At 44.2% G+C, this 142,576-nt stretch overlaps 6 protein-coding genes across 9 annotated transcripts; 3 read left to right on the top strand and 3 right to left on the bottom strand.

The window, feature by feature from the left end:
- Positions 1–9,694: 9,694 nt before the first annotated feature.
- On the top strand, positions 9,695–13,173 carry LOC134503397 (trafficking regulator of GLUT4 1-like). The gene is made up of 2 exons (XM_063312196.1): positions 9,695–10,236; positions 12,502–13,173. The coding sequence occupies exons 1-2, from the start codon at positions 9,937–9,939 to the stop codon at positions 12,703–12,705; spliced, it is 504 nt and encodes a 167-aa protein (XP_063168266.1). The 5' UTR covers positions 9,695–9,936; the 3' UTR covers positions 12,706–13,173.
- Positions 13,174–37,957: 24,784 nt separating this feature from the next.
- Positions 37,958–64,003, top strand: ATP4A (ATPase H+/K+ transporting subunit alpha). The gene is made up of 23 exons (XM_063312239.1): positions 37,958–38,153; positions 43,101–43,235; positions 45,736–45,795; positions 48,004–48,207; positions 49,781–49,894; positions 50,669–50,803; positions 51,604–51,721; positions 52,155–52,423; positions 52,860–53,058; positions 53,717–53,826; positions 55,230–55,364; positions 55,572–55,764; positions 56,460–56,635; positions 56,865–57,001; positions 57,161–57,311; positions 57,834–58,002; positions 58,158–58,312; positions 59,363–59,486; positions 60,237–60,382; positions 61,196–61,329; positions 62,210–62,311; positions 62,859–62,950; positions 63,186–64,003. Exons 1-23 carry the CDS (start codon positions 38,142–38,144, stop codon positions 63,212–63,214), a joined length of 3,099 nt encoding a protein of 1,032 aa, XP_063168309.1. The 5' UTR covers positions 37,958–38,141; the 3' UTR covers positions 63,215–64,003.
- A 1,455-nt stretch (positions 64,004–65,458) lies between these two features.
- On the bottom strand, positions 65,459–71,197 carry TMEM147 (transmembrane protein 147). The gene is made up of 8 exons (XM_063312240.1): positions 71,179–71,197; positions 70,181–70,317; positions 69,511–69,580; positions 69,301–69,366; positions 68,014–68,150; positions 67,751–67,835; positions 66,461–66,582; positions 65,459–65,760 (listed from the first exon to the last, which is right to left on the bottom strand). Exons 2-8 carry the CDS (start codon positions 70,255–70,257, stop codon positions 65,640–65,642), a joined length of 678 nt encoding a protein of 225 aa, XP_063168310.1. The 5' UTR covers positions 70,258–70,317; positions 71,179–71,197; the 3' UTR covers positions 65,459–65,639.
- A 3,148-nt stretch (positions 71,198–74,345) lies between these two features.
- Positions 74,346–91,207, bottom strand: GAPDHS (glyceraldehyde-3-phosphate dehydrogenase, spermatogenic). 2 transcript variants are annotated; one of them, XM_063311903.1, is made up of 11 exons: positions 91,051–91,207; positions 85,132–85,323; positions 83,628–83,724; positions 83,005–83,111; positions 81,793–81,883; positions 81,417–81,535; positions 80,055–80,136; positions 78,893–79,044; positions 78,128–78,290; positions 76,227–76,324; positions 74,346–74,735 (listed from the first exon to the last, which is right to left on the bottom strand). In XM_063311903.1, exons 2-11 carry the CDS (start codon positions 85,158–85,160, stop codon positions 74,660–74,662), a joined length of 1,014 nt encoding a protein of 337 aa, XP_063167973.1. In that variant the 5' UTR covers positions 85,161–85,323; positions 91,051–91,207; the 3' UTR covers positions 74,346–74,659. The 2 variants fall into 2 exon arrangements, with proteins under 2 accessions (XP_063167973.1, XP_063167971.1); XM_063311901.1 differs by lacking the exon at positions 91,051–91,207 and adding an exon at positions 86,760–86,866.
- A 2,953-nt stretch (positions 91,208–94,160) lies between these two features.
- LSR (lipolysis stimulated lipoprotein receptor) lies at positions 94,161–119,437 on the bottom strand. Of its 3 annotated transcripts, XM_063311696.1 has the most exons (10): positions 118,951–119,437; positions 115,201–115,542; positions 109,838–109,957; positions 102,474–102,530; positions 100,936–101,082; positions 100,010–100,180; positions 99,285–99,344; positions 98,148–98,279; positions 97,399–98,021; positions 94,161–96,771 (listed from the first exon to the last, which is right to left on the bottom strand). In XM_063311696.1, the coding sequence occupies exons 1-10, from the start codon at positions 119,021–119,023 to the stop codon at positions 96,736–96,738; spliced, it is 1,761 nt and encodes a 586-aa protein (XP_063167766.1). In that variant the 5' UTR covers positions 119,024–119,437; the 3' UTR covers positions 94,161–96,735. The 3 variants fall into 3 exon arrangements, with proteins under 3 accessions (XP_063167766.1, XP_063167768.1, XP_063167767.1); XM_063311698.1 differs by lacking the exon at positions 98,148–98,279; XM_063311697.1 differs by lacking the exon at positions 102,474–102,530 and having other exon boundaries at positions 118,951–119,436.
- Positions 119,438–120,152: 715 nt separating this feature from the next.
- FAM187B (family with sequence similarity 187 member B) lies at positions 120,153–124,977 on the top strand. Its single transcript, XM_063312246.1, has 2 exons — positions 120,153–121,006; positions 124,589–124,977. The coding sequence occupies exons 1-2, from the start codon at positions 120,168–120,170 to the stop codon at positions 124,926–124,928; spliced, it is 1,179 nt and encodes a 392-aa protein (XP_063168316.1). The 5' UTR covers positions 120,153–120,167; the 3' UTR covers positions 124,929–124,977.
- Positions 124,978–142,576: the final 17,599 nt, after the last annotated feature.

Here is a 142,576-nt window from a genome sequence, read left to right as displayed (position 1 = left end):
GAGGCTGAAGTGTTTGTACAGTGGTGTGAGCTACTCCCCCACCCTCCATGTCCTCTAAGAGATCCTTTTCTGGCACTTTATAAAATCCATCAGCAAATGTTACAGTTCTATGTAGCCAGTTGATGAAAGGGTTTTGTTGTACGAACCAAGGCATACCTAAAATAACCAGAGGGCCACCCACTGGAGCTATGACAAAAGGTAGTTTCTCACAATGGGAGCCCATCTGTAAAGCAACCAGCCCTGTGGAATGAGTGACTGCCTTTCCCCCCGCCATAGTTCCATCTAGCTGTGTGAAGATCATGGGTCGTGGTAAAGGGAACGTGGGCAGTTCCAGGGCAGCTACAACATCAGGGTGCATAAGTGAACGGGAGCACCCCGAGTCTAGCATGGCCCAGACTTCCACAGTTTTGGTTTTTGAGCCCAATTTTACTTTTACAGTCAGTGTAGGAAAATTCCCACTCACCGAATTGTGGTCGCGCCCGGTTTCTTCCACCTGCCCAACGGCGCCCTTCGGGGCAGGTGGTAGACTTTTCCCACCGGCTGGTCGAACTCTAACTCCTCTTCCTCTTCCCCGAATGGAAGTTCTGGAGGGTCGAGTTCAGCGATGGCAGCCTTCATTTTGCGTGGTAGAGCGGGCGACTTCCCTGACGGTTTTGCTGGCCGTTCCTCTGGGCGGCGTCTTGGGCACGAAGTGGCCTGGTGTCCATCCTTTCCGCATCTCAGGCACTGACCTTTCGAAAAACGTCATTCTCTTTTTTCCTCCCAGGTTTTTGGTTTAGGGCGGCTCGAAAATCCAGTCGCACGCGCTCCCTTGGCGATTCGGGTTTGTCTCAGTTCTTTGGTATGGGCATACATCTGTAAAGCATTTTCTGCACTGCCCGCCAATTGAATCCATCCATATAACGTTTTAGGGTCGTCCCTTCCCAGAGCCCAACGGAGGATTTCTGGTTCCAGCCCTTGCTTGAACATTTCAACTAAAGTTGACTCGGACCAATCTTCCACTTTTCCTGACAAGGCTTTAAATTCTAGAGCGTAGTTGGCAACAGAGAGGGTCCCTTGGTAAAGTTTTCTCAGGGCATTTTTTGCTGTCTCTTGAGCTAAAGGATCTTCAAAGTGTTGTTTAAGTGACCACAGAAACTCATCGCAGTCCTCTAACTCCGTTGCCTCTGTTTGACACAGCTGTACATACCAATCAGCTGCCCTCCCTCTCAGCTTGTTGGCAATAAAATTGATTTTGCCATGTTCCGAACGAAAGCTTCGCCCCCAATCCTCCATATAATGCTTAGCATTTGTGATGAAGAAGGAGAGCGTAGTAGGGTCTCCATCAAACTTCACCCCAAACGGTGGGAAGGTTCTTACCGGCTCCACGGGCTGTGGTGGCTCCGTAAACGTCAACGCACATCGAGCCCCCAGTGGTGGCCGATCTCTGGGTAGTCTCACCTCTCTCCCCCCCCCCATTGTCGGGACGCTCGAGTCCTGCTCCTTCCCCTGGGTGGCAGGGTCCTGTCTCTTGGGTAAGCCAGCTGGGACTGATCTTCTTCCCAATCTTCCTGAGCTGATCCCGAACCCTTGGGGATATCCTTTAAGATTGTCACTATCATATCCAATTTGTCCTCGATTGCTTTTATACGAGCAGGAGTGACAGGCTCTTCTACAGGTCGGTTGGTCACCACCACCCTCGGTGATAGGGGAATTTCGGGCTCCCAGGATGGTTGTGGGGATCCCCTCCCCAGTGCTACTTCCCCTATGGATTGGGGTTCACTCCTGAGGGTTTCCTGCATTGACAGTAACAACTCATCCAATTGAGCTTCCCGCATTTCTCGACGTGCTGCCCTTTGCGCTCTCAAAGTTATAGCGGGCCGGATCCTTGTCGAATCCGGCTCTTCCTCGCTCCCTTCACTCACGCGAAGCTGCTGGTCGATCATCACTAGCGCTCCCGTTTACCCAACATTTGGATGGGGCTAGCGGAAGATGAATTGAAATGATTCTCAGCTTTATGTAATGGTTGCCTAATCCCACATACTCAGTCTCACAAGCTCGGGCTTAAAGATAACTGATTTATTGAAGGAATAGTATGCAAATACAGAGAAAGCTGAGAATGAGCAAAAGCGCGCCAAATACAAACTTAAAAGCCTTGCGTTCAATCCAGCCCCGCCCCGATAGCATGTCAGCCGCCACCCCCACCCAGGTGCTAGCAACCGTTACACGCGCCTGGGAAAGTAACCTTGAACAGGAGTGCAAACCCAAACATACATTCCAATGTTGGAAAACAACGAGGAGAGCAGTAATGGAAAATACCAGCATAGAGTCCACTGAATATACACGGAGAAAGGGTTTGACATGTGAAACGTTACGATGTTAACAAAAGATCGAAACGTGGAACATGACATCATCTAACCCATCTTTTTACCATTTTATGAAGGAAAACATCACAACATACTCTGCCAAAGGTTTTGCTGCTTCCCAGGTAAAATATCCACAAAAAGTTCTTCTTCAGGATCCAAGGAGTTGAGTGCAGCCATTAAGGTAGGATGAACCCTATACTACAGTAGGGTGAGAACAAGTTTTTATGTTATTGTATATTTAAATATTTACTTTTAAAATATGCTTTTATTTCTTTGACATGTAAATTATAGTATAATTAAGTAAATGCTGTTAATATAATCAGTCCTCATGTGTTTAGTCATTTTTCCCTCTTCTGGCACGTTAAAGCTGAGTTAGTTTATTTGGCCATTCATTTTTGTTAAATTTTTAGGCTGCCCAACTTCAAAATGACTCTGGGTGTCATGTTCGCCGTTTCAATGTTCTGAATACATCGTAACATTTCGCATGTCATTTTCCTGACCCGGGTTGGCTGGAAGGAAATTTCCAGGCATGCTAGGCTGTAATCTGTTTTCTGCACTGTGGAATGTATGTTTGGGTTATTGACTCTGTCCAAGGTTACTTTCCCAGGCTGATGTGGGGAACAGTTGCTAACACCTGGGGAGGGGGTGGTTGCTAAGAGGGAGCGAGGGCGGGACTGGATTTGAAGCGAGGGTTTTTAGTTTGTATTTGGCGCGCTTTTGCTCATTCTCAGCTTTCTTTGTTTTGCATACTATTCTTTCAATAAATCAGTTATCCTTAAGCACCTGCTTGTGAGACTGAGTCTGTCAGAATAGGCAACCATTACATAAAGCTGAGAATCTTCAAACCCTTATTCCGCTAGCCCCTATCCAGCGTCACCTGTGAAGGGGAGCGCTAGCGAGGAACGAGTCGAGATTGTAGAGATGGCGAGCGAGGCATCGAGCGAAGGGGAACTGGACTCCACAGTGGTTAGAGCGGAGAAGGTACCCGGCAGTGATGCTCCGGAGGGACATCCAAAAGTGCCCGAAACGACCAGCACTTCAGCTGGGGACTACCTTACGTGGGATGAGGAATCGGTCACTGGGGTGGCTCAAGCCTCCTGGAAGCGGTGGTACCCACTGTCACCTACGGTGGTCAGAAAAGAGGCACCCGAGGGGTCACCTACTCCTGACCATATAAAGGTGTTGGAAGCAAAATTAGATTCGGTTGAATTCCTGCTGAAAAAAATGTCCATGGGCTCAGGTTCACCGGGGAGAGGAAGGGAAGGATCCCCGCAGGCATTCCATCTCCCCGGCACCCCTACCATCGCCCAGAGGGAGAAGCAGGGTGCGGCGTCGAGGAGAGGGGAGGGGTCCGAGGGTGACCATTTCAAGATCCCCTCCAGCGGAGAGGCACTCACTAGGGGCCGTGCAAAGGGCTGAGCGACCAGAAACTGTGAGACCCCCACCATTCACAGTAAAGTTCGATGGGGACCCTACCAAATTGTCCTTCTTCCTAACTAATGCGAGTAGTTATATGGAAGACTGGGAACAGGGGTTCCGGTCAGAGAGGGGTAAAATAAACGCCATTGCCACAAAGCTGAAGGGGCAGGCGGCCGATTGGTATGTGCAATTGTGCCAATCAAACGCCCCGGAGTTAGAAGACTTTGAGGAATTCTTATGGGTGTTACGGCAACATTGTGAAGACCTGTTAGCTCAGGAAAGAGCGAAGCGAGCATTGAAGGGACTGGTGCAAGGGTCATGCTCCGTAGCGGATTATGCACTAGAGTTTAAAGCACTGGCTGGAAAGGTGGAGGATTGGTCCCAGTCCACGCTTGTGGAGATGTTCAAGGATGGACTGGAGACTGAAGTGCTGAAGTGGTCTTTGGGGCGTGAAGACCCAAGAACTTTGTATGATTGGATTCAGCTAGCAAGCAGCGCGGAGCATGCCCTAGAAACGTTTGCCCACCGAAAATCGATGCGGTATGGGAGATTCAGTAAAGGGTCCCGCGCCTCGGCTCCTCCAGGGAGATCCAGTCAGCGGTCCTGGGAGGAAGAGAAGGAGTGGCGCTTTGTAAAAGGTCAATGCCTGCGGTGTGGAAAAGAGGGACACCAAGCGGCGGCGTGCCCAAAGAGAAAGACCAAAGACTGGGGGGAAAAGGCATTCGGAAAATCCCCTTCTCTACCAAGGAAAATGAAGGCAGCTTTGGCAGAAGTCGAACCGGAGGAAGTCCCTTTCTTCGGAGATGAGGAAGAGGCTGTTCGTGATCAACCGGCGGGAAACGCCAGCCACCTGCTTTAAAGGGCACCGCTGGGCAGGTGGAAGAGGAAGGGCGCGATCACACTTCGGTGAGTGGAAATTTCCCTACCCTGACAGTGAAGGTGAAATTGGGGTCACGAACAAGGACGGTGGAACTGTGGGCAATGATTGATTCAGGGTGCTCACGATGTTTAATGCACCCTGATGTAGTAGCCGCCCTACAGTTGCCCACATTCCCTTTGAAACGACCCATGATCTTCACCCAATTGGATGGTACCATGGCGGGGGGTGAACCAGCAACTCACTCCACAGGGATGGTGGCATTGCAAATGGGAAGCCACTGGGAGAAGCTGCCTTTTGTTGTAGCGCCTGTGGGGGGTCCGTTTGTTGTTTTGGGAATGCCTTGGTTTGTTCAGCAGAACCCCCATATTAATTGGGTGCACAGGACTGTGACTTTTGCTGATGGATTCTACAAAGCGCCGGAAGGGGATGAATTGGAGAGCGGTGAAGTGGGGAGGGCGGCAGCAACCACTCCGCATCTCCTTACCGCTCCGTTAGACGGCCTGCCGGGGGAATACCAAGACTTTGCAGATGTCTTTGGAGAAAAGGAGGTGGATCAGCTACCGCCACACCAAAAAACTGACTGTGCCATAGACTTTATCCCTAACGCAAAGTTGCCTAAGCCAAAAATTTATGCTATGACCCAGAAGGAACTGGTAACGCTAAGGGAGTTTGTGGACAAAAACCTGGCTAGGGGTTTTATCGAACCAGCTAATTCCCCAGTGGGTGCACCTGTGCTGTTCAGACCAAAGAAAGATGGGACTTTGAGATTATGTACAGATTTCCGTGGGTTGAATGCAGTATCAATATTAAATAAATATCCTGTCCCGTTAATCAAAGACATGTTATCACATCTGGCAAAGGGGAAAATATTCTCCAAGTTGGATCTGAGGGAGGCATATTTCCGTATCCGCATAAGGGAGGGGGATGAATGGAAAACTGTGTTCAATTGTCCTCTGGGCTCTTTCCAATATAAAGTGTTACCTTTTGGGTTGGCGGGAGCGCCTGGGGTTTTTATGCAATTAATTAATGAGGTCTTGCATGACCATTTGTTCAAAGGTGTCTTGGTATATTTGGATGATGTTTTAATTTATACAGAAACAATGGAGGAGCATGTAAAGCTGGTCAGACAAGTGCTCAGCAAGCTGAGAAAAGCTGGACTGTATGCTAAACTGTCTAAATGTGCTTTTCATAAATCTCAAATTGACTATTTAGGGTATAGAATTTCAGACAAGGGTATTGAAATGGACCCAGCTAAAATCGAAGCCATTCTGGCATGGGAGGCGCCACGTACACGGAGGCAGCTCCAAAGTTTCCTCGGTTATGCGAACTATTATCGGTCATTTATCAAGGGGTTTGCAGAAATAGCTTTGCCCCTCACTGAGTTGCTTAAAACTAAGGGGCAAGGCAACACACGGAGTTCAAAAAATCCGGGGGCATTACTGAAATGGACGCCTGCATGCCAGGTGGCTTTTGACAAGCTTAAGAAACTATTCACAGCAGAACCCATTTTGCAGCATCCAGATCCTAACAAACCATTTGTAGTACAAAGTGGATGCCTCTGATTTCTCAATTGGAGCACTCCTGCTGCAGGCAGATGAATCGGGATGTTTAAAGCCGTGTGCTTATCTCTCCCGTAATTCTCTGAGACTGAGAGGAGGTGGCACGTTTGGGAGAAAGAGGCTTTTGCTGTTAAAGCTGCTTTGGACACTTGGCGCCATTTGTTGGAGGGGGCTACCCACCCTTTCGAGGTTTGGACTGACCACAAGAACCTCGAAGCACTCAGTGCACCTCATAAGCTCAACCCAAAGCAAATTAGGTGGGCGCAATTCTTCAGCCGTTTTGATTTCAAGTTAAAATTTATCCTGGGAAAGAAAAACTTTCTAGCTGATGCACTGTCCCGCAGACCCCAAGATTCCAGTTCTGTGCCTGATATCGTAGGGACGCTGTGGACGGAGCCCCAACTGAGTCTGGCAGCTGTGACCCGCAGTCAGACGCATGCACAGCAACCGGATGCTTCAATTTCACCCTGTCCAGGATGTTTGCCAGTTCCCTCAGACTTGCAACAGCAGTTTCTTTCCCAATTGAAATTGGACACTTGGTTGCAAGCAAACTTACACAATGTTACTTTTGACGGCGATTTTGCTTGGAAAAATAATCGTCTCTATGTGCCTGATGCTTTGCGCAAAGACATTTTGCTGCGTTGCCATGATGACAAACTGGCTGGGCATTTTGGGTTTGTTAAAACACTCCATTTGGTTAGGCGCCAATTCTGGTGGCCAACAATAAGGCAAGATGTTAAAAACGATGTGGCCTCCTGCCCTGTCTGCGCTGGCTCCAAACGGAAGGTTGGGAAGCCCCAAGGGTTGTTGCAACCAGTAGCCAGCCCCTCTCGACCCTGGGAGGAGATCTCTATGGATTTTATTGTGGATTTACCTCCAAGCCAGAGGAAAACTGTGATCTGGGTTATAAAAGACTTCTTCTCAAAACAAGCCCATTTCATTCCATGTGCTTCCATTCCCTCCGCACAACAACTAGCCTGCCTCTTTTTTGTACACATGTACAGGATCCATGGGAGCCCCTCCCGTTTGGTGACTGACAGAGGCACACAATTTACATCACAATTCTGGCGGGCTTTTATGAAATTGGTGGGCACCAAACAAGCGCTCTCCACTGCGTCGCATCCTGAGACTGACGGATCTACAGAGGCACTTAATTCCACACTGGAGCAATATTTGCGTGCGTTTGTCAACTATCAACAAGATAATTGGGTCGATCTCCTACCCTTTGCTGAAGTCGCCTACAACAATGACGTGCATCAGAGCACTGGTCAGGTGCCATTACGCACTGTCTTTGGGCGCGATTTTGTACCCATTCCTGAGCTTCCTCAACCAACCGCTCCTCCTACATCCCCAGCAGACTGGGCAGCACATCTCGGGGACTCCTGGCCGAAAATAAAACAAGCTCTTGCAGATGCCCAGGCCACCTACAAACACTATGCTGACACCAAACGAGCACCTCAGCCACTCTTTCAAGTTGGGGATAAAGTGTACCTCTCCACAAAATTTATTAAATCACCCCAACCCTCAAAAAAGTTGGCACCCAAATTCGTGGGCCCATTTCCTATTATTGCACAAATTAATCCGGTTACGTTTAAATTAGACTTGCCTCATAATCTTAAATGTTTGCATCCTGTTTTTCATTGCAGCTTACTCAAACCTTTCCATCAATCTGACCGTTGGCATCCACACCCCTCACCACCTGCTCCTATCATGATTGATGGTCACCAACACTTTGAAGTCCAAGAAATTCTAGATTCTCGGCGCCTTCGTTCTACATTGCAATACTTAGTCCGCTGGAAGCATTTCCCACATCCTGAATGGGTTGCTACTCAACATATTCGCTCTCCTATTTTAGTTACTCGTTTTCATGCTGCCTACCCTTCTAACCCTGCTCCTTAACTCTTCATTTTCATTAGGGGGGGGGTGATATGTCATGTTCACCATTTCAATGTTCTGAATACATCGTAACATTTCGCATGTCATTTTCCTGACCCGGGTTGGCTGGAGGGAAATTTCCAGGCATGCTAGGCTGTAATCTGTTTTCTGCACTGTGGAATGTATGTTTGGGTTATTGACTCTGTCCAAGGTTACTTTCCCAGGCCGATGTGGGGAACGGTTGCTAACACCTGGGGAGGGGGTGGTTGCTAAGAGGGAGCAAGGGCGGGACTGGATTTGAAGCGAGGGTTTTTAGTTTGTATTTGGCGCGCTTTTGCTCATTCTCAGCTTTCTTTGTTTTGCATACTATTCTTTCAATAAATCAGTTATCCTTAAGCACCTGCTTGTGAGACTGAGTCTGTCAGAATAGGCAACCATTACACTGGGTGGCTTCACAAGTTAAAAGAACAATATATTTAAAAAAATAAAATATCTGAGGGCCAACATAAACTCCAACCACATCACCCTCAATTCAAGGAGGCCCTCCCAATATACCAACCCGAGGTCTGGGGGAAAAAACAAGTTTTTGAAGATTGCTTATAGATGGGCAATTGGGGACCATACAAATCGGGGGAGGGGGGAGATATTCCAAAGGTAGATGCTAAACCTTCAATGTGCTAAACATGGATTAACAAAAGTCTATTGCTGTGTTCACATAATATGCTGTGTCCAAACAAATAAAATATATCGTGAATTAATGTAAAGTCCTGATTTATTCAACACACAAGGGCAATGGTAATGACATCAGATCCTGAATCCCGATTAACAAAACATTATAGTTTCTGAATTCACAGGGCCCTAACAAAGTATATTATGGTTTAATCATGTAATGCCCAGGTTCACCTAACATGTCACCTAAAGCAATAGCCAGCTTTCCCACAAGTCTCTGAACTGCAAACTAGCAAGTCCCATTTTTTGCATTATCTAGTGTGTTGTGCAAAGCTAGAGTTAACACAGGCGGGCTGCAATACTCCAAGTGACACTAGATGGCAGCAAAGAGCTTGCCTTTCTGCTGATCTCCACTGGCTGTCCAGATGTTTGCAGGGGAGACCTGGTTGCCCTAACAAATTGACTTTAGAACCACAATTCATAGGGAACTTTTGAGCTGCTGGGGCTGCACTCAAGATCTTCAAGGCTACATCAATCCTGCAGATTCATACTGTACACCTCTATTTATAGCCTGGCCTACCTTGTAGGACAATTGCAGGAGACACATGTCCGTTGCCTAGAGGGAATTTTGTTCAACGGCATCCTTATAGGTTTGGTGATAGTACTTTTTTTTTCCCCCAGCTGGTGGGAGGCAAGGATAACTGCTAATCAATAAATCCAGCCAGTGTGAAAAACTTCAACAGTAAGTAAAGATAAAGATGGTGGAGTGGAATAAATGTATGGGGTGTTTAGAACTTGTCCCTATTTTCAATTGTGGAATGATAGGTGTGCTTGGTAGGAGAGTCATCTGTATCTACCCTTATCAGGAAAAAAAAAATTGAGAAGCTGAAATTACATTATCTGCTGCTAGGGAAACGTCCTTCCCTTACCAGAGTGGCCCCACCCAGTACAGATCCTTCCCTTAACCTTATCTATTGCCACACTTCCGTTACTACACACATCTTACTCCCAGAGAGCAAGGAACTGTTATGTCTAATTCTACCACAGAATAACCACCAGTTTGAAGCAAATCTCCAGATAAAAGAAGTTTCAGTCCACAGGAGAAGGAAGCTAGCAAAGCAGTGGACTCTGGATTGAAGGTGCAACCAAGGAAAGAGAAAAATCAGCAGGGCTTTGGCAAATCTGCACTATGAGCAACCCAGAGGCTGAGAAGTCAGCTTGTTTGAATCAACCCCCTTATTCGGGATATCCAATGAACTCACCTGCTAATCCACCACCCCCAGTGGGCTACGGGGCACCTCCTTCTATGCCAACCCAGTACCAAGCTTATGCCGGACCCCCTGGAGCCATACCAGTCCAGCCTCAACAGACCATCCTCCTCGCAAATGTCCAACCTGCCCAAGAACCGGATTATCTGGGTTACTCTATCTTCACCCTCCTTTGCTGCTGCCTCCCCTTGGGTATTGCGGCCTTGATTTTCTCTATAAAGGTGAGCTTCAATGAGAAAGAGAGAGAGAAACACTATTAGTAACTTTCTTTAGATGGTTATGAGGGTGGTCAATGCTGCATTAGTCTTGGTAAGAGGTAAAGTAGCCAGCACACGTTGCAGCGAAGTGTGAAGCAGGGACAGCACTGTAGAAGGAGGGGGAGTAAACAGAAAAAGAGCAAGAAAAAGAGGAAGGGAATAAAGTTTACAAAGGTTGTTAACACAAGTCCTTACTCATAGATCAAAAGTCAAATGCTGAGAAAATAGCATTGCAGAGATAAGGGCCCCTTTCAGTGAGCTATCAGGTCTACTGATTGCCTTAAGCGAACTCCCCGATTATTTGATGTTATTGCCCAAGTGCTATAGAATTATTAATCACAACCAGAAGTGTGGATGAATTTGGTGAAGTGTAATAGAATATGATCCCTTCTAGCAAGCAGGTGGTTGCTATGGGCCACATCATTTCTTTAAAAAAGTATTTCTCTTTCAGTTTTTTGTTGTTGTTTTTTAAGGGAAGGGGATACATCAGAGAGGTGCATTAAATCTCCCAGAAACTTAGTTTGCCAATACGGATGTTAACTGGAAAACAAGTAAAAAAAATCATAACGCTAATTTTGCATTCTGCTATTGAAAGACTGGGGGTTGGAAGGCCACCGAGAAAGTGCCAGAGCCTGCAGTACAATTGATGGATTGCCCTTCCTATAGAATTGCAACTCAAGGGAGGGAACCCTAAAAAGATTTTTTTTCTCATAATAGCATCATAAAAAAGAGATGTCAGACTGTATCGCCTAGAGACCCAACCGTGGTATTTTCTATTCTTCCAACAGAGCTATACAGGCAGGCACTAAATCACCTGGTCAGTTTCCACGGCTGATTATGGACTCTGCCTGGGCTTTCATGGTGCTTCTCCAATAATCTAATTATCACTTTTACTTGTCTGTTCATTTCTTAAATTTCTTTTGTCATATACCACCCGCTCAGGGCGGTTTCCAAAAGGACAAGGGAAAAATAAACACGATGAAAACGATCAATGTAGCCAAACCCCACAAAAATCAAGCACCAAGACAGTCCAGGTCCACCATCTGCTCCAAGTACAAATGAAAAATTGTAAAATGCAAGCAAGGGAGGAGGCCCACTTAGGATAAGGTGTGCCATAGGATCAGGGCTGCCAGTAAAAAGGCCCCCACTCCTTTCCCTTCATGTGAGGTGGGGGAAATAAAGAAATGGCTTCCGATGTCCCTCTCACCAGTTATACATACAGTTCTAATCAAACCACTCTCTCCAATTTCATCATAAATCCCTTCTTTATATAACCTATTCTTTCTAATCATCAAAACCATAAATCACACAATCGTTTTCTTTCTCATGCAAAAAGCCCATAAGGGGTTTCCAGTCATTGATGAATGTTGGTCAATTGGTCAGTTGGTCCATCTCAGCAAGTTCTGTCAATTTCACCAACCATTCCTCCGTGGTGGGCAATGCCGAATCTTTCCATCTGGTGCCATGATTAGTAAGGGTGTGCCAATAGCCTGTGAGAGCTGCTTCTTTAAAGATCAGAGCAAAAATCCTGATGCCATATCAGTCTGTTACTGCAACAAGAGGCAGCTGGAAACTATGCAGTTTAATACACCGCAGTGGCTGGATTACTTTTGTAATGGAGTCTTTTTCTGCACTAAATCTACTTATTGGTAGTTGCAGTTTATCTGTTTCCAGCCCAACTTGCCTGGAAAAGCCTCACATCACCCTAAGTCCCATGGGAACCCTCCATTCAATCGGATGAGCTAAATCGATTGGAGTAGTTATCAAAGACTTTGATTTGAAAAGAAGGGCATGTGTGCAGAGGCACCAAATGTATAAATCAGTTTGAAGGCATCCAATTCAGTTCCATGCAGCATATTCATGTCATGGTTTGGTTCAAAGAGGGATTCAGCTGAATTATTTTGAGACCCAGCCTGATCTTGTCCTTCCTCAACATGATCAGTGTTTGCACACGTACATATAATAAACGCTATATTCATCTATCTTTTGTTTCCCTCTGCGTATAGTTCATTTCTCTTTGTCTTTTTCTCCCTTTGTTTCTTTCTTACATATGTTCTTTTGCTCTTTTTTCCTCTCTCCTTTTCCCTTCACTCTTGCTATCTTCATGAAAAAATCACAGCATTTGCACAATTATGTTCTCATGCATGTTTTGTCCTTGCTACCCCACATGCTCATGGTCATCTCATTATATGGGTTTCAATAACTTTTTCCTTACCTCTTTCCCCCCAGACTCAAACCGCCAATCATCAGGGAGACATCACAGCTGCTCGGAAGAATTCCAGGCTGGCACTCATTTTAGATCACACGGCACTTGGAATAGGAATTGCATGCATTGTTCTGAGCATTATCTTGGCCATTGTTTTAGGCACTGCAGCTGCTGCTGTCGCCGCAAATTCGTTCAATCAGTTTAACTCTGGACAATTCAACCCCTGAAGATACCGTAATATCCTGAATGACTTCCCTTCTTAATATACGGAAGAGAAGTCAGGAATCAACGCTATCCAAAGTGAAGTCATATTCTTTGAATTAATGTTGATCTTGTAAGGTAAAACACTTGGTGTAGAATCCAACCATAGGCCTGTCTTTCAGACCTCCCATGTTGCCGACTAGTTCACACATGCTTGTTAGGAACCAACAATAGAGATATTCCTCATTTTTCACTGGAGCAATCTCCCATAAGACATTATCATTAGATATAAGACCTAGAGTTGTCATACATCGGAAGTGAACAACCTGGTACCTCAGGGTTTCATGTAGCCTTCCGAACCCTGACAAATTTGACCCCAAATTGTACAATTCAATGTGATCATAGGAATACCCCTGTCTCACCTGTCTGTATAATTAACATTATTGTCACATTGCTCTTATTGTTAGAAATGATTACATATTATTCAACGAGAATCTGCCCTCCTGTAACTTTACAACATTATTCTGTGTACTGCATCATATAATAAAAAATAGGAGTTTTAATAAATGTATGAAGATAATCTATAAACATTTTTGTTTTTAATATTTTATTAAAAATAAATTTTAATATATTTATTTTTGTTTTTAATGTTTTAAGTATAATCAAATATAAATGAAGTAAAAAAGAGTCGCTTTCGAGATGGGTGGTGGAAAAATACAATCAATCAATCAATCAATCAATCAATCTGGCCCTTATTTTTCTGAAGTATAGCTCCCAAACAGGGTCATCCATGGGGGTGTCAAAAAAGTCAATATAGTGGCCAGGCTTGCAGGATTGAAGCCGCACCACTTTGGATGTGTGTCACATGAGCAACACATGTTAAAAAGGAGCAGTTTCAATTATATGGGTGTGGTTGACATCTTGACGTTTTAACCCCCAATGCAGATGTCCCTGTTCTCACTACACTACTAAAAGTCTACCACGTGTAGCTCTTGACCCCAAAATGTTATGTATATTTGTCATAAATGAACAGAGTGTTTTCACTTCAGCATCATTTAACTCTCTGTGTCTGTTGACCACTCAAATCAAATTTTAAACCAACAATATGTCTACCATTGCATAAGAGGAGGTATCTTCATACATTGGGGATATCTGGGAAGGTGGGGAGGTGGGCTACATAGCATCTCTCCATGGCTACAGGGGTATTTTACGGTGCCTGCTATATTAAGTCTCTTTTATTTTTCATTATCAATTTAACGGTTTCACCAAGGCCCATGAGTTTCACTGGAACATTCAGTGAGTAATGCACGTTCATAAATGTTTTTCAAACAAAGGGGGAAAATAGACAATTGCCTATCCTAATTACAACACCCAGAATTCCCAGCCAGCAAGGGCAGTTTTAAAAAGCACCAGTTAGGGATGGCTGGGCTGAGGAGGTGACCATGAGCCTTCTCTAGTGGAGTGCTTCTCACACTTGGCAACTTTAAGATGTGGGGACTTCAACTCCCAGAATTTCCCAGCCAGCCATGGAAGTAAATGGACATCAGAAACGTCAACATGAAAGGTGGCACAGCACAATGAATTTGTTTTAGTGAGCTAAAACAGGCACATGTAATGGTCCTTGAACATGGGCAGAATGAGAGATTACATTAACTGCATGGCTCATGTCTGATTTGCTTAATTTCTTTATGCATGGCTCCTATTCCTTTGTTTGTCTAATACCAGTACAGTTTTCACTGCAGTATTGTAATATCGGTGTAACTCTTCCTTCACCAGTTCAAAATATCTCCATGTGTCCACACATACCCATACGCACCCTGCAGAAAATATTTAGATGTTAAAACAATTCCCAACCATGGTAACGTTTTCTTTAACAGGAAGTGACATAAAAATGTTCTAAAATAAATCAATATCTTGCCAATGGGAGCCCTTTTCCCCTGGGACAGTCAAGCTGATGCCCTCCATATGGAGTTATGCTTCCCCTGGCCAGGAAATTCCTTGACCAGACTTCCTTGAGGCTTATGGAGTGAGGAACCAAACGGTCTAGGGAGCCATGCCTACTCCTGTTAGTTCTGATGCTAACTTCAGTGGAGGAAGAATGATTTTCATAAAAATGGTTGGGGAGGGAAGAGTTAAAGCACTCCTCACTGAACACCAGGATCCCTAATTGAAATGGCTATTTGGTATTTAAGAAAAAAAATAAAATAAAAACTGATATGGCTCCCTGCCCCATAATTATTGTAATGCTTACTTTGGCTTGAAGCACACATTCTGCGATGTGCAAAACATTTTGACTCCTTTCAACACCTCCTTTCTTTTTGCCCTGGCTGGCTTGAATTTCTATCTGAAGGGAAGAACTGCATGATGGGAGCAGGTCTGCCCTTGAAGGCAGGTCTAGAGGACATGAGTTTCCAAGGAGAGATTGATTTATAAGGCAGCAGAGGCCTCACAGAGCAAAGGAAAAGCAAAGAACTTTTGTATGTCTCCATAAGAGTGGAAAATCTACACAGACAAGCACTCTGCCTTTCCTGAAGTGCTGTCATTCCATTGTTTCCACTGAATGGAAGCCTCTGAGAACTTTCTGCTCATGAAAGGTCCTCTACAAGTAGTACCAACCATTCCAGCTTCATTTTCCTTTCCTTTTTAACTTGGCACCAAGGGTCTTCAGCCAGCTCCGAGGCTCAGCCACAGAATTCAAGGGGGGGAGCTACAGTCCAGCATCTGTGGCAGCCAAGACCAGCTGCATAAGTCCATTGCCTTCTCTCAGAGGTCTTCTATGGGTCCAGGTGCCTCATAGAGCCATTGAAAGTACCATTTTTGATGGCAAGGCCAGATCTAAATGCCACAGACCAGGGAGGGGGCAACTCAAAGACCAGAGGTTACATAAGCCCACTTGTTTCCAATCAGCAGCCCCAGCAGCCTGGGAAGGACCAGATTATTTGTGGGACCACCTATCCTACCAGAACAGATAGTCCCCTCCCTTAAACGTTGCCATCTTATGGGACCTAGGAAGCATGCCTTTTCTGTGGCAGCCCCTGCCCTATGGAACTCACATCCCCCCGAAGTTCAGCAGGCCCCCACCCTTTTAATCTTCTGAAAAGTACTCGAGGCCTGGCTTTTCCCCAAGCACTGAGATAGGGCGAGATATGTGAAATAAACTTCTTGTGGGCTGCATGGGAAAGTTTAGCTAGGGTGCCAGGTCTTTTGGTTTTAATATCTTTGGTTTCGATATTTTTATTCTAAATAGATGTTGTTTTATTTTTTTGGTTTTGAGCCACCCAGAGTTTGGTACAAGATGGGTGGCTATATAAATGTTTTTAGAAATAAATAAATAAATAAATGATAAAGATCACACCACTGAAATTTGACAGCAAAATAGTCCAATTTCAGCAGTGTGATTTTCTTCCCCCTTTTTTCCTCCAAACAAATTAAGGTAGGAACAAGAATGGTCCCATTGCTTTCCCTGCCCTTAAACTCACCCATTCTTCCCAAACATCCCCCAATGGCCTCCAAAACTGTGGGTTTTGAACCAGTTTGGGGAACTTCAAGGGTTGGCATATGTAATGGTATGTGGGAATGACTTTGGGAGACAGGAGGAAGAGCGGCAGACTAGACAATGGTCAGATAAGAGGCAGCTGAGCCCGCAGAAGGAATGGGAATGTGGAAAAACATCTCAGAAGGGACCTGTCCTAGTTTCTTGGACTGTAAAGTTGAGGGGGGAGAGATTACTTTCAGACTTTCAAGATTCTGTTAATGTAAACTTACAATTAAATTAGAGTTAGTACTCATTGTTGTGCTTTTTGCCTGGACAGCCTCACAAGGCTGACAGAATGGTAGTTCTGTGCCCTCCTCCCGTTCTCACTCTCAAAACCTTGAAGAAACTAAAGGGGGAAAAAGTGTGCCACAAAAGATGAGCCCTGCCTCTGCAGCTGTTGACAAGTGCTCCATTTCTGCAACAGATAAATATATAAACAGCAGCAAACGTTGCTTCAAAGAGCAACATCAGGAAAGGCTCAGGACATAGGCACTGTTTGACTCTGAGGCTGTATTAAATGCCAGTTCAGGGGGCTTAGAGATTCCATATCTGCACAACACTCTTTTTCTCACACACAAGTGCTCAAATATACTTTCCTCGCATGGACCTCATCCCTCCCTTTTCATTCTCCATTTCAGCAGTCAACCATTGTCTGGGCTTGCCCCATACCTTAGATTAGTGTTTCTCAGTCTCAGCAACTTTAAGCTGTGTGGACTTCAATTCCCAGAATTCCCCAGCAAGCATAGCTGACTGGGGGATTCAGAATGTTGAAGTCCACACAGCTTAAAGTTGCTGAGGCTGAGAAACACTGCCATAGATAGTTGGAATGCTAAGGATATAATTTGCAATTACATTCATGTCTTTGACAAATACCCCAATAATATTTGTCTAGACACTTGGTTAAATGCAGGCTACAGAATGCTCACATCTTGTTAGAACACTGTACCACAAAAATGCTTGTCAGTGGCTTCTCATTAAACTGGCTAGGGTGTGGTGGCTTATCAAGATGGATTGGAAGAAATCAGATCTCTAAATGACAAAAGGTAGGGAGAGAGTTAACATCCTGGAAAGAATATAAACTCTCAATAACTCAATAGAACAGAAAACTGGGCAGAAACAGAAAATCCACTGGCATAATATTCCAGGCAAAGCATAATTCAAATAAGTTGATTGAGTCAGCTGCGTGAGGCTACTTCAAAACAAAATGGTGCAATGTAATTACTGATAGTGGTAACAGAAGCAGAATCTCCCAAGTCACAGGAAGAAATATTTCTCCTTTATACAGCATTTTTCAGATCTTCTCTTCTGCCCCTCTCGAAGAATGTTGTACGCAAAATGAATGAGTCTATTGGAAGACCACAATGATAATTAAGAACATGGAAAATGGAGCTATAGGTGGTGGGATTCTGTAATCTGCTCCCTTGGACAGCAGTGTAAAATCTAATGGGATTGCATCTTTGAACTGTAGATTATAGTCTACAGTAGAGCTGCCCAAAGTCACTTAGATATGGACAATACAAATTGAATAAATTATTATTATTATTATGTTTGCAGATTTCAACTGACTCTTGAACATGAAAACAATTTAACAGGGTGAACAGTCTTTTTCTTGATGGAGATTTCAAGGAGAGTTTGATTGTTCATCTGTTGGGATTGTTCTAGCCCAGATTTTAGGACACTGAGCATATGGGTTCAACAAAGTCAATGATGGGTCCTCAGAACATCTCCAGAATAGTTATTCTTCAGTTATGAAGTAGTGCAAGACACAGTGTTTATGCATTTTGGGTTTGTGTATGTGTGAAAGTCTGTCTACCTATAACAGGAGGGGCACAAAAACAGCGCCCAGGGGTCATCTGTGGCCTACCAACGTATGTTCTGTAGCCTTCAGAGCAAAAAGATCTTTCTTTTTTGCATTTTTGGGAATTCCAGATGGGAAGGTAACTGCCTTTTTATTCCTTAAAACCCCTGAGCCCAGACGTCCACCAGCCCCTGCCACCTATTGGTCTGCTCGGCTGAAGCATGGCCTTCTTCTGTAAACTGCCTCCCCCGCCCCTTCCAGCATCCCCCCACCCAAGCATCTTCCCTTCCAGCATCCCCCTCCCCATCCAAAATTGGCCCCACCAATTTTGTAGTGCAATTCTGAATATACCCAAATAAACCTGGTGGCAGCCTTTGGACTAACAGATGTTCTGCACTCTATCCAGCATTGCACTGCTTTCCATAGGACTCATGTCCAGTACCCATCAGTCTGTCTGTCCTGGCTGTTCACTGCCTAATTCTTTATTCCACCCACTCTTTCTCCTGATCCGCAAGACACAGTGAAGTCATCCTGTCGGAGAGCCAGAGCAATCCATAGCAGTCTCTAAACAAGATACACAGAGAAGCGAACTGCTTTATAAGGCACACATCAAGCCCAAGAGAGATTCCGAGAGGCTGGCCAGGTACAAGAGGAGAACAGAAGCAAGAGCTGGAAAACAGACTTTAGGTACGACCAAGGAGAAAACCTAAGCAACCAGCAACTCACCAGGGAAGCTGAAGAAGAAGAAATCAGAAGTCAAGACAGGACTTCACTGGCAGAGAAAGAATTAAAAAGAGAGCAGTTCTGCATGATGAGCAACCCAACTTATGAGACCCATATGCCTGACCCCCAAAATCCACCTCCTTATCCTAAACAAACACCTTATGAAGAGTCTGGTCCACTGACAATCCCTGTTGGGCCGGCACCCTCTCTGGGCTATGGAGCAGCTCCCTCTAAGCCACCTGAGTATCGGCTGTATCAAGGTCCACCTTCTGCAGAGCCTCATCAAGGTACATTTGTTGAGTCTCAGCAGGATATCTTTATCTTACCTGTCCAGGCAACCAGTGAGCCTGACTACCTGCCCTACTCCATCTTCACCTTGTTCTGCTGTTTCCTACCCTTTGGAATTGTGGCCGTGATTTATTCCATAAAGGTGAGTTTGTGGCCATGGTTTATTCCATAAAGGTGAGTTTCTCTGGGAATGGGTGCTGCAGGTGGCAGGGAACTTAGTCTCTTTATTTTCTCCAATATCAGCTATATTTGGAAAAGTGCAAGGAACAGAATCATATGGTTAAAAGTAGGTGGGCTCCAGCTTCTGGAGTCATCAAGAGCACCTTTCATAGTTCCAGTACTGTGGGATGTTCCACAGGGCTGCACTGCTACAGGGAAGGAGATTAGTAAAGGGGGCAAAGAAGAGAATATAAGGCAGATGGCATTCATAGAGGAAAAGAGTACGTGGTATCATGACATCTCCACTTAGCAACAGTTGCCTGTTTTTCCTTCTTATGGTATTCATATTATTGCTGTAACCATTCATTCACTCATTCCATTTGTATTCCGCCAGATCTTGTGACTCATTTATATACTGCTTTTCCTCTAGGGAGGCATGGGTAGGGTCCCCATCTTTCATCCACACCACGCACCCCTTTTGAAGTAGCCTAAGTTGAAAGGGTGACTGGTACAAATTCATCCAATGAACTCTTAGTCAAGTCCTTATTCACTATGTCACAGTGATTTCCCTCTCAGTCACATTTGGTTCAGGCAGCACCCCCAGAAAAGACTTTTTCCATTAACAGTGGGCTGTCCATTGACACCTTTCCAAATAGACCACTATGACTTGGGATACATGTTTAGATGCATTTGTGAGAATCTTATGTAAGCAAGTTGAGTTTGCTGGTAAATAGGAGAAGCGCCTGACTGCTCAACTGGTGTAACCGACCTAGATCAAGAGGCTTCTGGGACGCGATTTAACCCTTCATGTAGAGATGGCAAGGCAGTCTTGGTGGATCGAAATCAGTTTGGAAAAGATTTAGAAGTGGTAAAGTTCACTCCAAAAACCATAGAAGTTGCAGCTGCAGCCATTTTGAAAAGAGCAAATCCACCCTTTAGGTCTTGTAAACATACAGAAAAAACAGATCAGTCATTCCAAAATTAGGCTGTAGCAAAGTAGCCTACCTTTTTCAGATGGAATACATATTCCTGCTCATAAGAGTTGGGATGTTGATGAGAGAAACGATGCATGATTTCACTGTGGTGCATTGAACGTAGATGATTTTAAAAGTTTGGACACAGATGCCCATTTTTCCTTAGATTCCATATTTTGTAAGTACAGTGATCTTCCCTGGAGAATAAATCTAATTTTTCCTAAGACGTCAGTAGATTTCTAGGTTCATGATTGTTGTTTTGCTACTTTTTTTTTTCATCTGTTCAATGTTGTCCAATTCTCGGAGACTGCCTGGATAAATCCCTGCAGTTTTCTTGGCAAGGTTTTTCAGAAGTGGTTTGCCATTGCCTCCTTCCTGGGGCTGAGAGAAAGCGACTGGCTCAAGGTCACCCAGCTGGCTTTATGCCTAAGGCAGGACTAGCACTCCCGGTCTCCCAGTTTCTAGCCCAGTGCCTTGAACATTACACCAAACTGACTCTCAGTTTTGCTACTTAAACTGCATATATCTCATCAATACCCTAATCAAGGAATATCCTAATACCCTAATACCTTAATACCTAATTCCTAATACCTAATACCCTAATAAATACCCTAATATCTTAATGCCCCAATACCCCAATACTCTAATACCCTAATACCCTAACCAATACCCTAATCAAGGAACTGCCAGCTCAGACAAACAATCAAGCAGTAAACAGCAGCCTAATCAAGCAACTACCAAGGAGAAAACCACACCCCACCAATCCTGGCAGGGCAAGCTACTGTATACAAGCAGAGAGCAAATCCCACTCCCTTCTAGCACTGAAGATGTTGCCTAGGCGGGCAACGAAACATCTGCAAGCAGCAACCAAGCTCAGAGAGCACCAAGGGTTCCATATATCTCATCTACCCTCCAATCTATAGTAATAAAATTATATAGCTTTTTATTTTATAAATATTAAAATGTAGAATACATAGTCACAATTCCAGAAATAGAAAAACACATATACAGTATATCTGTCATGACCTCGTTGCAAGGCACAAAGAGCCTCACAACGTAGATCATGATCATTAAGAAATAGAGGAAGGAGATAATCAAACTAGGGATTAACACAAGCACCCAAAAGCACCCACACCCATGGACCCATAGGCAGCTGAAAAGAAGGACGTCAGAGGGACGGAGATAAGCCGCACCTGGTGCCCCGGAGGACACAACCGACGCTGGGAGACAAAGGAAGACACCGAGAAAGCGCCCAGGCAGCCATCAAGGGTCCCATCAAGAGGGATCGGGACAATGTAGGGTGGGGAAGCCCGGGGCAATACAAGAGGGTATAAAAGGGGCACCTCCACACCACCACCCCGTTCCCGTTTTTCGTTCTGTCAGCTATCATTCCAATAAACCAGAAATCCTTAATACCCATTAAGTGAGTCTGTGTCTTATTGCGAAGCGAGGCTGACCCTGACAATATCTGTTCATTTTTTGCTGTTGATTTTTATTGTTGTTTATGTTTTGAGCCTTTAACAGTCTGTATATGATTGTGGCAAGATATAAGCATGATAGATGGTAGGTAGGTAGGTAGATGATAATGATAGATAGATAGATAGATAGATAGATAGATAGATAGATAGATAGATAGATAGATAGACAGACAGACAGACAGACAGACAGACAGACAGACAGACAGACAGACAGACGATAGATATAGATAGATCTATAGGGGCATAGGTTAACTAATTATATTCTCAGATCACATAATTTATCATAATATTCTTATTAACATGGTAAAGAGAGTATGCAGCACAAGCTGATTGATGTTACCTTGATCTAGTAGTAAATAACAAGTCCCTTAAAAAGCTGAACAAGCTTTAGGGGGGCTATTTGGGGCTCCAATAATATATATTCTATAACAATCTCTACTTTCACCAAAGTATATTTTTCCAGAAAAGCATTGTACCATCTCTAGATATGAATCACAAAATATTATTTGGAGGAATTATCATACATTGTTCCAAAGACAGCTGTAAAAAATACAAGCTACCATGCATCTAGGCACTACTTAACCTGTAGTTTATGTCATCCTGAAGAAAGAAATTAATAAAGTTTGCATTATGCCTCCACACAATTCATCACTGGCAATGATGTCACCCAATTCTTCTTTCCTATTTCATCCTGCAATTGGTCAGGGTTTCCCAATGTTTCTTGTACAATGTCATATCAGCTGGTGTTTTATCAGATCATTTGCCTCCTTTAGGTTACATCATGTTCACAAATCAGAAGTGATCCAATATTCCTAACCTGGAGCTACTTAAAAAACCTGTGGTCTATATTCTCCTGTTTTCTTCTCTACTAAAAGAACTTGTGAGTTTGGCCCGGGTGATAGTCATAGATTCCTAAGTTGATATATGCTCCAAAGCACTCAGTTCTTTAATTCTAAGATATGTTAACCTTCTGAGCCAGATTTTGATACTGGATCCAACCAGGGGATCTCAGGATTCTAGTTCTGGGCAAAAATAATTTTTTATGCCATACGATAAAAAAATAATAATAATAATAAGATCCTATAAGCTTAAAAGCTCTCCCAGCCCAAGCATGAAATCTAAGTGATCTCCTGCAAGTTTCTGCCGAGCTGTCACATAACAGTCACATGACAATACCTGAGAAACAGGACAAGATGGGTTGACTTCCCAAGTCAGCTGTTCATTCCACAACTACAGCAGGCCACCTTCTTTCTGTACAAGTTTCTCAGTTTCACCAATCTGTCTCTTATCTCTCTTTCTCCTCAGACTCAAGAATCCAACCGAACAGGAAACTACACAGCTGCTCGAAAGAACTCCAGGCTGGCACGCTTCTTTGGCTATGCTGGGGTTGGCATTGGGCTCGTTATCTGGATTTTGTACATCACCATAACTATAATCAGCTTTAGCAATTCCAACTATTAGACATCAAAATGAAGTCCATCAAAACATCAGGCACTATATGATGTTCTTACCATCCAGCTTTACCCAAAAGCTCTAGTTGGAGGTGATGTTCTTTGCATCATTCCATTCACATGAGCATGAGCTGACCAGCAGTAGAGTATGAGAACTTTAAAGCCCTGCACCAGAATCAACCTTTAACATTCTGAAAGTTCTCCCTAGCAGTAGCCCATCCACATCAAGTGACAAGTCTCATGTGTGATGCAACTCTATAACATCAAAAGATCCCGGGATGGCCATTTAAGGTCACAGGAGGTCCACTGAATGCCTGGACAATATCCATCTCATTAGCCAGGGTTATTTGTTTGTTTCTGTTGCATGTATAATTTACATTTCTTCTGGGAGTTCAAGATTTAATCTATGGATTCTCCTCTCCCTTCTTTTTATCACCAAAACAGCAGTGCTGTGAGATAGCACAAAATCACCCAATGAGCTCCATAGTCAAATGAGAAACTGAACTTGGGTCTTCCCCATCCATGTCCAACATCTTAACTACTACACCAAACTTGGTCTCTGGTTCAGTGAACTGATCTAATTGCCTTCATATTGTCAATGAAAAAAATGTCATGGTACATTGTGTCATGACCTCGTTGCAAGGCACAAAGAGCCTCACAACGTGGATCATGATCATTAAGGAAAAGGGGGAAGAAGATAATCCAATCAGGGATTAAAACAAGCACCCAAAGACACCCACACCCATGATCCCATCAACACCTGAAAAGAGGGACGTCAGAGGGGTGAAGATAAGGAGCACATGGTGCCCCGGAGAACTCAACCGTTGCAGGAAGACAAAGAGGACACCGGGGAAAACGCCCACGCAGCCATCAAGGATCCCATCAAGAGGGATCGGGGCATTGAGGGGTGGGGAAGCCCGGGGCCATACAGGAGGGTATAAAAGGGGCACCCCCACACTACCTACCCCGTTCCCGTTTTTCGATCTGTCAGCTATCATTCCAATAAACCAGAAATCCTTAATACCCATTAAGTGAGTCTGTGTCTTATTGCGAAGAGAGGCTGGCCCTGACATAAAAACGGGAACCGCAAAAAATTTTTTTCCACCTGGTACCTATCCAACACGTTTGTGAGGGACCCAGCCAGGCATGGAGAACCAGGAACCGAGGACGCGCAACCCTTCGGCGCCCGGCGACGAAGCCCCGCTCTCGCAGGGCGGGATGCAGCTGAGGTCCGGGCGATGCAACGCCCCGGTAAGTATGGGACCCAGCTGGGGGGAAGCAGCAGGGGAGGGACCCACCCCGGCGCCCCGGAGCCCGCGAGGCACCGGGGGCGAGACGAGGGGACCCTCTCCAAGCCTACAGGCAACCCCGGAGGAAGCGCGAGACGAACCGCCACCCTGGGCGCTCGAAGGCGAGGGCGCGCCTGGCACCGCGGCGGGATCGAGGGACGATCCGTGCTCTACCATGGCCAACGGCGAGGGCGAGCGGAGCGGCGAAAACCTCGGCGGGAAGCCGGGGACGGCGGAGAGGCTCGACGCGTTGGAGGAAGGGATGCAGGCGGTGCGGCAGATGCTCCAACAGCTGACGGCGGCACAGGGACTCTGCGACGGAGGCAGCGCAGAGGCACCCCCGGTCGAAAGGAGGCAGGGCGAGCGGGGCGGCGGTGACGGCGGAACCCGACCCAAGGAGCCCAACCGACGACCTGAGGCGCACCGGGAGGCGAGACGGGGCGGAGACCCAGCGGACGGCGGCGACCACGGCGGGACCCGACCCCAGGAGGCCACCCAACGAGCGGAGGCGCGCCCGGACGTGAGACGGCGGGACAACCTCGGCGGCGGCGGCGTCCGGCCCCAGGAGCCCACCCCACGACGGGAGATGCGCCAGGCTGAGAGGCGGAGGGACGACCCGGCGGGCGGCGACGGCGACGGCGGAGCCTGGATCCAGGAGCCCGACCGAGGGAGAACACCCCGCCCTCCCCCCCGAGCGATGGGACGACGACCTTGCGAGGAGCCCCAGAGAGAGGCACCAATGCCGCAAGAGAACCGGAGACACCCCGACCCGCAGCAGCTCCTGCAGAGCCCGAGGCACGACGCAGAGGGGGCCAGGAGCCAGACCAGGACACCCGCCAAAGACTTTGGCATAAAGTTCGATGGGGACCCCTCGAAACTCTCCTTCTTTTTGACTAACGCGAGGTACTACCTCGAAGAATGGGGTCCCTGCTTCAGAACTGAGCGGGGCAAAATCAATGCCCTGGCCATAAAATTAAAAGGACGGGCCGCCGATTGGTACGTCCAATTGTGCCAATCAGGCGCCCGGGCGCTGCAGGACAGCACTGAATTCCTGCAGGCACTAGAAAGGCACTTCAGGGACCCCCTGGAGCAAGAAAAGGCAAAAAGGGCGCTAGAGACACTTAAACAAAGCCCGCGCTCCGTGGCTGAGTATGCCATGGAGTTCCAAGCCCTAGCCGGAAAAGTGGACACTTGGTCTCAATCGACACTGATTGAGAAGTTCAAACATGGACTCAACTTAAATGTCCTCCGGTGGGCACTTGGCCGCGACAACCCCAGCTCCCTCACGGGGTGGATCCAGCTGGCAGCGGAAGCGGAGAACGCCCACGACACGTTCCTCCACGCAAGGAGGGAAACGCAACAGATGGAGACAGTGAGACCCCCACGCACCAACGCAAGGCAGGTGAGGGCGAGACCCCAACCTTGGAAGGAGGAACGGGACAGACGCTTCGCAAAAGGGCAATGCTTCACGTGCGGCAGGGAAGATCACAAAGCAGCCGCATGCCCCAAAACGACGCCCAGAGAGAGCCCAAGGAGGGCACAAACAGCACCAACCCCAGCGCCAAGAAAGCGACCAGCAGCAAAGGGGGAGTACCGACGCAGACACGGCCCCTACAGTTCAGAGGAGGAGGAAAGCAACCCCGATGAGGCGGCGGGAAACGACAACCACCTGGCCTAAGGGGCGCCGAAGGACAGGTGGAGGACACTGACAGGCGCTTCGACAAAGGGGTGAGTGAGGAATGCCCCACCCTCTACGTCCGTGTCACCCTCACCCATAGAAATAAAACCGAAAAGGTCTGGGCACTCATTGATTCGGGTTGCTCCAAAAGCCTCATGCACCCTGACCTGGCAGCCGCACTCGACCTCCGCTGCTATCCACTTCAGCACCACCTGGTGTTCTCGCAGCTCGATGGATCTGCAGCGGGAGGGGGCCCGGTCACCCAATACACCGGAGAAACCGCGCTACGGCTCGGCAGCCACGAGGAAAAATTGGCTTTCATCGTGGCACCGGTGGGGCAACCCCGACTCATACTGGGGATCCCATGGCTCGTGCAGCAAAACCCAGTCATCAACTGGAGAACCAGAGAGATTAAGTTTGCTGACGGGCGTTACCAAGCACCTTCAGGGAACAGGGTTCCCCGAGCAGCCATGGGGGGGGCGACGACGACTGTGGAACACAGAGAGACAGCACTGCCAGAGGGACTGCCGACCAAATACGGGGATTTCGCCGACGTTTTCGGTGAGAAAGAGGCGGACAAACTCCCCCCCCACAGAAAGACGGACTGCACCATTGAACTGGTCCCGGGGGTACCCCTACCCAAACCAAAAATATATGCTATGACCCAGCGAGAGCTCGCTGCATTAAGGGACTTCATAGACAAAAACCTGGCGAGAGGTTTTATCGAGCCAGCAAACTCTCCAGTGGGAGCGCCAGTCCTCTTTCGCGAGAAAAAGGACGGGGCATTGCGGCTCTGTACAGACTACCGCGGATTAAACGCAGCAAGCATTTCAAATAAATACCCCTTACCCTTAATAAAGGACATTTTGTCCCACTTGGTAAAGGGTAAGGTATTCTCCAAACTGGACATAAGGGAAGCCTATTACCGCATACGGATACGGGAGGGGGATGAGTGGAAGACTGCTTTCAATTGCCCATTGGGGGCGTTTCAATATAAAGTACTCCCATTCGGATTGGCAGGAGCACCGGGGGTATTCATGCAGTTAATTAATGAGGTCCTGCGTGACCACCTTTTTAAGGGGGTTTTGGTTTACCTGGATGATGTATTGATCTACACAGAAACAGAACGTGAGCACGAACGCTTGGTAAAAGACGTGCTCAAGAAACTTCGCAAGGCAGAGCTGTTTGTAAAGCTCTCCAAGTGCGAGTTTCACAAAAAACAAATTGACTACCTAGGGTATAGGATTTCTGCTAAAGGGATAGAAATGGACCCCAGCAAGGTCCAAGCCATCCTGGCGTGGGAACGCCCACGCACGAGGAGACAGCTGCAAAGCCTCCTGGGATTCACTAATTTCTACAGGGGGTTCACGCCCAGGCTGGCAGAGACTATATTGCCCCTAACTAACCTGCTAAAGACTAAGGGCTTGGGGGACACGCGCAAATCGAGGAACCCGGGGGCGCTACTGAATTGGACAGCTGACTGTCAAACGGCTTTCGAGAGACTGAAAACCCTCTTCACAGCTGAGCCAGTGTTACAACACCCCGACCCCACCAAGCCTTTTGTGGTGCAGGCAGATGCCTCCGACTTTTCCATCGGAGCCATCCTGCTCCAAAAGGACTCCGACAACCACCTAAAGCCCTGCGCCTACCTTTCCCGCAAATTCTCCGAAACGGAGCGGAGATGGCACGTATGGGAAAAGGAGGCGTTTGCAGTGAAGACAGCCTTGGAAACGTGGCGACACCTGCTAGAGGGGGCCTCCTGCCCCTTCGAGGTCTGGACGGACCACAAGAACCTGGAGGCACTCAGCACACCAAAACGACTCAGCCCGAAGCAGGTGCGATGGGCTCAGTTTTTCAGCCGGTTCAATTTCACGCTGAAATTCATACCGGGCAAGAAAAACTTCTTGGCAGACGCCCTTTCCCGACGGCCACAGGACGACACGCAAGCCTCCGACATCGTAGGAACAGTATGGACCGAGAAACAGCTCGGCTGCCCAGCTGTCACGCGGAGCCAGACAAGGAATCAGCGCACGCCAGCACGAACGGCGGGGAGCGATCGGAGCCGACGCTCAATTTCACCGAACTGGCAACAAAGACTCACACAAGCACTACAGCAAGATACATGGTTGCAGAATAACCAACAACATGTATCTTTCAAAGACAACATCGCCTGGAAAGAGAAAGCCTTGTACGTGCCCGAATCACTGCGGGGGGAAATCTTACACAGAGCGCACGATGACAAATCTGCAGGGCATTTTGGGTTTGTAAAAACCCTCCACCTAACGAGGAGGCAATTTTGGTGGCCAAACCTCAGAAAGGACGTAAAAGACTACGTAGGCAACTGCCCCATATGTGCCACCACCAAACGTAAAGGAGGGAAACCCCACGGGCTGCTACAGGCGGTAGCCAGCCCCTCCCGGCCATGGGAAGAAATTTCCATGGATTTCATTGTGGACCTCCCACCCAGCCAAAGAAAAACTGTGATATGGGTGGTAAAAGACTATTTCTCGAAACAAGCACACTTCATCCCGTGCGCAACCATCCCCTCCGCACAGCAGCTGGCACGTTTATTCCTAACACACATATACAGGATCCACGGCGCCCCCTACAGGTTGGTGACCGACAGAGGAACACAATTCACGTCAAAGTTTTGGCGGGAATTTTTAAAACTAATCGGAACCAAGCAAGCACTGTCCACTGCGTGGCATCCAAACACAGACGGATCAACAGAGATCCTAAACTCAACACTTGAACAGTTCCTGAGGGCATTCATAAATTATCAACAGGACAACTGGGTAGACCTACTACCTTTTGCAGAGGTGGCCTATAATAACGCGGTACACCAGAGCACTGGCCACACCCCTTTTAAGGTGGTCTATGGAAGGGACTTTGTACCGATACCAGAATTGCCGCAACCTGAAACCCTGCCCTGCTCACCAGACGATTGGGCGGCACAGCTGGCAACAACCTGGCCTATCATTCAAACGGCCCTAGCAGACGCACAAACAACGTACAAAAAATATGCGGACAACCACAGGGCGGAGGCACCGAACTACAAAGTGGGAGATAGGGTCTACCTCTCCACTAAGTTCATAAAGACCTCGCAACCCTCGAAGAAATTGGCACCGAAATTCATCGGACCTTTTAAAATCATACAGGTAATCAACCCAGTTACGTTCAAATTGGAACTGCCTTACAATTTGAGACGGGTCCACCCAGTGTTTCACTGTGCACTACTGAAACCAACGAGCACATCCAAATGGCATACGGAAGAACCTCCACCCCCACCCATAATGATAGACAACCAACAACATTTTGAAGTAAAAGAAATACTGGACTCAAGAAAGCAAAGAGGAACACTCCAATACCTCGTGAGATGGAAACATTTCTCACACCCAGAGTGGGTCCAGGCACGACACGTCATGGCTAGACAACTAACAAGACAGTTCCATGAGGCATACCCAGAGAAACCAGCACCATAGAACATCTTTGGGGGGGCAGCATGTCATGACCTCGTTGCAAGGCACAAAGAGCCTCACAACGTGGATCATGATCATTAAGGAAAAGGGGGAAGAAGATAATCCAATCAGGGATTAAAACAAGCACCCAAAGACACCCACACCCATGATCCCATCAACACCTGAAAAGAGGGACGTCAGAGGGGTGAAGATAAGGAGCACATGGTGCCCCGGAGAACTCAACCGTTGCAGGAAGACAAAGAGGACACCGGGGAAAACGCCCACGCAGCCATCAAGGATCCCATCAAGAGGGATCGGGGCATTGAGGGGTGGGGAAGCCCGGGGCCATACAGGAGGGTATAAAAGGGGCACCCCCACACTACCTACCCCGTTCCCGTTTTTCGATCTGTCAGCTATCATTCCAATAAACCAGAAATCCTTAATACCCATTAAGTGAGTCTGTGTCTTATTGCGAAGAGAGGCTGGCCCTGACACATTGCCTTAATGTGATTTTCAGCCAGTAATGGAATACTTTTTCATTCACCTATTTTTTCATTTTATTCTAGAGTTGGCCTTTAAATAGCAGGCTTCAAAATTACATTTGAATTAATTTAAATGTAAATTTATTTACAATTAGATTAATTAAATATCTCCTATATATTTGAGCATTTCCCGTCTTGTCCTAGAACATTTCGGCGCTGACTTTCCCAGAAGTTTTCGGAGCTATCTTCAAGGATTCAACCCAGGGAGGAAATTAGGTTTCCTGCACATGTTTGGGACCACAGCTTGCACAATCCTTAGCCATACAAATATCTGGAAAGCTCCAGGCTCCCTACCTGCTGTCTAGTCCTCTTATCTAGCCTCCCCAGCTTCTCTTATTCAACTGCCCATTCTTTCCAATATTTCACAGATGAAAACATGGGTTGGCCTGAACTACCATTATTCTCCTACCCTGACTTGTACATGGCTTGGCCCCTTAACGTTCATGCAAATGAGTGAGATCTGAATCTGTGCTTGAATGTGAAGATTCTGCAAGGGCCTTCATCAACCACTTTGAGCACTTCTTGGCGCTAAATAAATCAATGTTGTAAAATTGTGGTGATTTTTAATGCATATTTCTCCATATTACGAAAAAAGAGAGTAGGATAATTTTGTTTACAGGTAGTCCCCGTGTAATGACCATTCATTTAGTGATGGTTCAGACTTATGACAGTGCTAAAAAAAAATGACTTACAGCTGGTGCTTACACTTATGACCATCACAGTGTCCCCGCAGCCACGTGATCACAATTTGGGCGCTTGGCAACCGGTTTACATTTATGACCATTGCAGCATCCTGCAGTCACATGATCGCCATTTCTGCCTTTCCGAGCCGGTTTCTGGCAAGCAAAATCAGTGACAAACTGTGATTCACTTAACAACTACATGGTTTACTTAATAATTGTGGTGATTTGCTGAATGATTGCTGCAAAAAAGTCGTAAAATCAGGTTGGATTCGCTTAATGACCGCTTCGCTTAGCAACCAAAGTTCTGGTCTCAATAATGGTCATTAAGCAAGAACTACCTGTATATGTAATAGAAAGGAAAGAAGAAAGGAAAGTCCCTTTTTTTTACTGCAATGAAGAGCAAAGATTCAAATGCCTAAATGTTCTGCACTACAGCACTCAAAATTCATCGGATGTTGACCTGTGCCATAAAATGAGCACCCATCTAATGCTCCTACACCTTCAGTTAGATTCTTTTTGACTTTGTTTTTCATATATACTTTCTGTTTTAATACAGATATCTTTTATATCTTCTAGCTTTTCATAATTTTTTTTAGACTCTGATGTATCCTCTATGCTTTTTAATTGACTGTACACCACCCTCCTTATGCTGGTCTATGACCGTAATAAAGATTTGATTGGAGTGCCGCAAAGCAGCTGTGTTTATTTTTTTCCAGACTCCTCAGGAGCTGCTGCACCTGGGAAAAGACACACCTGCTTTAAGGTGTTGCAGACGAGCTCTACGTTTGTGTTCCCACAGCTGACTCAGGGTGTGGGACGAAGTCACAATTGTTCCTCAAATGCTTTGTACACAGGAAGCTTTACTCAGAGGTTTACTGCTCAGTTGGCTTCTCTGAATTAAACTGTTGATATTTCCTGCTTCGCTTGTGGCCAAGGACAATGTTTTAAAATTTACCCACCTTCTTGGCACACCCACTCTCTGAAAGGGGAATTGTGTCAGTTACTTTCTGGCAGCTTCTGTCTTCCATCTGGAATATGGGGAGATTAATCCAATTAGTTCATTTCCCTGAAAAAAAGAGAAGTCTCCCCCTCATTTTTTTTTGTTTTTTGTTTTTGTTTTGTTTTTTGTGTGCCTTCAAGTTAGTTCTTTGGCTCCTGGCAAAGTCCCTGCAGTTTTCTTGGCAAAATTTAGAAGTGCTTTGCCCTTGCCTGCTTCCTAGGGCTGAGAGAGAGAGACTGGCCCAAGGTCACCCAGCTGGCTGCGTGCCCAAGGCAGGACTGGAACTCACGGCCTCCTGGTTTCTAGCCTGATGCCTTAACCTCAATGAGAATATTGCAAGGGAAGCAAATGAGGGAGGCGGTTTCTGTTGAAACCTCCTGTGCAATATCAGGGGCATCTTCCTGTAGGGCAAGGGTCTCCAAACTCTTCAGCTCATCCACCCCTTCATGAAGTTTCAGATTATTCACAGACAGCCAAACATATATTATATCAAAACAATTTAATAAATACTACTTTAACTAACAATAATACTAATACTAATAATACAGGTAGTCCTTGGGTTATGACCACATGCTCAGTGACCATTCAAAGCTACAACAGCACTGAATAATTTGTACTTACGATCGGTCCTCGAAGTTCCGGCCGTCATGGCACCCCACGGTCATGTGGTCATGATTTCTGACATTCCCTGCCAGCTTTCCACAAGCAAAGCCAATGGGGAAGCCAGCAAGAAGTCAGAAGCCACTCCCACTCCCACCGCTTTTTTGCCCACCCGTGCTCTGGAGCACCTGCCCACAGCTCCTCCTGCCCCGTGCGGCACCCGCGCATCCACCAGCCTGCTTGCCTGGGACTCCCGCCTTGTCCCATTTAACAACCCTCATGGTCTCTGGCATTGCTAAGCGATGTGGTCACATGACATTGTGTTTTACAACCACATCGTTTTGTGAAGGAAATTCCAGTCCCAACTGCCATTGTAACCCAAGGACTACCTTGTAATAATAATAATAACAACAACAACAACCTCTTGGATAGTCCCATCAACCCTTGGGGGTCAATGTTGACCACTCTGGAGAACACTGCTTTAGAGTAAATACAGTATTTGCACAAATACGGGAAAAGTCAAAAAGCAACTGTAAAGAAATCAGGGGTGATGGGGGTTAGGAAGAAAGAGGCAAGGGCACAATTCTCTCTAGGCTAGGTGCTAACCAGGGATATTCATCTATTTTTCAGGCAAAAGGCCGCATTAGTTCTTTTGAAGGGAATGCTGGGTTGCTGCTCCAAAAAGTGCAGGTGGGTGGGGTGGATCCAGGGGCAAAACTCACACTGATGTTACTGCTAATCAATCCAAATGTCAAACGCGGTTCAAAATATGAAATACAGTGAACGGGATTTCTCATGGTGTGTTTATTTTTACCCCTTCTTTCCCCTTAAAAACTACTATCCAGTGGCAATTTTTGAAAAGGCTCTGGAAAACCCAGCTGAGATTTTGTGAGAGTAGATATCTGGCACTGTCATATCCTCTCCTGCTGGAGCCGTTCTTCTGGATTTTTGCATAGATGTTGACCATTTTGACATCCAGCGCAATTCCTTCTGTTCCTTTTGAACATGCTGTATTTTTTTTCTCGTACATTCCCGTCATGAGAATCATCCCACCCGTCTTCAACTTTATGGTATCATATTTCCTTCCTGCGATAAGAGTTCAATCTTGCCAATAAACCTGCAGGGACTTGTCCAGGCAGTCACCAGGGATCAAAAACTAACTTGAAGATGCAAAAAAACCCATACAAAACACACACACACAAACACACACAAACACAAACAGGTGAGATTTGGAGGAGGGGAAACAAAGCTGGGGAGAATCTACCAATTACTTTCCTTAACATGTCCCACATTAAAACCTTCAGGACAGCATCACTTGCCAGCCATGATTCTAAATCAGAAAGGGCTGATTAGGATAAAGAATATTAAGCCACTATGCCTTTTTTGCTGGCTTAAGGATTAGTAAATTGGCTGAAACATATTTTAAAACCAGTTAGGGTTGATCCAAATGCAACTCAGATCCTCCTGGCTCCAACAAACTGCTTCCCCATCTGCTTTGGTGCCCCTTTCAATTCCTCCCTACATATTTGACTTGTTTAGTAAAGGTAAAGGTTTCCCTTGACATTAAGTCCAGTCGTGTCCAACTCTAGGGGGCGGTGCTCATCTCCGTTTCAAAGCCGAAGAGCCGGCGTTTGTCCGTAGACACTTCCGTGGTCATGTGGCCGGCATGACTACACGGAACGCCGTTACCTGCCCGCCGAAGCGGTGCCTATTAATCTACTCACATTTGCATGTTTTCGAACTGCTAGGTTGGCAGGAGCTGGGACTAGCAACGGGAGCTCACCCCGTCACGCGGATTCGAACCGCCGACCTTCCAATCGGCAAGCTCAGCAGCTCAGCGGTTTAACCTGCAGCGCCACCACCTAATTCTATACAGGTAGTCCTCGCTTAACAACCATTCATTTAGTGATGGTTCGGACTTACAACAGTGCTGAAAAAACCAATTTATGATCAGTCCTCACACTTATGACCACCACAGCATCTCCGCAGTCATGTGATCACGATTTTGGTGCTTGGCAGTCCGTTCACATTTATGACCGTTGTAGCATCCCGTGGTCATGTGATCACCATTTTTAGCCTTCCCAGATGGCTTCTGGCAAGCAAAATCAGTGGGAGCCACATGATTCGCTTAACAATCATGTGGTTCGCTTAACACCCACGGTGATTCACTTAACGACTGCTGCAAAAAAGGTTGTAAAAGCAGGTTGGATTCACTTAATGACTGCTTTGCTTAGCAACCAAAATTCCAGTCTCAGTTGGGGTTATTAAGTGAGGACTACCTGCAACCTGTTAGAGTTCAGCAGTCATTTCAGAACTGCATCTCATGACACAGCATCCTTGCCTGGGCTGCATGATGTTTCTTCTGTTCCTTGACTTCAAGTCACAGCTATTTTAAGCTTTGCAATTTTATGTCCACTTGATATGCTTGAGAACTTCCCCCCCAAAGAGACAGAGCTTCCGAGACAAGAAATGGAGTCCAATTGAAGTTTCTTATCCAAGTCTCTTTTTGCACATTTAACATCACAGATGTGGGTATGTGTTTAAAGCAGAGTCACTGCTGTAGTTGCAAAATCCAGAGAAGTAGAAGGCCTTCTCAGCAAGGTTACAGCAGCTTCCCAGCCTTCAGCATATGACTCTGGTACAGTTTGAACTGCACATGTTGAGCTGCACTCCAAAACGCAAGTTGGCACATGTGTCTGTTTTCCTGAGCACACTAAACCTGCTCCTTCCCTATCTCTCCTTCCTTTCTTGCAAGGTCACCAGCTGATAGGTATAGGGGCAGGCAGCATTTACCAAAGAATCTTGGCTCTGATATGTGGAGATCTGCAGACATACAGGAGCCCCCAGGGAGCTTTAGTGCAAGGTCTTATCAAGGTCCTCCTGAGAAGGGTGGCTGAGATGAAAAGGTCCATGGGAAGTCCATGGAGAATTACTTAAGAGGGGGGAAAACTGAAGATACTAAGTCTTTCTCTCCAAATATCCTGCAGCATGTCTACCTCTAAGCCACGTTTTCCCTCAACAACTTGCAACTAAAACTTGAATTAGAGAGACGTATTTATTACAGCTGAGCCTGTGCCAAGTTTCAAAGAGACAGTTTGCTTCAACAAAGCCTCATGCAAAGCATTTGAAGCAGAGGAGACCTCTTCTGTCATGAAACAAATCATCAATGCTGCTTTGCTTCAGGTTGCTCCAAGGCTTTCATCCAGCAATGTGATAATCAGAGTAGGCTTCTATACACATGGAGAACAAGAAAGAGCTTAAAAGGGGGGTCCTTCCCAACTGCCTGCCACCCATCCTTGAGCCAGCAGAAAACCGTACCATCGTAATATTGGCTGTCCACAGCACAGTTCCCTATTGGGCCTCTATTGCATCCATTTCATCACTGCAGCCATCTGGCTTAGTCCAAAGGAAATGGGTGACAAAACAGATTTTACATAGTTTGAGGTTGCCGTGGGATGAAATAAGAGAACACTGCTTGAACACCACTACTGTTAAGGACAACTGAAGTCCGTCTCACTCATGATCTGGATGAGGTGAAGACAATGTCTTGAGGACCTGGGAGGAAAAAATGTGCCATGTTTATAATGTGCCTGAGACTCTGCAATAGACTCAGAAATAGAAATAAAAATCTGTAAGATGGCAGGCATGGCATTGTGATCTAAGTTGTGCCCCTTTTGGAGTGCACTGATGATGCTACCTAGTCGGGTAATGAAATGTCTGCAGGCAAACAGCCAAGCTCAGTGGGTGCCAAGGTCTCCACAGTTCAACCCTGAGCTACAGAGAGTCTCGTCTATTGCGCCCCTTTTGTACAGAAATGCAGGGTCACTGCACGTACAAAATGGGCAGGGCTTCTACCACAATGCTGCCCCTGCTCTCTTGCAGATTTTGACACTGGCGTACCCCGTGGACACCACAGGTGCTGTGGTCCTATAATATTAGGTAACAGCCCAGAAAGAATGGCCTGCCTCGTGGCACCAAAGACTTCATCAGAAAAATACATAACCATCTTGCCAAGGTCTAAATTTCATTCTACTAAATGGGAGGTGAAGACATACAGCCCAACTGAGCGTGGCCCTTGCAACAGATTGTAGAGCATGTGCTATGATTTGACTTAACAGCATCTGCTGATCAGATTTGTTTCTGCTTGTGGTTTGGGCTGTTGCAATGGCCATGCAATACCTTCTCTGGAACAGTCTTGTGTCAGAGTGTACAAAAGCTCCATTATATTGCCATTGGGAAAATATTATTGGTTTTCTAAAGGGCTTTCCATGCTAGATATTTTCTTTGGGGTGGCCAGATTCTGTTGCCCCTTGCATGTATGGGACATCAAAATGACATCCTCATCATGTTATATGAAAGGAGTTTTTTCAAACTGGACTTTAAAAAAAAATAGCATGGGATCTCTTAGTTTTCCAAGCCCACCATCTCATTTATAAAGTAACAACTTTAGTGAGAGCCATTGCCTTCAAAGTCTATTTCTAGGCTGCCAGCTGAGACCTTATTGGCCACTATAGAAGGGATGGACAAATATACTAGTATCAAATTCTTTTTACACTGTATATATTTAAATTAAATATCTAAATATATATAAAATATTTTTAAATATTTTTAAAAAGGAGATAAAAACTAACAAGAACAAGAATATAAAGTAAAGAAAACAAAGAAAAAGCCAAAAGGGCAAAAAGAAAGGCTGAAAAGAAATAGAATGAAGCAGCTTCCAATTTTCTTTACAGCAATTATAAGTACAAATACAACATTATTTCTTAATCTGTGGTTACAAAAAAAAACAAACCCTCTTTTTTCTATAATCTATTTTTTTCTAATCATCAAAACTATAAATCATAAATTCATTTTTTTCTATTTCACACAAAAAGTCTATAAGGGGTTTCCAGTCAGCAATAAATGTAGATATTGTCTTTTCTCTGATCAAAGAAGTCAATTTAGCCACCTCAGCAAGTTCCACCATCTTCACCAATGTTTCCTCCGTTGTGGGTAGTGCCAAACCTTTCCACCTTCAAATTCCACCCTTCAAATTCTCATGGATATGTATATGTATATGTATCTATATGTCTCATTTTATTGATCTTCCTCTTTGGGTACCTACAGTACTTCTCCCAGATGGCATTTGGACAACCATTTTGCCCAACGTACACAGTATTTCCAATTTCCCCTTAATAAAATGCATTAATACATAGTTTTCATGCCTAGAGGTAGTTTGGTACAGAATTTTCTAAAATATTCTTTTCTGGGAGGAAGGAAGAAAAAGAGTTCCCCCGCATTATTTGGAAAAGCATGAATGTTAGGTGATGGCTAAGTGTTAGTTTGGGTATTGGTTTGAAAATGTAAAATTTGATATGTCTTGTTTATTTAGTGGCTTTCTGTTAAACGAAGAACAAGGTGTTCCTTCATACCTCCTCACCTTCAGGTTCATAGATGCCTACATGTGTTTGGTACGGAAGGAGATATTGTAGAAGGGGCATTCCAAGGTGGCTTTCAGCTGGGTGGTTGTGTGTGTGTGTGTGCGTGCATGCGCACGTATGTGTTTTCTTTCCTCTCTTGCAGAGCTGTCTCCTCTTGGTGTGTGACTTCAAAACCACGCAAAAGAGACCTGGCTGTACAGTACATGGAACCACCCCTCACTCTCAGGGCAGGTTGGCAGTCACAAGAATTTATAAAAGGAAGTTGCTTTGGTGGGATCATCCGTTTACTCAGCTGCAGGGTCTGGCATCTCCTGCAGCCTTCAGTACCAAGTTCCACTTAAGCCCATCTAGTTGACCTCAAGGGGGACCAGACTCAAGGACTCACGATGGGGAAGGCGGTAAGGAAGCTTCTGTTTTCATTTAGGCTCTGGGTTTCAGCTTCACCCAGGATCTCCCCTTTAACCAACAGATGGATCTGCATCATTTAGCAGTAGAATATGTTTCACTCCAATGATTAAAAACCAGGGATTAATTTTATAGCTTTAATTTCTACTAAAGGCATGGAAGATCACTGGGGCTCTGTGGGGGTTGTTTTCTTTCTGGCCTGTCAATAACTCTAGAGAGGCAAGTGGTTTTAAAAAAGATTTTTTTTTCTGCATAACATACTACCAGTGAGCTGCTCACTGCACCCGCAAATGGGATTAACCTGGGGTAAACTATAGAAAACATCTGGAATGAATCTTCTAACCAAGCTAGATTCTGTGCAGTTGATATCTGAATGGGGTACGGGTGTAAACAAGAATGACAGCACTCCTACAGAAAGACAAAGAAGGTTTGGGAAATCTTGGGGATCCTCCTGATCTATTTCTGGGACTGAATTATCAATGCTATTAAATAGAGAGGAACAGTTCTTTCATCTAACGAACATTGCAGTCAAGCAAGATTTAGACTGGCATTACAAATCTGGGCAAAGCAGTATATTTCAGGGCCCTGTTCAAACACTTCCTAACAGGCTTCTCTGCGCGTGGATGCGGGATATGGAACCTTGGAGCCAAAGTTGATGTATTCTACGTGATGTAGGCTTTATAGCTGAATTTAAAATATGGCTCCCATCATCAGTTCTTGCAAACCTCCAAAGATTAATTGGTTAATTAATTAGTTGTTAATTAGTTTTATATGAATTTTTTGGTTGCTCATTTTGTTTCTTAAATGCTTCTTCAATCAAGCCAAACACCCAAATAATATCTTCCTTTTTTCTCCAAATCCTGTTCTGCTCTTTATGCAGTTCAGATGGTTGCTAAATTATGGCATAATTCACACAAAAATGTAAGGGCAGATTGTTTTTATTACTGTTTATAACTATTCACTTGATGCCTATAGCTGGATGTACGAACAGGCTCTACAGAAAGCCATTTCACTTGAAGTGATAAGAGGAGTAATAGCGATGTTGATGATGGGATGCTATATCACTATCTATACATGCAAAGTCAGGGCTGGCCCTGACCTTGGATGAAATGAACTCACTCCTTTGAGCAGCTGACCAGGATACAAACCATCATCTGTTAGTTGGAGCAGCTGCTTCTCAATATGGTTCTCCAGAGTGGCTTGTCAGCTCAATTATTTGCTCTGAAAACTTTCCTCCAAAATCATGCTCAGGATGGGATTTATAAGGTGTCTGGCTGGGCGTATGGCCAGCCAGGGTGTGGATGGTTGCACTGCTATTGCTGGGGAAGAGAAGCATAGCAAGAAGTGTGCAAGGAGTAGGCTGACCACAATTCCTTGAGACAAAAACGGGACATTGGGATGGCAAAACGGGATGGGGTTAAACTTATGTAATATTCCGTATTCACGAAAAAGACAATAACAAATGTTATCAACAGTAAGCTGGGAAGGTGCAGGAGGGGGAGGTGTTGCAATGGTTGGGTCCAGAGAGGCGGGTGCAGGGGTGGCATTGGGCGGAGAGGTTGCAGGAGGGCTGAGGGCGGTGGTGAGCTGGGACAGGAGGATAAGAACAGAGAAGTCTAGTGAATGGTTGTCCCCAACAATCTGTCCCTTTCTGGCACACCCTTTTATTTTATTTTCTTCCCACCATTTTGGCCTGAGAGCCAATCAGCTTCTTTTCTGCTGGGCGCACTTTTCCAACTGTCTTCCACTGCACTGATGGCGGCAGCGACTCTCCCTCTTGCTCACCGCCAATCAGCTGTTCCCGCTCTAGGTTTCCCACCAGATTGAGAACTACTGCCAAGTCAGCCTCCTTTTCAATTTCAATTTCTACTTTTTCCCACTTTTCCCAATAATGGCTCCAACGTTTTTAAAAAACAGGACAAAATTGACATTTATATTAAAACGACAGGACGGTCAGGAAACGTTTAAAAACGGGACTGTCCCGTTCAAAACGGGATGTATGGTCAGCCTAGCAAGGAGGAAGTGGCAGATCAGCTGCCCCACTCAAGTGGCAGGTCTCATCAGGTACCTTTGGCTGCAGGTTGAGATGATGAAGAAAGGAATGTGTAAATTTAAATCAGTGTGTGTGTGTGGATGCACACACGCATGTAGAGAAGAGGAAAACAGAGAGAAAAGGAAAGGAAAACAGCCTAGAAGACATATATGTCTTCTGTGTATCTGACATTCTAGTTTTATTTTATGTCATTTTATTTTTCTGTGGTGTGCTACCCAAAGTCCATTAGGGCTGGGTAGGGTTATAAATTGTGTAAAATACAGTAAATCAAGCTGCGGAAGGAGCAGCCAGCATGTCTTCTTCCCACCTCTTCCAGAAAGCACATTCTGCACTGATTCCAAGACCACTGGCTGGACTAAAATGCGTGCACACACCCACACACACACTGGCCTGGCTCCAGCCCTAGCATTAGGCATAGCAAGATGGCTGCCTTTGGTTTACTGGTCTTGGGAGAACAGCATGTGCTTTCATATTTACTTTAGGGTTATCTCATCATTATGAACAAGGAAGGGAGAAGTGTTTTAATGATACTTCTACTCCAAAGGCCTGGAGTGTTATATACCTTGGAGAGGTGAATGGAAAATTTCCATTTGTTGACTGTGTCAAGAGACAACAAAATGCTTTATGCCAAGCCCATAACCGCCCTAGGGATTAAAGGTAAAGCAATGTACATACAGGACTGAGTCCAGGCTTCTCCAGTGATTACTTAGTAAGAGATATTTGATCTATCATTGTCACAGATTCATCTACAATCAATCTGGCAGTGGGAGTGCTAAGGGCAACCACAGAAGGACAAGGCAGGGCAATTGCCATGGCCTCCAGAAATCAGCTGGGTATCAACTTTGTAAGAGAAGAATCATGTGTGATTACAGCCTTTCTCCGCCTTTTGACCCTGGAGGAACCCTTGAAATATTTTTCAGGCCTGGGGGAACCCCTGTACATTCAGTCTCAAATATAGGCCAGAAGTTACAAAATTATTATATTTGTTTCATGAGTAGGCCTGGATATATGCACTAATAGTGTTCTTAAACTGAAAAGAAAGAATGAAACTTACTTCTTTAATGTGAACTTGCCCAAATTTGAAATAATTTTCTTAATAAATCGTGATCTCCCTGGGAGCCCCTAGTGACCTCTCGCGGAGCCCTAGAGTGCCACAGAACCCTGGTTGAGAAACCTGGCTTACAGCATTGCCAGTCATGGCTATCATTTATTTGTTTGTTTGTGTGTTTGTTTTTCAAATTTCTATTACTGCCCATCTCTCCCAAAAGGTGGTTTCCAATTATTATCTTTTTTTAATAATAATGTTATTAAACATTACAATTAAAAAGATAAGAATGAAAGCATACTACAAAAAACAAGAATAAAAAGAATAAATAGAAAGTGGAGAAACAGAAAAACAGAAAGAAAAGGAGAAAAGAAAGAAAAAATAAGAATATAGTAAAGAAAAAGAAAAGAAATATATAAAGAAATGACTTCCCCCTTCATCACAAGCATAAACTATTTCAGTAACAAATACAACAAATGATCTCTTTTTCTCAAGCGTCATCTCTTATCTATAAACAAAGCCATAAAGCCTCCTTTAGGGAGATTCAGATTCAGTATAAGGAAACTGCTTTTAGAAAAAGAAATAGATGTATTTCCTCCCCACTCCCTTCTCCAGAACTGACAGAATTACAGAGTTGCATTTGAGATTTTGTAACAGCATTTCCCAGTATCAGGTTTTCTCCCTCAAAGTCTCATGTGGGAGCAATTCATCCTGGAACATCTAAGGGGGTAAAGTGGGGTAAAGGCAGTGAAGCTTTGCTTATGCTAACAGTAAGTGCGTGTTATCAAATTGCAGGGTATCGTTCTCATTAACGTAAGTAATTTTAAACTGTGCACTAGCAGAAAAGAAAAAGCCTACTAGAACAAAAAATAAATCACTTCGAAACAGAAATAACACTTCCACATGGAAGTGGTTCAACTCCCAATTCATCAAAACTGTGTTGATATCAGTCATGTGATCATCTCAGTTCCAGAAAGCCTGAAAATTCAGGGAACATGCTTAATCGTCTTTAGCCAACTTCCTGCATCTTCCATCTAACCAACAGGAAAACGCCAAAAATATCATTCTGTTCAGTCTCACTTCTGTTTTAAAAAATGTGAAACAAGAAAAATACCACATCTGTTCTCCACATGAGGCGGATGACCTGTGGGACGCTCAGGTTTGGATCTGCTACTAGCAAAGTGAAACTGCAGAGTGAAGGAGCCCATTGTAAAATTCCTCTTTAGTTATTAGTCTTATTCTATAGCACAATTGTGTGAAGTTACTCAACAAGTGTGCTTTTGTGTAATCAACTCAGATTTCTTGGTAGAGGTGACAGCCTCAACTTTCAATTCATTCCATTCCTTTTGTGCCAAAAGGTAGATCAAGTGAACATCTGAGTAGAAACCTGATTGTTGATTATATTTGATAAAGAGAATTTTGATTAAGCAAACTTGCCAAAGACCTGGGTTCTGAGGCAGTCCCCAGACCTGTGAGGGGGTCAAAATAGTCAAGATGGAAGTTGCAACCAACAATTGAGGCTGCTATCTTGACTCTTTTGACCCCTCTGTCCCACTGTGGACACCATTCTCCTATTCCCTTCAGCCACTTCCACAGGAAAAGTAAGTACATTAGAATCTTGTTTTCTGCTAAGGAAAATGGTCTTTGAAACAATTGATTTGCAATGCCATTACGAACAGTTTGGTTTAATTTTAGTTCCAGCACTTAAAATATGTTCTGCTTGCCAAAGATGGGCCTTGAAACCCTCAAAATAACATGGTAATGCCTTAATTAATACTACTTAATGAAGCTATTTGAGCTTACAAACATCTTTCCTTTTGGCTTTGCTTTTTGCCCTGCCAGGAGAAGTACGAGATGTACTCGGTAGAGATGGAGAAACACTCGGGTGGAGAAATGGATGTGAAGATCAAGAAGAAGAAAAACAAAGGATTGAAGAAAAAAGAGAAGTTGGAGAATATGAAGAAAGAGATGGATGTGGTAAGCTCCAGGACAGGAACGGAAAAAGAGATTTCTCTGCTGATTTAGACATTGTCATTTCCGCAGTTGAGATAGGCCACTTGCCCATGATATATTTAACAATTGTTCAGTTAACCCACTGTTAACCCAGTTTGCCTATCAAACTTAAAACTAGCCCCATAGGCTGGCCTCTCATATCGCGCCATGCTAAATTAATTCTTTTAGCTGAAAGTTGATATACTCAACAAGACAGACCTTTGTGGCAACAATGCATACTGGCTGTATTGATTTAAAAGCTACAACTATGAACATGAGTATTCATCCTAAGAGAAATAAATTCTTAATCAATAAAACCTAGTCTTAAATCTGTGAACCCAAATTCAACATTATGATGTTACCCTTACTCTCCTATGACCAATAAGAGATTCAGCTTAGCAAGCTCATAAAGTTGTAATTGATCTAATGTCACAAAAAGTAGAACCTGAGAGTAAACATTAAAAAAAAATCAGTTAATAACCAAGGAGACATTTATTTATTTTTATTTTTAATTTTTATCCCGCCTTTATTATTTAATTTTATAACTCAAGGCAGCAAACCAACCTAATACTCCTTCCTCCGCCTATTTTCCCCACAACAACAACCCTGTGAGGTGGGTTGGGCTGAGAGAGAGGGACTGGCCCAAAGTCACTCAGCTGGCTTTCATGCCTAAGGCGGGACTAGGATTCTCATACCATGCCTGATTGGCTCTTGGGCTGAGAGAGAGGGACTGGCCCAAGGTCACCCAGCTGGCTTTCATGCCTAACGCGGGACTAGAACTCTCCTACCATGCCTGATTGGCTCTTGGGCTGAGAGACAGGGACTGGCCCAAGGTCACCCAGCCGGCTTTCATGCCTAAGGCAGGACCAGAACTCACAGCCTCCTGGTTTCTAGCCCGTTGCCTTAACCACTAGACCAAACTGGCTCTTTATGGAAGTTTGCATTCAGAGCTCTATTCAGGAGAGCTGTGTACAGAATTAGGCACACAAGATTAAAGAAGGTCACAAATAAGAACAATTACAACATTCTTTTGTTTCCTAGTTTTGAGGCTCCTTGAAACTACAGAGTACATTTAATGTAACCTTATTTATTTATTTATTTATTTATCAAATTTATCACCACCCATCTCCCAAAAGGGACTCTGGGCGGTTTACAATAAAACATAGATAAAAATATAAAAAATCATATCAGATTCAAGGGAAGAAACTTATCTTCTGCAAAACAAAATGTAACTTTCTCTCTGAACCTTGAGAAAGTAATATTGTTATTTTTCCACTGATTTGTTGGAGACAACTGCATTCTCTAAAAGCGTGAGAGTCTTCAGCAAATTTCAGCAAATGATAATTAGTGGCTTCAGAGCCTTGCTTATATGAACAAAAGCAATGTTAATTCCATCAGATATCAGTGATTTGAAGCTGGTCTAATCCATTTCATAATTTATAATTTAACTTCCCCTCCAACCCCTTTTGGATTGAAAGACAGAGATTGCCTCATTGCAGGGTCATTTGAAATAAATTATTTTGTTTCCCAAACATTTTGGTAGGCAAACATTGTGCTGCAAATTCTGTTTGATACTGTACGGCCTGGATTTTCTGAGACAACGTAATAAATTAAATTATATTACTGTTTAATGTTGGGTGCGTAGGACTACATGGACAAACAGAATTGCTGCTACTTTTTCCAGCTGCAATATATTCTTTGCTTCTCTCCTCCTTCATTCCTGATACACTCTATGCGTCTGGAATGTCATCTCTTGGCATCCAGAATCAATTCCCACTTACCTGGAATTTTTAAATCATTCCATGCTTTCATTTTAAGAGTTTATCTCATTTATCTGAAGAAGTATTTCTTAATTATTTTCTTGGGGAGGTGGGGGGGAATCCTTGTTGATATTTCAAAAACAACCGATCCAAAGAACGTGGTGTGGCTTCCTCATGATACAAGTGTTGGCCAATCTGCAACATGCAAAACCAACCACAAGCAGCACAATATTTTTTTTCCCTTTGAACTCAGTCCTGCAGAGAAGACCAGGTATTCCTGAGTAATTCCAAAGAATCCTATCAGACCACTCTATTAGGTATGTCTGTAGTACCCAGTGGTTGCTTGCAAACAGCATACTTTAACCCAGTTACTAAATTGACCTTTTTCTCAGCTTTGCATAGTATATGAACCATAAATTAAACAACTCAGATAAGTGTACACAGCATGCCAAGCCACAAAGAAAAAGCCAACCAACATCAACCCCAGCTAAAGTTAACATTCTTTATGCTCTCTGAGTGAGATGGGTGGTGACTAAACTTGAAATATGAATAAATAAAGATTAGCATGCTGTGGCAAGTCTTTATAGACCTGGTTAATCTATGCTTATTTACTCAATTTACACAAAACAGCAGAATAGAAAATGGCCTGACGAGGAGCCATGCTCAAAAGAGAACAGCCCTCCATCCACTGAAATCATAGTCTTCTCTTATCTCCTCTCTTTTAGGATGATCACCAGTTGTCCATAGAAGATTTAGAGATGAAATATCAGACCAACATCAACAAGGTGAGGCCCTTTGACAAAAAGAGTGTTATCTGACAAGCTGAGAGGAACACATATTGTCATACTTGATCCCAGTGTTTCTCAACCTTGGCAACTTTAAGAGGTGTGGACTTCAACACCCAGAATTCCCCAGCCAGCTTGCTGGCTGGGGAATTCTGGGAGTTGAAGTCCACACCTCTTAAAGTTGCCAAGGTTGAGAAACACTGCTTTATCCTAACTCCTTCTGCAGCCTTGAAAAGATGGTCACCATCTAGCGTTGAAAGGAAATGGTACGCAAGGATTTTTGTTTTTATCTGTTCAATCGCGTCTGATTCTCAGAGACTGCCTGGACTAGACCCTGCAGTTTTCTTGGCAAGATTACAGAAGTGGTTTGCCATTGCCTCCTTCCTAGGGCTGAGAGAGAGGGACTGGCCCAAGGTCACCCAGCTGTCTTTGTGCCTAAGGCAGGATTGGAACTCACAGTCTCCTGGTTCCATTACACCTTAACCAGTATACCAAACTAGCTCTCACACAGGAAATAAGGCTGGCCTAACTTGATAGCCACTCTCATTGCACCAATGGTAGGCAGATCTCTAGAAGTCAAAGGCATTACTGGTTTATTATTATATTTATATCCTGCCTTTTGGATAGGAACTGAAGGCAGGTATGGAACACTCTCTTTCCTATTTTTCCTCACAGCTACAACCCTGTGAGGTAGGTTGGGCTGAAAGAGAGGCAAAGCCAGGCAAGGAGCTTCTATGGCTAAGGGGTGATGACAATCCAGGACTCCCTGCTCAAGGCAGTGTAGAGAAGCTTCCAGGGGTGTCAACCTTCCCAGGTAGACAAGACAGGAAACACAACCAGATGAGCTAATTCTACTTTATTGTAAGGCTACGTTAACAGAATCTTGCAATTGTCTGAAAGTACAATACTCCCACCATCACCTTTACAGCTGAAAAACTAGGGAGGGTCCCTTCTGAGCCTTTCTCCTCCCATTATGCAGCTGTGGGCTATGTTCTTTCTTATCTGATCATTCCCTAGGTAACCCTAGGCAACATCTCTTCGCCCAGTCTCCCAAGGTCATTCCCACGTACCATTACAAGGGGTGAAGATGGAATTGAACCTGGGTCTTCCTGCTCCTAGTCCAACACCTTAACCACGCCATCCTGGGTGTCTAGATTATTTCTCAAAGTGGCTGAATGGTACACTGGGCAAGGCATGACATCGTACCAGCAGCAGGGGCTTGGATTTCTGGTGGAGTTGAGCGAGTTTAGTTGGTGCAGTGAAGTCACATTGGGGAGGTTAAGTGTGATAGGCTTTCCAGCAGCTGGCATGTTGATTTGACATGTGTTTTTCAACAGGAATCGTGGCTTTCTATTTCAGCAGCTTGCCACTGAGTTTTGGCCAGTGGGACCTGGAGGATCCAAAAATGGGGTTCAGAGGCTGCATGTGATCAGAAAGTTATAGGCATCCATGTGACCAGAAAGTTATGGGCTTCCTGATATGCATTACAAAAAAAGCCAGCTAGGCTGGCAGTCAGTGTTTGCTCCTATCTACACTTGTGATTGGACAGGTTCTTCTATCACACCTGAGGTCATTATAGCTGCTTCTCCAGCCACTGCTGCTCAGCACCACCTAGTATCTGCTGCCTGAGGCTTTTGCTCTGCCAAAAGGCAGGATCAGCCCTGCCAGAAAAGTGTGTGGTGCCTTTTTCCTTTTTTCAGACATGACTCAGTGCTTGCACTGGGGACCTTTCACCTTTCACTTTCATATTTATTGAGAATTTTACATACAGTAAAAGTCAAACCTAAAGGAAAAGATAGAAAGATAGATAAGGGAAGAGGAGGAGTGGGGGAAAGAAAAAGGTGCAAGAAAAGATTTTTTTAAAAAAGAAACTAAAGTCATGAAATATGGCTTCTGATTGTCTCTTCAACAGATAATTACATTCTTATAACCCTCCTTTGCTCTTAGATGTTATACAAATCCCTTCAACCCCTCACTTAATCCATATCCTCAAACCCATAAATCATCATTATTTTTTCTTCTTTCAGCAAAAAGTCCACGTATGGTTTCTAGTCTTTTAGATAAGTTTTTACGTTTTTTTTCTCTGACCAAACAGGTCAGCTTTGCCATCTCAGCAAGTTCTGACATTTTCAGTATCCATTCCTCCACGGTTAGAATGCGTGGTGGGTTTTTTATGACCTTTTGGCCTACTTGTCTATCTCCTTCCAGGGGCTGACCAGCACTGTGGCCGGAGAGATTCTCCTTCGTGATGGCCCCAATGAGCTGAAGCCCCCCAAAGGCACTCCGGAGTATGTGAAGTTTGCGCGCCAGCTGGCTGGGGGGCTGCAGTGCCTCATGTGGGTGGCGGCTGCCATCTGCCTCATCGCCTTTGGCATCCAGTGCGGCCAAGGTGACCTTACAAGTGCAGACGATGTAAGTGCCTACTGCAGAAGCAGACAACCATTCGGGGGTCACAGGGATGCGAACTACAATGGGAGATGGAATGATGATGCAAAGTGGGTGGAGCTAAGCCTCATGTGGGCAGGGCCAGAACGTTCTGTTTCTGCCCTAGATTTCGGGGGCAGAGAGGTTTTTTTTAACGATTTAAAGCAGGGTTCCTCAACCTCGGCAACCCTAAGCTGTGCGGACGTCAACTCCCAGAATTCCCCCCAGCTTTGCTGGCTGGGGAATTCTGGGAGTTGAAGTCCGCACAGCTTAGAGTTGCCGAGGTTGAGGAACCCTGATTTAAAGGATGCTGGATCCCTAGCAATAGATGAACTTAGCTGGGCAAGGTAGGGTTCCTGTATGGCTACCAGATCTGGGGTGGAAAAATTCAGATACAGTAGACTCTCAGTTAATCGGAACTCAAGCAACCGGCACTCTCAAGCAACCAGCACAAAAATCAAACTGGAAAAAAACCAGCACTCTCAAGCAACCAGAAAAAAAATCCCAGCGCTCTCAAGCAACCAGCACAAAAATAGGTATCTCTCTGCTGCCATCTAGTGGGCATTGGGGTTTAATAGTAACTCTCAAGCAACCAGAAACTACTTTTACCAGGCATCTACCAATCCCCCCATGGGTGCCGGTTAACTGAGAGTCTACTGTATCTAGATCAGTGTTTCTCAACCCTGGGAACTTTAAGATGTGTGGACTTCATGGGACACTGTACAGGATAAATTTATCTGAATGAGGCAGCAGCAACCAGCGATCTTTGCAGTGTGGCTGCAAAGAATTCTGGGAGTTGAAGTCCATACATCTTAAAGTTCCCAGGGTTGAGAAACACTGATCTAGATGGTTGCAAAGATCTGTTTCCTGCCATCTAATGGCCATCTCGATTTTTGCAGCCTAAACCTCATACACTTAGGGCTATTTTCTAGTATAGCCTCTCGCTTAGGAACTGCAATCCGTTCCAACTACTTTGTCGATAAGCAAAATGGTTTCTAAGCAAACACATGACTGAGAGAGAGAGAGAGAGAGACTGAGACACTGCAAAGATTGCTGGTTGCTGCTGCCTCATTCAGATAAATTTCTCCTGTACAGGGTCCCATGCCAGATCGGTCCCCCCCCCCACTTTTTTTTTGCCCCCTCACAGGGTAGAGAGATTGCATAAACACCCTATCTCTTCCTGAGCTGCTTTTCTCTGCAGCACAGGGCTTCCCCAAAAAGTGCTAAGGGCAAATTAACAAGCTCAGCTCTGTAACCTTAATTAGCTGATTAGAACCTTCTCCCCTGGCAGAGCGGCTGCCATGAAACTGACCGGACCATAATTAGTTTCACAGTGAAGGCTTTTGTCCTCAGGCACAAGAAATTTGGCTGTAAGCACGCACATTGGTCAGAAAATGAATATTTATTATTGTCTGTTATGGCTGTGTGTGCAAATGGTCACTAAATGAGGCGGTCGCTAAACGAGTGGCCGTACAAAAAATGTGATGTCTGCCAAGATTTATTGAACCAGGGCAGCTGCGACAACACAGAAATACCAACATTTTCTTCTTCTTCTTTTCAGCTGTACTTGGCCATTGCCCTTATTGCTGTAGTAGTTGTGACTGGCTGCTTTGGCTACTATCAGGAATTTAAAAGCACAAACATCATTGCAAGTTTTAAGAATCTTGTGCCGCAGGTAAGAAACACCTCCTAGGATCCCCATGCATCTCAAGATAACAAATTCTTAGACCGCCTGTTGTTGTTTTTTTAACAAGAAGCCTGATAGTCTCAATTTTTAACACTAAGCACAGAAGTCTCCTCCCCACCTTGCAAGTATAAAATCCTGAGAAGGTACAGTTAACCTTTTCCATATTGGCTGCTTTTCTGCTGAAACATCCTCAACCCATCTGTGCATACAAGTATCTTGACTTCCCCCAAATATTTTTTTTTTAAAAAGTCATCTGTACTGTGAGGGAAAAAAACTGGGGAGGGAATAATTGCAAATTTGGGTGGGGAAACAACTGGCAAGGTAAGAATTAAAATCCTTCTTTTCTCCACTGTTTCTGCCCCAATCTGCCATTCTCCTGGTCAATCGTGCAGCCTCATGAGAAAGTTACCCATGTTTGCAGCTAGAGATTTCGTGTTTGCTCCAATAAGCAAGGATGAACAAAATCTGATCTTTATTCCACTTCAGCACCCACCTTCCTTCACCATCGGCCATACTAGGAGGTGCTGATGGGCTTGGGAGTTTAGCAACATCTGAATTCTGGGAGTTGAAGTCCACATATCTTAAAGTGGCCAAGGTTGAGAAACACTGGTCTAAAACAAAGTTCATAGTCCACACTCCTCAACATCCTTTACCTGTGAACTTGCCTCTAAAATTTACCTTCCTCTCAAACTGATAACGGGAAGAAAAAGAATGTTGGAAGTCTAAATCCAAGTTATTTTCTTCTCTTCTTCCTAACCACAGCAAGCCACAGTGATTCGAGATGGCGACAAGTTCCAAATCAATGCTAACCAGCTGGTAGTGGGCGACTTGGTGGAGATCAAAGGGGGAGACCGAGTCCCAGCAGACATCAGGATCATCACTGGGCAAGGATGCAAGGTACCTAAAAAAGAAAGACAGGTGTTCCAAATAAATATGACATCATCTTCTCTCCACCCCAGAAAGTGTGCTTTTCTCACCCTCTGCTGGAGAAAGATTATAGAGCTTGGTCCATTTGTTTCATTAGAAGAGAAAAGGGACACTAGTCCATTATTTGCACATTCTCTGTGTTACAGTCCCTGTCACAGCATTGTTGTTTCAACTGTATAGTTGCAATCCAAAATCAGAAGTGGGTGAACATCTACATCTCAAGTAGAGGGAGAAAGTGCTTCATCCTGCCTCTAAGTGACTGTGTAACATGTAGCTTTGGCCTAAGTAACCTAGTGGCTACAGCAGTACCTTAAGACTGGGTAGATCCGTGTTCAAGTCACCACTCTGTTATGAAACATACCAGCTAGGGTCACCCAACCTTGGACATTTCCAGGTGGGTGGACTTTAAATCCCAGAGTTCCACAGCCAGCATGCCTATTGATGAGAAATCTGGGAGTTGACGTCTACCTACTTGGAAGTCACCAGGGCTGGAAAACGCTGCCTTAATTATTCAGACCAATCCAAAACTCAGAAATGATTCGAGTCTGGAAAACTCTCTATGGGGAGAAAAGCATGTTCCCATTTCCCACACAGACACACCTTTTAATGATGCAAGAAAGAAAATGCACAGTGCAAATTTCAGAGCTGAAAAGTGTCCAGCTGTGGGCAGCAGCTCCATATAAAGAGTGATGCCTACAGAGTTCCATGGAATTATGGCACAGTGCATGTGGGAAACCTCCTTCCTTCCTTCCTTCCTTTCTTCATTCTAGGTGGATAATTCCTCTTTGACAGGGGAATCAGAACCTCAAACACGTGCCCCAGAATGCACCCATGAGAGCCCTCTAGAAACAAGGAACATCGCCTTCTTCTCAACCATGTGCTTAGAAGGTAAGAAGGACTGGTTTTTGGGAGAGAGACACTGATTGTCCTTGGCAGCATATAGAAGTTTTGGGACCAAAACTTCCAAAATTCCTAGCTAAAGGCCCTGTTGGCAAGGGATTCTGGAGAGCATAAATACTGCAAGTTTGGGGTGAGCCAATGTTGAGGAGCAAGTTCAGATAGTGGAATATCACCAGGTGCTTTCAGATGGTGTTATCGCCCAAAATATATTGTGCAGCTATTCTGCTTTTCCTTTCTTATTACCATTCCTTTTGGGAACAAAAACAAAAAATAGAAGCAGTGGGTACATTTTAGTTCCAAATAGGAGGCATTCTCTGGACCACTGCAGATGTCCATGAAAGAGGCAGAGTGATTGCATCACAGAAGCTTCACCTGGAAATGTATCCATGTCAGCTCCATCTCTGCCCTTCTTCCTTATCAGGAACTGCCACTGGTATTATCATTAACACTGGGGACCGCACCATCATTGGGCGCATTGCCAGCCTGGCTTCAGGAGTGGAGAATGAGAAGACCCCCATTGCTATTGAGATTGAGCATTTTGTTGACATCATAGCTGGCTTGGCCATTTTCTTTGGTGCCACCTTCTTTGTTGTTGCAATGGTGATTGGCTATCCCTTCCTCAGGGCCATGGTCTTTTTCATGGCAATTGTGGTGGCTTATGTCCCTGAGGGTCTTCTAGCAACTGTCACTGTAAGTACCTCACCCCAGCAGTTTGGGCTCTTTTTGAAAATGAGTGTTTTTCCCTATCCTTTCCAATAATATCCTCATATGTTGTGTTGCATGAAGGAAGTACTGTGATCAGTCCCTGGCATCTCCACTAGGAAGCATCTCAAGTGACAAAACATCTTCCACAGTTCAAAGAGTTACTGCCCATTAGATTAGACAACAGTGAACTAAATTATCCTTCCCCAACATGGTATCCTTCAGATATTCTGCACTATGTTTCATGTCTTCCAGCCAGCCAGAGGGCATGAGATTGGGTGGGTGGGGGGTCAGTTTTGATGAACAAATTGCCCAATGCACTCAACCCAAGTTGACCTTAGTTATCCCAAGTTTCGAATATTGGATCTCACTCATTTCCTATCTCTCTCTCCCCACCCCACCTCCCTCTCATTTCCTTGGGTAGGTTTGTCTTTCTCTCACAGCCAAGCGACTGGCTAGGAAGAACTGTGTGGTCAAGAATCTGGAAGCTGTTGAGACGCTGGGCTCTACATCTGTCATCTGCTCTGATAAAACTGGGACGCTCACCCAGAATCGAATGACGGTCTCCCATCTTTGGTTTGACAACCACATTCACACAGCTGACACTACAGAAGACCAGTCAGGTATTTGCACTTAGCAGCAGCAGGGAGACAGTTAGACAAAGCTGTTCTTAGGATCCAAAGGATCAGTTTAAACAAGGTGTTCCTGTGAATGTATACCAGAGATATGCAAAATAGGTCAGGACTGACAGCCCAGCACCTGGACTGATCTTGGAAACAGCTGTTTCGAGGCCAGAACTTCCCCTCACTGGAATTATCTCAACATCAAAGCAGACTGTCTGCACCTTAATGCAAGTGTTCTGACCTTGAAACAGGCTTTTCCAATCCTTGTTCACCATAAGAATGGCTCAGTTCACACCAAACAACTGCATTCTCTCTGTGTTTGGGCAAATACTTTCCAAACAAATATTGGATACCAGTAACCTGCCATTTTAATTTTCTGGGAATGCTCTGCAGCATTCTTGACCCAAAGGTACTTTTGGAACAAAAATAATGCTAGAGACAAGCTCTTTGCTTTGCAACAAGCCTGCTCCACGCCCTCTCCTCTCCCTGCCACTGTAATTTAAAACATTAAGTCAAGTGGGGTAGTAAGTCTGCAGACAAATTGGTGCCAATGGGCCCTTTATTGGCACATTGATAATGATGGGCACCATGTTGCCCATCCTAAGCTACAACACGGAAAACCTGTCACATTGCTGCACATTCTTGTTCTACTTTACAGGGCAAAGTTTTGATCAGTCCTCAGAGACATGGAGAGCTCTGTGTAAAGTGGTGAGCCTCTGCAACCGGGCTTCTTTCAAATCAGGCCAGGATAACGTACCTGTGCCACGGGTAAGGAAAATCCATACAAATGATCAGCTGCTATTAGCATTATTAAAAGCATGGTTTGAAAAGCGCACCAGGTAGAGTTTTTGCTGATGTGAAGCACATTGCCCAGGTCAGTTCTTGGATGTGAGACTGACATTTGCAATGCACAGACCATCTTGAATTTCATAAGCTTGCTAACTTTTTAGGAATCTTTACAACAGACGTAACAAAACCTTGCAAACCATGTTATAAAAACCACAATGCTAAGATGTGTTTTGGAAACAAAAAGATGTGACGGAAAGGTTTTAACCCAGTGTTTCTCAAACTTGGCCACTTTAAGACATGTGGACTTCAACTTCCAGAATTCCCTAGCCAGCATGCTGGCTGGTGAATTCTGGGAGTTGAAGTCCATATGACTTAAAGTGGCCAAGTTTGAGAAACACTGCCCAGCGTAGTGCAATGGCTGAGAAAATTTCCCCAAGTTTTTGCCTGCAATAGACATTCAGTTCCTATCCTAGCATCCTCAGCTAAACCAGAGATGGGGTTTATCATGAAACACATCTGGAAGAGCAGCAGGTTGGGTAAAGGTGAAACACAGACCCAAGTGAAGGACAGTCAAAATCCTAGAAAACACAATAGGTGATTTTGGGGTGTTCACCACTTCCTACTCAGGGTTGTTATGGGCTAAAGTGGAGGAGAGCATGAAGGGCACTGCCTTAAGTTCCATGCCAGGAATCTGTCTTTGGGAGGAAATAGAGCAGAATTCCCAAAATTTCTCACTTCATGGTGCCCTTAGTGTCTCAGTAATTTTTTCACAGCACTCCTAGGCCAAAACTGTGAACTTGAGCTAGTAGTTTGCATAGGGTCCATATTTCATGGTGCCCCTATGAATTCACTGCAGCAGCCCAAGACACTGCAACACAGTTTGGGAAACCACAGCATGTTTCTTAAAGAAACTTACATCAATCCACATTTTATTTATTTGGCATTGCTGTGTCAAAAATAAAGGATAAGGAAGTAATAGTTTGCCCACCAGTGCATGTTGTATGGAAATTTAGACAACAGGAGAGAAGTTCATGCTCCTTTTGTTCAGACCCTTGCCAGTTCCTTTCTCGGAGGTGGGGTCTCCCACAGACCTCTGTCTTGTCCCTCAATGGAGCTGCAGTTCAGAAGCAGGATCATAGAACAGACTTAACCCCAAACTGGATTAACCAAACACCCCTGCTGGGTTCACCTAACAAATTATGGTCAAAGCCCCTATGGCTTAATGCGATAGCCTGGTTCACACATCATGCTCCAATTTCCCAAATCATGCTTCACCACAAACTACCCAGCCGCATCTTAACTATCTAGTATAAATGCAAATCCAGCCAGCCCTTCAACAGTGCTAATCCTGTTTCTTTGTTTCTCTCCCTTTTCAATCCCAGCGGATTGTGATTGGAGATGCCTCAGAGACAGCCTTACTGAAATTCTCTGAAATCACCCTCGGCAACGTCATGGAGTACCGGGAGCGCTACAAAAAAGTCTGTGAGATTCCCTTCAACTCCACCAACAAATTCCAGGTTGGCAGCTGACTTTCTGTCCCTTGGTTCCAAGAAGTTCAGCAAGGGCCACAAACAAAACTCTGGTTCAGATAGTTCTGAATTAATCCATTTAAATCTGGACTCAGTTCCGTCCTGCTCAGCTCATTGCCAAAAGCAAGGAAACTAGAAAGTTGCACATTAGGTATAAACAAATCTCATCAATCCTATCGCTTCCCCTGCTTTCAGCTGTCTGTCCATGAGCTTGAAGATCCCCGAGACCAGCGCCATCTGCTGGTGATGAAAGGTGCTCCTGAGAGGATCCTGGAACGCTGCTCCACCATCATGATTAAGGGCCAGGAGTTGCCGCTTGATGAGCAATGGAAGGAAGCTTTCCAAACAGCCTATATGGACCTTGGTGGGCTGGGCGAGCGTGTGCTGGGTAAGAAAGAATGGTATCAGTAACTAAATAAAATTCTTAAAATCTCTGCAACTCCCTGTTGGTAGGCCCAGCTCTAACTTTGAGAAGAACTTCAAAAAAATGCCCTCTTCCTGGATCTTCTCCTTTGCTGACTGGCTGAGCCCTTCCAGGCAGCAATAATGCTCTCATGAGCAGCATAGAGCCACCACTGAACTTTCTTACAGTTTCTCAGAGCTATATTACATCAGGAGCATAGAAGACAATTAAGTAATGTTTCCAAGCTGCTTGATCTTCATCCTGTGTCAAGGCCCCAGGCTAGAAACCAGGAGACTCAGAATTCTAGTCCAGCCTTAGGCATGAGAGCGGGCTGGGTGACCTGGAGTCCCTCTCTCTCAGCCCAACCCACCTCACAGGGTTATTGTTGTGGGGAATATAGGAGGAGGAAGGAGTATTAGCTATGTTGGCCACCTTATTTATAAAAATAATAAAGGTGGGATAGAAAATAAACAAACTACCAAAGTATCAACCATCATCCTCAAACGTGTCAACTACTAAGATGGCATTGGATTGAGAGAAATGTGAAATATCAAGTGAAGCAAGGAAGCCCAGTGTGAGCTTCGTGGACTTGAGTGAACGTGGAACTGTGGTGAATATGATCAGCAGCTTGATTTACAGGCTAGGGTGTAGGCCTCACAACGTCTCTCTCCTGTCCACAGGTTTCTGTCACCTCTACCTTCCCCAGAATGAGTTCCCCCATGGCTACCACTTTGACAGCGATGAAACAAACTTCCCCACCAGTGGGCTATGCTTTGCAGGCCTTATCTCTATGATTGACCCACCCAGAGCCACTGTGCCTGATGCTGTCATGAAATGCCGCACTGCAGGGATCCGGGTAGGTTCATCAGATGTTCTGGTGATTTCAGTGGTTGGGAAAGAATTCATAATAACGCCATAAAAGCAATTCATGGACACGTTCAAATCTTACAAGTTCCTAGGATGGTTCTTTCCTAATCTGAGGCTTCTAGGTATGTGGGACTTCAACTCCCATGATCCTCAGGTAGTGTGACAAATAAGTTTAGGAACGACTGCTGCAACCCCCTCTCTCCCCCATTTTTTCCCAGGTGATCATGGTAACAGGAGACCATCCAATCACTGCCAAAGCCATCGCTGCCAGTGTTGGCATCATCTCAGAGGGCAGTGAAACTGTTGAAGATATCGCCACCCGCCTCCGCATCCCTGTGGAGCAGGTCAACAAGCGGTGAGCATCTTAACATGCAGACATGTTAAAGAGCTGCTTCAAGTGACACTGGCACCAGACAAGAAACATACCCTGTGCAAGGGAAGGAGCCAGGCGGCATTGCTGGACAGCTATTGGAAGGTTCCTGATCTTGAAGAGCTTTTCCTCTCTTACTTCTAGGGATGCCAGGGCATGTGTGGTCAATGGAGGTCAGCTGAAAGATATGGAGAGTGATGAGTTGGTTGAAATCCTCAAGATGCATCCAGAGATGGTCTTTGCTCGCACCTCTCCACAACAGAAGCTCATCATTGTAGAAAGTTGTCAGAAACTGGTAAGGACCGCAATGTCCTATGAAAAGCTGCAGAAGTGGATATATTTAATCACCCACCTTTTACTGGGCTTAACCAGACCATGTACAGACCTGGTGATGGCATTTACACAGAACACCAAGCTTGGGTAATTCTCCCCTTAGATTTTTCTTATGGTTTTAATGTGTAAACCCAGGCAATTTGATCGATTTATGGTTTAATGAATCGCTCAGACGATGTCATGAGTACTGATGGCGAGCAGGAGGGGGCCCCTATCCAGGGGGGGAAACGCATGCATAGTAGTGAGGAATTAAGCAGCCATTCAAAGAGACACAGATCAGACTCGCCTTAACCTTTGGGGTTTATCTGTCTGGGTTTTTCCCACGCTTCTTCAGTTTGTTAGGATTTTCTGTCTAATGTAGCAGTAATAAAGCACTAGAGACCTTTTCCTCGTCTCAGCATGGTTCCTGACTGTTAGGACAGATGAGCTTTGTTCTAAGCCCCATTCATAGAACCCAAGTCTCCCTTCTCACTCTTGTCCACAGGGTGCAATTGTGGCTGTTACAGGAGATGGGGTGAATGACTCCCCAGCACTGAAGAAAGCAGATATCGGGGTCGCGATGGGCATTGCTGGATCCGATGCGGCCAAGAATGCTGCCGATATGATCTTGCTGGATGACAATTTTGCCTCCATCGTCACCGGCGTTGAGCAGGGTCTGTTTCTGGGAGAATCCCTTGCTTGGGAGATTCTGAGATGGGTTGTCCTTGCACACCTAGGGGACAACGCGTAGAAGGAAGCTATTGGAGAGAAGGGGGAATTTATTTTTTTATTAAACTCCTGTTCTGCGTTTTTCTTTTTTTTCCCCCAGGGCGCCTGATCTTTGACAATCTCAAGAAATCCATTGCTTATACCTTGACCAAGAACATCCCAGAGTTGACCCCTTACCTGATCTACATCACCGTCAGTGTCCCTCTTCCTCTTGGCTGCATCACCATCCTCTTTATTGAGCTGTGCACAGACATTGTGAGTCCCAAAGGGCTGAACTAGAGTTTGCAGGAAGCAGAATAAGAGACCCACCTCTAAAACATCCCTAATTTTGTGTGACCCATTTTATTTATTTATTTATTATCACACCTTTATAATTTTTATAAATAACTCAAGGCGGCAAACATACCTAATACTCCTTCCTCCTCCTCTTTTCCCCACAACAACCACCCTGTGAGGTGAGTTGGGCTGAGAGAGAGGGACTGGCCCAAGGTCACCTAGCTGGCTTTCATGCCCAAGGCTGGACTAGAACTCCCATACCACGCCTGATTGGCTCTTGGGCTGAGAGAGAGGGACTGGCCCAAGGTCACCCAGCCGGCTTTCATGCCTAAGGCGGGACTAGAACTCTCATACCACGCCTGATTGGCTCTTGGGCTGAGAGAGAGGGACTGGCCCAAGGTCACCCAGCCAGCTTTCATGCCTGAAGTGAAACTAGAACTCACAGTCTCCTGGTTTCTAGCCCAGCATCTTAACCACTAGACAAAACTGGCTCTATATTTTGTGGATGTATAAGCACCTTCTTTTGAAACAAACCTCATCCTGGCTTAGCCTGAAGTGTTAGCCCAGCCTGTGTAAGGCAATATCATTGTTGCATTCACACAACACACTAAGCCAATGGCTGCATATAAGGTGGGTTATTTTTTAACATTAATTTTGAGGTGGCTTACCAGGTTATGCAAACCTAGCCTGCTTGGGTAGGTCAAGGTGCAACAGATTAGCAAAATTTTTATGTATTTATTGTTTTTTTAGTTGTGTTGTAAGCCACCCAGAGTCACTTTTTGTGAGATGGGCGGCCATACCAATTTGATAGATAAATAGATCCTGTGACACAAACTAATTCAATCATCAGGTTGAGTGTGTTCTATGAATACAACCTGCAGGTCTAAAGCCCACACTTGCCCCAAAAGTTTTCCATCCACCACACCAAGTTCCAAAAATGTCAAGGACTATCATAGCAAATCAGGGGTAAAATTAAAGCTTTTCTTGTGCACCAAGTGCTTATCTTAGACATTCTGTCCATTCCCCTAGTTCCCTTCAGTTTCACTGGCCTACGAAAAGGCTGAGAGCGACATCATGCATCTGAAACCCCGAAACCCGCGACGGGACCGCCTAGTCAATGAAGCACTAGCTGTCTACTCCTATTTCCAGATCGGTTCGTATGCATGCAAGGAAGTGAAGTCTAGTGGTTAAAGCTAGTGAAAGAAAGGGAATGCATTTGCTCGAACTTGTCCTCAGGGCTAAGAGAGCAACATGCTTTTAGTTCAACTTTAAGATAACCATCCAAAGTCGAATTTGTTTCTAGATAGCTCACTAGAATTGGCCTGACCCAACAGAGGCCCTTCCAGATGTATCAGGGACTGCATCTCCTATACCAGTGGGGAATTCTAGGAATTGGGAGTCCCAAAATTGCTGGAGGATGCTGGGTTGGGAAAGGCTGGCCTGGCCACGTATGAGCTTAGATCTAGAATTCCCAGTATGGTAACTGGAGAGCACCAGGTTTCTGCCCTGACTTCTTAAAAAGAACATTTTTAAATGCTGCAAAGTGCCATTTGTAGGATCACTTCAATGGACAGCAAAAGACTCATAAGTAATATTACAAAATAAAAATGGATAGAGTACAAGCCAGGGGATTGTTTATTAATAGGCCTTCCTGCCCAGAAGCCAGGACGGTGGTAGGAACGATCCTTGTGAGCTGGAAGAGATGGTAAGGTGCAACCTCCTTACTTTACCTTTTGATAAATAGATGTCTTGGAGCAGGCCATCTCCCTCATTTGGTGAAAGTCCCTGCAATATACCGTCAAAATGTGCCCACCAGCCCCCAAACTCTGAAACCCCTGGCTTAAAGCCTGATGTCAAGGCTCAGATGGACCAGAGATCCAACACAACCTGTTTTACCCTGCAGGAGCCATTCAGTCATTTGCAGGCTTCACCGACTACTTCACTGCCATGGCGCAAGAGGGCTGGTACCCACTGAAGTGCGTAGGGCTTCGGGCTGACTGGGAGAATGATCATCTCCAGGACCTCCAGGACAGCTATGGCCAAGAATGGGTGAGTAGAGGAGAGAGACCAGTCTGACTCCCACCCTGATTTTCCAGCTGTTGCAACTCAGACCCTTAGTCACAGGCCACGTTTACCCAAACTGGTTACCTAGCTACTGAATTAATCCATTCTCTGGGTTTCTATGATACATTGAACCAGAAACCAGCCAAAATAAGCTGGGTTCACACAATCCATTAAGCCCCAAAGAAACTAACCACAGTTAAAACGAGCTAGGCTCTGCATGTTGTGCAAATGCAACTCCTAAATCTTTAACTGGTGTTGTATGAACATACGCAATGGTGTCTCTCTGATTCCACCCACCATTTACTTTTTCTACACAAAGCTCTTTAGAAACGGATGAGGGTGAGGTGGCCATTTAAATTATTTCCTTTCCTTCTCGACATCAAGCCGCTTTTAGCCAGGAGCAGGTGAGAATTGCAGGCAGTTACCTGCCCTTTCCATGTCCCCAGTGAGGCTGAACAAAAAATACAGGTGATTTTTGGAATAGGTATCATGGAGGAAGAACTCAAGCTGTCACCATCTATGGGCAAAACATGGTCAGCAGATTCCATTCTGTCCTCTTGACACAAATGCTCAGCAAAAGGGGGAAGGGGCTGTTGTGGGTTTGGGGTGGGGTGTTTTTTTTGAGGGGGGTATTTCTATACACTATGGGGAATGGTAGGCCGTTGAAATGGCAAAAAGTAAATACTCTGCATTGCCTTAGAACCTCCAAACTATTTAAGCAGTTCTCAGGGTCATCTGGTGGCTGGCGGTCACTGCTGAATTTGCCTTCGTGCCACCACCCTCTTTTTCTGCTCCCAGACGTTTGGACAGCGTCTTTATCAAGAGTACACCTGCTACACTGTCTTCTTCATCAGCATTGAGATGTGCCAGATTGCAGACGTGCTCATCCGCAAGACACGGCGGCTTTCTGTCTTCCAGCAAGGGTTCTTCAGGTAGGTGGCACCCCCAGCAGCTCCAACCGAGATATCTTCCTAGTCTGGTGCAACTAGGAACATTGTTTTTCAAATTCATGTTGTTTATATTATTATAGTATAAAACAAAACAGAGTAGCAGCAGCCAATGATTGCTTTCTTTGAGATGTTGACAGCACTATGATCATTGAGAGCAAAGTATTTCTATGAAGGAACCTTCAGGATTGAAGAATCCAGTGGTAGCTATCCAAAGAACAGTCGAATTAGGCTGTAACCTTGAACCCACTTGGCTCACTGAGCAACTGGGACTTGCTTTGGAGCAATCATATTGCAAAGGTGCTATTTACAGCATAATAGATAAGGTTTCAGATACCCTAGATCTCTAAGCAGGATCTTACTAGAAACAAGATTTTCAATGGGCAAATGGCAGGAAATTAAATTTTGCTGTTAAGTTCCACAGCTGGAATCTTTCTCAGCAACTCTTCCCAACCCAACAAATTCAACCTGTTATTCGACCTCCTGTTCTGTCTTAGTCTTTGAATTTGTGTTGGTTGGTTGGGGAGTGTGTGTGTTTTCCCCTGCCCAAATGATGCTGAACAGGCTAATGATGGGAAAATTTGAATCAAGCACAAGTTCAGGAAATCATGCTCCTTTGCCAGAAAAGTTGGCAAACCTTCTGCAGCTTTCCCCAGCCCAAGTTCAAATTTGATTCCCCGCTACACTTGATTTTGGGACTTCAACAGGGCTGGAATATTTGCCTTCCTACCCTAGAACTGGCTTCTCTTTCCACTGAATGACCAGGTACTGGCAATCATCAATTGACCATCACCCAGTTCAAAACAAAAATCAAGAACAGCCAATCACCATTCCATCCAGCCCCACTCATCTCTTTCTCTTTCAGAAATAAGATCTTGGTGATCGCTATTGTGTTCCAGCTCTGTCTGGGCTGCTTCCTCTGCTACTGCCCCGGGATGCCCAATATCTTCAATTTTATGCCCATCCGGTAAGAACTTGTACACATTGGTATTCTATTTCCTTGTAGCCACACTTCCATTGCCTATCATTTCTCCTACCCCATGACATCAAATTTTTAGGTTTTAAATTCACTGAAGCCAGAGTGACCCCTTTACACTCTGCATGTCGCCTTATAATAACAGCAAGTACACACATATGCAAAGACAACGAGGAGTCAAAGAGGTACAAGGCTACGGCTTAGCTCCCCTGATCTAATTCTCCCCTCTAGCTTTGAAAGGGAGAAAGCAAATCCTCTCATAGAGAGCTACTTCCTTCAGCTCAGCACAGCACCAAGGACAGCAGCCATGACTGCCCTACATTACAGCTGCCCGTTTTTTTCCAGTAGCCTAGCAGGAAAACACAGATCGAAGACTAAAAATAGCAAAGCGTTGGGGTCATATTTGTTTCGCAGAATGATGCTCCATGCCTGTCTGTCTCCAGCCACTCCACTAAAAGACAATTCAGCTTAGGAGACTGACTTTAGCAGTTATGTCAAGTTTAACATCTCCCATTCTCTTGTCCCCCGTCCCTTCTAGATTCCAGTGGTGGCTGGTGCCTCTACCGTATGGCATTCTCATCTTTGTGTATGATGAAATCCGAAAATTGGGAGTGCGGAGACACCCTGGAAGTAAGTTACAAGAATGGGGAAGGAGAGAAAGGAGACAAGTTGACACCAGTTTCATGGCAGGGTTTATTCAGACATCTTCTACCGGGATTCCCAATCTTGGAACACTCAGGTGGTCTTGTACTACTAGGAAAGCTCAAGGCTACCCCGTTCATTTTTCCATCATCTGACAAACTGCCCATGGCATCAGTTATATCACCATCCTTAACCTGATCCCAATGTTCTTTCTTTCCTCCAGGTTGGTGGGACAAAGAACTTTACTATTAAAGGTGGAACTCTTGAGGACAGTGTGTCCCCACTGGCAGTGTTTGTGCTGCCTGGGCTGCTCCCTGTGGGTGCAAAATGCTACATTAAGAAGGAACCTGGGGTCTGCTTTCTTCATTGGCTCCACCTTCAACCAAGCTTGCTGCATTTCTTTCCCTTCCTGTGATGAAGTTCCATATCCCACACGTCCTGCTGTAGCTACTCTGGGACAAGAATTTACTCATCAAGAAAATATTTGGGGATGCTGATGTGCTTGGGGAAATGGGGCTGTGCTTGAGATGGCAGCCAAGTATAGAAATTGGTACTGGCATAAAACTCTACATTCTAGGAACTGCACAATGCTTTAAAAAAAAAACAGCAAGTTTCAAGCCCCAAAGCCTACAAAGATAAATCTCAACAGCATGTAAACAAGGCAGTATAATCTCAAGGAAAAAATAAGGACGAGTAAATGGTTTGTTTAGGTCTGCCCTCTCCGTATGAAAAGCAGAATTTAACTAAACTTATATGAAATATGCAATTGTGCACTGGCATCGCTTCCAACTTCTGCACAATTTGGACTTTCCGTCTCCTTGGAATAGTAGTCCCTGAAGCACAAAGATTACACAGCAGAACTTTCACATAGTAGATTAAAGGAAAGCAGAGCAACACATACACAGGCGAGCAGCCTCAGTTCAAGATAACCAGACAATGAGGCTATCAAAACCTATTTTCCATTCTTCCGAGTTCCGATTATCCTACAGTGCAATGGACTGCAATGAGGAAAAAGATTAAGATATTTGCATCACGATGGCATCATGCAAACACGACTTACATCCTTGCACCAAACTGTATGATGCAAGTAAATAATTGTGTTGTGTGATGACGTGACATGTTATTTTGACATCATTGTAATGGATGCCAGTTATCAAATGGACCATACCACCACCACCCTGCCTCCTGTACGCATGAGATACAGTACTTCCCTTCTTCCATGACACCATGAATAAAGAGAATGATCCTTCCCTCTTTCTCCAGTCCATTCACTCACCTATATGGAGTTCCCAGTCACCAGTTGCTAACTCTGAGACTGAATTAAAGGAAAGGGCCATCATGCCCACAAGGTCTCTTTTAATGGCTTTGGAGAACTCAGTCCCTGAAGAAGAATTTGCATACACCCCAAGAGTCACACTTACCTACTCGGGGCTAGTATACTTGATGTAACTGTATTTGCTGCTTGTCGATCATTTCTATCCAAAAGAGCTAAATATAGGAAGCATGTATGCCTTGGGACAAAAATGTATCTTTCAGCTTCTGTTGCTTTACAAGGACAAATAGATAACGTACGCGCATGGACTTGAAAAATATTCTAGAGAGATTTTCAGAGGGTCACCATAATGCTCCCTAAATCAAGCTAGTAACTGTGCATATTCCCTGAACAAAACATACGTGGTTTGCAGAGTGGGAGAACACTCTTGCTGCCAAGAGTCCTGCAGACGAGGGGGCATTCTCAGAAGATGGTGATGTCTACATCAGAGCATCCTCCATCATGATGGCCCCTGGCGAAAGCAGCATCCATTCACTATTGCCACATGCAAGGAGAAAAATCAAGACCCGCTTTATTGTTATCCCCATGACAAGCCAAACCAAAAAACCTGGTTTTAATTCTGCCATTTTATCCCCAGCTACATATGGCTTTCACTACAATCCTTTCACGTTGACCAAACTGTAAATAACCTCAGCTTCGATGTAATTCAAACGTTATACCAAAAATCCATGGTGGCTTTACCTTCCAGCTTCTGCAAACCCCAAACTGCAATCCGTTTTAGGGTAGATAATACAGCAACAGCATCCATGAGGGAAGAAGAATGACAGGTACATCATGATGCAGATGATGGAACCTGCCAGATGTAGTTGCATGCACTTGTGTCCGATGCCATAACGCAAATAGCAAGTGGAATCTTTTGTACGATGGCTTTATGACGCAGTGTCATTTTGACATCATCGTGGTTGGTTACGGATGCCAACGCAACACAACTCTAAGACTAAACAGGGTAGGGGTATGAAATGATTGTGTGTACTTGCTGGTTTAGTGCAGTGTTTCTCAACCTCGGCAACTTTAAGCTGTGTGGACTTCTACTCCCAGAATTCCCCAGCCAGCTTAAAGTTGCTAAGGTTGAGAAACACTGGTTTAGGGAGTTGTATAAACAACCCCGTAGTGTAGGAAGCATGTTTAGACAGCAGCCAAAGGAATTCAAACTAGGCAAAACATAAACAACACTTTTTAAATTAGCATCATATATCGGAATGGCACTGAGACCATGACTGGAACCGATCTCACAGCAGGAAGGATCAAGTCACACGCAGCCTTGCAAACGGAATCCACAGCTGAACGACCTTAGGATGCGCAAACACGGAGGTTCCCCAAGTCGGAGTGACCATCAGTGGGGCCTCAGTTACTGTGTACCAGGGTGACAAAGAGTGTCAGGGAGCTGAAGGACAGGAGGCCAGTGATCACGGCTTTAACCAAAAGCGCAGTCCAGCTACCCAGCAGAAAGACGTGCACAAACGATCTAGAAGAGCAGAGAGAAGTGGGTGAGGCTTGAGACGTTGAGCCTGGCGAGGAAATCACCGCTGCATCAATATGCTCATATGATTTGCACACCATGCTGAATCATGGTACAGTGACTCAGCATTTAATGAACTAACTGCCTTTAGCTGCACTCACACACAGGGCCAGCTACCGACTCTCCTTTACGTAACACAACTGTTGAGTTTGTAACACAAAGACAAGACCCGACGAACCATGTGACGGCTCACTGTGTGGGGTGAATACAACCCAATGCAACCACAGAGAGGGGCGTCCGCCAGGGGAGGGTCCAAAAACAGTCAAGATGGTGGTTTGGATCACAGCAGCCCCCCACCTTTACTTTTTTGACCCACCACAAACACTGAGGTGGGAAAGTTCTCCAACCATTTGAGCAAAGGGAAGTCTTGATTCTGGTTCCACCATGCAAAAGGAATTTTAAAAGGGGCCTTGGTGAAGATGATGCGGGAAGCCCAGCTTCAATTCTTCACTCACCCCAAAAAGGTCACTTAATGACTCAAGCTGCTTGAGGAAAGGATCTGTTATGCAGAAAATAAAGGAAAGGGGGCACAAGGATTTGAACAGAAGACCTGAACATTCCCAATGTCTTCCCCTCCTCAGTGAGCTCCAGATAATATCCCACCCCCAACTCCCTCTGCCCCATTAATTCCACCAAGAACACTCACTCCATAAAGAAGGCTTTGTAGACACTGACACCCAGGAGGAAAGTAAGGGGCAGCCGGTAATGTTTCGGTAAATCGTAGCGGGTGAACATCCACACCAGGGCAGCAGTGGAGATATAATGAACCTGAAGGGCCACAAAAGGAGGGAGGGGGAAAGATTCCCAAATGCCTTCTGAAACCTAACTCTCAAGCAGCGCATCCTACATTCAACTCAACTGGGACTTAAAAAACGTTGCAACATAAAATTCCAACACAGGTAGTCCTCGACTTAACATTCACAACTGGGACTGGAATTTTCATCGTATGCCATTGTGGTTGTAAGTCGAGTCACCATGTGACCGGACCCGATTTTATGATTTTTTTATGGTGGTCGTTAAGCAAACCGTGGGTTGTTAAGCAAATCACCAGCCGTTAAGCAAATCCAGCTTCCCCAAGGGGCATTTTTTGCTGGAAAATGGCAAAAACCATCGCAAAACATAATCCTGTGACTGCAAGTTGCTGCAACCGGTCATAAATCGAAGCCAGTTACCAAATGCCCAAAATGCAATCATGTGACTGCGCGGGGGATGCGACGTTTTGCGACGCCCCGAAGTGCTTTGCAGGCTATGAAGCACCCATTCCGAGGCCTTTGTAACTGTGGGCCATCATTAAACAAATGGTCGTAAGTCAAGGACTACCTGTTCCTTCCAATGCTGCCCGGCCAGCCAGCTCTGCTCTTATCCAGTATCCTCCCTTTCATTGGCCCCTATGCTCGGGCTCTCCCTGTGTGCTTTCCTGGCCCACAAGCTCACTCAGTCTCCGTTTTGGCTCTTGGGAGAAGCTCCATTCCTTAGAGCTTTTCTTCCACCCAAAAACAGTTTGGGGAAATATTTATTGCAGTCACGTTTGGTTACAGAAAGCTCCACATTCACAGAACAATCTCACTTCGCAGCTACCTATTACAGAAGCCACACAGATGGAGTATCTAATTTTTAAAAAAAACTGTACTAATGAAGTGGCGTTTTAAAATTAAATCTAGTCAATGCATGAAAACATATGGTCATCCTGTCTGGGAAACTTTACTTTTCTACCTACCGAGTTCAGCAGATTTAATGAATTGATTGACTATGATCTTTTTAACTGGGTTGCCAATCCAAATGTATATAAGCCAGGAGGCAGGCCTCATACATTATCAAAAAAACCCAGTAAACAAAAAACACATCGCAAGTTCCTAGTCCTCAGTAATTAAATCCTGTCATATGAGGCATTATTTTAGAGAAGCTCAACCGAAAGAGGGAGAAAATTAGCACTTACCAGGCTGATGTTGGAATCTATACTCATCTGAATGTATTTCCAATCAAACTCAATGCCACGAGCTCCCACCCACAGTGGGATGCATCTGTTGGAAGCATGGAGGCAGTTAGGATGGGACACATCACAGAGAGAAGGACACAAGACTGCACAGCAGCTGCACAGGCTACATCACTGAGCCAGCATCAAAAATGTGGGCAAGCAAATGAGTAGCTTCTCCCACCCCTCTTCTGAGCTCTGCCCCCATTTCTGCAAACCCAACTCACCGAGACATAATGAGCTCCGCCGTGGCCCAGCCCAGGGCAGCTACCATGATCTTGTATTCCCCTTTCCCTGCATTCCGGGACATCACCAGGTGCAAGCCCACCAAGTCCGCCATGTCTACGGTGGCTTTCATGAATTCCTAAAGCACGAGAAAAAACTCAGAAGCAGGCAAGCAAACTCCGTGGGTTGTTTCAACCCCAAAGGTTCCCCTCCCCTAAAACCTCTAACTCAGCCTTTCTCAACTTTTTGACCCTGGAGGAACCCTTGAAATATTTTTCAGGCCTCGAGGAACCCCTGCACATCCAGGCTCCAAGACAGGCCAGACATAACAAAATGATTGTATTTGTTTCATGGGTAGGCCTGTAGATACGCATGAACAATGTTCTTAAACTGAAAATAAAGAATGAAACTTACCTCTTTAATGTGAAGTGGCCCAAATTTGAAATAATTTTTTTCAATAAATCGTGATCTCCCAGGGGACCCCTAGGGACCTCTCGCGGAACCCTAGAGTGCCATGGAACCCTGGTTGATTTATTTATTGAACTTCTCAACCGCCCAACTCGTATACAACAGCTCCGGGCGGTTTACAAATAAATGAACTGATCATGAACTACAGGTAGCAACAGCCAGTATTCAGTTGTCCTCCATCAACTTACACTATTATTTACTAACGGAAGCTAGATCACTGCAGTTTCGCAAAATGTACTCACCCACCACTGTCCATGCAACATGTCAAACCCCAAAGTACTCTGCACTCAAAAGGTATCACTCTCAGCAAGACAGTCTTACTTAGGGAGGTCGATGGCTGTTTACCAAAACTTTCTGCCACCTTGAGCGTTTTACATAGTGAAGAGGAGGACGCTAACCTTTTCAGGCATAGGCCTCCAAAGGCAAACGTGAAATATCAGTTTTAAAAATGGCTGCAATCCCCACAGGATCGCCAAATTTCCTAAGATATTGGCAACTACACTCTCAAGATCTCACACAAGAATGCCCTTAGCACCCAAAACAGTCATAAGGTCTCAGCGGCAGCAAGAAAATCTTGCAGGATTTGGCAATCTCTTGAGATTTTACCCAGTTTTTGAAAACAAAATTACTTAACTGGGAAATTCACTGAAGCAACAAGGGCACATATTGTCAATCCCTGATAGAAACACACAGAAAAATCCACCAGCATAATCACTGTCCTTTGGATCTTTGTTTTATAAACACACCAGCCTCTTGAGCATTTGGCAGTACACAAAATGCCAGCTTCAGATTCTTCCTTGCTTGCCAACAACCAAACTTACTCCAACGAAATCATAAGCTCCTGCACCACCCTCCCAAGTTGGAAAGAACGTAGCTAAAAACAGCATCTGTAAAAGAGAGAAAGAGAGTGAAAAGAGAGAAAGAGGATAATCCCCCACAAGAGCTTTTTGCTATGACAGGCCTCACATTTTTGCACCCAGATTCACATTCAGCCTTGTATCCCTCCTTCAGCAAAGTGTGTCAGCCCATACCTTGCACAGCTGGACAAAGAGGTAGGTGGCTCCTGCTTGCACACATCGCCAGAAGGCATTATATTCTGACCTGCATGAGAGAGACAGCACAACCATGCCTTGGATAAAATCTCTATTTTTGCACAGCACACTGGCGATTACACCATACACTGATCCACCAATGAATCAAAAGGATGCTTCACCATCCTGCAAGACACCCCGGGGCTTTCAGAGGCTGCAAATCAGTACAAACTCCCAGGCTCTCAGAGCATTGTTTAGAGCAGTGTTTCTCAAACTTAGCAAGTTTTAAGATTTGTGGACCTCAACTCCAAGAATTCCTCAGCCAGCCATGAGACATTAAATAAAAGTTGATTAGACGATTGGACTGTTGAACTCAGCCAGAAAATACCATAAAAGGGGCTAAAGGGGCTTTAATGCAGTGTTTTTGGTAACTTAAACTTGTGTGGACTTCAACTCCCAGAATTCCCCAGCATTCTGGGGAATTCTGGAAGTTGAAGTCCACAAGCTTAAAGTTGCCAAGTTTGAGAAATACCAGTTTAGAGCTTGTCTGAAACACAGTGCGGCCCAAGAGATTGTAAGCAGCCACAAATGCTCCCTCGCGATCACTACTAGCACGTAATGTGCGCACACAGACACACACACCCCTCTTCCAAGAAAGAAAGATACTCACAGGCCACTGCACTTGTAAGTGATAAAATAGGGGAAATAGGCCAGGGCAAAACAATTCCCAAAGTGGAAGAGAGTCATCTTGGCATACAGGTGGGCCAGGCAGGGTGGCTTTTGCCACCTAGCACCGCAGAGATGGTCCTTTAGAGAGGGGGAGAGAAATAAATTAATAAATAGTACAGTGCCCAAAGAGAACCAGTTAGTGTAGTGGTTAAGGCGTCAGGCTAGAAATCGTGACACTGTGAGTTCTAGTCCCACCTTAGGCATGAAGCCAGCTGGGTGATCTTGGGCCAGTCACTCTCTCTCAGCCCTAGGAAGGAGGCAATGGCAAACCGCTTCTGAAAAACCTCGCCAAGGAAACTGCAGGGACTTGTCCAGGCAGTCTCCAAGAATTGGACACGATTCAACGGATTTTAAAAAAAGTACCCAGAGCCTTCCCACACACATGCTCAGCCACCTCCCTTCTTCCCCTCATTCATTCATTTATTATTTTTTAGATTTTTTTATCTCGCCTTTATCATTTTTATAAATAACTCAGGGTGGGGAACATACCTAATACTCCTTCCTCCTCCTGTTTTCCTCACAACCACAACCCTGTTGGGCTGAGAGAGAGTGACTGGCCCATGCCCAAGGCGGGACAAGCACTCACAGTCTACCGGTTTCTAGCCTGGGGCCTTAACTCTTCCCAACGACCCCGCTTCCAGACAACCCCCATCAACCTCAGCCGGCGTGGCCAGGGAGACGGACTGGAGTGGGGAGAGGCTGGGCCTGCGGTATTTCCACGCGCGCAGGCCGGCTGGGCTGCTCTTGCCCCCGACTGGAGGCGCCTCGGGGCAGGGCCCGCCGTCCTTCGCTCGAGAACCGCGCCCGCCGCTCGAGAACCGCTCCCCAAAAAGCACCCCGCGTCCCCCTCCATTTCTCTCCGCTGAGGGAGTCCGCTGCCCGCCCGCGCTCCCCTAAACCCCTTTTCCCCCTTCGTCAAGTCCCCGTTCCTTCCCGTACTCGCTTAACATACACGTCCTCCTCCTCCTCCTCCTCCACCTCAACGGCATCTGCGCGTGCGCTCACGGCACCGCCCTTCTCCGACGGCCCTCGGTTGATGGTGGGTATTGTAGTTCTTTCTCGTGGCTGCCCGCTTCGTTTTCCATAGGACCCAGAGGCCGGGGAGCAATACAATCCCCATAAAGCCTAGCGACCTAGGGGCCGGTGCATGACGGGAGCCGTAGTCCTTCATTTAAATCACGTTGGCCTTAGTATGAAGGGCGTCTTGGAAGATTACTTGAGCGAAGGGGAGAAGAGGCGGGGCGCCTGCGGAGCGAGGCGCTCTGGAAATAGCTGTCCGACGGCGAGAGGTCGCCGGTTCCCCACGTTGATGGGAGTTGTAGTTCTCGAATCTAGTTCGGACTACGGAAGTTAAGTGAAGGTATAGAGAATGCTTTTCGCCAGAAATCTCATTTGCTGCATTTATTCCATGAAAAGGCATATCGCAAGGAAGCTGCAATCCTTGATCCGTTTACTTCGTGCTGACTCTTCAGTTTTTACTCATCAGCAGCATAAAAGCTGTGAGCGTGTGAGAACTTCTGTTTTTCCTTCTATGCCTTTTTTACCCTCTCTCTCTGTGGACTTGCCAAGATGGGGCTGAGACGTCCGTGTACTTTAAAACAGCAGAATCCAGCCCCCTGCCTCATTTGGGAACCTGCTGTCGAGCAAACTCAGCCCGGACAAACCCATCGACGTCCAAACCTAGTAACGTTAAAGCAAGTCCCACTCCTTTAACATCATTGTAGCGCAGTGTTTCTCAACCATAGCCACTTTAAGATACGTGGACTTCAGCTCCCAGAAATCCCCAGCCAATTCCCCAATCACCCATGCTGGCTGGGGAATTCTGGGAGTTGGAGTCCACACATCTTAAAGTGGCTGAGGTTGAGAAACACTGATCTATAGCGTTTGGGCTTCAGCAACAGTCATTGCCCCAGTCATCTGATGAACGAAAGAGAAGGCTGCTAATTCTATCAACCCTAGGACTCTGCAAACTGGCTGCTGCTCTCATCTTCTCACTTCCTTCTGTCCCCCCAACCCCGTTTTTGGAATCTGCAAGGAGTCACTGAGCCCGTAATATTACAGTTACAAAAGGAAGCAGCTTTGTTTGTTCCCTTTCACTGTGATAAGCCTTTCCAAAGCTCAAGGCACCAGATGCTCTCTGAAAACGCCAGGAGCTCTACAGGATATTCACGTTTCCTTATGTGTAATTCTGTTGCATAAAGAGAGATTATCTCTGACCCTTTAAGGAGACCTTGCAGGACCAGAGGGTTTGCGTTAGGATCATTGCTGTTCTTGATTGCAGTTTTGGTTGTCATTTTTATATTTTATATTTATGTGTATTTATATTGTATTGCTTTAACGATATTTTAATATTTTATCCTTAACTGTTTGTAAACTGCCCAGAGTCATTACGAGATGGGCGGTAGAGGAATATAAATAAATATAATTTTAGAATGGTTTAATTGTATTCTTAGTTTTAATGTTGTGTTAACCTAAGCCAGAGGGAACAGCAAAATTCAGCAGTCTGGAAATGAAATAAATCTATCCTTCTCCCTGGAGCCTTTTTGCTAGTCTTGGTTCAAACAAATCAAGCCACACTTTGGAGCCTCCTCACTTCTGACCTTGAAAAATGGCTTGCAAATAATATATGTGGGTGACCCCAATCCATTACTGTATGGCTCAATATATTATGTATAACCAAAATAAGGCTTAATTCAGTAACAAGATTAAGTATGTCATGCAAACTGCCAGTATAAGGCAGCTTCCAAAATTCTGGTTCAGTTCTTTGTGCCAAGGAAGACCATCCATTATTCTTTCCAAGATCGAAAAAGTAGTTTTTATTTCTATTGCTTCTTTCTCTCTCAACATTTCAAGGAAAGTTTTTATAAAGTATACAGGGGATGTTGTGATTGATGAAAACTCACAGACCAACCAGATGTCTCCAACAGGCATCCTTGCTGGCTGTGGGTAATGAGAACCATTTCCCATCATTTCCAGAGGTTAAGGGATGCATTTATTCCAGAAAGGCATTTTGGACTGGTGAGTGGCTTTGTTGATTCCTCTTGTACCCATAATTACATTGCATATTTCCAGCCTCCTTTTCCTTAACATTAAGGCAACACCCTTCTCTTCCTATCGTAAACCGAAGTTGTCTGCGTGTGGTAGAGTTAGCCTGCAGTCCAGGAAACCAGTACAACACAGATAAGATCAACAAAACCTGAAAACACTATTATTATAAGAATGGATTTCCAGTGCCCCCATTGTGCTAGACTCTGCACTTCCAGACTGGGACTGCAGAACCACTTCAATGTCCACAGATGAACGAAGAAGACGACAGTGTGTCTTCTTCAAACCTGAAGGTCTACCTATATATAAGGCAAATCTAGAAGCCGAATTCCCATTCTCTTAAGTAAAATAGCTTAGCATCCTTACAGTGTTGAACAAGTTTTGAAGAAGCCTGGAGTGTAGAAGTCTCCTATCAAGCATCTTGCAGAACTTGGAGGTGTGAAAACTGAATGCTGGGAGCTACATCTCAGTAACATCTGGGCTAAATTATTTCTAGGGTCCCTTTTGATTCCCACCATAAAGACAGATACTGATTGGAAGAGACTTTCTCCATCAGACACTAACCATTATACCAGATGCTTTGAGTAAACAGTGATTTTCTTAAAAAACTGAGTGATCGTTTCTGTACTTCCAAAGAGTTCGTTCTTCTGCATGCACTGAATGATTCCATTCAGAAAAATGACCTATTAGGGTCAGGAGAGATCCATTTCACACCACTGAAAAGAATGGCTGAGGAGGAGGCATTTGCTTAGCCTTTGTAACCCACTTTGACCGCCAATAAGTTCTAAACATCAATTACTATACTCATGGTGTGTTTGTATAAAGCACGGCACGAATTCTTCTTACGAGAAAATCATCCGTGAACATAAATCCCTTTTGGGAGATAGGCAGTGATAAATTTGATTAATAAATAAATAAATAAATAAATCAAAGTACAAGAGAAGTTCCTGGAGAAGTGGCCCTTTTCAATGCTCAGACACACAAAGTACAATCATTTGGCCCAATCAAGAACAAGAATTCCAAATCCCTAAGACGTCAGGATCACATGGACACAATCAAGGTCACGTTAACTCCAGTAGTTTTTATTTCAACACTGGCAAGATCTCAAAGACGCTACAGCCACACAAACCAACGCATAACCCCAGAGGCTAAACTCCTTCTCCTGGGAGGAATTTGGTGCAATTTGTCTTCACTATATAAGCTGCTGTGGAAAGCAGGATTCACGCTCACGGATGCACACGGACGTACACACAAAGCTTTACAGTAAGACACAAAGTGCAGTGTTCGGGATTCTGTGGTTGAAGCAAAGAACCTATGGACTAAAAATGGTGAGGCCCTCTACTGAATAGCCTGGAATGCAACGAGAACTCAGGATTCACATCTCCTCCTTGCTGTACATGTGCTTCAGGAGATCTGCTACACGGCAGCTGTACCCATATTCATTATCATACCTGCCAAAAATAATAATAAGTCGTCTTTATATCCAAGAATGACAATGTACACAAATCAAAAGGTCGGAGCAGCCTCAATACACAATGTCCTTCTGAAGTTATTCCATACTTCGGTTTTCCAACTCCTCTAAATCCATTCTCTGGAACAATGCTTGGTTAAGGAAAAATGCATTAACTATAATCAATAAATATAACCGGTTGCGGATCAACTTTAGTTATACAGCCACTCCTTGCTTAGCGACCACCTTGTTTAGCAACCATTCATAAATACAACAGTAATTTTTTAAAAATCATTTTCCGACCAATGCACGCATTTAGGACCAAATTTCCTGCACCTGACAACAAAACCCTTCACTGTAAAACTAATCAAGGTCTGGTCAGTTTCAGGCAGCAGGGAGGGTTCTAATCCACTAATTAAGTCCACAGAGCTGAGCTTGTTAACTTGTGGTTAGCACTTTTCTAGGGAAACACACAGTAGAGAAAAGCAGCTCAGGAAGAGATAGCTTGTCTAAGCAATCTCTCCGCCCTGCGAGGAGGGGAAAAAAGGGGGAGAAAAAAATGGGCCAGGCACAAGGCACCGCATGAGAGAACTTCATCTAAATGAGCTGGCAACCACCAAACATCTTCTCAGTGTCTCTCTCTTTCTCAGTCAGGTGTTCCCTTAGCAACCATTCACTTTCGATTTAAGGAATGGATTGCGGTTGCTAAACGAAGAGAGGGTGTAGTCTGGTATGGTGTCAAAATGAAAACTATTGGCTAACTTAGAAGTAAGCAGACATTAGCCCTCCTAGGAAACAACCTTAGACGCAGTATCAGCCACAAATATGAGCTGCATGGTAGAAAGGAACTTTGTTTTGAAAATAGAAGGGCTGGGAAAGGATTCTCCCACCAGGATCCACATAGAGCAGATCCAGTCTGGTTTGGCCATTCAGAGATTTTCTTTTTTTACAGCAGTGGGTGGTGGGTTTGGGTTTTTTTGGCTTGCTTGCAAATAATAGCAATAAAACTTATACCAATAACAATGTGCCAAGCAGTAATGTCCTAGGCAAAAGTTGCAGGGATCTTTGGCTTTGGTGAAAGTGAATGGGATGTGGGATGATCAGCAGATTAGTCTCTAAGCTCTGGTGAATGCTAAGCAGAGCTTAATATGTGAATGCAGTGTATACTTTGTGGACTGGGTGTATCTTCCATACTGTAGTTCAATATACAGTATCTCCAGTATTTGAACACCGGCATTAGCTGATAAAATTACTCTGCAAGTGATGGTCTGGTGTTTTGACAGTCTTAAGGCATCTAACTACATTGTTCTCGGTCAAAAACTTTCCATGTGGGATCAGCTTTCAAGGAAAGCAACTCAGACAAAAATGCAGTATGAATGGGCAATTCTCCTTGTGGAAAAGGATCATGAGATAATGCCCTGGCCGTGTTCCTCTACAAAAGATGTGACCTTGGAAAGCTCGACTGGGAGACGAAACAGAGGGTTCAGCTTACCAGGAGATGAGCTTCACAAAGTTATCGTTAAGGGCGATTCCTGCTCCGGCATCAAAAATAGAGGAACGATTGTCACCAATGAAATCAGTAGAAACCACCTGCAAACGAAGGAGAGAAACTTACAGTATGCAAAGAAGAACGAAGGAGGTTCTGCAATAGATGGCAAGCCAGCATCCTGGGCTCAAGCCCAAGATTTTGAGTCTCAAACACTTCCAAAAGGATCGAAAGAGCTTCACACTTGAAAGGGAGTGCTTTCAATTCAAACTGTTTTACACACCTCTATAAATGCCAAGGGATTAGGCTGTCTGGCTAAGGGGTTCACCATTTTGGACAGACCCTCCAGGCACTAATAAAACAGAACATGCCCTTTATCAAAATCCCTGTCTGGCTGACGGTGCACTGTGCCTCAAAGACATCTCATTAACTATTCTTTAAGGAAGTGTCCTCATGACACAACTTCATCTCATCCCCAGCCTGTAGCTGAGGCTGCCTAACCATATTTATCTGATCCATCACTATCTTCTCCTCACACAGCTTTGCTATGTGCACAATCTGTGGCACTTCAGTGGTGTGCAGTCCTTGGTGCTCTCTAAGCTTGGCTGTTGGCTGCAGACGTTTCCTTACCCAACTAGGTAACGCCATCAGTGTGAGGGAGTGTGGGGTTTGCTGCTGTTTATATATAGTAGGTTGCCCTACCAGGGTTGGCGGGGGGTGGTGGTTTCCTCCTTGGTGGTTCCTTGAGCTGCAGATGTTCTCCTCTATTGGGACAATGGTGGTGACACACAAGGGGCTGGGATCTGCCCAGCTCTTACTGGCTACTTTCAGCAGCAGCAGACACAGCCCCTCCCCTCTGAGCACTGGCCAAGGCCATTAAGGCTTGGGCAGCAAAAGAGACAGGCACAGGGACGAGAGCTCTGTATGGGTAGATGAGTGCCTGGACTGACAGCAGAACAGCACAGGCTGAAGCAGGAAAATCCACCCACTAGCACCTGTCAGCAGGAAACACACCCAATACAACACCTCTTTAGAAACAGTACAAGAGAGACAGCAAGCAAGACAGAGTGACAGGGAGAAAAATGAGTGAAAAGAACAAGAGTAAGTCAGGTGACAGCAAGAAAGATCCAGTAACATGAGAGAGGATCCATGGATAACCTGCTGGGTGGGCAAGGGCTGGAATGCCTGATCCACTGCGTGAACAGGGGCTTCCTGGCAAAGCAGGCAAGACAGAAACCTCCACCCACTCCACAGATCAGCTTTTGGCACATGATCAAACCTACTGGCTTATCTGTCAAAACTCACCTTCCTTCCTTCCTTGGCCCCAGCCCACATTAGCAACTGGTGGATAGTTTTCCCACCATCAAGAAATCCACCAATCCCTTTCCCTAGTCCAGGGTTTCTCAACCAGGGTTCCACGAGAGGTCCTTAGGGGTTCCCTGGGAGATCACGAGTTATTTAAAAAAGTATTTCAAATTCAGGCAAGTTCACATTAAAGAGATAAGTTTCATTGTTTATTTTTAGTTTAAGAACACTGTTCATGCATATATCCAGGCCTATCCATGAAACAAATCTAGTAATTTGGTAACTTCTGGCCTATCTTTGAGCCTGTATGTGCAGGGGTTCCCCGAGGCCCGAGAAATATTTCAAGGGTTCCTCCAGGGTCAAAGGGTTGAGAAAGGCTGCCTTAGTCTGTCCCATATGACAGCTGTCAGGCCTCCATTTGCCAGCACCATTACAAAGGTAGACAACAACCAGCCGCTGGACAGAGTACACTATGCCAGCATCGTCTGACGTTGCCTTGCATTAAACCTGCCGATTGTATCCTCAAGATAGCTGATCAGAGCACCTTAAACTACTCCACCGTTTCCACAGCTTGCCAATGGAAACATACACTGCACGCTTACCTCATCTTCTGTATATCCCAGGATCCCTTGCAGGGGTCCTTTAGCTGCCTTCTTGATGGCTTCTTTAATCTGAGCATAGGTGGTTGACCTAGACAGGCGGCAGGTCAGGTCAACCACAGACACATCGGGCACTGGGACACGGAATGCCATGCCAGTCAGCTTCCTGTCAGAGGGAGGTTTGGTCATTAAGAGGAGGAAGAAACAATTCCCATGGCAGTCTGGATTTGAAATGTCTTCTTACCTCTCCCTTCCCCCAAAAGAATGAGGGTAAGAACTGACAGTTTGGCATCTAAGACTAAGATCCCAGTTAACTATTCCCAACTGTTATAAATACGGTATGGCAGAATCTGGGCTATTTTGTTTTTTCTGCTTTTTAATGGCTGTATTGACATTTCCTTAATATCATCATCATCATCATCATCATCACCATTACCCACAGTGGGGAAGACTGATCAATCCTAACAGCAGTATATACAGCAAACTGAATGTAAGGACATGTTTTAGTCTAGCTCTCTCATTCTTCAAAGCAAGCATGGCCGATGAGCAAGGATCATGGGATAAATAGTTTAAAACATCTGGTTGCCTGAGAAGCAATTGTTCTCAAGAGTAAAATCCTGGGCAGTTCTATGGTTTTCACTCTGCCTCATGGTCACCAATCAGCAATTCGAGATACATCCTTGATTGTCAGATGGTCAAATCTTTAGGATTGGCCCAAACGCACAGGTAAAAGACCCCACTTCTGAAAGATAAAATTGTTCTCCATACCCATTAAGTTCAGGAATGACCTTGCCCACGGCTTTGGCAGCACCGGTAGAAGCGGGAATAATGTTCTGGTGAGCACCCCTCCCATCACGCCACGCCTTGGCAGAAGGTCCATCCACTGTTTTCTGAGTGGCAGTGTAAGCATGAACAGTGGTCTGCAGACCAGAGATGTCAGTTGGTATGGGAAAAGACGTACAAGGCATTTTAAACAATAGATTTGATCTAACAAGCCACTTAGGTTTCCTAAAAGAATTATTCTTCTATGTAAAAATGGAACTGATACATAATATTTTATAGTGCATTTGCAATCATTTGGAAACAGCATTTTATCTTGACTGGTATGCAAATACTGAGATAGAGCTGCATGCAAAAACTAAGCTCTCCTAGTAAATCCAAAAAATCAATTAAAACTAGCAGGAGTGATTTACAAATGATTTTGCTATAAGCAGAGAGAGTAAAATATGGCTGTTAGCCAACCGTAGCCAGAATTGTACTCCCCAATAACTTGATTAGGAAGCCTGGTATTTAAGGACTGATGGACAGTTATAACTATGTAACTTGGAAAACTAAAAGTGCTGCAATTTGCTATGTGGAATTAATCAAAACGCGCACACACGTCCAGAATTCCCAGGCCTTCATAGCTATAGGAGACACAGGAATGTGAGTATCTTGATTTTATCAGAAGGAGAAAGCGTGTTCTTCAAGGAATGAAGAAAGTCATTTTTTTCACCCTGGATTTTTCTTTTTGGGGTCAAATTACTTTTATAGCTCTATATATGTTTATATATATTACTTTTATATATATATTACTCTATATATTACTTTTAAACTGTATATGTCCTTAACTGTAGGAAGTCCATATGATTTTTTTTTTTTGGTGCCTTCAAGTCAGTATTGACTCCTGGCAACTGCCTGGACAAGTACCTGCAGTTTTCTTGGCAAGATTTTGGAAATGGGTTGCCCCTACCTTCTTCCTAGGAATGAAAGAGAGTGACTGGCCCAAGATCACCCAACTGGTTTTGTGCCTAAGGCCACATAGTTTCCCAGTTTCTAGCCTGGTGGCTTAACTGCTATACCAAACTGGCTCTCCCGTATGAATTTGTATTATAAAAATGTCATAAATCAATAAGTAAGCATGTTGGAAGGAATCTGACATAGCTCTCACCATCAGGCCCTCCACAATGCCAAAGTTGTCATGGATGACCTTGGCCAAAGGTGCCAGGCAGTTAGTGGTGCAGGAAGCATTGCTGGAAAGCAAAAATTACACATCACCCTGATTTTTTGTTGTTGTTGTTCAGCACCCAACCAACCTGCACATTAAGTTACATCTCAGAACAGATCTATATTCTTAGGTTCTCCTAAGGTTTTAGTTCCATCTCCAAATCCAGCAAAGATGAATCCAAAGCTGCCAACTTTCTAATGACTCACGCCAAGACAGCATCACTTACAGGACTTTGGGAAAGGTCTAAAGGGTGCTGCAAGCTTTGATTGTTAGGTGATAAAGCACACCCAACCTTTCCTAGCAGTTGCGGTTTGCCTAATATGGTGGCCCATAAACTAACCCAACAGAATGAAGCTGCACGGAAATCTTAATCAACTAAGCTTCTTAAATGTGTGAATAAAGCCATTAAGACTTGCCTTCTCTGTCACAGTGCCTGCCCTATGGAACAACCTCCCCTCTAAGATTCAGATGGCCCCAATACTCTTGGCTTTCCATTCTGGCTTCTTCCCCAGGCTTCAAGGCCAGGATGTTAGGGGAGCCCAATATGCGTGTGTCTGTTTCTGTGAAATTGCTATGTAGTGCCTTGCTTTTCTTCTTCACACTGAATTATTTAATTGCTTATAGGGAGGAGGGGGTCGCATTGTTTTTGTATAGATTGACCACTGCCCGTTGGGCAGCTATACAGATTTTCTAAACAAATAAATAAGACCTTGCTGGTCTTCCCTAAGACCTGGCTCTTTTGCCAGGCACGAGGCCAAGAAGCAGCTCAGCTTGGGAGATGCATGAATTTGTTGTTGGTAGAAAAGCAAAGAATGGCAACTGAGGGTAGATCTATTTTTGTGTGTCTTCATTGTTTCTTGCCATTTGTTAATTATGTTAATGTCTTCATTGTGCTAGCTGCCCAGAGTTGCTTTGCAAGATGGGTAGATAAATCTAATAAAGGCAGAGGAGGAGGAGCTGTTGAAGTTGAAGTTGTTGTTTGTAACTGGCCTGGTTAAATGTATGAAGACAGCCGGTATGTCACAAACTGCTGAAGAAAAGTGCTGGATGGATTCCAGCTTACCTCTGAGGTCCTAACCAACTTAACCATTTAGAAATGCACTCTGAATCTATTGCATTTCCATCACCAGCACTTTGTCCTACCATTATATCCTATGAGGTATTAGCTCCTCCACCTCCAGACACATGTGCCTAATTTCCTTTCAACTGAAAAATCTGCAGAAAATTGACCTCTGAAAGAGCACCACAGCCCAGTGCTTCTCTACCTGTCAACCCACAAGCTTTTCTGGCCAAGATCGGTCTTACCTTACAACGTTCATGCTAGACGGATCATACTTCTCATGATTGACTCCCATAACAAACATCGGCGCATCAGGTGACGGGGCAGTCACCACCACCCGCCTGGCTCCTCCATGGAAATGAGCCTGTAAAAAGTGGCAGATTTCAGGCCGTCAGTAACGAAGCATCAGATTCTGCCTGCCCACAGACAACAGGACAAACAGCCTGCACCAGGGAGTAACTAGAAGACTGCACGCTCTGTTCCAGTACAGCAGAAATCTGTGGTGGCCCATTATAAAAAACCAAGCAGCTAAGTGAAATCTTCCCAATCCAGCAAATATCATGAAAGGGAATGACACTGGTTCTCTTATCTCAGAGAAAGGACCTACCTCAAGATACTTACCGAAGCTTTGTCAACACTGAGGAAGACTCCAGTGGATTCTACTACATACAAGGCACCTGCATCTGCCCAAGGGATCTCACTTGGTTTATTACTGTGGAATGCAAGAGGACAAACCTTTTATTCACACCTGCCCACCTGGACTTCTGCTCAAGCAGGAACTACTTCCAGGGGCTCTAGGGTTGAGCAAGGTAGTTGGATGAATGTGTCATGCAGCCTGTTATCCTCTCTGGCCTTTAGAAACATGTAATATAACATCCCTGATATTCACATGCACTTTCTTGCTTAACATGTGCAACTCCCACCAAATGTTTACCCTTCTGCAGTAGATTCACATACTGTGAGAAGCAATTGCTTGTTCAATAAATAATTGGCTTAGTTCACACATGCTGAACCTGGACAAGCAAATCAGCTTCATTATAGCTCGTAATCTGTATTATGATAGTAAGGAGATGGTATAATGGAAGAGAATTGATAACATGGTACTACCCTTCCCTTCCCCAAAGAGCTGAAAGCAGTAGTTTTACTCTAATGTCACTAGTCTCCCTGTTTGCATCCACACTTATGATGCCCCAGGAAGGCATCAGAAAACCAAGACCATTGTAGGAACTCCATCTCCAGAGTCACATTCAAGAGAGGGGTGACTATATAAATTTGATAGATAGATTTTTCATTTTATTTTTCTTACACACACAGGCCACGCTAGTGCAATCCCTATCAAACAGGTGTTATACACTCTTCTGGTCAGCTGAGTATTTACACAGTCCCAATGAAAGAGCTCAACATCTTTAAATAGACACCTCATAAGGGTAGATAAGGGAGCCAGTTTGGTGCAGTGGTTAAAGCATCCGGCTAGAAACCAGGAGACAGTGAGTTCTAGTCCCGCCTTAGGCCCAAAACCAGCTAGGTGACCTTGGGCCAGTCCCTCTTTCTCAGCCCTAGGAAGCAGGCAACACTTCTGAAAAAACCTTGCCAAGAAAACTGCAGGGACAATCCAGGCAGTTGCCAGGAGTCAACAGTGGTTTGAAGGTACCAAAAAAAAAAAGGGGGGGGGTAGGTATATTATCATAATTGTATTTCTAAGCTGCCCAACTACCAAAGTTCTCTGGGCAGACTACATTACAGTACTGAGAACATTAAAATGCCAAAACATTTTAAATCAGTAAAACAATGAAATAGAATGAATGCATTGTGCTGCCTCTTATCCCCACTTACCACTGGAATACTGAGATTTTTGAACCATTCACTACCAGCTTGCCACCATCCGCCATGACCTCTCCCTTGAAGCGTCCATGAGTAGAGTCATATTTGAACATGTAGACCTGAGGAAGAAAGAAGCTAAAGCTGCATAATGCCAGGAGAACTGGGATTGTGCCACCTGTCTAGCTTGACAGAGACCTATAAAGAGACAGCATGGTGATGGTGCCAATCCGCTTTCCTCTATGCATCTGATAGCCATGCAGTGAGGAAGTATTTTCAAAGAGCTAGGTGCCCAATCCAATAAGCAAAGATCAGAGCATTCCTGTTTCCCAAGATAACTAAGCACCAGATGGAGTTTTGTGTCAGAAGAGTTCTAATCTCTGCTCATGCTCTGTTGTTGGAGGCCCAGCTCTCTCCCATTCCACCATATTTCACAGAACGAGATGCCGTTTCTGTCGGCAAGCAAACTGGCAAATCAAGCAACCCGTAGCAGCTGGGCTACATGTAGAAAGCACCTTCTTACCAGAGTTCCAATGGACTCTGACACTTTCCATATCAGGCTTTCCTTTTCTGCCCCATAAGGGAAGTGAACTAATTTCCACCAGACGTTTGGTGTAGCCACGTAAGAAAGCCATTACCATGTAGTTCAGATCGATGAAAGGGTCATTGACAGCCACAACCTTGATCCCCTTCTGCACGCAGGCCCGAAGGACCAAGCGTCCAATACGTCCAAATCTGCCAGAACAAAGAAGGCCATCCATTAGAGCACACCCCCTCAACCCTCTGATACAACTAAGGCAAGCAAAAGGGATTACTTAAAGAGAATCCCTCTAGTGGCTTTGAAATCTCCTCTGCTTTTTCCACCAAGATTCATAGCTTTTGTCAGGACGTGTAGCACTGACAACTAAGGTCAAAAATAAGCCGAAAGACCATAGGTAGTAACTTCCCATGAACACTGAAGCAATCAACTCTGAATTCAGAGGCAAAATGTCCCAGTTCATTTCTCCTACGCCTATGCCCATCCCACACTGATTTCCTCATGCCTTCAATCTAAATAAGAATTAAGTTTCACTATATGCAACAGCACAAGAGTCCTCAGTCCACCATTTTAATAGTTCAAGTTCAGATCAGAGGTCTTCAGTTTTCCAGCCAGCACTAGGACGCCTTGGAAACTTCTCAAAGCATTCCTCCACTAGGAAAACCAATATCCATCAACACAACACCCTTTAAAAACACTGACCTGAACATTCCTTGGCATAGGGGAATCCAAGAACTATTGTAGAATGCATTTTCACCTTACAGAGAGTGACCAGGGCCCAGAATACCCAGACCAGGAACAAGCAGAAGATTCATTCCCAGGATCTATCATCAGATCTAAAGGATCATCAAGAGTTTAGGGCTGCCAAGGTGAGTAGCAGCAGTAATTGAAAACCATCCTCCCTCACACAAATCAGAATCCTTGATTTGTATAGAACAGCCATTCCAAAGACTGCTGCAGTAGGTCAAAGGGCAGCTCACTCTGTCTCCAAAGCAGCTCCACTTGGCAGACATGAAGTCTCACTTAAAAAGAAGTAAAGTTTGGTCCCATAGGTATGACCTCTGCCTGCATCTACTTTCAAACTGGCCTCAGGAACCTCTGCAAACTGCTATGACCTTCAGGTAGACAACACAGCAGGAAGATTTCCAGAAACCGGAAGATTTGGCTTGCCTCTCTGTTCCGTGTTGCAGTGTCACCTAAGCTCACTGCAAGTTTCTACCTTAACATAAACAATCACACAGCACAACTTGAAAGCTCTGGTTGTAGAATCACTTTGGCATTAAACCAGCATGTTTCAGTCAACCACAAGGGCTTTGCTGGTTTGTTTTAAAGCATTTCTTCCCATGAACATTTATGTTGCAAAAGACCAAGAAAAGAAATAGCCATTTTATTTTCTATCATTAGGAGGACATTTTCAATAAGAAACTAGAGCACTGTTTCCCAACCACGGCAACTTTAAGATGTGTGGACTTCAACTCCCAGAATCCCCCAGCCACATCTTAAGGCTGCCATGGTTGGGAAACACTGAACTAGAAGACCCTTAGAAGATGCTTCCTTATATATTGCATTGCCTTGCAGATACATAAATCTCAACTCATGCTTACCCATTGATTCCCACAGCAAACTCAGCCATGCGTTTTTTAGGTGGCGGCGGTGGCGGCGGCGGTGGCGGAGGGGGTGGCGGAGCTTCTGGTTCTGGCTCTGGGGTGGGTGGCTGGGGCTCCGGCTCTGGCTCCGGGCTAGGTGGCACGGGCTCAGGAGAGATCTTTGGAGGAGACCCTTCACTGATCTCAAGCCTGGAGGAATATGAAAGCAATAAGCACACTAACATGGGCAAACATCATTAACAGCGCGAAAATAATCCACAGATTTAAATTGGTTGATGGTTGTGGCATTCTTCAGGCATAGCCTTGAAAAGTGCCTATATATATATATATATATATATACACATACACACACACACACACACACAATCACGCCCTGAAAGAGTTCCAAGATGACAACTTGGAGAGACTGTCAAGAGTACACCACCAAAGAATGTGTAGCACATCCAAGAAGTACTTAAAAATCAGCACTTGATGGAGCAGCTCTGAGACAAAGAAGGGGCTTCAAGGGACTAGATCCCTAGAACAAGACTGATTCCCAGGACTTTGAGATGTACCCCATTTTGGTTTTGTGTAGCTGAATCTCAATTATTAAAAAGCTAGTGCATTTGCATATGTAGGTTTCCTAACTCAGTAATTTAAATCCCCATTAACTTCACTGGAAGGTCCTCCCAATAAATATCTTTAAGACACTTGCAATGGAGCAAGATCTCATATATATTTTTCTCAAGAACTTCCTTGAAATCAGTGCACATACTTTTAGCTATGTCATCCTTCTGAACACTATGCAGTGGGCACTACAACTATAAGATGCATTCAGTTTACATCTCCATCTTGAGAATGATTTTTAACTGCAAACTCAGAGCTGAAATATCTACATTAGGATTCCTTTCCTTCTTCGCTACTGCTTTTTTGTAACTTTCTTGCTTAAAAAAAAGTTCTGAGAATTCAAATGTTAGCATGCTTACCTTGATCCCTTATTGGGATCAATCAACTAGGATTGATGTCCTAACAGCCAGGAACCACGCTGAGACAAGGAAAAGGTTTCTAGTGCTTTATTACTGCTACATTAGACAGAAAATCCTAACGAACTGAAGAAGCGTGGGAAAAACCCAGACAGATAAACCCCAAAGGTTAAGGCGGGTCTGATCTGTGTCTCTTTGAATGGCTGCTTAACTCCTCAGTACTACGCGTGCGTTTTCCCCCCTGGATAGAGGCCCCCTCCTGCTCACCATCAGTACTCATGACAGCAGGCTTCTAAAAGGACATTTTGGAAATGCTATCATTTCTGCCCCAAGGCCTACCCTTCACTGATTTTAGTTTGTGAATATACATGAATGTGATTTCTTTCTGAGTATGATATTCTGTATTGGCAAGCATAACATCATCCTTTAATGAAGTGTTGGATAACAGGTGGTTCCCCAACACTGCTGGGCTACCATTCCTGCTATCCTCACCACTTGCCAGATTAGCTGAAGCTGCTGAGATATGTAGTTCAGCAACATTTGGCAGGTCAGAAGTTCCCCATCCCTGTTTCAGGGCATCAATCAAAGTATCTTACAATGGGTTATATCGTCTCCATAAACGTCATGGAGAAGGCAGCAAAATCCTCCAAAAGATTTTCTTACCTGAAGACTTTGACACTAACTGATGTGCTACCCTGATCCATTTTCGGTGAACTATTGCGTTGATTTCATATACTGGCTGACCTATCTACTGCTTCTCTACCTAGAAATACTGAAACAGGATTTCAAGAGAGTTAATTTTCTCAGCTGGGCATGCTTTAACCATTATCAGAAAACATTTTACTCCATTCCTCCATTCACAAATCCTTTTCAATAGTATTTCCTTCATTTTCCTCTTATGCTTGGATTCACAGATTGACAAAAGGAATGTCTTAAACAGCTTGGGATAGGGTGGAATACTTAGTTTCATCTAGCTATCCTGAAATGTGTATCCTCAAAGACTTTCTGTGTCTTGCTGAGCTGGAAATATGAGATAAGGGTCAGCATCAAAGCAAATTACTTCCACTGACACCAGTAAACACTCTGGATCAGAATGAAATTACATATTTCAGAATCATCTTCAACTGGATAATAATCCAAGTCCACTCTAAGCAGGTGTTTTTTATAGCATCTCTGCAGAGATTAAAAATATCAACTGTGTAATGCCTTGCAGCCACTCAAAAAAATTAGGATCTACAGACTTTAAAATGGCCATGAAATCTATACTGATGTTAATATTGCAGCATATTCAGTGCAGAGGCTATTATAGCAATTTACTTTTTTAAAAAAATCTACTCTGTGCTGCAGGAATGTATATGTAACCCACGTGCCTTAAGCTGATAGAACTTTGGGCCCTGGAGGGCATAGCAAAGTACTAGATACAAAGAAGTAAGGATCTCAATTCAAGTAATTCTGCAAAAAAATATAAAATAAATCTAACCAAAGTGCACTGTGTCACTCCCAAATATGGTCACTATCAACCCCGAAGGGTTAATGGGACTATCCAAGGTGTCAATAAATGACTGGGGGTCAATAGAAACAGAATGAACCTGGAAGAGCATGGTGACTTACGACAAAAACTCACCAACCTCCAACCAAGTATCAGTGCCTTTTTTGACACTCATCAGATGCATCCTTCCCATTAATGATATCAACAGTTTCAGCAAGAAAGGTATGTTAAACCTTATATTTTAAATATTCTAAATATTACCTTTTATGAAGTATTATCCATTATCATTCATAGTATTATTAGTTAAAATAGTATTTATTATTTTCATATAATAAATATTTGGGCATCGATGGACAACCTGAAACTTCATGAAGGGGTTGATGAGCTGTGGATGAGCTGAAGACTTTGGGGACCCCTGTATTAAATCAAACTAAGTCAAGTAATCAGACAAGAGACCCATTTTGTCCCAAAAAAGACATCCCCTTGGACTTTATTTGGAATCACTAATTTTCTTATAGCACATCATACACAACTTCTTGACAGCCACTACAGGAGGAACAGAAGCCATTTTAATTTTATCGTTGTCAATTCAACTCCACAGTACCCCAGACACATTTAAGCTACTTTACTAAAACACTTTACAGATTCATGGCAGAATCTTTTTGTTTAGCAATCCTTTGTGGAGTTATAAACCTTTCTGCGTAACATGGTACTGTCAAGTAGGAAACTCTGGAGTATAAGCCTTAAATGCAAAGCAAAAAAAAAAACTTTTTTTCCTGAAATACAGCACCAGCTGACAGTTCAGCTATGAAAACCGTTGTTGTAAGAATCAAAAATTAGAGCATATGAGCTTTCTTCTTGCAGTTTTAGGACCTTCTTCTATATTTATTTAACAAATGCATATAAGCTGGTATATTTAGCATCTATCATTATAAACATATTTGGCAATGGCTTGGGATTTTATGACAGCTACAGAAGACTAGTCCAGGAAATATTTATTCTATCCTGACTCAACATTGATTATGGTTTTATTTTATTTTTATTGTTCACATTTCTATTACCGTTGTTTCTTCCAATGCTCCAACCCTTCACACATACAGTGGAAACATTCACCTATCATAAAAAATAATGCATTCTCATCTCATTGCAGGCTTTCAATTGCTGCAGTGCTACTCTGTGGCCAGGAACAGAGCGCCAAGCCTACCCAAAAACATATCAAGGAGGTACCAGCCCAGTGCAGCCTCCGTATGTACAGTCTGAATGTTTTTTAACTCTCACATCTTCATTGCAGCAGCTGTGACCTTGAAAGAGTCACTGGTACAGAATGACATCCCGAGTTTCCTGAATCTCAATCCTATACAATTTGGGCGAAGTACATTGCTTTCAGCGGTCACACACACAACCATAGCGGCAGAGATTTAGGCAGCAATGAAGACTTATGCCTCCCTTTTAGAGAAAGGTCAGGCATTTCATCCAGGGATCATTTCTCCCATAAATCCACTTACCCGCCCGCTGCAGCCTCCAACGCAGACAAGCTAGCCCGATACCAGCTGCATTTTCCCATAACACCAAGCTTAATGTGGTTTGTTCAGTGCTTAAACCACCCATCATGGCTTAGCACTGTGCATAAATCTGGCCTAATCAACTAGTTACAATTAAGATTTAAAAAAAAAACATTTTGACACAATGTTCTGGATGGCTAGATTTGGAACCATCACTCCAGGATTTAAGGGCTTTTGAAAAACTTCAGGCAAAATATTTGAGCACAAAGCTGTGCAACAGAGGAAGAAACAAATTTGTTCCATGCAAAGTTTCCTTCGCAGTGGGGGTTAGTGCTGGTTTTATTCACAATATAACACCACGGAGGAATCTTATTCTTACAATACAGTAAGCATGCAGTAATGCAGCCTACGATCCTGCTGGCAAATGGAGACAGGTTATCCTAACCCTGTTGATTCTTAATGTCACTGAGAAAGTCACATGAACAGGGCAGATCCATACAATCACAGCTGAATCTAGAAGCAAGCTAGTTAGAGGGGCCTTTTTTATTTCCTCCACCTCAAAATAGATCTGCAGGCCTTAAATAAATTGGCCCAACCAGCTGAAGATGATGTACGTATAAAGTCATTCAGCACCTTTTCTCACCTACTTGTAGACACACCAGAGTACCTTTACATTTTTATACATGTGATTTATTTGGAGGAGGTGGGGTAAATCAATGTAGCATTCTTCAGCAACCCTTGTCTCTCACACAGGATCAGGGAGTGAGATGAGGATGCCTGGCAGCTAGGCTTAAATTGGCTAAGGAAAAAAAAACATATACACAGACATCTATTTTGCATTAGATTCCTGGAACCAACAGAAAAAGGATGTTCCCTTTCCTAAATGAAGGCCAAGGGCTGAAGCTCCCCATCTAACAGTCTGCTAAATCAGGATTATCGGTTCTCCTGGCGTTTCTGACGCAGTTGCATTTTTAGAGGGAGCCATTCCAGAGCAGGAGCACAAGCGGATGACTCTGCACTCCCATCTTCCCACTCTCGATCTCTTCTCTAGCAAGGACGGCAGCTAATCCTTCCTGCTGCATCTCACAAAGATTGAAAGCTTTGCCAGCTGCTCATAATCCTATTGCCGGCATCCTCTCACTCAAGGACAAGGGCCTCCCTTTTCCTGTCTGCTTCCCAACCAGCTGCCATTCTGCAGCAACCAGCCCCAGTCCCAAGCCTCCAGCATCTAGAAAGATACTCTTCCCTGCCAAATCTAGAAAGCCCCTCTAGACATTGCCAAGGGGTTGTCAAAACACCCCAAAGCCTGCGCCCTGAGGCTCGAGCAGAAAGCAACCCTCATTTTTCCCGAAGGCACTGCAGGAGAAAGATACTGCATGCCAGGGAGTCACATCGCTCCTCTAATCCCTCGAAATGCTCCACCCTGGGATGCAAACCCACCACCTTTTCCCCCCAGGTAAGGCCACCTCTGCCCCATCCTGCAGCCACCTTCCTCCAACCCACAAACTCAACTCTGCCCTTCCAGATTTATCTTTTATGCCTTTCCAGAGTTAACTGGCTTTTTAAGGGACTCTCCTCCATCTCCTACAAACTAGCATACTGGGGGCCCCTTCAATTTACTGCTGCCACCCCCCCCCCTTAGGGGCCATTCTCAACCTTTACATTTCCCTTCTTTTCTCTAGCATCTCTGTCCAAGTCACCCCACCTCCTCCTTCATCGGTACAAGCCAGGCTGGTTTATAGACAACCCCCCATCCTTCTTGGGGGCCCTCCAATGACTCATCTGCCACTCCCATCATCCCCCACCAGCTTGAACCATAGCTCCTATGCTCAGGGTGATGGAAGGCGTCCCCCAACACGCCCGCAGAGCAGCAGGGGCATGGAGGGGGAGCTGCTTAGGAGTCCCCGGCTTCCAGCCGGCCGCCCTGGCCCCGCCGCCTCCCCTTCCCTCCCCTCCCGCTCACCTGTCCGCCTCCCCAACCGAGACAAGAACCTCGATGGCGTCGAACACGGAGAGTAACGGCCGTGAGCCGGCTTATATAGCCACCGCGCCGCTGCTAGGCAACGCCTAAGCCCCCTCCCTCTCCCAGCAGCTGAGGCCCCTCTCCCTCAGACGACACGCCCCCGCTGTCTCCAAGCGCGCTCTTGCGTGGCCCTCAAGGACCCGCAATGAGCGTGCGCAGAACAACCCCCAGCGCACGACCCGTCTTTTGGAGCTGCCGACTGCGCGTGACCGCCAGGCGATGGTACCCGGAGCATCCCCAACGGCTGCTTTGGCCGCCCGGGTGCGCGTGCGCAGTGCTCGGCTGCTGCTGTGAGCACCTGCCGCGGCTCAAGGCGAGCCGGCTACGCAAAGGATGCTGGGCCTTGTGGTCTTATTTTTTTTTCTCCTGCCCTTTTGCCTTTGTGCGTTGTTAGGACCTTCGCGTTTATGATGAGGCGCCCGCTAAAGGCGGGGGACTACAGTTCCCATCGTCACCTGCCCAACCATGTTGGCTGGGGTGATCAGAATGGAGAGAGGCTGGAGAAAACCAGGTGTTTTGTGTTGCAACGCACCTGTGTGGGAATCTGATCAGCTGAGCAGAAAAAAGAAAAAAGAGATCTTAAAGCCACACTACTTCTCTCATTCAATGGATGAAGATGGCCGTAGCATCAGTGGAAGCATCCATCAGGCACTCTATGAGGTCATAATCTCCCCTCAATGCTCTATCCTAACCTGCCATAATCTTCTTTCTTGAGGTCCATCTTTGGAAACATCACAGGCATCCTAGTGAAGCTGGGAAAAGGATCCATTGGACTGGAGCTTAAAGATGGGTTTTGACAATTCTGCAGAATCATCCTGCAGATCGGTCAGGAGGCCCAGGGCAGTGGTGAAGCGCAGCTAAAAATAACTCAGGCTCTCCAGTGAAGCATGCAAGAGGAACAGCAGCAACCAAGAAGGAATCGCATGAGCAGGGACAGGGAGGCACAGAGCAATCAGGTGGTGGGGATTCAAATGAGGTTCTCTAGGCTACCTGGGCCCCTAGGAATTAAAGAATGAAAGCACTAATTCAAACAGGGCTGGCAGTCATATTTATAATAAGCCCTAGCCATCTGACACCAGAAATAGGCTAATGTGTCCCATCTCTCTCTCCCAAAGACCCTATTTTGTGGGTTGACATCTAGTTTAGCAATTGAAAAACACGTTTTTGCAAATTACAAAACTTCATTCTGCAAACTGCCATTTTAAACCTTGGCAAAGCAGCAGCCAGCAGTTTTGCAAACTCATTTGAATTAGTATGGCAGGCTTTTGTAAAATTCATTTTCATGCCCATTAAAATGATTTGAATATTGCAGAGTGTTGAAGGGCTTCTTGAGTGAAGCAGTGATGATGAAGCCTTAGGCAACTATTAGCATCCTGTATTTCTTGGGAGAGGAAACAGATGTTCTTTTCCCTCCCACTGGCTGAGTTGGAGAAGGTTGGATAGATCTTATAGGGGAAAAGGCAGTTTAGGCCAGGGAAATTAAAGAGAATGGCAGCGCATAAACTGGAGCAAATAAAAAATGAACAAATAGAAGGCTCAGGACTCTGGGATGAAAGCAGGTCAAGAAATAGGGAAGCAAGACCAGGCCTGCAACTAGGCTCTGTCACCTGGGGCAAACATGGATTCCATGCCCCCCCCATGGGTTGGTGAGGGAGGTGTTAGCAAGTTTTATTATTTTATTATACATTAAATTAATAAAACATTCAGTATACAAATACTATTTTGTCATTTTGGTGCCCTCCCAGTGCAGCACCCGGGGCACATGCCCCACTTGCCCCCCCAGTTGTGGCCCTGATGAAAGACCCAATGGAAGGTATAGGTCTAAAGGAGTGATTCAGAGGAATTATCTACAGGCAAAAGGTGAATAGAGCTAGAAAACAGCAGAACAGATAAAGAACTGAAGTTTACATAATGATCTGATGCTGATTTCCAGCTGTTTAGAAAGCTCAAAAAACTGCATATTATATTTATTGATCTATTTATTTAAATTTATTGGCCACCCAACTCAGTGGACTCTTAATTGTAAGTACAATAAATAAATAAAAGGAGGGAACTATATTGTTGTTACTATTATTAGATTTATATCCTGTCTTTAGTTTTGTACAAATCAAGGCAGCGTAGATAATGGTCCCACCTCTGATTTCTCCCACAACCATCACCCTGTGAGGTGGGTTGGGCTGAAGGAGAGGGACTGGCCCAAAGACATCCGGCCAGTTTCCATGCCTAGGGGAGGACTAGAACTCACAGGCTCCCCATTTCTAGTCCAGTTCCTTCATCACTACACTATCCATGAATTCCATCTCTAAAAAAAAGAATAAAATTAAAAAGAATAAATAAAAGAGGTTATATGCAGACCTCCTTATTGGAATGCATCTTGCTCCTCTGTTCACCAGGCTTGCTTCATTAAAGCTTAAGTTTTCAGGCTTTACCATGATGGTTCTGAAAACCTTCATTTTGAAAAAAGGCCTGTTATTTATCCAGCCTTCCAAATATGACAGCGTAAACATTTAACATCCAGTCCAAATGTGACACAGCCTGAACATCCTCCTCCTCCCCAAAATGGTCACATGGTTAAAGAGTATCTAGCAGCCTTTAGGATGGGTTGGACTGCAATTCCTATTGTCCCAATCAAGATGGCCTATATTGTCTAGGAAGGACAGAAGCTATAATCTACCACATCTGAAGGACACGAAGTTGCAGAACTGGTGTGGTAAGGTGATTACTTTAAAACTAGTTAGCATCTTTCAAGTGATGCAGGCCAGATATTATTTGCACGCCATGATCCAATATTGATCCCTGTTGATACTGTCTGATACCTGAAAGTCAATCTGTTACCAAAACAGGCATTATTGCTTGCCAAGCATTAAACCCAGAAGACCAGCCCTACTTTGCTGCAACTTTGCCACCACCCACCGCAGCTTAGTTGCATGCGGCTTCACCCCTATAAAATGCCACGATAGCCAAGAGTGTTTGCAGGCATGCACAAAGACATATACTTGAGAACTTCTACTTTTATGCTATGAATTAATACCCAAGGCATCACTAAAAAGAGTCTCACTTTTTATTCAGAAAACATCTCCCTCCATTGTGAAAACATCAATGAGCAAGGATAACCTTTCTTGTTTTATGGCATTTCAACAAGATATGTAAACAGAATTGACCCAACCCATCTCTCTCTTGTGGCTGGCTGGTAAACAGCACGCACTTTGTGCCAGGGACTTGGGGAACGTCCCATTGTGCTATAACTGCTTCTACACAAGAACAGCTGTTAATCTGCCTCCTGCTGGACAGTTTATCATCCATATATTTATTTATTTCTCTGTAAAACTGGAACGAAGGACCTAACTACATGTTTCAGGACAGATGAATGTAAGTCATCCAGTAATGCATATGTGAGTGTTTTCAAAATGAACAACAATTGCAGGAATCTAAAACCATGAGTGAAAAGGGAAGAAAGATTTTGTTCCTGAAGCTGCCCACTCAAAATTTGTCTCCCAGCGCACACAAAGGTAACCCCTTTATTCTCAGAAAAGCAGCTGAGGGGAATGAAAAGACTGGCACATTTTCTGTAGGAACAAGCAAAGGAAAAATCTTAAGTGTCACTGTTCCCTGCTCATGTTTTTTCTGTGCTCACTTTTCACACTCATCTTATGTAATGTCTAATTTAGTTTCCCCAAGGCAAATCTGATTAAGTTTAATTAAACTTACTTCTGTGTACAGAAGACTACAACTCAAATATCCTTTTGGCAGACCAAAAGAGCCAGTTTGGTCTAGTGGTGAAGGCTCCAGGCTAGAAACCAGGAGACTGTGAGCTGTAGTCCCGCCTGAGGCATGAAAGCCAGCTGGGTGACCTTGGGCCAGTCGCTCTCTCTCAGCCCAAGAGCCAATCAGGCGTGGTATGAGAGTTCTAGTCCCGCCTGAGGCATGAAAGCCAGCTGGGTGACCTTGGGCCAGTCGCTCTCTCTCAGCCCAAGAGCCAATCAGGCGTGGTATGAGAGTTCTAGTCCCGCCTGAGGCATGAAAGCCGGCTGGGTGACCTTGGGCCAGTCCCTCTCTCTCAGCCCAAGAGCCAATCAAGTGTGGTATGAGAGTTCTAGTCCCGCCTGAGGCATGAAAGCCGGCTGGGTGGCCTTGGGCCAGTCCCTCTCTCTCAGCCCAAGAGCCAATCAAGTGTGGTATGAGAGTTCTAGTCCTGCCTGAGGCATGAAAGCCGGCTGGGTGACCTTGGGCCAGTCCCTCTCTCTCAGCCCAACTCACCTCACAGGGTTGTTGTTCTGGGGAATAGGAGGAGGAAGGAGTACTTGGTATGTTTCCCACCTTGAGTTATTTATAAAAATAATAAAGGCGGGATAAAAAATTTTTTAAAAAAGCCATCTCTATTATAGAGATTTCCCCAGTGATAAATCAGCTTCAACATTACATGTACCAGTAAAGAAACCAGGTCTATGAACTATCTAATTAAATAAAAATCTTCAGTCATTAAGAACATGCCCATTAAATTTAAAATTAATTTACACCTTCATATGTTCTCAAGCAGGAAGTCAGAGAATAGACATTGCTTCATCACATTTCAGCACAATGTTTGAACGCTGTCTAATAAAGAAGTCAAAATAAAACTTACACAATGTAATTCTACATCATTTTTTAAAGAGTCTTGAGGAAGTATCTCTCCTGAATTAAAATGCAGGGCTTTTCTAGAGAAATAAGAGAAGTATGTTTTGCTGTGCCCTGTATTTATTAAAGGGAAAATAGCGGAACTAATCATCCACATTTTCTCCATCTTCATGTCCTCCAATACGGTAGGTAACTTTCAGAATGTACATTTAGATGCCCAACATGTGGTCTAACACATCTGGAGGGCATGAGGGATGGTAAGACTGGTGACAGCATTTTCAGTCCATTCTGTGAAAATGTTGCAATCTAGCCGATACATTTGCTCCACTCACTTTTATTTTCATTCCTATAAAAAGGTAATTCCATTTTTTAAAAAAATACAGAAATGGAAAAAAAACCTGGCTGCTTATCACTTAAAATATTTACAGCATCAGTAGTTTTATACTCAGGTTCTAAAAAACCCTAAAATTATACACATACAAAGCCACTTAAGTATAAAATATGTTTAAAGAGCTCCTTTAAAATCAGAATGGAAAAGGTAACACAGATAAATGTGTCTTCTTTGGAATCATCTTCAAAATTATGGGGAAAAAAAAATAAAAGGCAAGGAGATGCCCATGTGGTGTCCAATGAAAGAAGCAATTTCTTTCTGTCTGCAGTATCAGGGGATCACGTATGAAGTGACCCTCTTTCCAAAATAGTACATTCAGAAATATATAGCTCTGAAATTTAAAAGGAGTACCAAAAATGTATTTAAAAATGTCTGTAATACTAAGAATCTTAAGGAATCTTGGAGAATCTTAGCCTGCATGTGATGAAGATGAGCTAAGACACAGAGGGGTGACCAGGTGAGGTCAACCTGTTCGTTTTTTATGGACGCATAGATCCAATACAAATGCTGCTCCATTTCATCTCTGGGTCCTCCTGAATAAAATGATGCTGGCAACGAAGAGTGTTCCTGTAGCCATTCAAGACACAGAGTCTCTCATATTCCAGAAACAGTGGAGAGAATTAAACCACCAAACTTTCTCTGCTGACAGCATGATTCTGTAGAGGAAAGAGAAAACCAAGGTTAATGATACCATAAAGATGCTCTCCTCCAGTATCTTAAGAACCATTTAAGATTAACAGCACAAGATTTTTTAAAAAATATAAAAACACACTGGCTATAAACACACAAACACACATTTTGCAGACAGGCCCCAAGGTGCAAACACTGGCATCTGGAAACAGGACCTCACTGAGACATAAGAAAAGATACAGATACAAATAGGAATAGGAATAGAATAAACTTCTATATGAGATACATCCCCATACGGGGAAAAAAACCCTTTGCTGCAGCAGAGATAGCTATGCAGCTTAATTCAATCTCAAGGGCTGGGGCTAAATCCTAGGAAATTGGCTCTATTTATCCCATGCATAAAATACCGTCACTGCATTAAGCTGTGGTTTGTCTGGTCCCGGCTTATTCAACAAGGCACAACTGGGTGGGTTACACTGCATTAAGTAAAAACCAACCAAACACGAGACGACTCAGGATGATGCATGAACCCATTCATACACCCTTAACAACGATGCAAATACTTTGCTCAAATGAGCAAGTGCCTGATCCACGGCATCTCCGTTTAAAAGGCAATACAATCGTGCATCCCCCTCCCCATTTTTTGGTCTCACCCTTCGCAGCTTGCGGTCATCCTTGCTACGGGAAGATACGGATTCAGTCTCTGTATACGGAGGTGGTGGTGGTGGAGGAAAGCCATTGCTATCTTCATCCCGGTTTTTCCTGTGGCCAGATCTCCCGCTAGAGGCGCTTCCATGATCCAGGTCTTCGCGGCTCCCTGCCCGCTGCTTCTTCCGCAGTGCTTCCTCCAGGAGCCGGTTATCGTAATGGGTTCGCTCCACGTCCCGCAGGTCATCCCTACTTCGACTCCGGTGTCTGCCGTAGCGCTCAGAGTCATTGCGGGAGTCGGGGGAATAATCACGGCGATGCCATTCGTTATCTGAGCCATGTTGACCCCGACTTCTGGGCCGGGAAGTGTAGGAGTCCCGTTCAAAGTCATCTAGAGCATCCACCGAGCGGGAACGTGGGCGTCGAGCACAGCTTCGCAGTGGGGAGTCCTCATAACGGTCACGCCAAGGGGTGGGCAGCAAGCGTCGGTTCTCACTGCTCCGTATACTTTCCTCCTCCAAGTCGCTGATGGGAGACATGGCCTGGCCACGCAGCCGTCCCAGCCCCTGCCGCAGCTCGTAACGCCGATCGTCTTCATGCAGAGAGCTTAGTTCGCTCATCACAGAGGCTGGAAAGCAAAACAGCATCATCCGTTCCCATCCCAACACTAAAGGGCCCTCTGCCATGACAACTGAGTGGAGGATCAATTAGGCACACTCTTGCTCCTACACAGAGAAGGATCCCACCAAAATACCTTTCTCAAGCCTCCCATTGGGCTGCCCTGGGCGGGTGGGGTCAAAGTTGGCCAGCTCCTTCTCCATGTAGTAGAGCACCCGCATGGAGTCATCCTGCTGGTTGGCTTGGATGCGATAGCCACTGCGTACAGCTGGGGAAGAGAGATCACGAGCAGGCTTTAGGACACAGGGCTGGTATTTTTTTATTATGACGGAGCCATAAGCCTTTGGGAGGTTGTCAAACAGGTTGGCAACCATGTGACTCACCCACTACTGTCACCTTTCCAACTGCCATTAAAATTGAAAGAGGAGGCAGGACCTTCTCTGTTGTAATCCCCCTTGTGCTATGCACCACGTGCTGCTGGTTGCAGCAGATGCAGCTGGTGGCATGAAGCATGGGGGTTAGTTATCTCTTGCTTCAATAGCAGATTTAGAGTTAAATGGGAAATCTCAAGGCAAAGAGGGTATGCCTGTCTCTTTGCATGTTAAGAGAAAAGAACTCCCTGCTGGGCTGAGAATCTATCTCAAAGACCCGGCTTCTGGCCTCTTCTACTCTCTCAACTGCTTTTAGAAGCTCAGACAGTTCATCTCTTCAGCACTAGGACTCCAGCCGGCTGATGTCTAGCAAAAGCTTGCGTGAACCCCTTTGCCTCAAGAAATGCCTCAGGTGCAGCTCTTCCAAAGGCAGCTATTCTGGCAAGTGTTTGGTTGTGTTTTTTTTAAAAATCAGTTTGGCTTTATTTTATAAAGCATAGATGTTCTGGACTTCCCCCTTGGCCATACTGGCTAGAAATTCTGCGAGCAGAAATCCCAACCTCTCTGCATGGCACCAACTGGAGAAAAGTTTTTTGTCTACTCCTGTGCGGGAAGGGCACATCTGGAAATTCAGATGCAAAGCTAGTGCCATTCCATGCACCAAGCATTACAAGAGTGTTTCCTATTCTGTGTAGCAGGAAGAAGAATTAGCACCACCCTCCGTTGCAAACAGCTGGATCAGCCAAGAGGAGCAACATGACCAGTTATTATAACCCCTCCAGTGAAGAAAATGTTGAATCATCAGTGTGAGCAGTTTCCCCACAACCAAGCGTGCCTGATCAAACAGAAGCACAATATCTAAGCAAACTTTCTAACTCGGTACTCCATTCCGCGTTTCTTACCAGCATTTGCAACACTATCAGTATCCCTCAGGAGGGGCACCTGGGAGCTGTTTCCACCAACTGCAATGCAATCAAAAAAGAGCAGAAAGTTTCCATAAAAGGGCTGTGGCATGCAACCAGGAGTAGGCAGGACAAACTGCCCACAGCTGCACTTCTGAATCCTGCAAGTGTTCACTAGTAGTGGCCTGCAATACAACACTGTAAGCCAGTGTTTCTCAACTTTGGCCACTTGAAGATGTGTGGACTTCAACTCCCAGAATTCCCCAGCCAGCATGGCTGGCTAGGGAATTCTGGAAGTTGAAGTCCACACATCTTAAGTCGCTGAGGTTGAGAAATACTGCTGTAAGCTATGCTTTCACTAAGCACATTACAAGCCCTGACAAGTCGTCAAATTAGAGGCTATATGGTCTAACTTTCTGCTTAACGGAGGAGATCCAGGGCTGGAACAGAAATCACAAAACCAAAAAAATCTGCTGCTTTAAGATTTCCAAGGAGAGACAGCCCTTCCCTTCCCCGAACTAAGTATCAACTGATTCCAATTGTCAAAACAGATCTAGCATTAATGAGACTCAGAAGAGGCATCCAAGGACAATTCAAAACGTAAACCAGGAGACAGCTCAAAAGGGTTAGCATCAGAGCTAGCACAAGGTCTTTTAGACTGTTAATTCCACTAGCTGGGAACTAGTTGTGGGGCAGCATAAGTTCAGTTGAGAGAAGCCACTTACCTGAGCTGGCCCGGTCATAATCCACTCCATAACCATTGTACATTGGAGACATTGGGCCCATAGGGATCATGGTGGGTGGGGGAGCTGGCTTCAATGGATTGCTGGAGGCATATATACTGGGTGCGTAAACGCTGGGGACTCCAGATGTTGCAGCTTTCCCTGCTACATAGACTGGAAAGACAAGATTTCCAGATAAAGATCTGGTATTTGCTGTTTTAAGAAATGTTGCGTGTGGCAAGGTGGTGTGGCCCTGCAGGACACTTGGCTGGGATTACAACCCACAGTTATAGCCATTAACCTTGATACAAGAATCCCAAACGCAATTCAAGTTCTTTACAGTCTTCTAGGATTAATAATAGTGCTTTTTCAATTTAACGACCCTGGGTTGGGTGTGTGTGTGGAGGGTAGAGTGGCAAGGGATGCAAGGAAAGAATCACAGAGGATTGATACTTAAATGTTCTTGGGAATCCCTCTACGTTTGATTGTAAATTAAAGCACCAGAAACAAAATAGCCTAACTTTGAACACACCCTGAATACACCCAGTTTAGGAATCCAGATAGCCAATTGCAATTCTGTCTATCACTATAGTTCTGGGCAGGTTGGCATCAGCATACCCACCTCCCTCCAGCCTTGCCAAGCATTCTTCCCCTACCCGATGCCCTCTAAGTGTGCTGGACCAACTTCCAAATGTCCAGCAGCTAGGCAGGCAGGGGATTAGAGCACTCACAACCCAGCCCACCTGGAAACCCCCAGACTGTGGAAAATGGGGAGTATTTTGCCTGAACACATACGAACAACTTGCAGACCAACTTACAAGCAGAAGAACCTGTTCCTTGAGACAAACACAAGAACTGCAGCGATTCTGAGAAGATCTTTTGAACCACTTCCAGGGAAAGGTGAAACAGGGTCTGTAAGTGAAACTTACGTGCTTCGGGGCAGCAGCACCTCTCTGGGCAACAAGGACATCGGACATAGCAGCAGCAGGTATGGGGGCAGCACTGGCACCAACAGATTCCAAGGAGCAGGAAGACCAGAAAGAAGGCCAGCACAACCAAGACCACAAAGACCCAATCTAGGAAGAGACCATGGAAAGTAGCCCTTAGAGACACAACCAATGAGGCCCATTATATCAAGGGAGTCAGCTCCTGTGGTTTGTTAACTTCTACCAGGAGTTATAAAGATGGGCAGAATAATCCCAACATCTCCCTAACACAGCCCTCCGTTAGGACTTCAGCACGAGTGTTTCTGCTCGTAAGTATTGCTATGAGAGAGTAACAGTGGTCACGGAATTGGTATGACTGTGTGCTTTCTTAAACTGCAACCTTTACAGCATACAGCAACCTTCTCCAACCTGGCTTGGCATTATCCTGCAGCCAGGATGATATCTTAATAGCCTGCTAGCTGGTATCGAAAGGAGTTTTAGTTTTAACTCTATGCACTGCGTGCCCTGTTCTGGAAGGCTGCAGTGGATGGAAGACTCCAAAAACACAGATAAGGCTTCAGAGAGTCCTCCACTTGAATCTTCCCAGTGGAGCAAAACCCCAAATAAGGGAGCCCCTGTAGGCTTTAAGATAACAGTCCCTATTTATCAAAGGATGGGCAGACATCTGGAATAAACGGATCTGTTCAGTTGGCCATCATGCCATTTCAGGTGTAGTTTCTGCATTCCTCTTGATATGCTGATTTTGTTTCACTTGGACTTATCCCCTGTGATGGATAATACTGATTTGGAGCATTTCCCCCTTCCCCCTCACCATTTGTAGAGTATTGGTGTCAACATGGACCTTACTGCAGTGACAATTCATACTCCATGACAATGTGGAAAATGTCTACCTCTGGGGGAGTTGAAAGAGCATTTCCTAAGCAGGACCTGTCAACCCCAACCTGGGAGACTCTTGACCTCAATTTACACTAAGCAGAAAGGTAATTCAATTGGGTGTAATCCAATGGGGCTAGAGAACAAGGGCATAGGATTGATCACTACTCCAGAACTCAGAAGTGGCCTGTCCAAACAAGGTACCCCAGCACAACCCAGCTTGTCATGAACAGTCAGTACAGGAAGGGATGCAGCACATCCTAGCCTGCATGCCAAACATCACAGAAAATGAGAGGTATGCAGCAGACTATGGACTGCATTTGTAACTCAGCCAAAAGCTCCACAATACAATATCCCTGTACTAAAGCCCACATTCTTGCAATAGGGTCAAGGGGCACCTTCTTACAACATATGAGGAGAACAGAAAAGTCTCTGCATTGTGTAATAGCAGCAAGGTCACAGTAGAAGAGGAAGGAAGACAGACAGACAGACAGACAGGCAGGCAAGCATTTCAGAATCCTTTGCATTCCAAGCACTTCTACTTCTAACTTTGAGAAATTCAAGAAGAGGAAAAATTGAAATAATAGGAGTGAGGTCAACCCCTTCCCAACCATTTAGAAAGAGAGCATGGAAGAAAAAGGCAGTACCTTCCATATGCCCTATCTGAAAGCCTGGCAAAAGCTCTGAGACACCGGAGGACTTGCCTACAGAACAAAACAAAAAACAGGAAAAAGTTACCGATGTATCTGGCTGACACAGAGATAGTTCTTTCTGGGCCAGAGATATACTGGAAGGGGTCTTCATGGAAGGCAAAAACTAAATTGTATCCCAGTATAGTAAAGGCAGCCAGGAGTTCTTATAAAGAGTTGGATTAAATACTACTAAAAGTTAGCAAGGCATTTACAGAACAGCAATCAGCAAGGATGCATGATACATTTCCTTTCTTTTTTAAGCAATACTATATCCATCTTGGCTCCTTCATTTGCTATCCTCACTTTGTAATTCCCCTGCCTTATCAAACCCTCTAGATTATTTTTCACTCTATTTATTATTACTTGCTCTTTTTCTCTGATGCATTCCTCCTCTTCATTTGACAGGTTGGGATTACTTTGTCAGCTTTTTGTTATCTGTAAACTTGTTTTTAAGGAGCTTTGTTTGGTGTAGTGGCTAAGGCATTAGGCTAGAAACCAGGAGACTGTGAGTTCTAGTCCCACCTTAGGAACAAAGCCAGCTGGGTGACCTTGAGCCAGTCCCTCTCTCTCAGCCCTAGGAAGGAGGCAATGGCAAACCACTTCTGAAAAACCTTGCCAAGAAAACTGCAGGGACTTGTCCAGGCAGCTTCCGAGAATCAGACACGACTGATTAAAAAAAAAAAGTTAACAAACCAAGTGCATGTGGGCAGATGGACCAACCAGGAGCTTTTAAACACTTTTGCAAGGATGACTTAAGAAATGGCTCCTGCCTGCTTCTTCACAAGCTTTCTCCTTTGCAAGCCTTTCTTCAGGAAGAAACCAAAGTTTAAAAGTAAACTGAGCAACAGAGGGATGGACAGACAGGATTCTGCTCAGGCAACTGGACAAGACTTTACTCTTTCCACCCCAAACACACTTAAACACACTCTGATCTTTAGAGGTGGACACAGGAACAAGCACCCTAGAGTTTCAGCCCAGACTCCAAAAACTCAACACCTGAATTACTTCCCAAATACTGAAGGTTTGGGAGTGGAGTCCACTTTTTGCAATCAAAAGATTCAACATCCACCCAAACCTTTAAAGCCAGACAGTTGCCTGGCCTGCCACTACTCCAGTACAGTTAGTCCTCATTTAGCAACCACTCATTCAGTGACCATTTCAAGTTACAATGGTGTTGAATAAGGAGACTTATGATTGGTCGAACTTGCAGCCTTCACAGCATCCCTGTGGTCATGTGATCATGATTCAGCTGCTTAGCAACCAGCTTGCAATTATGGATTGCAGCATCCCGCAGTCATGTGATCACCATTTGCAACCTTCACCACTGGCTTCTGACAAGCAAAGTCAATGGGGAAGCTGGCAGGTCACAAATGGTGATCACATGACCGTGGGATGCTGCAACCTCACAGGATTCACCTAATGACAGCAACTGGAACTGCCATCCTAAGTCGGTGCTGTCGCATGACGTCACGCTTTACAACCATGTTACTTAGCGACCGAGTTCTCGGTCCCAATTACCATGGTTAACTGAGGACTACCTGTATCCTTCTTTACAAGCAACTGCTCTTATCTACCATGGATATCGTAACATTGGGCTTAGTAGATCTACTTAATGTTTCACTGGAACCCTGCATGGAGTCCTGTTGCAAAAGAGGCTGAATAAGCAAATGCCAAACTGAAGAACCTACACCTCTGACACATGGTCAGTCCAGGAATTAATCAGCAGTAGATGATCCACAATTTGCACACACATCCTTTCATGCATAGCATCTCCGCTCTCCCCACAAGTTTCCTTGAGTTCAACAGCCTAACTTAAACGATAAGAAAAACTGTGTCATTGCTGTTCCACACCAAGAGTTAGAAGCTCTTGCCAAGTTGGTACAAATCATTTGGAGAATTCTCACTAATCCTACCAACCTTCTGCCCACCTTTGTTGCACAATACAGTCCTCTCAATTATTCAGTTAGTCAATCTGGCTGGCCTATAGTGATTATACCCAAGGCCGTTTTCTGTTCTTTTCACTACCAGTTCCAAACCTGTATGTATAAATGAACTGGCCCTAGGGAAAGCACAAAGAAGAATGCACACTTCCTGCAGCGATGGGTTATCCACACAAGCAAGCCATAATTACTTCAGCCAAGAAGAGATGAGCATTTATATATCAGTTTATCCTTAGCTAAGCTTACAGCTTTCACCTTCCAGATATGAGGAAAGGTGAAAGATGACAAACCGGGTGCTTAAGCAGAGCACTGCTGAGATGGGCGGCTATAGAAATCAAATGAATAAAGAAATATATTTATTCTGTATTTATTTTATATTTTAACTGTTTGAATTGTAATTGTTTTAATTGTTTTATAGTTTTATTGTTGTAAGCTGCCCAGAGTCACTCGCTGAGATGGGTGGCTACAGAAATCAAATAAATAAATAAGCCAGGAAAAGCAACGTGCATACACACACACAGACACCCTTACAGAGCAGAATGTTTGAAAGATTTCTTTCACAGATATTGCCATACATTATTTTACAACGATTTATCCTGGCACAACCAGACACACCCTCCACTGCAGCTCTCAGCAGGGTGTTTGGCAGAAAGAGAACAGGAGACGACATTCAATCCACAGAGACTCTGCTATCTGAAAGGAAGCAGGTCGTCCCCTCACTGCTGCTAACATGAAGCCCAACCTCAAGACAACAAGGCTGCACTGAGCTGTGCATTAAGGCTGCCCCAAGGCGTCTGAGCCTCTGCTTGCTCTGGTCCCTCTACTGGGAAGATCTCACAGAATTCTCCAGGAAGTATGTCGACGTCAACATTGTGTGGGAAGACAATCAGGTCACAAGCCTGAAAATGAATGGCTTGCAAACCAGGTTGCACCAGCCAGGACTTCAGAAGTTATGCAGGGTCATACCAACAATCCATTAAGCCCAGCATCCGACATCCCACAGTGGCCAGGCAGATGTTTCAGAGAAGCTTACCAGCAAGGTATGAAAGCCAATAGCTCTCCCCTGCTTTATCTTGTCAGTACACAGATATACAGCCTTTAGGCATGGAGGTTTCATATAGCTAACGTAGTGAGAAGCTATAAATATCCCTTTTCTACTCCGTTAGGTTGTCCAATCCTGCTTCTAGCTTCTTTCTATCAAATATTTTATATATATCAACATCTGTGAGCAGAGGGGCCTGCTCATATGGGTTACAATCTATGAATAAAATATGTAATTGTGGATTTTAAAATATATTTTTTGTAGTAAATTTTATTAAGTTTACAGAAAAAGAAAACTACAAAGAAAAGAACTACAAAGTAAGAAAAAAACTAAAAAAAGTGCAAACACACAAAAGAAAAAAATTTCAAATTTACAAAAGATGTGGCTTCTGACTTTTAACAGCAAGGATATACAAAAATTTCCATAATCAATCTCTTACTCTATATTAAACCAAAACACCACATTATTGCTATAAGACATTCCACTTTTAATACATAATAAAAATCACTGAGTACAGTTACTCCTCCCCCTTATATTAAAAAAAAAGTTCATATAACCTGCTAAACCTCTTTACACCCTCCAAAAGATAAAACATATTTAATTATTCCCTTCCTACCACTATTTATTGCATTTCTGTCTACTATAATAAGAATCAAATTAAAAAGCACATAAGTTGTCTGCTATTATACTTAATAATTCAATTTTAATAATCCCAAAAAACAGAGACAATTCAAAACAGTAATTCCATATCTTTAAAAGAGAATAAAGCAAACCAGATGAACATTCTTCAACCCTTATCCCACTTCAAAATAAACCAAAGGAGTTACATATCCCCATAATATGCACAGAGCTTTCCTCTTGAAAGAATCAGCCAGCCAAACTTCCTCCCTCAAAAAATTCCAGGTTCTTTTCATGGCATTCCACCAGGTGATCAATTTTACTTATGGCTTGCAGATCATTCTCTCCCTTAGATTTCTCCAACTCTATTATCCAATCTTCATCCAGCAGCTCGATAAAAATCCCAATCTCAGTCTTAAAAAAATGTTTCTATCACACTTAACTTCCTCATTTTCATCCACCACAACCCCAACTTGATGGCACATTTTAGATCTCATAAATGTCCTGGATATCTTGCATAAAAGGTCGACAGAAGTCAGAAGAAATCTGTTTAAAATCCTGGTGAAAATCAGAAAGAATCTGTTTGAAATCCTCCATGTCTCACACAGTAGATTATGGCGCCCCCTAGTTGCTCAGCCAGCAAAATTTGAAGATATGAGAGTGAAATAGAGAGTTCTCAAGGGAAAGTGAACAAAAAGCTGAAGGTTCAAATCAGCTGATTCAACATGTAGGAAAATGCTAATATCCTCAAATTTAACACAACAATAATAACAAGAAGACAATTGTTTAGTCTGAATCTTTAAAATTTCCTTTGGAAGGAAAATAAAATCCAAAACTCAAAAGAATTTAGTAATCCCAAAAATAATGCTAAGCACCAAGAGAACCAGCTTCTCCTCTCTGTAGAAAGCCTCTCTTGGGGTACATATGCTTAAAAAAAAAATACAAATTGGTGATTTAGAAATGGGGTGGCCAGTCTTAGTGACCCTTTATGGCTACAGCACGGCTTGGAAAGTGATGAAATCCCCGCCTCTCGACTACTCTTACCAGTCAAATGCGAAACACTATTTGCAATCTTCGGGCTGCAAGCAGCCATCCAGAGGACAGATGGGATGATTCCAGGTATTCTCCTTAATCTGGAGAATGTTTTTGGGCTTCAGGAAACCTTCCTGAGCCCAATAAAGGTACGTTGTCAATTCTGCCCGCTGAACCAGCAGGCACAGCCTTTCAGTCCACCCTTCCCACCAGAAGCCGATTTTAAAATATATTCTTGAACAACTCTTTCAGTTTCATATACTCTACCCAAGGGATTCAAATATAATGTGGAAGATAAACTTCAAAAATGATTTTTCAGTGCCATGTTTAGAGCATAATTTTAAGAGAGGGCATTGGAAGAAGAGGCTAAAGGCAACCGTCAGCATTTCCATTGATTTTCTGTCTTCTGGATAGGTAATAGGCAAATGTCTGGAGTGTCTGGATGACAGACAATTGCCATGGTGGCTGAATTTTAAGACAGATGCAGTGCAACTGGGCCTGAACTTTTCTGTAAGGCCTCTGGTTCTGGAGCAAACATTCATATTCTGAAGACTGCTCTTTTTATCCCTGGCATTTCCAACAATATCTCTGGCAGGGGGCATTCAAGGTTTGGATGCCCTACATAGCTCTTCCCTGCTTCTAATGATAGAGAAGGATACTCATAAAAAACAAGCAAAATACATGCAGATTTGCTTATCACACACTAACTGAAGAGCACCATTTTTAAAAAGCAGCCAGTGCCACAATTCTCACAGCCAGGACTAATGTTATAATGCAAGCCAATTGGCATTGCTCATGGAAAGGGGAAATAAAACAACACTGGCCTTCCACCACTCCCCACCTCACCCCCACCCAAAACTGGTTCCTCTACTGCAGTTTTTCAACCTTGGCAACTTTAAGATGTGTGGACTTCAACTCCCAGAATTCCCCAGTCAGCATGGCTGGCTAGGGTATTCTGGGAGTTGAAGTCCACACATCTTAAACTTGCCAAGATTGAAAATCACTCCGCTACTGCAACGAGCTTAGTGTTTCATGGGCAGACTCTATAAGGAAAGAGCCTGTGTGAAAATAAAAGAAAGCTTAACCTGCTTCAGAGAATCCAGCTTTGTCTTGCATGCTGGCAACTGTTTTAATGTGGAGTCCTTGGTGCTCTCTGAGCTTGGCTGTTTGCTTGCAGATGTTTCATTACTTGACTAGGTAACATCATCAGTGCTAGTGAGTGTGGGGTTTGCTCCCTGTTTATATACAGTGGTTTGCCCTGTCAGTGTTGGTGGGGGTGTCTTTCCTCCATGTACTTCCTTGATTAGGGTATTGTTTTCTGCTTGTTTTTTTTTCTTCCTAGCGCTTTTCCCACAGGTACAGTATCCACTTTATTTCCAGATCAAGTGAATGTTGAACTGTTGGTTGCAACAGGAATTATCTGATCAGCTTGTCAAAGCCTGATGTCGTTCCTGCTTGACTGTTTGTCTGGTGTTAATTCCTGCTTATCTGAGTGTAGGCTGCTGGAGGGGATGTGTTCTGGTCTTTTTGTTTCCTTCTTAGCTGTTTTATTGTCTCTTCTGAATGGTGTGTAAATGTTGTTTACCTCTATGTGTCTGTTGATGGCTGATTTGTCTGAATGCCAAGCTTCCAGGAATTCCCTAGCATTTTTGGATTTAGCTTGGTCTAGGACGCTCAGTTTCCCAGTTGAAACTATGGTTGAGTCTGTCCATGGGTTGAAATGCCTGCAAGCAACAACCAAGCTCAGAGAGCACCAAGTTCACCCCTGGGCTACAGAGATTCTCTTCTATTGGAATTCTTTTAATGTCTACCAGAGAATACAGAAACATCCCTGAAAAGGGCAATTTGCCCATACCTAATGTTGAGTGTGCTCAGATACACCTGGGGTGTGAAAAAAGATGGCGACAGAGGGAGAAATAGCAGCTTGTGCTATTGCAACAAGGCATTGGGACTGATGTAGCTGGAAATTAAGCAGACAGTGAAAGGCCAAGACAGAATAAGGGAGACAAAACATTGCTGAAATCCCAGCAATGAAACATACATACACCCTGCCTCTCAGGCTAGACCTATACAGGCAGCAAAAAAACAAAAAAAAGAAGTTGAGGATTGTAGTGCCGCAGTTTAGAACACAAATGGTTGGGAGTGGGAAGATGGTAATCATAACATTTCCCTTGTATTTAAAAAGAAAAGAAAAGCCAAATCTGTAAACAAAAAACAGGTTGGGGGGAGAAAAACTGCAGCTAGCTTTCTCCTTGTGGTGCTTATATATGTGTTTCACACTACTGTGGCCATGCTTTGCTTAGCCAGATATTGGTTCATACAACATGCAAAGCCTTAAACCATGATTTACAAACTAGAGTGGCTGGGTTTGCCCAATATGCTATGCCAAACCAAACAAACCATACTATGCTTTGGTGCATGTGTGAACCTAGGCTGTGTGCATTTGTGCATGAACAATAAAGACACTTTTCTTCCCAATAATAGGAGCTGCATGCTAAGAATTCATTCCTTCTGTGGGCAAAACCAAATTTTACCCTTTTAATGGGTGGGAGGTGATGTTGCCAGTTTTGCTGAGCAAGATCCTGTTTGCCACCCAATGTGGCTTCCCACCTTTGGTGGACTAATGTAATTAAGATGTCCTGCTCTCCTTCCTATTATTTGCATGCAATAAGAGCGTTCTCACTTACCCAATACAATAAGTTCAGCGTAGTCTTCATTGTTGCCTTGCAAGTCTTGGGAAGACGTCACCGTGCAGTAGTAAACACCACTGTCCCCCCAAGCAGTCTGCTCTATGCTGAGGTCAGCATCTACAGGAAGAAAGAAGGCAATATGACTGATCAAAATGGAAGCCAAAATCAGTTTCTCAAATTGATGCATGTTCGTCATTCTTCATACCAACTCCCTACACCTTTGCTCAAGGTTACACCATTGCAGTACAGATAGTCCTCAACTTACAACCACAGTTGGGACCAGAATCTCCATCTTAAGTCATAAGCCAAGTCACCATGTGATTGGACCCAATCTTACGACCATTTTTACGGCGGTGGTTAAGTGTGGTGCTACTAACTTCTTTAAAAGGTATCACTTTGGGGCTGCTAGTTCTTTCTTCATGAGGCTATGTGAAGATAAGGTAAATTGTCCTTCAAGTGAATCTCATCTCCTGGTGACTTCATGAATGTATTTATGCCACCCAAAGTCACCTTGTTTGAGTTCGGTGGCCTTAAAACTCTAGTCAATAAATAAAATAAATATTTAATTTCCTTGGCCACAGAACAGTGGTTTGCCTTCTTCCAGGAAAGTTTTTCAATTTCCCAGTCTAGCCTTCACCTTGCAAGTTCCTGGCTAACATACTAATCGGGCCTAACCCTGCTTAGCTTCTCACCCCAAACAAGACATTTAAATTCTCAGTGCCATCAAGGGAAGTAAAAGTCCTTCAAAGCACCCATGGACTTCTCTATATGTGAGGAAGAAAAGCACGAAATAACAGGCTTCTGATTTGTACACTGTGAAGCCAGATATACAGGGGGAGAATGACAATGTTATATTTGCCCAAGTCAGTGGCTCTCCAGGGAGCAGATCTCTTCAGACCAGTGTTTCTCTACCTTGGCCACTTTAAGATGTGTGGACTTCAACTCCCAGAATTCCTCAGCCAGCATGGCTGGCTAGGGTATTCTGGGAGTTGAAGTCCACACATCTTAAAGTGGCCAAGGTTGAGAAATACTGCTTTAGGCTTAAAAAGAATAGCCACTAATGATTCAAGGGGGCATAGGGCAGGGGGGAGATGAAAATATTGTTAGCATTATCAGTACAACATACTAGTGATGCAGCAGTAACCAGCACTGATTACTAGGCAGCTGTTGGTATGAAATACCATTCTCTTCTCTTGTAGGAGTCAAAAATAAGAGTTTGTCTGAACAAGAGAACTATCCTTGCTTACAGGATGTTCAGCTGAGCTGACTTAATCCTATTTTATGCAAACATTTCAAGAGAGTGGCCCCAAGTAAACCTATGTGTGTGGGTGTAAGCACAGGCAACATGGCAGGGATTGTTCAGAATTGCAATCAAATGCATCAGGAAGGGTGATGCAGAGCGAGAAGAATTTGCAACTGTGATGAATATATGGAACAACCTGTGAAATGTTTCAGCAAGGTGACTAAGGAATATATCCACAAAACATATCAGAGGGCCACAGTCTCAAGAGCAGACACAAAAATCAACAGCAAAACTGCTCAGAGGGTCACATGTGAACCTGTAATTGAGCAAACAGATCCATCCAGTTCATGATCTTTCAAGTTTGGCATCCGCAGGGCTGTTTGCTATACCTGCAAATTTTGTTAGCACAGGGCAACAAGACCTGAAAATTAGGTTCAGCCTTCCAGCTCAAATTATATGTCTGAAAGGGGCCTTCGTATGATTAAATCAGAATCATAATTTATTCCTTTCAATCTATTGGCTTTGTTGCAGTTTTCCAACCACCACTTTATTTTCCCCAGGCAGCAGTTTTGCTTCAGGACAGTACCCTGCTATATAATTAAACTTTCTCATGGGGTGATAGTCTAATTATAAATAAATAAATACATCCAACAACATTGACAGTAAGGTTGAGTCAACAGGTTATAATACTTCAGATGAGGAAATGTTGCTTTAAAAGTCATCATGGAAGCATAAACTTAGTCAATGTTGTTCTTGCTATGATTATCATCAGCCTGAATCAATCCACTGCAGGATGAAGGCCTCTTCATTGAAGGTTATGGACCATGAGCTACCACTTTGGTCCAGAGCAGGTTTGTATAGAGATGTTTTTTGACCTCCCAGTCTGGGGCTGAGAGGGCATGACTGGCTTCCATGCCTTGGAGAGAACTAAAACCTGGGTCCCCCCACTCCTAGTGCAACACCATGTTGGCAGGAGGAGGAGGAGCAGCAGCAGCCACCTAGTATCAAGCAAAAAATATGCATGTTGGATTTCCAGTACAAGGAGTCCTCGCTTAACAACCATTTGTTTAGTGACGGTTCAGACTTACAACAGTGCTGGAAAAAACCAATCCTCACACTTACAACCATTGCAGTGTCCCCACGGTCACGTGATCACGATTTGGGCACTTGGCAACCAGTTTGCATTTATGACTGTCGCCGCATCCCATGGTCATGTGATCGCCATTTTCAACCTTCCCGGCCTGCTTCTGGCAAGAAAACTCAATGGGGAACTGCATGATTCACATAATGACCACACGGTTTGCTTAACAACCACCACAAAAGGTTGTAAAATCAGGTCGGATTCACTTACTGACCACTTCGCTTAGCAACCGAAATTCCGGTCCCAATTGTGGTCATTAAGTGAGGACTACTTGTAGTGCAATACTCTTTCTGTGAGAGATGTTCAAAACATTATTCCCACAACTCTAGCCTAAAAGTTACAGTCAGTTCCACTACTTCTCATTCTACAATCGCTACCTGCTCCTCGTACAATTATGGAAGATGTATAGAAACATAGATAGGTCGTTATTTTTCAAAACCCAGGAAGATGTTCACTGTGTATTCTTGCTCTACCACTTTTGCCATGTTTAAACCTTATTCCCCTTTTCCTCCCTAAGAATAAAACTCTGAGCAAGACTTTAATCACACTAACAATTAAAATTCCGTAGCAAAGCCAAAAACCAGATTTCTGCTGGGTGAATGACTTCTAATGAGGAAACCTCGGGTTCATCATGCCTGCTTGATAGCATCTAGATCAGCAGCAAAGAAGCACATAAGACGGTTGCTTTTACAATATGAGTGTCATATGCCCTAGACTTTAACCTGATTTTATATGTTTCCGTTGGAAGCGAACCGGATATTAGAAAACTCTGAGAGGATGAAAGTTGCCCTGCAAGGATGATATTAAGATATATATATGGCACTTTAGCCGCTCACCAGGTTTTGCACACCTGAATCTGTTCTTACAATGGTAGAAAAAGAATATAAACAGGGAGAATAAACAACAAAATTAAAAAACACACAACAAAAATAGAGAATGTCCAAATGGAACATTCATAGCATGAGTCAAGCCTTGCTAGGTCTTGAAAGAAAAGATCCTGTTAATCACACTATGATTTTGGGGACAGGGGTTACACAGTAAGAGAGAGAAAAACACACAGCACTTTTAAATCTGACCATTAGTGCTTGTTTTAGAACACGTTATCACAGGCTGTGGGGTTTTGCCATGGACTTTTGACCTGCTAAATTTGTCAGTGTTGTTCATTCTTGTTTTGAACTTCCTTTCAAGTCCTTGCTATAGTTATGAAAAACAACACCCAAATTAAAAATGAAGTAATATTCACTGAGTCTGGCAGTGGTTTTCTGACACACAACACATGGGACAAAATTGCAAAAGGATTATGACGAAGTGGCTAAGTTTAGTTCCAACTGTAGGAAACTAAGAGTGAAATATTTATAGCACAATCCCTCATAGATTAACCAAGAAGCCATCCCATCATATATTTGGAACTGAAAGATTTTAAGACTACTGTACAGATTAACTGAAAAAACAAGAAGAACCATCTGCCTATTGCCTACACTAAGGCTGACCAGAGATCTGGTGCAAAACATCTGGAGGTTACCAAATTATCTTCTCATGGAATACCATACAAGGCATTGCTCAGCTAAAGTCATTAGAGAGAGATTGTGCAGCTTGAGGCTGAGTAGATTTAAAGCAAAAATACTTCATTCCACTGTTTAGAAATATGTTTTCTGAAAACATTAATAATGGCTGTGCTTTAGGGCTAAGGCAAGAACGCTCTGTGGGAAAGTCGAACTAATATTGTTCATTGCATTCCAACACATGTAAACTTATTCTTCTCCAAAGGAAACTAGGGCACAGGGAAGTGATGGAATCTGGCCACACCTATTTGTTCTTTAAAGAGGAACCAAAGAATTCTGGTATTTTGCCAAAGGGATTTACAGTATTTTATTTTTTAAAGGCTCCTTCATGGAAATGTTCATGTAATTTTCCTGGCTGCAATATGGAAGAGGGTTTGTGATTGCCTTCTTCCAGAAATCAGGCTTCACTTCCCAATCTAGCTTACGGTCCTGGGAGCCTCTTCTGGTCTACCACCCAAATACTAACCAGGTTCAAAACTGCTCAGTTTTCCAAGTTCAGCTGGATGCTGCAATCTCCCTTGGACATTTTTTTTTAAAAAAGGAAGTTGAAAAGCACTAAACCTGATAAAATAGCAAAGGTTTATATCCTCAACAGAAGGGAAAATTGGACCAATCAGCTGAATGTCTATTATCTTAAAAAGTGAGTTTTACCTGACATTTTTTTAGCAGAGCAGTAGTTATTTCAATTCAGAATTTTTAATACTTCTACTCTCCAACCCAATTTAGTCACAGCTTCATTTTGAAAAGCCTCTGAATTCAAGGGAATGTCAACGCTCAAACTCTCAGGAATGCATTTATGACTTTTTTCAGCAAAATCCTATAGTTATTCCTGCAACATTTCACAGCAATGCTTAAAACAGTGATACAAATACTATCATCATATCCATGTGGCAACGGAGAGGAAAGGGCACCAAGATTAGGAAAACAGACCCAATGGTAGCTCACAATCAGAGTAAGACAACAAGAACCATAATACGCCTCAGCCAACAACACTGACCTGGTTTACATGTCACAATAAACCAGAGTTCTGGGTTTATGGTATAAAAAACAAGTGTGATGGTTGCAAAGCCTTAACATCTCAAAAGATGTTTTGGGATTTGTAACATAAGGCAAATCATAGCAATGCACCAACCTCCCAATGTCACAATAAACCAGAGTTCTGGGCTCTTCACACCCTTCTGGAGGCCATGACGACTTTCATTACAGCTGGGATTGGTAAACATGGAAAACTGCACAGCTCAGAGAAATGCTCACTCATCTACCTGCACCTGTATTAGTAATAGCTTATTTTAAAAAAAAAAACAACTTTCATAAACCTTCCACCTGGAATTCTTGTTTATTCTCTCTGTCTCACCAACAACCACAATAGCTATTTTATAGACTGTGAGCCAGTATTTTGGTATCCTATACATACCATTAGTGATAGTGATGCGCCGGCCCTGGTAGAATTCCCCCAGGGTTACTGTATTTCCTTGCTTGGTGGCCACAACTCGCACCGTCCTGGAATTGTCTTGACATTCCACATAAGGGTTGTATCCAGGATTGTTTGCTTGCAGCTGGTTGTTGAGCTGGCTCTCCTGGCTGCTGGGGTTAAAAGCATCAGCCAGGCGGCTCCGACAGTAAGACTTGTATTTCCACAAGACAATAGGTGGCTGGGTTGCTGTCGTCTGGTAGTTGCATTGTAGAGTCACAGGTTGAAACAGGATGACTACATTGAAGGGATTCGGCACATTGACCTGCATTGTAGTTGCAGAATCTGTAGATTGGAGCAGACAGAAGCAAGGGAATGGTGAATAGCAATATTGTGCCTAAATACCACACGCTTCCCCTCTACAGCATTCCTTCCTACCATTTATTAGATGTCAAGACAGCCAGATCTGGCTTATCTAGCATTGCTTCAGGAACATACATTGAGTTAAGCCACTTGGGCTTCTCTATTTCTTCTCAGAAGAGAAACCATTCAGCAATTGAACCTCGAACAGCCCAATGGACACCCACAGTTTCTGCAAGTTCAGAAAATATACACTGGTGATTTGATCTGCTAACAGAATCCAAAGGAGATGGACAAGCCAGGGAAATATTAAAACTCCCTGGCTTTCTATGAACCCAAAGGACCTCTGAAGTCTTAAAGAGAACTGGAAAGCTTTTGGCATCACAAATGCCACTGTGTACTTAATCAAGTAAAGAGTTTCTCTTTTTCTACGGATAATGGAGAATTGCCCTAAAGAGAATCTACCGAAAAGAAGGAAACTTAGATGTTCCTCCCACAGGCAAAATAATTATTTTGCACTGAATTTTATACATAGCCCATGCCTGGCTAGACGAAGAGATGAAGATTTATGATCCATACAAACCTTTAGAAACTCATCACCCCCAGCCCATATGGCCTACAGCCATGAGGATTGTGATCACTTAACACATGTAGAAAACACTACTTTGGAGAATCTACTCCAAATGGAGATGCAGAATTTGGAATGAAAGGACTGGATTTCTTCACCATTTTGATAAGCCTTGGGAGTGCCTTATTCCAAAAATAAGTACAGATAGTTCTCAACTTAGGACCATTCGTTTAGCGACCATTCGAAGTTACAATGGCGCTGAAAAAAGTGACTTACGACTGGTTCTTGCACTTAAGACAGTCGCAGCGTCCCCGCGGTCACGTGATCAAAATCCAGGCAGTTAGCAACCAACAATGGTTGCTATGGTTGCAGCATCCTGGGGTCACGGGATCGCCATTTGAAACCTTCCCAGCCGGCTTCCAACAAGCAAAATCAATGGCTGATTAGCTAAACCATGAGGTAGTTTGCCTGGATTTGGTTTAGTCTGTTGTGTGAACCCAACAAAAAATCAAAACAATGTCACAAAAGACCAGCTACAATAAACTCTCCAAATCTATCTATTTCCACTGACAAGCTTGGAAGAGCAAATCAGCTTTTATTTGGTGCCTAAAAAGATAGACAGTCATGCTCTGAATTACACTTTGGGGGACAGTGTTCCAAAGATCAAATGCCCCTCCTAAAAGAACCCTGTTTTTATGTACCAGCCACCCACAAGGCATTTTCCACCTTGGCAAATAATGGCAAGTTTTATTTTGATGCTGGCTTTTTTTTTTAATTGTCCAAAAAGAAAACCCTTTTCACTTTTCTACTTTCTAAGTTTCATTCTGACTGATACAAAGCAAGCCTTTATGCATATCTCATGCTCATATTCTTCCCCACTCATTTTATTTGTCTTTGTGGTTTCATTCCAGCCTGAAAAGGGGTTGGTACTAGGATCAGTTTCCTCCCACAAAGGACCTGCAGTTTCGGCTTGTGTGTGTGTGTGTGTGCACGCACGTGTGTCACAACCACCGCTCCAGTCTGGATCAGTCATCAGCCTTCCAGGAAGAAAAGTCTAGTAGGGCACACCTACAAGGTTCAAACAAGAGATCTTGCCACAGAAACCAAAACTTCCACAATTCCTCCACAAATACTTCTCCTTTTTCAGAGGACATGAAGCCAGAATGGCAGAAAAGGGTTAATAGCTGACCAACTACAATGATCAAACCCTTCCCTTCCATGGGCTGTATGTTTACCTTGGAGGAAAGTGATGATATGCAAAACACCACACACCCTGCCATGTGTTGGTCAAGAGGCAACCTGTCTAACACTGGGATATGAAAAACGACCTAAACAAAGTCCACTAAAGGAATTATTTTGGCTTCAAGTCCTGCATTTCAAATGCTTTTAACACTGTATAACTACTACAGTTAACTCTTCTAGCCTCGGGACTTCCCGAATTCCTGAAATGCTGGATGTTGTGGAGAAGCTGTATCTTGGCTCTGGCTGGAGAACTTCACCGCCATACTTTCTGTCCTTAGATGAGTTGGATAACGTTTCACTTTCCAGCATCAGTACAAGCATGAACAAGGAGAAAGCCATGGTTTCTTATAACCATCCCATTTCCTTCCCCAGGGGGCCTACTGCTTGTTCCTTCCAGCAGGCAAAAGACCAAGGCAGATGACAAACAGGAAAGGGGGGGAGGGGGAGCAGGAAAAAAAAGGCTTTCCCCTCCTTTCTTTGGGCTATGAGCCAGGCAATAGTATATGCTTAGTTCAAGAGACCTTGAACTAAGAAGAGCCAAGGACACCCCCCTCCACCCCCCATGAAGAGGAAGCCAACAAGCTAGTTTCAATCTGAAAAGATGGGCTCAGGAAGGAGTGGAAAGACGTAACAGCCAGTATGGTTGATGAAAGTGATTAAGGGGCTGAGAAAACCCAGATTGAAGTCCACCCTCAACCACAGAAACTCACTGAGTGACTTTGGACTGAGCACTGTCCCTCAGCCCAGCCTACTTCGCAGGGTTGTTGTTAGGGGGGACTTGGAGGGAGTGCTATGTATGCTGCTGGTGGAAAGGTGGGATGTAAATCTAAGAAATAAAGACAGTGATGGTGTGAATGTGGAAACAGCCGATGTTCTTTCACACAAAGCACCCTTACAGCCTTGGGTCACTGCACCAGGCGCATTACCCCATTTGAGTGACAGCATCATCACACGCCTCAGACACCCATGAGAATAAGTCACTGCATCCTACACTCACCCAACCCACCTAGCCAAGTCCATTAACAGTCCCAAAAGTTGCGTTCGCACAACGCGCTATCCTCGGTTACTTTTAACCGGGGTCATGTCAAGTAGGTTCGCACCCTGCGTGAAAACCGGCCCCTCTCCGGGTACAGCCCAAAGGGATGCTTAGCCTCAGAAAGCGGGTTCATTCCGTAACCCACTTCAGCGGGTTGCGCGCGCGCGCGCGCAGCCAACAGGTGCGGGTCTGCTTTGTCCAGCAAAGACGCGGCTTCCTCGCGTCTCCAGAAAGCCGCACCGGCGGCCGGAGCAAGATCCCACCGAGCCATGCCCGGGGGACGAGAGGGGGCTGGGGGGGGAGGAAACGAGACCCTTTCGGATCCCCCCGCGGCGGAGTCCGCGCGGGAGAAGCAGTGGGGAAGGCGATTGGTGGAGGGCGCCTGGCGATCGCCCAATCAGCTCTCGAGCTTCCTCTCCCCCCCCCGCGCCCTAAGCGGGGGGTCCCCGCAGGAGTCTCCCCTCAGAGAAGCACGGAGGGGCGAAAGGGGGGGGGTTCCCGTCCCCAGGGGCGAGGGCGGGAATCCACATTTCGCTCACCCGCTTACCTAAAATCCAGGCAGCGCCCAAGAACCACAGCAGGGGCAGTCCGGCCGGCCGACGCGTCCGCCGGGTCTCCATTTGCCAACCTTTGTGCGGACTTTTCGGTCCGCTCCGCGGGCAGAGAGGGAAGGTGGCCGGGATAAAAGCTCCCGGACTCGTTCGTTTCCAAGCCCACCTCGCTCTCGGGGCTCTTCGGCGGGACTCCGCAGCCCGCCCCGGTTCGCCTCCGACACTCCCAAGCGCCGCGTCCCACTCCGTGCGCGCCTCAGGTGCTGCCCTGGCGAGAGGGAGGGAGCCTCGCCCAAGGAACGGAAACTACCAATTCCTTCAGGGAAGCGGGGAGCCCCAGCTGAGGCTAACTCACGGGCAAGTTTTTTGCGGAAACCGACTCACTTGTATCATGAACGCAGGTTCACTTGAAGGGCGAGCTGAATAATGAAAAGGAAAACGTAAGGGGAGGGAATATCAGCTTTGGGTCTTCCCCCTCTCAGGACGATGGTTAAGCCTCAAGGCGTTCTTGAATGTATTGAGAAGGAGCCAAACTATTTGGGAAAATGGGGGGAGAGGGTGAAGAGAAACTTTGCGAAGTCTCTCTCTCTCCTCCCCTTCTCAAGGAAAGTGAGCTCGCCCAAGTACTGCCTAAGAGTTAAAAACGCAACTTTCAAATACCAGGAAAGGCGAAAGTTTCCGAGTTTTTTTTCTTTTTTTCAAAAGGACAGTTGGTCCTGGAGGCTATGCTACTGATAACTTTTAACACAGGCTGTAATTTGAACTGTGGAAAGGCTGAAAAGTTAAAGCATCTCTGTTTGCTCTCTATTCATTCTTATTACTTTTATGTTTCCTATTGTGTTTTTTTTTAAGAACGTTTTCTACGTGTTGAGATTTTTTTTAAGTGGTTTTTAAACATTCCTTTGATAAACCATCTGAATGGCTTTGTAGAAAGAGGGTTTTAAAATATTACTAATCCAAAGTGGTCTTGTTACCCTGCCTTGCAGGATATACATTTTTATATAGCAAAATATTTAAAGGGGAATAAAATCACTGCTAGATTTTAAAAAGCATTTCATATGAGATGCTAAGTCAATCTCTGGGTCAGATCCAGTCTTCCAGAACAAGATCAGTGCTAACAGTTGCATTCTTCTGACCATTATGACATCAGCAGTGATGTCACAGCTGGATTTTTCCTTCCTGGTTTGCTTAATAGGTCAGTACCCAGCTTGCCATGTCCTGTTGGGCACCCTTGAGGGCTTTGTTTCTGAGTCTGTTCATAACTATCGCTCAAGGTAGCCATTATGAGGGCTACTCGCTGGGCCAGCCGTGTCTCCCTCTCCATCCTTGCATGTTAGCTTTTATCTCCGACAACCCTGTGATCCTACGTTGCCCACGCTCTTCCAACAGAGGGTACATCACCTGGCAATACCTTGACCCATCTTGGACCAATGAGCAGCCACTGACCTTCCTACGCTCAGGGGGGCTTTCTTGGCCCTTGCTCAACCATGCCAAGTTGCAGAGACTACGTTTCAAATCCCGACTGATTGCCAGCAACCTGTATATTCCAAGTCCCAGCACAGAAGATTCTGGGTTGTACACCTGCCGTGCAGGAGACGCCACCATTGGCTATTATGATGTTGATTTTCAGGATGCCGGGCACCTCCATGTCTCACACGCGGGCCTGGGGGAGACCACCTTGAGCAATGCTACAGTGGAGCTAGAAAATGGAGCACAGGCTACCCTGTTCACCTCCTGGAGTCCTTGGCAGTCTTGCGATCGCTGTGGCCATTCTGGGGAACGGAAGCAAGTGGGGTTTTGTTATGCCCAGCTGACTACAATGGACCATGAGGAGGAAATGCCATTGCCTTGTGGAATAGCTAGGCAGAAGTACTTGATGTTGCCACAACGGGCACCAGAACTGAGAATAGAAACCTGCCAAGTGCCCTGTGACACACCTTACTTGCTTGGCCAAGAGCAGCCCCACTGGGTACCATTCCTGGTCTTCTCCACCTACCATCCCCAACAAAAAGCCATTGCTCGCCTTCGCTGCCCAACATCTTCCATATACAGGTACCAGTGTCTTGTCTAAGACTTTCCTGCCTCCATCAGGCAGACCTCTGATTCTCTTTAGCATACGCACTAAACGTAGTAGATCTTTCTACTTTTGGTTTGGGCTTAGCGTGATTGAAGGTAGTCACTGTGGTTTGTTTATGATTTGGTAGGTCTACCAATTGTTTATTCAATTCAATATGGTCCCAGAGTGTGTCCGCACATCCTGCTAAGTAATAATGTGGTATGTGGTTGAGCTTAGTGTACTGTATGAATGCAGTCTTTGTAGTTTGCAAACTGTTCTTGATGTCTTGTTGGTAGGAAGACAGGAACCTAACCATGGTTAAAGCAAATCATGACTTAAATATGATGTGTAACATCACTGTCTTGTTCCCAGATTTAAAACTGCTGTGCCTGTTGCTTCTTTTCCCCACATACCCTACATGATCTTTAGCTGAAAGGGGAAAGTTTCAAAAATTGTATGGTATTTGTGAGCCATTCACAAGGCTGCCTCCCTCAAATCTATCTTATATTGTTTCTATTATTAATCCCAGGGAGTCCAAATTCCTGCTAGCCTTCTGCAATCACCTAGAGACATATTGATACAGCTATTATTTTTGCCACAATTACTGTATATAGTGTTTTTTTTTTCCAGAAGCAAACCTACTGTCAAATCAGTGCATTCACAACAGCAGCTCTGGGTATCCTAACTTAATTAGTTCCACGTAGTCTGTCACCACCAGCCCTACCTAACACCATGAGGAGGAGATTCTTCTGTAAAACAAGAAATGTTCATTTAGTTCTCTTGGTTTTGCTTGTCTCTCTGTACATTGTACAAAAAAGCAAGTTAATCATTGACAAGTTACATGAACCTTTCACCTTTGGATACAAGACCGCCTCTGCTACTTGCAGCAAGATTCATTTTTTTAAAAAAAGGAGCAACTGAATGAAACACACACAGCAGACAAAGTTGCAGGAACTCAAGGACCGAGCTAAGCCAAAGCTAATGTTTTCTGAGCAGTAATGTCCTGCTAGCAGGGGAAGCCATTCAACTGCCAGTGTATCTGACCTATACTTATTCTCCAGGTGGCAACATCTGACCATCCTTGTCTGGGCTCAATAGATAAGCAGGGTTGGGCCGGGCTAGTCCTTGGATGTGACCTCTGGGGAATTCCAAGGCCGAAGGCCAGAAATTAAAACTGGGAAATCAAAAAACACGTCCCAGAAGAAGGCAACAGGAAACCATTTCTGTCTTGTTGCCAAAAAGCCACATAGATTTGCCTGGGAGGTCCTGAGGACTTGAGCTCCACAGAAGGAAGTCATTTCCCTTTGCCTTTATTTTACGTTTTTTAATCCTTACTTTGTTAGGCATCCTGTTAAATATTTGTAAGCAGTCCTTCAAGCCTGGAACCGTGTTTGGTCACTCTCCTTTTCCACAGGATCCAACTCGTTTATTTATCTAATAAATTTACATGGCCGCCCATCTCATAGGCATGACTCTGGGTGGCTAACAGTTAAAAACATAATAAAAACAACCAAGTTTAAAACAAGATAACATTAAATAACTGAGCAGCCGAGAACACTCAGTTAACACAACCAAGGCCAAGGAACAGGCTCACCCATACTATCAGGGCCCCAGGCTTGCTGGCAAACTCAGGTTTTCAGTGCCTTGTGAAAGGCCAGCAGGGTCTGGGCATGTCTGATCAATGGGGGAAATGATGTTCCAGAAAAGGCTCTCTTCCTGGGCCCTGCCAGGTGGCATTCTCTTGTGGACAATACCTAGAACATGCCTCTCCTGCCAATTCTTACAGGATGGGTAGACTCCACTGGGGAGAGACTGTCCTGTAGGTAACTCGGCCCCAAGCCATAAAGTGTTTTAAAGATAACCACCAGCACCTTGAATTGTCACTGGAATCATACTGATTTGTATTATAGGGTTTTATATTTTTATATTTTTATCTATCTTTTATTGTAAACCGCCCAGAGTCCCTTTTGGGAGATGGGCGGTGATAAATTTGATTAATAAATAAATAATAAATAAATACTGGTAGCCAGTGCAGCTCACAGAGCAGAGGTGTCACATGTGCCAAGCAACCAGCACCCATAACTGCCTGTGCCACCGCATTTTGCACCAACTGAAGCTTCCAAATACTCTTCAACGGCAACCCCATGTAGAGTGCATTGCAGTAATCCACTCAGGACTAAGGCATGAGTGACCATGAGCAAGGCCACCGGGTCCAGGAGCAGGCGCAACTGGTGCACAACACAAAGCTCTGCAAAGGTCCTCCTGGCCATGGCTGCCACCTGCTCTTTGAGCAAGAGCTGCAAGTCCAGGAGGACCCCCAATTGTTGCAACTATTCTAGGATGGATTGATTGATGGATCGATGAATGAATAAATAGACAAACCAATTGGCAATTAAGCATTATTTGAAAAGAGAAATGGTACAGGATAGGACAGCATATCTGTAAACTGAAGAAAAGGTTCATGCATTGTTCTAAGCCAGAATGAGCAACCTGTGAACTTGGTTCCCAGCACAATTTTTCCAGCCCCTGGAGCACATTGCTGATATTTTTAGTGATATGGTTTTGCTCCTCTTTGTGAGAAATTCAGTGTGCTAATAATGATCTGCTAAAATACCCATTTTACACCGAACACCTTCCCCCACCCCCTGCCAGGACACCTGCGAACATAAAAATGAAATGACAATGTCAGTCCTTTCACTCCATTTGTGTAGTTCTTAAAGGGCTTAGCAAGAAAAAGTGAAGACTCTATTTGCATAAAAAGATTGCTTGCATCTTCTAAACCTTTTTATAATGTGTTGAATGAAGAACAAACGAAGAGTTATATCAAACTAATCTATAAATCACTGTTTGCAAATCACATTGGTTGGGTTTATACAACACACTGAGCCAATACCACAGCAATCCCATTATGACTTAGTATATTGTGCAAATCTTGCTGAATAGGCAAAATAGCTCTTTCAAGGACAGAGGGGCAGGTGGCCCAGGCAGTGATCTTGATATAAAATCAAAGTGATATCGATGTATAAGACTACCACCTCTTGTTTCATTAAAATTGCAACATTCAGTTGCTGCAGTAGTTGCTGTAATCTAAATATTCTAATTTGCTGAAAAGATACCTAGATTGGTTGGGCAGAACCTTTCATTTTTTAGAATATTTTAATATAAAAACTCATCAAAAATTGCAGACAGCAGTGGCATCTCTGAGGAGGCATCCCCTCTTCTCTCACACATTGTGCAGAATGCCTCTTCTGAGATGAAGCTGGGTTCACACATTGCATTCAACCACAGTGTGGTTGGTTGGTTGGTATTTAAGAGTGCTATATGAACCAAAATGTCATGGCTTGGAAATCATTGGTTTTGCATGATGTTTGAACCCAGTCAGTTGCAGTTTGGTCAACAAACTATGACTTAGTCCAATAGATGAACCGGGCTATTCCTGTAGCAATCTGGGCTCATTTGCCCACTAAAAAAATACAACATGCGTTGTTTTCCAATCCCTTGCTTTTATTCATACACCTTTGGGATTTATGTCTGATTCCTCATCTTGTATGAATGACCTTGCCTCTTGCCTTCTTCAGCCCTGTTTACTGGCAGGTAGGCCTCACAACGCTGACCCGCCTTCAACTTCTCCAGAAGAACAGTTCCCAGAGCCTGGACAAAGCTACTGGTGGTGGGATCCTACATCTCTCCTTCCAGAACGACTCACACAGCACTTTTTACCAGTGTTTCGTGAATGGCCACTTAGTGGGCAAGTTTTTGGTTGCCCCTCCTGGTGCTGTGAGCCCACCAGGGGAGCTGGCTCACACTTACTCCATCATTGAGGCATTGGTGGTGGGCCTCTCCATATTCCTTGTGTTCCTGATGTTTCTCAGCATAATCCAGTCCTGCAGAAGGAAACCAGGAACTACCATGGTCTAGAAGATGGTGTGTGAACCTGGGTGGACAGCCTAGGAAATGGGGTATGGATTGCTGATTAATAAAGATATTGACTGACTACGGTATACATTCAGATTCAGACTGGACCTTGCATAAAAGAAAGGGTTACAATCAGTGGGGTTGGATACAGTACTTCTGTATGCAGATCACACAGAAAAAGCAAGGCACAATTTCCATTACTCTGAGGGCCACAGCACACTTGGTGACCCACATCAAAGGCTTGAGCATTTGTGTCATTGTTGGCTCCCACCAAATGCCTGGACAAGTCCTGCAGTTTTCTTGGCAAGATTTTGGAAGAGCCAAAAGGAGTGGGCCATGGCCCACTTTGGGAGGACTTTGAAGACTTTTATGGGATGAAATGGCTTACCTGACTTATTTTGCTCCTTAAAATGACAAGAAGGGCAAAAAATGGGGGTTGCATTTGGACTCTCATTCCCAGGTAGACACAGAGTAAATTCTGGCAGGCCACATTGTTTGCATTCCTAGGACAGAATGAGAGGCAGGCTACACATCATCCCCTTCATCCTTCATCTCCTTTTTAAAGAACAGTGCTTCATGTTGCCAATTTTTATAGAAAATTTCAAATCCATAACCATATTTCTACTCCAGATTAAACATGCAACAGTTTCCTTCAGAAATTCTCCCTCCACTGTTCCCACTGCTGTAATTTTTTTCTGCCTGCTCCTCACTAAATCTAACCAGGTGGGCATGCTCTGTGTCCAATCTATTAAACAACATCATTTGGCAAGACCCAGGAAGAACATTTGCTGTCTCAGTACCTGCCCCAGAACAACATCCCCCCTGACATTCATGTAGGGACCCAACTCTGCTAGCATTTTGTACTTCCCTGAAGACCTCCATATTTCCTCTGGCATGGAATTTGGAGGTTGGGTAAGCCCATCAATGTGATTCTGCATCTTTTTATGGTTTGAGCTAGGCTTGTGCTTGTATTATTGTATTCATTGTTGTTTTCCTTGTTTTTCACTTGAGCTTTTAATCTTATATGCTACATATAGGATCCCACATAGTCATTTAATCCCACGTAGTTTGAGATGGGTGGCCTGAATGAATGAATGCCTTCTCTTCCTCCTAAGGTGATGTTTACAGTGAACAGAACCTTCTAGGCCCAACGAGCTGCGAAGTGATCTATAGCAGATCAGGATTTCTGAGCTGGATAGGGCCCTCTCTCAGTTCCAGAAAATAGGTCAGGGTTCCTTAAAATATGCACTTCAAAAAACCTGGCTCAATGTGAAGGTCATTGGGCAATGGGTGCTGGCTACAGTGCACCACTGTGACACTAGAGGTCGCTGTGGCATAAGATGTGCATCAGTATTAGGTTTGTGACGCAAAAAAGTTTCTTAATAGAACTGTTTATATACAGATAGCTCCTTACCGGTGGCCGTTACATCTTCAGATTATCCTGAAAACTTGTTTCCAGCTGCACAACTCTGATTGGTTGTATCCCGTTTGGAAAAATAATCCAATCCCGCTTTTTTAAGATGCTTTTTATCTGTACCAGTTTTGTATGTGTCAAGAAGATGGGTTAGGCACATCAGGCAAAGCTGGCAAATGGTTTGCTCGGTTTAGCTTAGTGTATTGTGTGAACCCATTATGGTTTCATTCAGCTATTTTGACTGCTTTTAAGGTCAAAAACCAGGATCAAAATATTTTAAGTAATATCATCCTGCATTTTTGGACTGTTTTAGATCTTTCATCACGTGGATTTTTATTCTTTATTTTTATTTCTATTTATAGTATTTTTATTGTATTTTATTATTCTGATGGTTTTAATCATTTGTTGTAAACCGCCCAGAGGCCTCCAACGGGAAGAGATGGGCAGGGATAAATTAGATAAATAAATTAAATAAATAAATAAATAATCCCCCCCCCTACAGTTGCCCCCTTTCCGATAGCATCCTTAGAATGTTAGTGCATTTGATGTAATTCAGAGAAGCAGCTCTGGCAAGCCAGAGGTGTTAGCTGTCCATCCCAAGGCACCAGATAAGCCAACATTTCAGCTCCTGCCCAATTTATGCCCCCAGTGAGGCCCATGGTTATCCAATGAAATACTGGCTGTCCTCATCCTAGCTTTCACTGAGTTCACACATTGGATGAAGATGTAATGCAAGTTGCTTGGTCCTTATTTAGAGTAGTGTATGAATCCAACCAGCAGGGTTTGCAAAACATGGTTTATGACATAAAGCATTACGCAGATGCAGACAATTGCATTTCATTCTGCTAATCGTGGCTAAGAAGCCTTGACTTAGGGCAATGCAACCCCGTTCCTATGGTTACTCCATGTTTACAAATAAGGGTTAGAGGTAAAGGTTTGGGCAGCTGGAGGATGCGATCATTCACAATAAAATGCCCAAGGGCCAATGAAATATTGAATGCCACCCTCCCAACATACAGAAACATTTATACTCCTAAGGGGACAATAAACTGATTCTCTGCTCTGAAGACCATAGCAGCCAGGATGAACTTTCTCTGCAGCCTTTGTCTTTACAATGAATCACTGAATCACCCACCCGGTGCACATGGTTGTCGTCAATTGACTCATGCCAGATCACAACCACATCCTTTGTCTCTGACTCCCAGGACGACACAGTGGGTGACTGACACGGCTCTCTCTCTCCCTGTGCCAGGAACAGTCAGGGGTGCAAGGACACTTCATCTTCTCACCGAGGAAACAATTCCCTTGCCCATCTTTCCAGGGAGAAACCAGGCACTTGGACCTGCCAAAATTTTATTTTAATGTCCCTAATTGCAAATTGGCAAGGCTGAGTGAAGAGACACAGCTTTACTCCAGGCCTTCTGAGCTTCACTCCCACAATAGCACCAGACACTTGGTATGGTTGAATTAAACCAACTCAAGATTTATCCAAAAACATATCCAGTCTGCTCAATAGGACTCATAGATCATGCTTAGTGAACTCAGTCTGGGGACACAAATGACAAGCCAGACAACATGGGCTTGGCATGTGCACAAGGCCCCATTGGATGGTTGCCACCATGCAACTAAGCCACATCTGCAGAATAGCTTTGCTTTTGGGTCATAGCACCTCTTCACCAGCAACCTTCTTCCACCTGGGGCCTTCCAGATGTGTCAGACTACAACTCCCACCATCCTCACCTAGCAAGCCACCAACTGTTTGGGGAAGGCTACTCCGTAACATGGACATGAGGCCTGTTGAAATCAGGAATTTAATCCTAAAAAAAAAAATGACATCTGTTTTCAGAGCTTGGGGGAAGGAGGCAGAGGCAGAGGCAGGGTAGAGGGGATAAACATTTTTTTTTGTCCCTGGATGATACCTGCATCCGACACCAACATCTTCTAGTTACCACTATGTTCTAGCCATACAATCTCCATTTTGGGACTGACTTGGATCTGCAGACCTCAAGGTTGAAACTTCTGACCAAGGTGTTGGATTTTCTTTCTTCTTCCCCACATCCTGCTTTTTTGAAACGTTCCTGCCCAATGAAGAATTCTGGGGAATTTGTGTGTCCTATGGAAGACATTATCCATAATTTGTAAGTATGCAAGCACTGCCCTACTTTCACAAAGAGAGAGGTGCTTCTTTAGCCCCATCTGTCTCTGTAGGGACCCAGGGAGATGACCTTGGGAAAGAATCCAGAAGCCATTAGGACACGAGGTCCGTAAGAAGCATGTGTTAAGCCCAGGAAGGTGGAAAAGTATTAGAAAAAGACCCAGACTGGCTCCCCCCTGATTCCCTGGGATATAAGAGAAAGAGAAGGGAAAACGGGCAGACTTACAAGATTCTGTTACTATAGTCCAATGTTTCTCAACGTCAGCAACATTAAGATGTGTGGCCAAGCATGCTGGCTGGGGGTATTCTGGGAGATGAAGTCCACATATCTTAATGTTGCTGAGGTTGAGAAATGCTGCTATAGTCCATCTCAATAAAGTATAGTTCTAGTCTCCCTGTGTCAGTTTTCTAATCCTGTCTACCTTGTAGGGCTGAAAATGCTCCAAAAGACTGCATTGTTGGCATGGAGGTAGCTATTTTATGATGTATCGGCCATGTGTGTATTAGCTGTGAAATTGCTAGGCTGGCGTGTTCCTCTGCTAATGTTATTAGCACATTTATTTCAACATTTTCTTAAATTAAAACAAAAATGCCCCTTTGTACTAACTCTGCTCTCGCCTCCAAATTTGCTGAATGCCTGAATGATTGTGGGGGTGAACCAAGCTTTTTTTAAAAAAAAATTCTATTTTTTCCTTTTAATCAACCCAAGGAGACTTACTTGGCCTGTGTTGCTTGTAGTAGCATTGCTGACAGAACATTCTTGCAGGAACCAACTCTGCTAAACTTACCCCACCTTTGAAAACATTCTCACATCCCTTTATTCCTGCTTTTCACCAGCTGAGAATCATTTATGGTTATCTAAAGATGCAGTTCAGTTCAGGGAACCACTGAGTTGTCTACTTTTAAAAATGGGAAGGATTAGATATGATTATCATCTTTCTTCCAGGAATCTTACAGGGCTGGCACAGTCTCTAAAATGGCCTGGAATTGGATATTGTGATGTGCTCCCCATTCAAAATGGTGCTGGGGCATTGCTTCCTGTTGATAATGTCTTCCTGAATTCCATCCATCTTCCTGTATTAAAATTCATCAAACTTCTACCTATAGCAACCCCATTCCTAAATCCCTGGTTGCTTCCTTTCTGTGTTTTTTTTCCTTCCCCCATTCCCTATCACTCCCCTCCTGCCATCCATATGTAAGCCCAGTCACGACATCTTCGACATCTGCACATCACTTCATCCTGACAACTTGCTACTGCTGCTTAGTATGACATACTATACATAGGAGCTCATTGTTTGACGAGGCTGCTTCTCCCTGTGAGCAGATCTGCCTTGGCGTTGGAGCTGACATATCCTGGTACACTTAGCTGGGTCTGAAGAATCATCTCATTTTCCAGGACGTAACTTCTTAGAGAAGAAGCAAGGTTTCCAGAAGCACACAAGAAGCTTTTCCTGGGATTCTGGGTGAGTATTTATTTATTCAATACTGCGGTAACTAGATTACATTAGATTCCAGATGTGCTGGTTTTATGTGGGAAGTCGCCTTCTCGTTAGATGATTAATTTGCTTCAAACACGGTAAGATGATTCTATTAATGGGTGCCCAGGACTTCTCCCTGAGTCCTATCCTGACAATCCCAGTATCTGATGAGTGTTTGGGGGGGAAACCCATAAATACAAGTGAGGGATTTGACATGGTCCATAAATCAGCAGATGGCGTACTATGCCCAACCAGAGTCAAGAAAGAATATGGAATCCATCCTGAGAAGCAGACTGAGAACTTCATCTTCTACAAGATGTTTCTATTTTAGGGTAAAAGATGATGAGTTAGGTCATGATCCACACTGGGCCACACAAGCCCAAATGACTTTTTCTTTTCTTTTCTTTTGCCATCCAATTAGACTTGGCTCCCAGTGACTACACGGCCAAGTCCATGCAATTATCTCTGCAGCATTTTCAGAAGTGGTTTGCCCTTGCCTTCTTCCTAGGGCTGGGAGAGAAGGACTGGCCCAAAGTCACCCAGCTGGCTTTGTGTCTAAGGCAGGACTCGATTTCCCCATTCCTAGTCCATCACCTTCACCAGTAGACCAGACTGACTCTTGAGTGACCCTATTATATTTCAATCAAGATTTGGATTGGGAGGAAGACTTGCTTACTTACTAAGAGGAAATAAATCAAAACTGTATTTCAGTTATGTGAGTGTGTATATGTGAAAGACAAATGGTTTACACCATACAGTACATCAGAACAAGGTTAGATGTAGAGTCCTGAATTAAGGACGACATCACTTCGCTCAGCGGGGAGAATCCCACTTTGAAATGTTCTGTTGTGAAATAAACTATACTTGTAAACAGAAAACTAATAATGTAGATTGGGAAATGCTGGAATAGCACCTTTCACTGATGTCTTGTGGTTTTTCATTGATAATTTGGAGAAAATATTTACATGAGAGGATCTTGTTAAATTGTAGACTTTACCTGCTGCTAGTAATGAACTGCTCTCTATCCCGCTGAGAAATTACACCAACATAGAAATTGAATAAATAAATAAATAAACATTTTGCTGCATATTCAGATGAAGAAGGATGGGATCTATAATTTGACTGTAAACTTTGGAGGGGGTATATCATTTCTTCCCCCATTCTAAAACTCAGAGCAAAAGACCAATAGCTATGCAATTAAAAGGTCCTCTAACACTCAGAAAAGAATAACTGCAGAATTGAAAAAGAATTGTTTCAGCAATCTGAAATAATGGCATTTGAAGATGACTTAAAATCTGATGTTGCTAGAGCGATGGGTCCTTTTGGAACCCTTGCTGTTTAGAAGTTTCGCACTAATTTTGGAGCAATAACTTAAAAGGTTAGCAGGTTTAGTAGTCATTCAGCTTATATTCCTAAAACCTCTAAATTTATTAGTATCCATGAAGAGGAATGTAGTAGGAATGTGCATATCTCTGTGTGTGCTACTTTGCAATGTATGTGTGCACAGGTATAATTTGAGTTACTCTAATTTTCTTTGAGAGTACTCCTTTCCTTGCCCACCCACTCCCACCTACTCATCCCTGAATTGTGCATATTGAAAATCACAGTGAAAAAGACTTTTAACTTTTTCTGCTGTGTGTCGTGAACTAAGCGTAACGCCTGTTCAACACTGTAGAATAGAATTCACTGATAGGAAAGTGGGACCGTGTGAATGGTTGGTTGATGCAATATCTCTCCAAGCCATACCCAGTGCATAGTATATTAAAATAACATAATGAATTGAAAGCATGCTCCTGACCATATGTTAAAAAAACTTATAGACTAAGGCAGTGAAGGGAGAGAAGAAACTGGATAAAATCTATTCAGGTAGATTTCTAAGTACTTTGTGGTAGAGCTACATGCATATGGGTTTCTAACTTCCAACTGTTTCACAATAGCAAGACAAAAAGTCTGCCTTTCCCTTTTCAGTCATGCAGCTGAAATGAAGGAAGCTTGAAGCAAAGACCAAGATTGGAGTTTAGTGTGAACATATAGCATGTTCTCCACCCAATATCAGGTTAAAGCAGTGTTTCTTAACCTTGGCACCTTGAAGATGTGTGGACTTCAACTCCTAGAATTCCCCAGCCAGTCCATACATCTTCAAGTTGCCAAGGTTGAGAAACACTGGATTAGAGAGACTGGAGTTCACAGTAACTGTGTGGGTTCACACATTGTGCTAAACTGTGATCTGTTTAATCATGATTCTCTGGATGTACCACAATTGCCCAAGTTCACACACTATCCTAGGGACCAGTTACTCTCTTTCAGGTATTTACAAAGTTGTTATTATGGGGAAAAGTTAGAGGAGGTAGTGCTAGGCACATGGGCTTGAGCAAAAAGCAGGTTCAAAATCTAACAACATCAAGTCATAGTCAGACCTGTTGTAAGATGCCAGTGTCTTATGTTCCAAGTTTTTAAAAATGCCATAGGTTCAATCCCTGTTCATTGGAACTCAGACATAGGATCATAATGTCTCCTAAAAGGTAAAGGTAAAGGTTTCCCTTGACATTAAATCCAGTCGTGTCCGACTCTAGGGGGCGGTGCTCATCTCTGTTTCAAAGCCGAAGAGCTGGCGTTTATCCGTAGACACTTCCATGGTCATGTGGCCGGCATGACTAAACGGAATGCCGTTACCTGCCTGCCAAAGTGGTACCTATTAATCTACTCACATTTGCGTGTTTTCAAACTGCTAGGTTGGCAGGAGCTGGGACTAGCAATGGGAGCTCACCCCGTCACGCAGATTCAAACCGCCGACCTTCTGATCGGCAAGCTCAGCAGCTCAGCGGTTTAACCCGCAGCACCACCGCGTCCCCTATTTGTCTCCTACTTGACCATTATATGGCTGTGTACATTTTTATTCTGGTTAAAGTTAATGTTGTTCCTTGTGGGCCTGGGGCTCCTAATTCTTGTGGATAATTTTAAATTAGCTTGGAGAAGATCAGTTCACCAAAAATTAGACTTACAGCCTCTCCCAGGACGTATTACAGATAATGGGTTACAAAAAGTTGGTGGATAGTTCAAACCAGCGTGTGTTGGATGTTGTAAGGCAATTGAATTTGTTGGCTCTTTCTGGAGATGTGTCTCCTTATTTTAGACCAGCAAGTTATCTAAATTAGATCACTATTCCGAAAGTTGAGAGTCACTTTGGTGTAGTGGATTAAAAAAAAAATCCAGAGAGCATTAACTTAGCTCATTTGAATGCACCCCCAACAGCTATACTTGATAAAATTTGGGAAAATCCCTTCTTTGTCCTTGTGGTGAAGAGATGATGGAAGTAACAACCTATGCATTACTTTATTGTTCATTCTATAAAGTTTACATTTTACAGTGTAACGCTTTATTAACTAAATTTTCAGGTTGTAGAGGTTTATCTTATGTGTGATTGTCATTTGCTGACTAGTATGATTCTGTTTCTTTAAATATGGCCAAATTCTGTTTCATTGATTGTAAAATTCATCACCATCAATTACACTGATCATTTAGACAAGACTGTTTACTTTGTGATTTGTTTTTTACCAAATTTTATTTTATAATATTTTTGAATTTTGTTTTTAATCTGGTAGGTATTAACCTTTCTGCCATGGAATATGGCCATTCACGGTAATAAAGGGCTGACTGTCTCCTAGTTTACAGAGGACAATCTTTTGTTTAAAATGGCACCTAGATGAAGCCTTCCTTAAAAGTAAATCATCTTGTTTGAAGTGGGTGCAGCTTTGCTTTTAACCAGGAGGAGGCAGCAGGGATATAGGCAAGACATGTCCATTTGCCAAAAGCAGTTTTGATCAAGAAGCTGCTTCATCTTGGAATTGCCTCATAGATGAGACAGTTTGGCAGCATTGCTGTTCCCCTGTTATGGCACTATCAGTCAGCCACAGCCAGCATCCTGGAAGCATGTAATTATATTCTGCTCTGTGGTAGAATTCACAGATCATTCAAAATCAGGCTTTGTTGAACCAGAGTTTGCTTAACAATGTGCTGGGTTCAGAAAACATGCTAAGCCTAAACCAGTGTTTGTCAACCTCAGCAAATTTAAGACAGGTGGGAGTTGAAGTCCACACAACTTAAACTTGTTGAGATTGAGAAACACTGGCCTAAACCAAAGAAGCCATATTATGGCTTAGCATGATAAGTGAACCCAACCAAGGTGTCTTGCTAATCTGGCCCTAATTTGTCTTTGTAATGATTGAACATGAGCATAGCATTTTTTTTAATCCCTTCAGGCAGGGATGGCCAACCTGCAGTTCCATGGCAACAGGCAACCCTCCAGTCCCTTATGGGCAGCCCCAGAAGCGACTGGCTGTGTTTGGTGAAAATGGGCAGCAGAGTTTCCTGCTAGTTTGAGCTGCAGAACAGATGGGATATATAGCACAAAGCCTAAAATAAGCATATCACAATTTTAAAAATGATTGTTTATTGTGAAGAAGTTTGTTCTCATGTTTAGCCAAGATCTAGTTCAGTGTTTCTCAGCCTTGGCAACTGTAAGACGTGTGGACTTCAACTCCCAGAATTCCCCAGCCAGTTTCTGGGAGTTGAAGTCCACATGTCTTAAAGTTGCCAAGGCTGAGAAACACTAATCAAGTCTGTTGCCATTGTTAGCCATAATTTGCCCTGCTCCAATTTATACACAGTGTTTGCCCTTTGGATATACTGTATGAAGACAGCTATTATATTTCCTCTACTGTTCCTTTGGGGACTTGGTTACGAGGCCCTCCAATGATAATCCATTAGAGCTGACTTGTTGAAAATATACAGTTTGTGCTATCTCTGTCTATAGACTGGATTCACAACCAATGCAATTGTTGAACCAATTACAGCAACTAGATTGAGACATAGCACTAAACCTTACGACATGGTTGGTTCACACAGGCTGAGCTTGGTTTGAGGAGTGAGTCACAAACCACATTATGGCTTAACACATCCCATGACTCTTATCACAGGCATCTACAGAGGGGGACAAAGGGGGCAATGATGCTATGTGCATTATGGCATCATAGTGTAAATGTCACAAATGATGCAGTTCACATGTTGTCATGTCACATGTGATATCACTGTGGCTTTTGAGGGACATCCATCTCCCCAACTACTGCCAGTTTGCAAATATATGGGCATTCAGAGCATCCCCAGTTTAGGAGTTAGTCCCACTGGTTTCACTGTGAAGCCTTTCACTGGTTTCAGTGTGTTGGAAGCCAGGACTTCCAACACACTGAAGCTTATTTCCAAATAAGCAGGTTAATTTGCTTAACCTACAGAATATGATTTGCAGTAATCCTGAATCCATTTCTGCATAATTTCCCCAATTGTCATTCCTGCAGTTAATGCTTCATCGTTCGTGTCACTTGGTAACATAATGATAAATGGATCATTTAAAGATGTTCAGAGTAATTTAAGAGCTTCAAATCGTTCTTCAAACTTCCCTACTGAGAAATACTGTGATATCACAATGTGGAAACATGACAACTCTTCTTCCCATATGTCAAGTTCTCAAGAATTAACAAGCTGAGAGCCGTTTAGGTACAATCATATCAGCCTTCTGTTTACCTCCGTGTATTTGTTCAATGCAGCAATGTTCTTAACAGGTACAGCTGTTTTCCAGTCCTTTGTAGTCACACAGAGAGATCTTTCTTCGCAAAAAAATTGTATTGTGATTAGGTTTAGTCCAGTCAAGGGGGAAGAATGATGATTTACGTTCCCTTTAAGGGCTTTTCAGAAAAACTTTAAAGAATGAGGGTAGGATCGGCAAGTGAATTTATTAAAAAGACAGCAGAAATATCTGCTTTGTAGGGCTTTTAAAATGTTTACAATTCTAACATAAATAAATACTGCAGATGGCAAGGCCCATTCTTAGGAGCATTCTTTCTTTGTTCTCATATAAAAGATGCTTATCCCAAGATGGCATCTGTTGTAACAACTGAAAACAAATCAACTGCTTTTGCAAATGTATGGACGTTCAGAGCACTTCCTTCTCAAGGAGCAAAAACCACTGGTTTCAGTAAGACTATTTCCAAAAAGCAAGTTAATGTACTTAACTGGCCCCGATTTTTCTTAATAGGGTGAGAGCCTGGGAGTGAAACTGTGAAACTGGAGAGCAGACACTGAAATGGAAAAGGCTTACACTATGTGTCCTTATTTGAGCTCTAAAATGAAGCCAGCTTTTTGCAGTATTTCTCAACCTCAGCAAGTTTAAGATGGTGGACTTCAACTCCCAGAATTCCCCAGCCAGCATCTGGGCATTCTGGGAGTTGAAGTCCACCCATCTTAAACTTGCTGAGGTTGAGAGGCATTGGCAGGAGCTGCATATGGAACCCCATTTCAAATGTATTTGATAATTTTCAACTAAGAGAACAAAAATACCTAGCTGAAATTCCAAGTTCCCACTCAAGGCACAAATGAATAGGCTCAAATTATCCGACTTTGGACACATTTTGGGAAGATCCAGCTCTCTGGAAAAGGCTCTAATGCTGGGAAAGGTGGAAGGAAAGAGAAAAAGAGGACGACCAGCAGCAAGGTGGGGGGACTGTTACAGTGGCAATGGGGGCACCGTTGGAAGACCAGAAGGACCAGGTTAGGGACAGATTGTCATGGAGAAAATCTATCTAAGTGGCCACTAGGAGTCAGAAACAATTTGATGGTACATAATCACTCAATCAAAACCCCAAATATAGTTTCATTATTTGGAGTCTTCCTTCTCCCTTCAATTGAATTGTTGCCTGCAAGAACAAAAAACATGAGAAAAAAATTATGTTGATTGCAAGAAGAAAGCAGGGAGGGCAGAGATCAAATGAGCATTTTCTGCCCTGACTTCTTGGAGCCTTAACAAGTCCTTGCAGGCACCTCCAACTTCTTTCTAACCTGCAACACTTTTGCTGCCGGTTTATGTAAATAAGCCGCCTCAAGGAACAGCCTGAGCCTAGCTAGGACAAACAATGCTCTTCTCTGACCTTTGTCTGAGGAGCACTGCCAGGCACTGCTGTTTACAGAGTGGCTGTTTCAATGCAGCACGGACCACCATTTGCTTTGAGGCATGCACATCCTTGGGGAGCAGGGAGGAAGACATGAGGTCCTCCTTGTGGAGCCAAAGAGACATCCAGCAAACAAACCAGGCCAGAGGAAAAGGAATATTCTTGATACACAAAGAGTAGAATGCATGAACAAGAAAGGATTTGGCCTAGCATGAGTTTGCTCATTCAGACACATTATGCAAAAACTTAGCTCTCTGGAGAAGGCTCTAATACTGGGAAAGGTGGAAGGAAAGAGAAGAAGAGGATGACCAGCAGCTAGGTGGAGGGACTCAGTTACAGTGGCAATGAATGCACCTTTGGAAGACCTGAAGGTTGGGAACAGATCATCCTGGAGAAAATCTATCTTTGTGGTTGCTAAGAGTCCACAGTGATCTGATGGCATGTAATCAATCAAATCGTGTCTGCTGGACTCTTATTTGTAATCAGCTGGAGAATATAAAATTGTGGATGTGGTAGTTGTGATAAGACAGGGATGCATGTTCTGGCTTCTGCAAAAGCTGCTAGTGAGAAGAAAAAAGAAAGAAGGGAAAGTGGATGAGAAAGAATACAACAAGGATACAAGAAAGAGGTCTGGTTCGTGCCTTGAATGAAGGGATTATGCATTCAGGGTTGAAGTTCGGCAAAATAAGACGGCCATAGGTTGCAGGGGTGGTCAACATTTGAAGGTGTGGAGCTGCAACTCAGCCTGTTGGAGCTGCAGAGGGCTATTCAGTGAGAAGGTGAACATCACCAGAGGGACTGTGGTGGATTTTTTCCAGCACATCTTTTGGCCTTTTTGGAAGCAGCTTAAAGGCAGGGACGGATGCAGGGATCCATGAGTCAAACCACTCCCATATCCATTCTTAACAACCACCACCCAAAATAACAGGCTGGAATTCTGCTGCCCAAGTTCAGCCGTTTTGCTGGAGAATTTCATAAGGACAGTCACAGAGTGCTAGAAATCACAGGTTGGGTGTTGGGGCTGCATTACACCCTAGTTTCCCACCCCAGTTTAGTATCTTATGATTCACTGGAGTTTTTCAGCATACTACAGTTAAAATGAATGATAGCTTAGCATAATGTGTGAATCCAGCCATGGTGGTTTGTAAACCATAGTTTTTGGCACAGCACAGCAGGAGGTTTGAACCCAGTCAACCGTAGTTTGAATAAATAAATGAGGTAAAGCCAACCATGTTTCAACACAAGGGATGAACTCTGCCTAGAGAAGAACTTAATTTCACTTCACTGACAAATGAAATTCTGCTCTGCGACCATTTGCAATACCAATACTTTTGAATGTCTCCTGCAAACAGATCCATCTTTTCCCCTGGGGGAGACAGGCTGAGCTAGCCCTGGGCTTCCTGCCACGGGTAGGCGAGCACAGCTGCTGCCCATAGGAAAGAGGTTAATACTAACAATAGAAGGAACGAAGAGGAATAGCTGCCACAACTAATGGCTACCCGTGAGAGTGTTCTTGCACCCACAGACATGAGCATCCTCACAAACACAGAAGCAGCATCATGTCCTGACAAAAAAAATCTGCAGTGTTCAACTGGAGCAGCTAATCTCCCTCAATCACACTACTGAGAATTGGTCAATGCCTTCATCAGTTTCCTTATTAAATAAGGGCAGGGTAGGATTCAAGATGTAGACCCAGGTTGGTGCAGTGGTTAAGGCACCAGGCTAGAAACTGGGAGACTGTGAGTTCTAGTCCTGCCTAAGGCCCAAAGCCAGCTGGGTGACCTTGGGCCAGTCATTCTCTCTCAGCCCTAGGAAGAAGGCAATGGCAACCCACTTCTGAAAAAACCTTGCCAAGAAAACTGCAGGGACTTGACCAGGCAGTTGCCAGGAGTCAACAATGACTCGAAGGGACCAAAAGAAAAAAGGATCCAAGATACATTTACAAGTAGATGATGCTTCCCTTCATCTTGAGCTTCTGTTCTGTTTCATCTTGCTTCCATCCTAAGAACCAGGGTGGCAAAGAAGAAAGGCATAATGGAAAGGAAAACAGAGTTCCTACCCTTTTAATAGTTATTGTAAAAGGGGAGCCCTGTTAGGCTATGGTAGCAAAAGATCAGGAGTCATGTTGTGCCTCTTCTGACTAACAAATTTTACCGCAAGGCAGAAGCTGAAGTGAATTTGTTTATCTTCCCCCCCATACCCAAATGTAAAACCCTCCTCTCTTTTCCCAGCATCCAAACTATCATCTATACCAGTGTTTCTCAACCTTGGCAATGGTAGAAGGGGTGGACTTCAACTCCCAGAATTCCCCAGCCAGCCATCCTGGCTGGGGAATTCTGGAAGTTGAAGTCCATCCCTTCTAAAGTTGCCGAGGTTGAGAAAACTAATCTATACAATACTAGAATCCAAACAGAAATGACAAGCACTAATAATCCCAGAAGATCTTCGAAGCTTTCTTTTGGTGGTGTTTTTAAGCCTACTTTATGATTCTGAGATGGCCAAGGAGGCTGGTGTTTTCTCATTTTGCTTTCTGTCTGGCCCATGTCTCTCCATTTCAGTGTTTCTCAACCAAAGCAACCTTAAGATGAGTGGGCTTCAACTCCTGCACATCTTAACGTTGCTAAGGTTGAGAAACACTACTCCATTGTAATGAAACCTCCCTGGTGCCTGATATGAAAAGGTCCCACAGGAGAATTCTCCTTATAGTGTCTTCCCTTGCAAATTACTGCAAATGTAGGAAGCCAGGGATGCTGCAAGCTGCTGTTAAAGGGATGGTTGTCAATTAAAAGACACACCACATCATACAGATCTCCATGGCCATGCAAGAGTGGTTAAGGTGCTGGGCTAGAAACCAGGAGACTGAGAATTCTAGTTCCGCCTTAGACGTGAAAGCCGGCTGGGTGACCTTGGGCCAGTCACTCCCTCTCAGCCCGACCCACCTCCCAGGGTTGTTGTTGTGGGGAAAATAGGGGGAGGAAGGAGTATCAGGTATGTTTGCCACTTTGAGTTATTTATAAAAATAATAAAAGCAGGATAAAAATTAATAAAATAAAATAAGAAGTTCCTTCTTTCTTTCTCTTACAATTGAAAGCAATTTTCCCCACCAAACAGAATGAAGATGCTTGTGAGAAAAAAAAATAGGGAAAGCGGGGGCACCAAAATGGCATAACTAGTATTCTCACAAGCCCCCAAATTTATTTCAATCCCAGAACTAGAACATCCATATAGATTTCCACTTGAACATTTAGTCCTTACCCCCCTCCCTCAATGTTTGTTGTTTCACTTAATTTAGGAAGTCAAGAACAGCATTTTACTCTACAGACTTCAAAACGCTGCCTTCTTAGAAGGCAGGGGATTAAAGCTGCAGACCAATTCATGATAAATGCTCCAATATTTGCTGTACACTCCTTCCGTGTAAGAGTGAGACGTTAGGCTAATTCTGTTCCTACCAGAAGATTTAATGCAATTTCATTGGCTTGTTCATAGCCTGCCATGCCCTGAGAGTTTATTATGAATCATAGCAATGTCACAAGTCATAAATAGACAAAATGCTTCTTACTAAATGGACTATAATAATAAGACTCTGGCCTGAACATCATGGAACATGACGTCCTGCTCAAATAATGGGGAAAGTGGGAAAGAAGCCTTTAGTTAAATCCATAATCCGTTAAGTGTTGGCTTTAAAAATCAAGACCTCTTTGAAATGTTGGCCAGGTTCACACATAATATCTATACAACTAAAGCAATGCTGTGTTAAGTCCAAGCAAACTACCTTATATCTATAAACTAGTTTTGCTTGGACTTAGCATAGCCTAGTTTTACACAACATACCGTCCCCCTACCATGTCCCCAGCGATTTGTTTCTATCTCTGCAAACCTTTCTCTTGCATACAGGTAATGCTGCTTGGACTATGTAACATCCACCAGTTGGAGAATTCAGATTGCTATTATATAGGCTTAGGGCTAATTATAGGATCTGGGGTACTAATAGTAATAGTATTAGCTTTATTTGTTGTATGCCTCTAACTGGGCGCAGTACAAAATAATGCACTACATCAAGGAACCAATTAAAAGAACACACTGTAATCCAGTTTAAGACCACAACTAAAATATAGATTCTCAGGAAGCTGCATGGCCCACAGCATTTAAAACCCTTGTTAGAACCTGAATCCAAATAGGGGTAAATTTCTGCATGAAGAACTGATGCTTAAACCAGCTTCACAAAGACCCACAGAAGACGATTGATTGATTGATTGATTGATTATGTGCCATTAAGTCTTTGTCAAACTCCTAGCGAGATAGATAGATTTTCTCCAGGAGGATCTGTCTCCAGTCTGGTCCTTTAGGTCTTCCAGTGGTGCCCCATCACCACAGTTACACAGTCCATCCACCTGTCTGATGGCTGTCTTCTTCTTCTCTTTCCTTCCACCTTTTCCAGCATTAGAGCCTTTTCAGAGAGCTAGGTCTTTGCATACTGTGTCCAAAGTAGGATAATTTGATTAGTACCTTTTTAAATGTACTGTCCAATCTGAACTTATCTGAGATGAACTCCTTCATGATCTCTCCCATTAAGACCGAATGGTAGCATCAGAAGCTGGGAGGCTGCAGATTGTTGGAAAAAAGATGGTACTGTGAAAGACAAGATGCTCTCAGGGCCACCTCCTCATGAAATAAGTGCAAAAACGCTGTGCTCACCAACCAGAATTTCATGGAAAATCTCTCCCCCTTTGTTAGGATGTGTAAAGCAAATCCTCTTTCATCAAATTGAGTGAAAACTGGTAGGAAAAAAAATCAGGGGCACTTTTCTGCCTGCACACCAGGTCCCACTATTTGATGCTCTGTTTTAGCAAATTTGTCCTCCTGAACCTACTGTATCTTTTCTTATACATGTATAGAACTACAGGTAGTCCTCGCTTAACAACCACAATTGAGACTGGATTTTTGGTTGCTAAGTGAAGCAGATTAAGTGAATCAGACCCAATTTTACAACCTTTTTGCAGCAGTCATTAAGTGAATCACTGTGGTCATTAAGTGAATCACGCAGTTCCCCATTGATTTTGCTTGCCAGAAGCCAGCCAGGAAGGTCAAAAATGGCAATCAGGTGACCACAGGATGCTGCAACAGTCATAAATGTGAACTGGTCGCCAAGCACCCAAATTGTGATCACATGACTGTGGGGATGCTGCGACGGTCATAAGTGTGAACACCAGCTGTAAGTTGTTTTTTTCAGCACCATCGTAAGTCTGAACTGTCCCTAAACAAATGGTCATTAAGTGAGGACTACCAGTATGTTGATTTTCCCCTCATTCTCCTGATCTCTCCCCACATCCTTGCAAACTTCAGTGAGCATTGCAGACGATTAGGCCTGAGCATGTGGTTGTTTACTCAGCTGTGAAATCGGCACAGGGAAGCTCGCCATGGCAATGTGCATGGCGCATGAGTCCAGCCATAAGGGAGTTACTGCTCAGAGGAAGTCAAAGCAAGCTCCCCATATGCTGTGCAGATTCATGTAAATTCACAGTAATAATTAGGAACAGATCCTGACTTTCTCGTGCCAGAGTAGCTGTAGAAACTGCAGGCAGCAGGGGGTTGAAATGGAAGCCAGG

Source organism: Candoia aspera, chromosome 10 (genome assembly GCF_035149785.1).
Source record: "Candoia aspera isolate rCanAsp1 chromosome 10, rCanAsp1.hap2, whole genome shotgun sequence".
Taxonomy (NCBI): Eukaryota; Metazoa; Chordata; class Lepidosauria; order Squamata; family Boidae; genus Candoia; species Candoia aspera.
Note: the sequence above shows the minus strand (reverse complement) of the source record. Positions and strands in the feature narration are given on the sequence as shown.

What these genes read in the sequence shown, in the direction of transcription:
- LOC134503397 (XM_063312196.1), top strand. Translation starts at nt 9,937, where the DNA reads ATGAGCAACCCAGAGGCTGAGAAGTCAGCTTGTTTGAATCAACCCCCT. An exon ending in CCTTGATTTTCTCTATAAAG is followed by an intron (nt 10,237 to 12,501) that starts GTGAGCTTCAAT and finishes CTTTCCCCCCAG; the next exon opens with ACTCAAACCGCCAATCATCA.
- ATP4A (XM_063312239.1), top strand. An exon ending in ACCTTACAAGTGCAGACGAT is followed by an intron (nt 48,208 to 49,780) that starts GTAAGTGCCTAC and finishes TCTTCTTTTCAG; the next exon opens with CTGTACTTGGCCATTGCCCT. An exon ending in AGTGCGGAGACACCCTGGAA is followed by an intron (nt 62,951 to 63,185) that starts GTAAGTTACAAG and finishes TCTTTCCTCCAG; the next exon opens with GTTGGTGGGACAAAGAACTT.
- TMEM147 (XM_063312240.1), bottom strand. Translation starts at nt 70,257, where the DNA reads ATGACTCTCTTCCACTTTGGGAATTGTTTTGCCCTGGCCTATTTCCCC. An exon ending in ACTTACAAGTGCAGTGGCCT is followed by an intron (nt 69,581 to 70,180) that starts GTGAGTATCTTT and finishes TCTCTCATGCAG; the next exon opens with GTCAGAATATAATGCCTTCT. An exon ending in GAGCTTATGATTTCGTTGGA is followed by an intron (nt 68,151 to 69,300) that starts GTAAGTTTGGTT and finishes CTCGTGCTTTAG; the next exon opens with GAATTCATGAAAGCCACCGT.
- GAPDHS (XM_063311901.1), bottom strand. Translation starts at nt 86,800, where the DNA reads ATGGATCAGGGTAGCACATCAGTTAGTGTCAAAGTCTTCAG. An exon ending in GTTAGTGTCAAAGTCTTCAG is followed by an intron (nt 85,324 to 86,759) that starts GTAAGAAAATCT and finishes ATATTCCTCCAG; the next exon opens with GCTTGAGATCAGTGAAGGGT. An exon ending in GCATTGTGGAGGGCCTGATG is followed by an intron (nt 79,045 to 80,054) that starts GTGAGAGCTATG and finishes TCTGGTCTGCAG; the next exon opens with ACCACTGTTCATGCTTACAC.
- LSR (XM_063311696.1), bottom strand. Translation starts at nt 119,023, where the DNA reads ATGGAGACCCGGCGGACGCGTCGGCCGGCCGGACTGCCCCTGCTGTGG. An exon ending in TCAGATAGGGCATATGGAAG is followed by an intron (nt 101,083 to 102,473) that starts GTACTGCCTTTT and finishes GTCTCTTCCTAG; the next exon opens with ATTGGGTCTTTGTGGTCTTG. An exon ending in TTATGACCGGGCCAGCTCAG is followed by an intron (nt 99,345 to 100,009) that starts GTAAGTGGCTTC and finishes ATTGCATTGCAG; the next exon opens with TTGGTGGAAACAGCTCCCAG.
- FAM187B (XM_063312246.1), top strand. Translation starts at nt 120,168, where the DNA reads ATGTCCTGTTGGGCACCCTTGAGGGCTTTGTTTCTGAGTCTGTTCATA. An exon ending in CCAACATCTTCCATATACAG is followed by an intron (nt 121,007 to 124,588) that starts GTACCAGTGTCT and finishes TGCCTTCTTCAG; the next exon opens with CCCTGTTTACTGGCAGGTAG.